Source organism: Rhodnius prolixus, unplaced genomic scaffold (genome assembly GCF_049639745.1).
Source record: "Rhodnius prolixus isolate KJV_2025 unplaced genomic scaffold, Rpr scaffold_5, whole genome shotgun sequence".
NCBI classification, from domain to species: Eukaryota; Metazoa; Arthropoda; class Insecta; order Hemiptera; family Reduviidae; genus Rhodnius; species Rhodnius prolixus.
Genome location: NW_027411624.1, coordinates 13,106,704 through 13,250,882, shown reverse-complemented (window position 1 = coordinate 13,250,882; position 144,179 = coordinate 13,106,704). Strand labels below are relative to the sequence as shown.

The 144,179-nt window shown below is 34.7% G+C and overlaps 4 long non-coding RNA genes across 6 annotated transcripts; 3 read left to right on the top strand and 1 right to left on the bottom strand.

Moving 5' to 3' along the window:
- The first annotated feature begins 6,389 nt into the window (after positions 1-6,389).
- LOC141457737 (uncharacterized) lies at positions 6,390-7,645 on the top strand. Its single transcript, XR_012460508.1, has 3 exons — positions 6,390-6,810; positions 7,178-7,372; positions 7,532-7,645. It is a non-coding gene; the product is annotated as an uncharacterized lncRNA (long non-coding RNA).
- Positions 7,646-66,533: 58,888 nt separating this feature from the next.
- Positions 66,534-69,344, top strand: LOC141458797 (uncharacterized). The gene is made up of 2 exons (XR_012461186.1): positions 66,534-66,677; positions 66,762-69,344. It is a non-coding gene; the product is annotated as an uncharacterized lncRNA (long non-coding RNA).
- LOC141458795 (uncharacterized) lies at positions 66,663-143,357 on the bottom strand. Of its 3 annotated transcripts, none has more exons than XR_012461184.1 (5): positions 143,151-143,357; positions 139,779-139,921; positions 104,121-105,089; positions 98,923-99,027; positions 66,663-66,854 (listed from the first exon to the last, which is right to left on the bottom strand). It is a non-coding gene; the product is annotated as an uncharacterized lncRNA (long non-coding RNA). The 3 variants fall into 3 exon arrangements; XR_012461182.1 differs by lacking the exon at positions 66,663-66,854 and adding an exon at positions 98,639-98,859; XR_012461183.1 differs by lacking the exons at positions 66,663-66,854; positions 104,121-105,089 and adding an exon at positions 98,639-98,859.
- On the top strand, positions 76,341-83,551 carry LOC141458108 (uncharacterized). The gene is made up of 3 exons (XR_012460747.1): positions 76,341-76,495; positions 76,647-76,799; positions 82,193-83,551. It is a non-coding gene; the product is annotated as an uncharacterized lncRNA (long non-coding RNA).
- Positions 143,358-144,179: the final 822 nt, after the last annotated feature.

The following is a 144,179-nucleotide window of genomic DNA, read 5'->3' as shown; positions in this document are numbered from 1 at the left end:
ACTCTTTCAAGGCTGCATTGCTTGATAACCATGTCTGTCTGTCCAAGTATCCATCATTTAGAATAGGTGACCAACAACTAACCTCCGCAACACTTCAATTAATGCCCGTTTAATAAAAGTGAAAGTTAAAGAATTTGGATAAGAATTACACTTCTAGAATTATGTTCAGTCGGTCTATTTACGTTTGAGTCTAAACTAATTTCGTATCGACCTTCCAGAAAGGTTGAGGCCCTCCTAACAAGATGTTGCCAGCTCTTTAGAGGCTTCTAAACGGCTATTAATGGTATGCGGCAGCCTTAGTATTAAATCTTTCCGTTTTGGTCTTTTTTTTTTTACCTGTTCTTTTACTGTTTTACTTGCATATGTATGTTTAAAGTGCACTTTAACAATAATGCACTTGTTGGCAGATTAATTTGGTTTCTCTTTATTTTATTAGTTGATAATTTAAAAGAATTACTATTAATCAGAAATTTGAACACTGTGAATTATTTTACCATTTAGTACTAAAATTTAGTCAATTAAATTTGGGCTAATAGACAGCTTTCACAAACACTTTGCTATTAACTAATAAAAATGAATACTAAAAAGAAAAGAAATATTAAGTAGTATGACCAGCAAATTAATGTGTTTTGACTGTGACCAACGATTTTGATAGCAGAGCTGGAGTAAACATATTAAGGAAATAGAATACAAAAACGAATGAAAAAATGGGAAATATTAGCTAGTATGACCTACAAATTATTGTAATTTGGCTCTAACTAACGATATCTGTAGCAGAACTGGAATATACAAATAAGGTCGCCCGAAGTTGGAAATGGAACTACAGTAACAGTGGAAAAATGGGACATAAATTCAACCAAGAAATAGAAATAGTCCCTTTGGTATGGGAAAACAAAATTTTGAAAAAAACGAAAATTAAAAGAGTCACCCAAACAGATATAAATCAAAAGTCTATCGTCGCTGACACTAGTAAATACATCAATAGAAAAAGACTGAACTGGCTTCGCAAAAAACATAAAAAGAAATGGCAAGCTCAGCGAACAGAGACTAAAAGGAATGCTAAGAGTTTCATGGATGCAAAACGTCGACGAGGACTTCCCAAAAGATGAGAGTAAGAAAATGGTGGACAAAAGACGAAGATTGTCAGGCGGGTGTCTACAAATGGTTGAAGAGGCCAAAGTTCTTCAATAATTGTAGTGTCCAAAAACGACTGTAAAAACTGTTCTCATCTTTTGTCTAGTAAAAACTGTGAATATTGTTTCAACTTTGTCTATGATCTAATCTAATCAATTAATGTGTCTAATTCTATATTAATATGACTCAAGATTAATTACTAGTAGATCAATAATATAATGAATATAGTAAATATTTTAGAGAAGACAATTATCTATAAAATTTGAGTTATTTTAAAAATATCTCTCTCAACAATTTTAAAATAAATACGTAATTTTAACGACATATATTCCATAATGGGTGTCGCTCATTAGATTATCCAGCAACATGCCGTAATGGTTTCTGCTGACTCAGTTTATAAAATGATTTAGTTGGCAGTTGTAAATCAGTTAATACCAAATAATTTATGTCATATATAATTGTCTTTAAAGTGGATGGAGCTACAATCATGTTATATCCTGCTAACTCGAATTTAACGTGAATTTCTCTCTCAAAAATACTTTTTTTTTTAGGCTAAAAATTTGTTAACAGTTTCTTGTCTAGCCAAAAAAAACATCGTCATCATTTATTTTAAGTAAATAATTTCTGATTAAATGATAAAGTTTTATTTTATTTTCTTTAATGACCGCTGAGGCTGTTTTTGCTCGGAGCTTTTAAAGAAACTTCTGATTTATATTTCTCCGATCAAAGCAGAAATAAGCACAACTCTCACGCAAGTTTTTGGTACTTTTAAAGAGATATTTATTTCAATTTTTTTCACATCTTTCATTATTTAAACTTCATGTATTTAGAAAACTAATAGCGATAAGTTCAGGAAATAAAGTTTAGAAAGAAAGCATATATTACTTCAGAAGGAAACGCAGGCTATTGAAAATTCGGTGGTCGAAAGTTGTTTTAGGGCGAATCTTCTGCGTGTTAAGATCATCCGCGAAGTCAACAATTAATTTCCCTAAGCAATAAAGTGATACATTTGCGGAGTTTAAGTCAGAAGTTAATTTAAACCACAGCTCCTCCTTATGGTGATTTAGAAGCTTATTTGTGCAAGTAATAGGTAATAAAATGCAATTAAAACTTTTAAAGCTTTATAAATGATTTCAAGTAGGGTAATAAAAAAAATTTATTGATGTTTAAATAATACGTTATTCTGTCGTGTGAAGGTAATAGCTCACCCAAGAGTGGTTATACAAAAATGATTTAGTTCATAAACTACGCAAGTGTCTTGCTAGGAACAGCGTAATCCTTACGCAGGCTAAGTATACATTGATTTTAAGGACCAAAACCTCTCCATCGTGCTAGAATATAGCCTTTATGAAGAGGAGTATAGCACAGCTAATATAGTGAATCTGAGGCTGGTCGTCAAGAAGAAACGAACCGAACCCCTACCTGATATTGTCATTTATAACCACTTAATAAAGTTTGAATGACTTTACGGTATGAAATATAAGGTATTAACCTCAACTTTATTGAACAATTAACTTTGACAACTAGTAACAAGGTGTTCACCTAAATTTCCCATTAAATTAGTTTTGTATGATCAAATACAATGTAGTGAGACTTCCATAGTTTTGAGTAGATGAATAAGCTAAGGGTTGCTTTAAATATTCTGAGCCGAACTAAATACCTTTAATCTCTGTTACCTCCTAAATAACGTGTTGTAAAACTCCGGGTAGCTGTCACTTAAGCTGATCAGGTCATCTCCTGATCTAAACTAAACTTATATCTAAATTTTTAGATTAAAGAATGCATGTATTCATTTTCTGTGTAGAAGTAGAAGTGTTTAATCATATTTTGATCATTACAATTAAATTTTGTTAGAAAATTTAGGTTTTCCCAAAAAAACCCTCTAGCTTGTGGCTGATGCATCCTAATTAATATTCAGTATTATTACTCAATTTGTGCGTACTTTTTCTTTTTTTTAAAGAAACTTTATATCTAATCATCAAAATCGGGCCAAGATTTACAGAGTAATTAGTAGAAATAATTTTGGAGGGGGCCTTACATAAAGGAGGCTAACTCCTCTCCCATTCAATGTACAGCATCGAGACCCCCCAAAAGGCACATCTACATAAAATTCTGAATCGAATGACACCTCATTCATGAAAATCGGTTCACGCGTTTAGGCGCTACGCAGTTTACAAAAAAGGTAACAAGAAGAAGAACATTTTCTGAAAATGCTGTTTTTGCTCATTTTCAGCAACTTTTTTCTCCAAAATCTATTAGATCTGGTTGTTGCAAAAAAAAAAAAAATGCAGTCATAAAGGAGGATTTGCTCTACATTTTAAAGAAAATTTGGGAATTTTATCTTTTATAGAAAAAGAGAAAAAAATTGTCAAAGTTGGGTGTTTTTCATCAACGGTACGCTTTTTCGTGCAGTTTTTTGACGATCAACCCTTCGTACAACTGTCCTCAACTCACAGAAGACTCGTTACCTAGGGCTTTACTTAAACTTCATTTAGACTTAAAAACATTGATTTCGACGACTAACTTGATTTCTGGAAGGAAAACAAATGACAATCTCTGCCAAATATTAATTTACAAGTCTATAAATACGGGTAGATCTATGTGACTGAATTTATATGGTATGGAAATATGCTAAAATCTTCCAACCTTAATAGTATAGAGACCAACTGAAAGCGTGGTTTGGTCCTCAGAGCAGGATAATGTCCAAGGATGAAGTTTTGAAACCGGCCAGGGATAGGCAATCGTGCGTGCTGAACGAATGAAATAAATCATCACGAGAATGCAGACCTTTCAGTCCCAACATTTAGGACATATAATTGAGGCACTTTACCAAGTTTTCAGTACTTAATCTTGAACTTAGGTCCTTTAATTCTCTCACAGTAAAAACAGAAGAAGCAAATCCACATTACCACAAAGAAGAAGACTGAAAAGGAAGTGGCCTAACGATATCCTAGGCTATGAAGGTTCTGGACACTACTGGAGTCTCAACAACGGATGGCTTCTTTATTCCCTCTACGCCAAAAGGCTCATTTGTAAGTAGTAACAATTATGGTATTCATTATAGGTTTTGTGTCTACCATAAATATTATTTTAAAAGCAAAACATCGATAATTGATTTTTTTTTAAAATCATAATTCTTACCTTGTTTTCTCGTTGGACAGAAGTTGACAAGCAATACTTGTAATAAGTAGATACACGATCTGAAAATAAAGAGAACCTAAATATTAACACGTTGTTATAATAGGCCTTCGGAGGAAGCCCCCTTCTGGCGGATGTAACACCAAACTCATTCTAATTAGTGTAAAATATTTTCCTTATTTTAAAGGTTTCGCATTGAGTTATTACATAATCGTGTTAAAGCTCATTCGCCCATAAATACTCTCGGCTCCGTTGTACGTGTTAGTCTCTTTAATTTAATAAAATATTGATACATCTTAATTTATTTAGCTAATTTATTATTTTTATTAGCTATTTTTAATACTTTATTTTTTATTACAGATCTTCGTTTTAATTTGTAAAGAAAATGCAAGAGATTTTTTTTTAAATTTAAAGCTCGTTTAATGCCAATTATTTAGAACAGATTTCGTAACAGAAATCTAGGAATAACAGAGATAGTTAAGTTATTATAATTATTGTAAAATTTTGAAACCTTGTTTTTACATAAATATTTCTCCATCATTATTAACCAGCGTCTTCTTTTCAACAAAGATTAGGAATAAATAATGTAAATATACGCGAAAGCTATTTCGGTGACCTTTTCCAACAAAATGTCTACATTTCCATAGCGCGTTCTGTGAACTTTGTAAAATTTAATATTAAAATTAAAACAAACAAATAGTTTGGCCCACAAATATTATTGGCTAGACAACTCCAGTTTCTCAACAAATGTGAAGCATTGATAGATCCTACTAATTCACATGCTAATTGACAATGTGAAAGTCTAAATGAAGCGCAAATCTTCAGGTACTATGGCGTCCCTACTTTAACAGAGAAAAATAACCATCTCCGCTCTTTCACAATAAGAAGAGAAATTGATGGCCATAACTGGGATTAACCAGTTAAGCGTGGAATTTAGTTTTAACCCCCCCCCCCCACAGCGTGCAGAATTAAAATCAGACAATGACGTGTATACACGTCGAACGCAGGGCAAAACAACCAAAAGTTTACAACGTCCTTAATAGTCACTGCAAGTGACTTTTTCTGCAATCTCTCTGGGGCTTGAGATTACCAGAGCATTCTGTGCTCATTCAAAAAAAATCTTGCAATGCTTCACGTATGCATTGCTCTAGTTAACTAGGGACGCAAGAGCTTTTACAAGGAAGAAAAGTGCTTTGAATTCTGTGCTGAATGAAATCATGCTCGTACTGAGGTCTGTACCTCTATCTAAGGTAAAAACGGCATTGTACAAGGGTTGAGAGCTTCTATTTGTGTGCGTAATTCCCCAATCTCTAATGCGGAGACCAAACATGAGACCAACCACTTATCATTTGGCTGATTCCAACCGCAGTTCTATTGGTAAGATAAAGGAAACATCCCACCAAATAATATTCTTGTAGTATTTTATTAAAATTTCGAGTTTTTATAGTTAACTAGCTGTATCCGTTCACACGTTGCTGTGTTTAACAAAAAGGCAGTTTTAATACCTCAAACATAATTTATTAATGACCAAATGTATACAATACATCGAAATGAAAATTAACAATAAAATTATCCCTACTTCAGAGTACAGTAGTGTCCTTGCAAAGGTAGCATTTCTACATAATGTGAAAAATTCAGTTAATGTTGTTGGAGGTGGTGACATTGCTCTTGCACGTATATTTTCTGATGTAAAATACACACGCTGTCCATTTTCTGCTAAATGAACAACCGTTGGATATCGCTCATGAATGGAAAATGATAAAATACACTATACGGCCTCATTGCTACTTATGTAGCGTCCCAGTTGATATTGGGTGACTTCATCGTTAGATGCAGTTGTATTTTCCTCTCCAAACACTGCCATATCGCTTCCTTTGCCTTCGCTTCACATATTTGCAAATATACTTTATAGCTTTCACTGAATTGCAGTACCCAGCATTTATGTGCGCGTTATACGTTTTTAGTAGTAATGGAGAATATGGTACCACCCAACGATTATCAACGTCAATAGTATTGTTCAGTACTTTTAGTTTAATGGATTTTCCACCATCCTCGGTATAATTTATTCTCGTATTAATAATTGCAAAAAACTGTTTTTCATGGTTTTCATGGTTACACTTTCAACAAATATTACTAATTAAATGCTATTTTGATATTTTTAAAATATTTGTTCGGGAGCACCTACAGCCCCAACTCTGTTTTAAAAAAAATTTGCAAAAACCTTCCCGGGGATATACCTAATAATTTCCCAAATTTTCACGGCGATTGGATGTATGGTTTTTGAATCTATCGAGTACAAACAAACAGACACACATTCATTTTTATATATATAGATGGCAATTTTATATTTTTCACAACTTGTATAGACGTCGAACGTCAAACACGCTTAACTGGTTAAAGGGTAAGAAGAAATATCTGTAGCAGTTTAATGTAGAAGCAAATAAATAGTAAAGATTGCTCTCAAAGAAGAGGAGTATGTGCGTATTTTACCCTTCATCGAGAAAAGGATACTTCTAAGTTTTTATTTGAAACTTTCAGGTTTGTAATAACTTGTTACTTTAGAGAAATTTACAGGTCGGATCTCTAATATTGTTTTTAATTTCGAAATTCGTCTACTAAAATGAATAAAATAAATTTACCGAAAATTCCTTAATATCAAATCCACAGTTCGATTTTCATGCCAAGGTTGGATCATACACATCAGGTCGGCTAGTTTTGGAAGTAGAAGATCAGAAAAAAGCAAAAATTGAAAATTTTGGCCAGTTTGACTAGAAATTACTTATTTTTATTTATTTATTTATATTTGCAAGTTGCTTCCGTCCACGACACCTAAATTGGTACTTAAACCTTAAGCTGGTCCGAAAAAAAATGAGCATTATTTTACTTATTTTTTTTCTGATTTTAGAAAAAGAACTTTCAAGATAGAAAATTGAGCCGCTTGCTCCGAGGAAGATGACAGGATTTTAGCACAACATGATCAAGAAAATGAGGCTCCAAAAAATGCAAACATACCTAGCAGTCTACGATAGGCGAATCTTTTTTGTTAACTGTGATTAATATTTTATACACATGAAGGAATTTTCTCAGCATGTTCTAACAGGTTCAACTCTAAAATTTCATTGCAGATCGTAAACATCAAGTATAATTGATGATGGTTTCGCATACAACGAATAATCATCAAATAAATCACTAAATTTACAAAAGTTTACTATAAAATGGACATTTCTTTCTGTGCGATTAATGCATAAAATATTTATAGTTTCAGATAAATGAAAGAAGCTCTGCTATTACAGAAAATGTTAATGCAATTCTGGAATAAATCCTGTGCAGCGTAGTTCTGTGCTTTCACAATAAATACATAGGATTTCTGAACACGAGAACATCTCTTATGTCTTTATGCATTAAATTTTAATGCGTTAAAGATTGCGTGTTCACACTTCTATGCATTATTTACAGCTCAGTAAATTTTGTACAGTAAGAAATTATAACCACTAAACTATAAGATGAAGAATAGGTTATTACCAAAGCTTTAGTAAACATGTTGTCAATGTCGCTTGAATTATTCTGTGCAGTTCTCGCATTTCAAAACCAACAGAGACATTTTTCAATTGACATTCAAAATGATTGCTTGCTAATTAATGCCGCCCAAGAGATTCGTTCAACAATTTTTCAAATTCACAGGCAACTGTAACAATGCTCATGATACATTAAATTTAAAGACCAATTGCTGAAGTTACAGAGCGAACAGATAACATACGAGGGTCGTTTGAAAAGTCCGTGCAAAGTCAGAGAGATAGCACTACTGGCGCGTAACGAGGTTATGTTTAGTTAGTAGCATCTCTTGGAAGAACACACACCAAGTTTCAGCCAGATCGGTCTATTTCTTTGTGTTTGGCATTCGTTTGAATCGAGGAAGTCGAGTGATTTTCTCACGCTTGACCAAAAACGAAATCGTGTGAAGTGTTGCAAGGACGGTTTTGCAGCTGTTCCAGAAGAATCCGCATGACTTTTAGCGTCGTTTCGTCACTGTGGATGAAACATGGATACATCACTACACTCCTGAGACCAAAGAACAATCTAAACAATGGGTTACCAAGGGGGGAATCTGCGCCAAAAAAGGCGAAGACCGTTCCTTCGGCCGGAAAGATTATGGCGACTGTCTTTTGGGATTCGCAAGGAATAATCCTCATCGACTATCTGGAAAAGGGTAAAACTATTACAGGTGCATATTATTCATCGTTATTGGACCGTTTGAAAACCGAGCTGCAAGAAAAACGCCCACGATTGGCCCACAAAAAAGTCCTTTTCCATCACGACAACGCACCAGCTCACACCTCAGCAGTTGTGGTCGCAAAATTCATGGAAATAGGGTTCCAACTCGTTTCACATCCCCCCCTATTCTCCAGACTTGGCTCCCTCGGACTACTATTTCTTCCCCAATATGAAGAAATGGCTGGCGGTAAAAAGATTTTATTCAAACGAGAAGGTGATTGCAGAAACGAATGGCTATTTTTCAGACTTGGACAAATCCTATTATTCGGAAGGGATCAACAAACTAGAGCAGCGTTGAACGAAGTGTATAAGCCTAAAAGGAGACTATGTTGAAAAATAAAAAAGGTTTAACCCAAAAAATTAAGTAGTTTTTATTTTTGCACGGACTTTTCAAACGACCCTCGCACAGATATTGTTGTCATTCCAGTAGAAGAGACTTCCAATTTAAAACAACACTTCATCGCGGGTACTATTCACGACTTGTGTGGTTTAACTGTAACATTGAGAACTATCACGTAGAAGATCATGCCTCTAGGTCACCAATGACCTCCACGTAATGGCTAAAATGCAATTTTTATTTAATAACAATATTAAAAAAAGAGAACATTGAACCGTTATTTGAAGAGTATGCCAAGGCCAGCTTGAAAACCACTCTAGTTTAATAAAAAATATGCATTTTCTTTTTTGGATGATGAAAATAATAATTGGGTAAATTGAGCAGTTAAAACGCGTGTGGTTTTCAGTACGTATTGATTTTTCTTTCAAAGTTTAATTAAAAGTTTAATAATTAGTTCGTAACAGTTTAAGAGATAAGATGAGTGTATGCATCATCAAGACTACAAAAGAAAAAATATCGAACTATTTAGATAAACTGAATTTATTCTATTAATATTCATCATTCAGATTTAAATTGCAATTTTGTTGAATACGAGTATATCAGTGATATTACCGGTGTTCGCCGATAAAGCGAAAAGTTTTGCCAATTTGGAGTGAAATGCAATCATGCGGTATTGCGTTTATGGTGCTTATACTCTTGACAACTCAATTTATTCGGGATGGAACATGACGTTTTAGGCGTTTTGCTTACAACGTTCTGTCGATTGGTTTTTTTTTTATCAATGTGAAGAAAATTCACAAGAAAGGGTGTTGATAAAAAAGGAGGAAAGAGAAAATTAAAGGAGGGAAACGTAGCGGACGAACAAAAAAAAACGAAATTAGATTAACTCGCTGTCAGCTCTAGATTCTGGTGCCAAGGAGTGGTTATCCCGATCTACCGGTTCCTAATCCTTATGATTTATAGGATAATAGGTGGTTATCAAATTCGGAAGATTGTATGCCATCCTGAGAATCTTTTATTTCAGGCCAGTTTTGGTATATCAGAGAGGAAGGTATTTGCGGGGTCATCAGGAAATTTATACCTGACTAACGGGCTCCTTACTCTTTGATCTTCAGGAAACATACTTAGAACTCTGAGAAGTTGAGGGCCGAAGGAACTCCCCCACCCGAATGATTCCAGGTGAGCCTGAGGTGAAACTTTCCCACATGGACATTGTCAACTCAGAGGTCACTTGAAGAAGATGAGCCTAATGAGTGCGACTACTCTCAGCAATAGGGAGATTTATTTCAATATATCTCCTGACTGACAACGATGCTTATAATCTAAAAAATGTTAGAAGAAAGAAAGACAACTGGGAAGAAGATGCAAGAGGAAGAGATGTTATTAGGGCTTCAAAGACTCGGCTAGCCCCAGTAAAGGGGGTACAATAGAACTTGAAGGCTACAGTGCCTCAGTTAATTAATAAAACTATTTTTCAGCACTGTGGTAAATTTTCTTCAGTCATTTATCGCAATTAAATGGGGATGGGAATAAAATTAAATTCAAGACAAATTCTTTGCCCTGAACTTATGATTCAAGCTCTAATGACAGATAAAAGACGGAGACCGATCAGGAGTTTACAAAATAAAATAGACTGCATATTACGATGAATATTTTGATTTGCATTGATAATATCTTATCGGATAACACGAAGCAATCGAACTTAATATAAATCATTAGCTTTCTACTACGGTTTTGTCCATTTCCTGCCTGGTTGTAACTAAATTTGGCATCATCACAATACCTTTATTGAAGAACAAGACGTTAAATAAAACAAAAAAAAATATATCATAAGTAAATAAAAAAGATTTCATCTCTTTCTGTACCGGAAACATGAACCAGTGTTCACTTAAATGTGAATTCTACGATCTGAAGAATTCTCGCGAACAATCCTTCAATGTCAAAGCACTTAATGTCATCGTAATGCGATAATGATCCATCAATCACCACACCCAGAGAATTACAAGGTGTCCTGTATTCAGCGGCACGCTGATTTATTATTTTCATCCACTAAAGGAAAAATAAAAAGAAGAATATAACCTTAATTTTTGAAATCAATTTAAAAATAATGGGTGAGACCGCTGAAATTATTGCCAGTGTAGAGTTCAAATTCTAGCCCATATTAGTATAAATATGATATCTATGGTATTAAATCTAGACAGGATTAAACAGGATTCATTAATATCAATAACTTCGTAGAATCAAATTGAGGAAAATTGGAAATTAAATTAGGCGACTACTTTCCAAGTAATGTAAAATACTATTTTGTTGCTCTAGAGCAGGGATCCCCAAACTACAGCCCGCGGGCCACATGCGACCCCCTGAGGACGTTTATCCGGCCCCCGCCGCACTTCCGGAAGGGGCATCTCTTTCATTGGTGGTCAGTGAGAGGAGCACTCGTATATGGCACCACCGCAAAGCGCTGCGTCGCTCATTTACAGTACTAATTCCGATGACGCGCGGGATGCACGCGTCACGGCTCCGAAAACAGTGTAAAATAGCAGCCAGAAGTAGGAAGAAAGGCAAAACACTATAACTAAACCGGACATTGACCATCTCATTAGCCAAAAGCAGGCCCATAGTTCCCACAGAAATACTGGGTAGTTTGTTGTTTTAAATTAACTTGTTCTTTATTTGAAATATTCTATTTGTTCCCGTTTTTTTTTTTTGTTTTTTTACTTTAAAATAGTTTGTTTTATAGTCCGGCCCTCCAACAGTCTGAGGGACAGTGAACTGGCCCCCTGGGTAAAAAGTTTGGGGAACCCTGCTCTAGAGTATTATTCCACTTTCAAATCCTTAACCACCTTCTTTCAGCCACCTCAAGAGTTGTTGACTCCTTGCTGCTCCGAGCTGACCGAATAACAACCTTCGTGGGATTCGACGTCTTCCTTCCATTCTCGCTAAGTACACGACCCACTTCAATTAACCACACTGAATGGGGTACCTATTTCATTAAAATTTATCTCCAAAAAAAATATCCCAAAGGCCTAGGCTTCTACGTTAGCTCTTCTGTTACTGGAGAACTCGGAGCCACATAGCACAGAGCACAAACTATTGAAGTCTGGCTGATGGTTGAAGCAACAATAAAATTATGAGAGAGAGAAATGATTAGGAAAAAGAAATAGTAGTCTCCCAAAAAAAATTGAGATTCTGCATTCAAGATGGAGGTACCTAGTATGGAATTGTTCTTTAGTTCTTAGATGAACTTGGAGTTCTGAAGACGCTGTTGAAGCGAACTCTTACCAAACATAACCAGGGTAATATTGTTTTTTTTAATTAGGAAAGAAAAGTGAAACTAAGGCTAAAATTAAATAAAATATAATAAAAAACGATAATAATAATTTATTATAAAAAAGAAGAGAAGAAAATTAAAACGGTAGACGTGATAATGCGGATGTTTATTTCCCTGAAATGTTCAACTCAACTAAAAGCAAGAGAAACATTAACTACAGATGTAATTTAATTAGCAGGAACTTTTGAAAAATTAATTATGAATTTCACCATTATTATTTGTTGAAACTTTAATATTAAATTTACTTTTCATTGGCCCAGTTAACTTAAAAAAGTAAATAATCGTTTATAATTTCTATTTTATTTAAATTTTAGTTTTATTACAAGTTCTTTAAAGTCTAATTAATTTAATTTGTTTAAATATTAAAGTGAAAGATGAAAAAAAAGCATTGTTTCAATTATTCTGTAATGGGGTCGTAATTAAAACAAGAAAGGGAATCTGGATGCTACTAAAATACTCTAAAAATAAGTTGGCTTAAACTATAAAATAATTTAAATTATATGGCAGAGATGGAACTAGAAATTAATTATTCTTAATGATTGATTCCTTAAAAGATATTATCAACTTGGAACTTGGAATATCATAAAGAAAAACTTCGCAAGAGAAGGAGTGGTGAAAATATATTCTCGAAGGAATTAAGTAAAGAAAATAAGTAATTACACAAGAAAACAGAAATGATGTGATCCGACAGGAGATACAGATAACAGAATTAGAAAGAGCAAATACTTAGGAAAAAAAGTGAGCTATGATAGACGAGATTATCTTAGAAGAATGCTCTCTTTGATGGGTGCAGAAACTGATAAGGAAGTATGGGATTGACACTGAGTGATCTCGGGGAAATCCACAGCACTGAATTGAGATTGGATTATTGAGAAATGGAATAGAAAGCAGCCAGTGGATTATGGATCAAGCGAAAAAGTCGCAAGTGTTAAAGGAAATAGAAACAAAAGTGAAGAATTGCCCTTGCGTCTCATTGAAGTCATTTCTCTTTACTCCCTCACATACAACTTTTTTGACAAAATTTGACCCGTTTTACTTCCGCTTATTTTTAATTTTGGACCCCAATCATTCGATTCTTTTAGCCAAATAAATCATAACGGCACCTCTGTCACTTAAGTCCCAATTCATGGATGTTATTTGGGTAAGTATACAGGGTGTTCATTTTAAAACGGCTCAAATGCATTTCATGCTTAAACGGTAGAGGAAAAATTTGTTGCCCGTCACCTCTAGTTTCAGAATATGTGACTTGATTTTAGATTCCTGCCCGCATACGCGGCTGACGCGCGACCAAAAGTGAAGATTAGCAGTTGACCCCCATTTTCATATAAACCGTTTTAAAGAGTATACAAAGTTGTGAAAGAAACCGGAAACCGCAATTCGATATCTTCCAAATTAAAGGTGCTAGGCCATTTCAAAATCTGGTATTTATTAATCATATTTCAATTTTTTTAACTTGTTATCAAAGAGAAAGAAGAGCACGCGATAGGTCATTTTTATGTATTTTTTCATCCCCTTTCTACTGAAAATATTTCCAAGGCAGTAAAGCTAGTATTTTTCTTAACATCGGGAAATAAGTCGTTTTCCGAGTGATTTTTCTAAGAAAAATCAAACGTTAAGAGCTTTAGATGTTCTCAAGCATACACAAAATGGCTAAATATTAATTTTACATCTGTTACAAACAAGAAGGTTTGATAATTATTTGGTAATTTTGGGAGAGTTGCGTTTAATTGCCAAAAAAAAAAAAATTGGAAACCTCCTGCCACCACATTTAAGTGATCAATATCTTTCATGTAAAGGATCAAACTTATTCCTTAATTTATCAAATAATGCACTTTATACAACTTGTGCAGCATGTACTGTGCCTTCAAAGGTGCCTTCTCCGGCTCGCAAGCTCGCAACTGCTCTCTGTTATCTGAGGAGAGATAACTTTTTATACTCTTTAAAACGGTTTATATGAAAATGGGGGTCAACTGCAAACCCTTACTTTTGGTCGCGCGTCAGCCGCGTATGTGGGCAGGAATCTAAAATCAAGTCACATATTCTGAAACTAGAGGTGACGGGCAACAAATTTTTCCTCTACCATTTTTTTTTGCTCAGATTAACCGTTTAAGCATGAAATGCATTTGAGCCGTCTTAAAATGTACACCCTATGTAAGGAAAATCTTTTAACCCTAATCCAAAATGGAAGAGATGGATGAAAATGGATAATGTGCACCTTCTTTATATGCTTAATATAAAAATTGTAATTAATATTTAAGATAAATTTCAAATTTGAAGAAATTTAGGCTGAAGTGCCAGTTTAAATATTAAACTGTAAATATTTCTTGTGGCACAAAACGTAATTATAAAGAAAATTAAAACACGTAAATCGTGTGAGTATTCGCACCAATTTTCACGTACACATTTACGTCATCATTCCTTACATACCAAAATTTTGGATTTCTAAATTTGTAATGCATGTAATTTGCACATTCAAGGAGATTCATTACTACGACTACGATGAAGGCCAATTAGAGAGTTTATAATTAAGCAACTGCCAGTTTGATTAGCACCTTCATTATTAATTGGAAGATCAAGTTATCTCTCTTACAATAAAGAATGTAAAGAGATATCTTTGTTAATTGTAAAGTGCAAAAATAGCTGTTCCACACAAAAGAGAGTTCACTATTTTCTCGATTTAGGTCAATTTAATTGAAAATAACAAATACAAGAATTAACTTCCTCTATTTTTTGGAAATAAAATAAACTACTCTACATGGAGTCAAACTCAATTAAAAAACTCATGCTCCATGTATTTCTGGAAGTTGGCCACTGTAATTATATTAGGTTCTTTTTTTTTTTGAAACTGTTATCTTTAGGAAAATGTTCCATGTTGTCAGTTTGAACGAGTAAATGCCACTCAATCCACATATTATGTATAATTCGAAACGATTAATTATTACTCTGTTCAGAAATTTCAACTTCACTTTACATGCGGGTTTTTTTATTATGTTATTTTTTAGTTTGTATTAGTCAAAATAATAGTTATTAATGTTTTCTCTTCTTTTTTTTGTCTTTTTGTGTTATAATTATGTGATTATAAAAGCTGACGAACTGTATTCAACTGAAAACTGAATTTTTTTTTTTTTTTTTGGAAGTAATTAAGCAGATGTTATTTTTAAGTGAACCTCCGTTAAATATTTCAAAACTAGTGTTAGATGGATCTATTTCGAGCGGAAGGGGTTATAAATGTTTTATTCTAAGGCATTTTGTGTTTAGAAGATTATTATATATTTGGACTTCCGTTAAATTATTAGATAGTATCTTTTCTAAAAGAAAAAATTGTTTTAAAGATTCATGATCAATAAAGGTTAAAACAACTAAGAGACGAGGTCTCAGGAGTGGTGGCTCAACATCACTGGGCAGAGGCAGGCGAAGGAGTTCATTAGGGGGCTATTCGCCGAGGCAAAATTAATCCGTCAAGGCCGTGGTGCTATAAGAATAATTGTAGGCCTATTAACTGGGCCACTGCAGGCTCAGGAAACACATGCATTGCATGGGCCTGGCAGATGATAGCCTTTGTAGGTTCTGTCAGGAAGAGGAGGAGGATACGACACTGCACGTGTTGTGTCAGTGTGAGAGGCTTGTCTGGGCTAAGGATGTTACTTCTCGGGGAGGAAAAACCAAGACCTGGTGAGCTTTACACCAGGAGTCGCTCTCCAGCATTAAGAGTCTGATTAAACGGACGGGTCTGGAGTGGAGGGAGCCACAATAGATCCAAAGGGGTCTCAGTGGCGTAGGCCTTTAAGGGCGCCCTAATTTAATCCAACTAACAGAGGAAGTCGCTTATCCAAAGAGAGAAATACCTTGTCTGTACCTCATACTCCCCTTTAAATGATGTTTTGATGATGCAGAATCTTTCTCTCGCCAAATGGAGCAATAATTAAATTGGTGGACAGTTGTAAGTGTTAAAAGTTTTGCTGTTCCACAATGGTAGCTGATATTACTCATGAACACTGAGACGAAGGGAATCTAGAGCCATTACAAAGCTTGATTTAGCATTTAAGAATTAGGAATTTCTATGGAGAAACCCAACAAATGATCATATTTAGCAGTTTTTTTGAAAAAGCTTGTGTTCTGCGGAAATGAGAGCTGGAATATTAAAGGAAGTTCAGAAAAACAAAAATTAAAGCTCTTCATGGATTTCACGAAGTAAAATGATTTTGGAACGGATATAGCTAAGATAAGAACAATATGCAGACCCCAAATAAACTTTAACTGATAATATCCATCATCTAAGCGTGATAGAGGAATTTTGGAAAAAGAGATGCTTACGGAGGCAAAGTTCTTGAAAGGAAGAACCCAAAGCAAAAACAAAAACAAGAATTTTAAATTCAAAGAAGGATCTGTCAAGCACTAACTTCCTCAACGTCAAACTTTAAATTTGACGTTACAGCTGATTTTTGTAAAGGTATTGAAGCCTCTCTTTTCAAAATACTGGTTGGTTGGAATAATTTTTATAACTAAGATAACCTAGTAAAATACGTCATGAAGTAACCCTTAACTACATAATTATTAGTTACTTTCAATGGTAATCTACATCAATCAGATAACAAATCAATAAATTACCCTCAAGGGTTGTTTCAAAATTGAAAATTTAAACATTTTAGAAGGTTATATTTTTCTGGCCAATTCTTCTTTATTAAAATTTTTTTTAAAAATTTATTTGTTATTCACAATCTATAAAATAATAAAATGCAATCAGTGAATATGATAGAAGAAGACTTCATGGCTGGATCAGCTTGAGGAGAGAAGCTGCCCACCGGCAACACTCTCGCTGGAGTTTCTTGTACTATTGAAGCTGGTCACGAGGCCAACAGCGTTTCAATCGTCGTGGAATGGTTTTGGAGGCGAGATTTCGGACAAGAGGATTGGTACAGAGTGGAAGAGAGTCAAAGAATTTTCTATATTTAGATTTAGATTCGTCAGTTACGTATGAGATCTTGATGTCATTATGGATGGTGGAGTTAGAGACATAAAATGGAGAATTCGTAATCTGACGGAGTATTTTGGATTGGAAGGACTGGATCTTTTGTGAATTTGAAAGTTTGGCTGAACCCCACAGTTCGAGTCCGTAAGTCCAGATAGGTTTTAGTACGCAGTTGTATATTAGTCTTTTATGTTCCAGTGGCAGCTTAGATTGTCTGCCAATTAGTCGCAGTAGTAATTTGTTTCGTCGGTTGAGTTCAAGTCTTTTCAGTTTAGTGTGCGGATTCCACGTTAGCCTTTTGTCGATGAACATCCCAAGGTAGCGAACTAAATTAGCAGAAGGAAGAGGAATTGAGTTAAAACTTACAGAAGGACAAGAATTACGACTCAGAGTAAAAGTTATCTGTTCGCACTTTTGAGGATTGAATTTGACTCTCCACTTTCTGGCCCAGGGTTCTAGTTTGTGTAGATGAGATTGTAGATGTGAGGAAGCTGTAGTGGCGTCTGAGTTAGAAGAGAGAATAGCAGTATCGTCAGCGTAAGTGCAGAGCAGTGTGTGCAGAGTCAGTTGGTAGGTCAGATGTGTACATAGTATAGAGAAGCGGTCCGAGAATACTACCTTGAGATACACCAGCTCGTGCCAGAGAGCATTAAAAGTTAAAATTACGTTTTAATTACTGGCTTATAGAGTGGCTTCCAGAAGAAAGAAATGAAATACCATTTTCTTGGATTAAAAACATTTTTGCTTAATACACTGTGATTAATCCACAATCTAAATTCCCAAGTCTGATGAAAAATAAAGTTAATTGGACGAGAGCAATTTCTTTTTTTAGTTTTCGTGGACTCAATTACCTTCAACTGTAAAGGGCTGATTTTGGAACTGACCTAAGAATACTTTGAATCGAAAACAAGATTTATTAATGAACGGACCTAAACTAACTCTCCTCCGCTCGATGAAAAACTGGATTCATTGAGAAAATTAACATAATTTCTGAATGACTACTTTGTTATTAAAACGCTCTCTTACCAGCTGTAATATTGTTAAAACCTATTTCACACTAAATGCATAACAATGGCCTAACAAAAGATTTGAATTTCTACTACAAAATAGAAGCGTAAGTTTAGTTCTGTTTACTCCACAAGATAGCAACATTCTGTTAACTTTTGAAGTGCTAAACTCAGCAAATGGATTACCTCTACCCACGGACCAGCTTGAACTAGTTCCATAAATTACTCGCAGCTTCAATTAAAGTTGGGTTTTCACTATTGATTCATTAGAAAACCTACTAGAAAACAAAATTAACAACTAATTTACTGAGATAGTCTCTCTCGTAACTATTATAATGTGACAGACAAGTGGTTTATACCTAATGGCAGCTTCTATTAATAGTTTTACTTCTCTTGCTTATAGTAAAGGGAATTACGGCAATCGATCAAAATTAAACAACTCAGGAAGGCCAGTAGATGAATCCTTAAAGCTGCAGGAAGGCTTTCGTAATATAAAATAGGTGCCTTATATTATTCTTTAAAAAACAGGTCATTCATTGATAAAATCAATTAACTGTACTTCTTGAAATATTTTAAATTTAAGTGGCAAAAGCACTTGGTCCAGTCATAGCTTTTCATATTTATAATTTTCCCAAATTGTAAAGATTCAACACCATTGAACGGTAAAATATTTGTTTTGCCATTGAATACATTAAATTAACTGAATAATTTATTTCAGAAGCCATTTTAATTAATTCCGTGCTCTAAAAGTAAATCTTTGCAATAATTCAACTCAAATTCAGTAGATGGCGCTGAATGATAACAGTAAATTTATTTGAATTCATATTATAAACAGAATTTAAAACAAAACAATGTACATTATTTCATTGCATTTATGCACTTTTGACGTGAATACGTCTTTAAATTTGCTATCATATGGAGGCAATCCAAAAAACCTAATGATAACAAAATCAGGGGATACAGTTTGGCGTTATAGTTTCGAATCTATCGTCTACATCCAAAATTAAATTAAACCACTGGATAGCTAAAGGATCAAAGAATTCATTACGATAAGCGAGGACTGTGACGTATCGAGCGCGGTGGAGGGGGAAGCGCCGCCATTTTGAGATCATTTTGCTGCGTATCGAGATTTGCAAATGGTATAACTTTTGACTCGGAGAAGCTACGATGTTCGGTTTAAGTTTTAATCGTCAGCAGACGTCACAATCTATCGATTGTATATAAAACATTAGTGTAAAATGGTGACAGTGAATATAATAAGGTGTTAGAATAAAAAAAATATTATCAAAAATATATAATGTCGGCCTATACGCGTCGAATAGCTAAAACCAAATACAGAGATCGTATACGGTTTGAAAGGGCTTCTCAAGAACAATCGAATGGTAATAATAAAACACCATATGACCGAGTCAAGCTGTGCCGGGAACGTAAAAGAATGAATGTGGCCGAGAGGATCAACGACGGTGTCAGTGTACATCTGCAGCTAGGGCGGTTGAAATTATGCAAGTGGATGATGAAATCGCTTCTACGAGGGTCGTTTGAAAAGACCGTGCAAAAATAAAAACTACTTAATTTTTTTGGGTAAACCTTTTTTATTTTTCAACATAGTTTCCTTTTAGGCTTATACACTTCGTCCAACGCTGCTCTAGTTTGTTGATCCCTTCCGAATAATAGGATTTGTCCAAGTCTGAAAAATAGCCATTCGTTTCTGCAATCACCTCCTCGTTTGAATAAAGTCTTTTTCCCGCCAGCCATTTCTTCATATTGGGGAACAAATAGTAGTCCGAGGGAGCCAAGTCTGGAGAATAGGGGGGATGTGAAACGAGTTGGAACCCTATTTCCATTAATTTTGCGACCACAACTGCTGAGGTGTGAGCTGGTGCGTTGTCGTGATGGAAAAGGACTTTTTTGTGGGCCAATCGTGGTCGTTTTTCTCGCAGCTCGCTTTTCAAACGGTCCAATAACGATGAATAATATGCACCTGTAATAGTTTTACCCTTTTCCAGATAGTCGATGAGGATTATTCCTTGCGAATCCCAAAAGACAGTCGCCATAATCTTTCCGGCCGAAGGAACGGTCTTCGCCTTTTTTTGGCGCAGATTCCCCCTTGGTAACCCATTGTTTAGATTGTTCTTTGGTCTCAGGAGTGTAGTGATGTATCCATGTTTCATCCACAGTGACGAAACGACGCTTAAAGTCCTGCGGATTCTTCTGGAACAGCTGCAAACCGTCCTTGCAACACTTCACACGATTTCGTTTTTGGTCAAGCGTGAGCAATCGCGGCACCCATCTTGCGGATAGCTTTGTCATGTCCAAATGTTGATGCAAAATATTATGTACCCTTTCATTCGAGATGCCCACAGCACTAGCAATCTCACGCACCTTCACTCTTCTGTCATCCATCACCATATTATGGATTTTATCAATGATTTCTGGAGTAGTAACCTAAACAGGGCGTCCAGAACGTTCAGCGTCACTTGTGCCCATATGGCCACTCCGAAAATTTTGAAACCACTTATAAACTGTTCTAATCGAAGATGCAGAGTCACCATAATGTTTATCAAGCTTCTCTTTAGTCTCCTGAGGCGTTTTGCCTTTCATAAAGTAGTGTTTAATCAACACACGAAATTCTTTTTCGTCCATTTTTTGAAAATCACTCGACTTCCTCGATTCAAACGAATGCCAAACACAAAGAAATAGACCGATCTGGCTGAAACTTGGTGTGTGTTCTTCCAAGAGATGCTACTAACTAAACATAACCTCGATACGCGCCAGTGGTGCTATCTCTCTGACTTTGCACGGACTTTTCAAACGACCCTCGTATTTTAAAACCATTGTTATATTCAGTAAGTCTTAAGAAATTTCGCATGCCTTTAGCGGCCGGCCAAACACGAGCCATCGAGCAGGGAATGGGCTGTCCAAATAGATGGAATAAAATTAAAATGCGGATAAAACCACCAAGTAAATTGTTTAAATAATAATATATTAATGCCATTAATTAAAAATTAAATTTCTTCATTCTAGATATTCTGACAGGGAAGAACTAAAATTATTATGTTTTTATTATATTATCTTCGTTATCTTCTTATGATCTTATTGTAGTTCCATGAGTCCATCAATTTACTACAGAAAAATAGTTAAAACAGTATCTTAGCGGAATCATAGAACTATATAATAATAAAAACAGTATAAACAAAGGGACTGGTTGTAATAGTCAGGTGATAAAATGTTCAGTTAATGTTCGGACACCTGACAGGTAACACCATTTTAAACCATTTATAAGTAAATGGGGCCTTCGTCATTATCTTTTAGAAAATATTACGCTAGTATTTTCTTGTAAATAGTGTTTTTTTGTAACATTTCATATTTTATTATATGAATAGTTTTGTAGGTACATTATATTGTCTCTATTTCAAATTTATCAGCTGGTAGCTATGAAATTGTAGAGAGTTTTGGCACTTCAAATATAATAATAATTGTCTTTATTAATTATATTTTCATTTATATTCACAAAAATCACAAAATTAAAAAATCATCTACAAAAGAAAATAACTAAATACCCGTATTCTACAATCATTTTAACTAAAGACACACATCTTGGTCTTTCTTGGACCGTCAGAGTGGGGCCCTGTCACGATTACTCAATAAATACTCTAATGAAAACAACAGTAAAGGAGCAAAATACGAAGCTGAAATTAAAGAAAGACAAAACAAGCTCCGACTTAAACATATAAAGAAAATAGAAGTCTGTACAAAGGAAACCAATCTATAGACATTATTTTAAATTTTACTTAGTCCTAAGTTGATAGGCATGATTACAATATTTTATTAAACATCTCTAATCTTTCCCGTTAATGAACTCAAAGTATCTCACTGGCGGCTAGAAAATATTTATTAAAGTAGTCCTTTCTTATTTCGCCCAATGCTGGGCTGTCGGCTAAAAAGTGAAATAAGTCCTCGTTTTCAATGTAGCCACACATCTCACATTTAGTACCATCAATCTTAAAATGTTTATACGTAATTCAGATGCAATAAATCTCCTCTACATTTAAAGATCCAACTAATACTATCTAATGACAATGAGCAATCATATAGATAGTGATTCAATTCAAATATATGTTGTTTTAAAAGGAATTTATATTAAAAGTAAATAGTTAATTTTCGATAAAGGACATTGAATATGTTGTTAGCCAGAGTTCAAGAACGAAGTAGCTCACTTTGCCTTGCATTGTTCCTTGTACTCTTAATGCACGGTCAATATTCTTAAGAATAAATTTAAATCACGGGGGGGGATGACGTTAGAATGGATTATTTTAGACTTGGATGGGTCCTGCTCTGTATGAAATTGCTGTTGAAATGGTATCCATTCTTTGGTCCCCATTTCTGCTAGGTCCAGTCCAGGGATTTATCCAGACTTTTTCTTTGCGTTCTGATCTTCTCTGTTCTCAAGTTACCAAAAACATCTTTCACAAATTAGCGATTGTAACTCAACCGAGCCAATTTTAGAATCTAAGCCATTTATTTCCAATCATATAATGCTCGCAGACTAAATGAAGTATGTATTTCTTCCTGCTCAAAAGCCACTCTCAGTAATTGCTAAGTTAATAGGGCTAAATGCCTCCTCTTGAGATAGAAAACGGCTTTATCACTTCCTAATAATTGCCTGATCTAAATCTGGCCATTATTCCAACCCCAGTTCAACCTCAAGATGTCTCAGAAAGCTGTACTTCCACAGCTGTTATCAACTGTTACTAGAGTAACCTGGCTTAGGAACTTAGACAGAAATCAAATTCTCTTATGGTACAGTTAAAGCACAATATATATATTTTTTACCAACTTGTAAAAAAAAGTATGTAAATTTTTATGTATCAATCCAAAAAATCCAGTTCTTCAGCTTCAGATTTCCTTCAAAAACTTGAAGTACACTGAAGAACACCTAACGGTTTTTTTTCTCAAAACTGGATGAGATCATAAACAATTGGAGATTGTTGAATCTATGGGAATGTTGACAGCAAACAAATAAAACTGTTTCTACCTAATATAACAACCAAAAATAAGATACTTGAGCAAAAATAACTGATGGAAAACGATATTTCAAGATGTCTGAACAAGATCTACCCTAACCAGTTTTTACAGTTACAACAAATAAATAAAATAAAATGAAATCCTTTATGTAACTATTTATCATTCTTTGTGTATCTTCTGTTTGGATTTAATTATTGCCGACGGTTGTTTTGGTCTTCAAGAGAATGTTTAGCAGTGATGACATTCTATGGGGGACCATTTCGAGTGTAGAGTAGGAGAATAAATGTCGGAATATTTGTTATCTACAAAGAAATATCTATGCACATGTTCATATTTAGCTGTGTTAAGCTCTGTATCAACATAATATAGAAATCTGCTTCACATTTATTAAATGGTTTAAACACAAATTGAAATATCAAAACAGTAATGATAACACTGTAAAATATTTTTGGCAATCCTTTATCATTAATGTAAGAAATAAAATTACTTCTACTCCTTCTTCTCCATCTTTCTTTTTGCTTCCTAATCATTAAATTTCTGTTCATTATAGCAAAATTTAGTATTGTATGAAATTTGAGTTGACATTTATTTCCTGCTAAATGTTTTCATTTTCTTTTGAAGGTATTTTCGTTTTATACTTCTGGTTTTCTTTTATTTCTGTTGAAGAATCTGTCAACCAACATCTTTAAATTGAAGAAGGTTTAACTTTCCTTTTTTTTAATTTGAATTATTTCCTCATTTTTTAAAATTATTATTTTTTATTAGGCGCCACGGTAGCCGAGCGGTTAGAGGCGAGACCTGCGAAGCTAATATGTATTGTGGTACTGGGTTCGATTCCCGTGCTCTAGGCCTTGGATTTTATTTAATGGTTAATAAAAGAAATTTACAGTAAAGTATGTTTGCTAGTCGCCTCCGTCCATGACACCTAATTGGTAGTTGGACGTTAAGCCCCTCCTGAAAAAATAGGCGATTACTTTTTTACTTCTATTATTTTTTATTGAAACAAGAGGAAGGTTTCTGTTCTTCAAGTTACTGCAGCCAAAAAAGGCTTTTTGTACCAACAAATAAAGTTGTAGAAGACCAAGCCTCCATTCTTTAGGAGGTCAATGCTTTTTATGTCCTTTTATGCATCTTGGACTCTTCTGGTATCAACATGTTAGAGGTCTCATGTTGAAATTTAGAGGATAGCAAACATGGAAGCCTTCTTGAAGCGGTCACAGGAGCTCTAGGTTAATCATCATACGCTGTTAAGAGTTCTAAAGGTTTATTTTGATACTCTTTTACAGTTATTGCAAGATAAGACTCGTTCTTTTACCAGCCGCTTTTTGTAGTATATTGACTCCTCTAGTTTCCAAGGCTCGAAACGCAAACCAGCTGTCGCCGTGCACTCACTCTATCAGAAGGAGACTTTTTCTCTCCTTCTATCAAACTACCACTGGAACTCACTACCGGTAGCTTATAGTGCCGGCATAAGGCCAGATTTGGTCGGCATTGGCACTATGTGTTAGACCAGATACTTCCTTTTCTACGAGAATTGAAAGAACCAGTGTCTAAGTGTTTTACACCCTGCTTAGAAAACTAAAAGACTTTAATTTAACGAAGGGTCCATTTTGGTATATCTGAGGAGGGTTCAGGGGCGAGGAGTCCAATAGATAATAGGGGGATCCCTGGATGGCTTTGTTTCCTTTGCCAACTGGAAGTCAAACAACTAGAGCCAACATCCAGAGAGTGTTTTGGGAAGAAAGGAAATAAGCCCAATGCTTCTTGAATTACCACGTGTTAATATGTTTCCTCACAAAGTTTGTCTACTGAAAGAGGCACAAGAGAAGATAGATCTTCGACTTGATGACAACTACTGCTTCTTTAGGGAATTGGTGGAAAATATAATAAAATTCAAACTGACTCCCATGAGAGATTCTCAGATTTCATGGATATCTTGAACAGGAGTGGCTGTGTAGGGCTTCATCCTAGCCACCAATAACCTCTTGGAAGTTGCAATGCTTCATTAAAAAATGAAAATAAAATAAAAGGAAACGTTTATGTTACTAGAAATATTAATAGAGTTTAAATGATTTAAATTCCTAATTTGCAGTTAACGGCGCTTCCGTCAGAAATTCCTCGTTAACCCCTCAAGTTGATGTCTTAGAACTTTTAGTACGTAAACCTCACTGATTCTTACGCTTATGTTTTATTTATTTGATAATTAAATTTGATTTTAAGATGCACACTTCACACACGAATCCTGGTGTAAACAATTAAAAATATAATGAAAAATCGAATTTGATTGTTAATTTGGGAAATTGTAGCGACAGAAAATCGTGCTAAGCTGCACATCTGTTTTTTGTTTAACTCGTTTAAATAAGTTTAATGTGGTACTTCACATAAATACTTAGCTTCCAAAAACAAAAAACAAAAAGAATACTTGATTAAGAAATAAATAGCATCACTTTTTCCCATGTGATACTTTTACTCTTTATTACTAATATTTTTCTGCAATAATCATTAGTTAAGTTTCTTACAAACATAATTATTTAAGCAAAAAATAACCACTCATAATTAATAAAAATATCTTGTATTAGTTTTACTGGCAGCTTATTAAGGCAAAATTAATTATCATAATTGTAGACGCGCATGCCAAGTGCGGAGAGATGACAACCGTTTAACAAGCAAATTATTACAAACATTCTGCTCGTATTTAAATCTTGGGTAATGATTCTTTTTGAGTTTGTTTTGTGTTTTTTTGATAAAAGTGGAAGCCACAATAGATGATATTTATGGAGGCTGTGGACAAGACTATTCTTTCTTCTGAGAGTAGTTTTTGGTGCTACCTTTTAGCGAAAGTGATTCCAACTATTCTATTTTGCAATTCTTGTTCTTTTTTTACTCCTTCTCCTCCTTCTCCGTCTTCTTTTTAAAATAAGATTAAGAGGATGAAGAAGAAGAAGATATGGATAGACGGAAACCGGTTTCTGTAAGACAACACCCAGCCCTAGAGGACGACTGCCGCTGTTAGCCGGGCTGTTAATCGTTTTCCACTAAATAACTTCATTCTTCTTATTTGAAGACTTCCCATTAAAAATATATAATTAAAAATTATATTTATGCCAGTACGTGGCATAAATATAATTCTACTCTCCCAGCACCATGGGAGGTTTTTTAATATTGCATGTGCATGAGCGCGCCCTGTTGTACGACTCGACAATCAAACATCTTATATCCTTACAGAAAGTTGCTTATTTTTTGTATTTATTTAATCAACATACAACTATCGTGCTTTAAGTTGAAGAAGGTTTTTTTTAATATTATGCATAGAGGTACTTTAAATTAGCAGAGTTAGTTTAAGTTAGAAGTAATCGATAGGTCGACGAAGGAAGCCATCGAAAGAGAGGACATTGGAAATCACAAGTACATTGGTACAAAGCTCTGGTTTCCCCTCAGGAACTTTTCCTCGAGGTTTAGTACTAGAACGGAGTGGTAAGACAATTCTGTATTAAAGAATAGTTCACGGATGGATCGTGAACTACCAAAGGAACTATTTTTTGCTGGAGTATTTGACACGAGGTATTCACAACCTATGGAAAACTTTACCACCATCTTCTAGTCGGGACCAGAAGATTACCAGGCCCTTTCCGACATCCCAGGATGTCATTAAAACGATAAGCTCATGTGTTATCCCGGCTGACAAATGGTTTAGATATGCCTAAACAAAGTCAATGACCTGGGTTAAGAAAAGGAAGTTACCAAATTATGGATACCAGAAACCATGTCACCCGTCAAAAATGAAATAGGTATCTACTGATAATTGTAACGCAGCAAGCGACCTGTGGGCTCCAATCATTCACTTGTGTTTTTCTTAGGCAACTGAGTCTGCTTGACGAGGAGACAAGCTCACCAGTCAGATGGGTTACCAACTGAGAATACTTCTATGAATCATAACCTACCCACGGGGGCCTACCTCAACCGGGGCTTTTGAGTAACAATCAGTATAAATATTCAACTACATATTGTCCTAATTTCATCGGGTAGATGGTATCGGGAAATTGGAAAATACCTTCCCATTTCTATTAATTACAACGTCACAAATATTTCTCATGTTATTTATTCCCAATTTAAATTTATTATAATTCCAAATTACCTTTATCATTTGCTGTTTAAACGAACCAATCATTTGGAACATCCATATTTGAATTTAGCTATCTAAACGCTATCGAAATTTATTGTTATTGACAATTTGAAAAATTTTATCGTAAGTAGAGTTAATAATGTTTTGTCTTTTGGTAAAATTGCTTGAGTTTGGAAGGAGCCGAAAGTGAAATGATTCGGAAAAGACTCAGTTGGGGAGTGATTAGGGAAATTAAGTCAACAAAAAGGATTTTAGAAATCAAATTGGTGGCTTAGAGTGAATGAAATTTTGAAAAGAGAGCCAGTACTTCGACTTTTTTTTTTGTTATGGATGCCTAGTTTGGGATTAACTTATTCTGACAAAAAGTTTGGGACTGCCCCAGTTATAATTTAAGTTACAGTTAGATGTAATAATGCGGCAAAAACAGTGTTTGCTTTTTTATATATCGAGTCTTTCAGTTATTATTATTTCAGGATATTATTGATTTTAAGGGAATCAGGATTTGCATAATAAGTGAGTACTTCTATAAGAATTTGATCGTATTTTATTGCAAGTTCTGTGTTTTGATAAACTTGTTCTCAATAGTTGCAGAATTTTTTGAAAATTAGATGAGTTGGTTAGTTGGTTAGTGATAGAAATATTTCCTTTATTCTATTAATATGGGCCGTGATGGTGAAAATGATCGGATAAGTTAATGTCATAGGGTTTAATTTCCTGAATAAAAGGCGTAATCTTCCACATTGTAAGTGGGTTTAGAGTACCAAAAAAATAATGTTTGTTTAACAAAAGAAGCTTTTCCTTGTAAATATATTAACCATTTTGGTCTTTTTTAGACTGATCTAAGAAATTTCAGTTTAATCTAGCTTGTTCTCCATTACATTTAGCTGTTCTAGAGAGAGGAATTATTTAGTAAACTTAATATTTTTCATCTTCCCATCAGAAGCAAGTCCTGGACTATCTCCAGATTCTATTTCCAAGTACTAAATCTTATTTCTGAATTTTTCACTAAATCTCTTAATTAAAAAATGTTTATGAAGAACTTAAACGAATCAAGATTTATCTAAAGCTTTTTAGGCTAAAACATTACGCCAATATTAACCCCATATTAACTTTTAGAACATAATTATTTATGATGTATCAGTACTTTTATTTTTTATGTACTGTAATTCATATTTATTACCATCGCAATTATAATGTAGATATGATTTAGGGGTATGACCTAAGTGATTAATGATCCGTAACAATAAACTTTATTATTACATTCTATTCTATCCTACATACTCAATGTGGAGGGACTGACCCCGTCTAATATAGATTTTATTAAAACTTATGTAAATATTGTGTAATAAATAATTATTGTTAATGTGTGATTGGATATTATGTTATTAGTGTGTTATTTTTGTTTTTTTGTCACTGAAATGGGTTTTTCTCATTGTCCAGTCTACTTTATATTTATAGTAAGATTAAGATTAAGAAAACGGGACGGGACCTATGCCCCACGGCACCGCAGCCACAAGAGGCTTATTGTGCCTTTTCCCTTTTGGAACTAGTGTACGAACCCTGCCCTCCTAAAGATGTTGAGGACTTTCCCTACTAGTTCTTTTTGCGCTACTATCTACTTAGGCCTCAGCGTTCCAAAGGTTTCATAGCGCAAACGCTTGATTGCAACAAAATCTGCACAACGGTTCAAAGCTAATAAGCCCCCACCTTGTATAGGATGCTTCCTGAACCTACCATGTCCCCTGAATAGGCCCGTAATTAGAGTAATCTGATTCCTACCCAAACACAGGGTCTCTTTGGCTCTTTTCTTACACAGCCAATGCATCAATAGTCTTGCTGTGTTTAACCACATGACGCATCACTCAGCTCTTCTCAAGCTCCCTCCAGATCCAATCTCTGAGTGTCTCACGAACTGCACCCTTGGTGATCCCCAGGACTGGTTCCGGGCCAATGAAAGGAGTGTTAGCTCCATTCCTGGCCAGTAGATCAGCTATCTCATTCCCCTTAATCCCCACATGACCCGGCACCCATTCTAACCGAACTTTATTGTGCCAAAGCCAGTCAACTAGGGCCTTTCTACACTTCCAGATCAGGGAAGAGGTAATTCTGAAGGAAACAATGTCCTTCAGCGCAGTTGTAAGCAGTAACTTATAGAAACGCAAAGTTCAATATCAGTCTATGATTTATAAATGATCATTGTCATTTCATCTTTTCAGGGATTCCATTTGAATAGTTATGTAAAATGTAAAGTGAGAGATGTGTCGCCTCAGGTCAGTGTTACAAACTCAAATCAAGTCACACACTCAAAACAATTCTCAAAACTAGATATTTCCATTCAGAATCCAAAATCTGCACGATTACAATAACATCTCTCTCCTCCTTAGAGGGCTGGGTAAGAGTAGGTAATAAAGGACTACTGTGGAGGAAGAGGACTATAATTAGGAAATATTCTACTCCAGAGTGTCCCATATATAAAAGAAAGATGTGACGTCTGCCCTATGTATTGAACACTTTTTTAGAATCGTTCCCAGAGACCAGTGTACACCAATGTAATTATTGGTTTCGATTTGATCCGTGATACTTTAGAGAGGTGGAACCAAGACCAAGAAAAAGGAACAAGAATCACGGAGCAGCTCTCTTTACCTACCAATCCACCTCTCATAACTCCAACTAAACACTACACTAACATGAACACACACAACAGAAATGAGCCTGTGGAGTTTCAAGCCGGCCCAGAAGACGATTCCTGCTGTACCTTGACCAAAACTACAACATCCTACCAAGCTTTGATTAATCGCTTTATTATAATTTACCTTCCAAAGAAGGGATTGACGTTTCATCTTCTAGATTATAGGTGAATAAATTAAATATAATAGACTGTCCTCTATCTTAACAACAACAAAATGAAGAAGAGACTAACTTCTGGATGAATATTACTGAGTAGAGTAATTAATTCTTCTTTTTGGAGTGGATGAAGATGAAGAGGCTTTAATCAGGATAGAAACCTCTAATATTCACTAAACTTACACTATAATGGAGGAAATGATTTACTATCGCAAGTTTTTCCACTATTCCTCAAGTGTTACCAACACGTAAAGAAAATTATGCTCTAATTAAGAACTAGTAATTTTCCTCAACTCCTTTATTTTTTATTATTGTCTTTTTAGTCAAGTTGCTCTGCTGTACTTCTTATTGCTCCCTACTTTCTGCATGATTCTTTATTTAATTAAATTTTTAAAATAAATAAAAAAGATATTGAAACTTGTGTTTATGCTTACATCAATGAAAAAAACCAAGCAATCAAGTTTACGGTAGTATTTCCAGTCTTTATTAACTTTGTCCAATCCACACAATATTAATAAGGAAATAAACTAAGCTTGTCAGATCAGGAAATAGAAATAATTAAAATAATATAGTAAAAAAAGAATTGCACATCCTGTGAAATTAGGAAGCTGTTAATAAATTAAAATGACGAAAAATTGAAATAAACCTACAATAATAATGCTTGGAAACTATTTTAGAAAAATAAAAACTAACTACGTACAACCGGTCACGTATTTTTTTGAGGAGGAGTGGTCGAAACTTCGGGAGGTAATTCAGCAGCTCAAATGCAACAAAAAATATTCTATTCACTTTGGCTCGATTCTCAATAGTGTCCAAGATATTTGCATTTTTAACTTTTCCGTCGATGTTCGCGTTTTTCACCATAAAAACGGCCGTAACTTTTCTATCCTTTATCCTACGACAAATCTGCTTATTCCAAATGAAAGAGCATTAAATTTCCTATAAATCTGCTTAACCCAGAGCCTCAAAACGTTTCTTATAACAATGAAATTTTTATTTTAATGTCTAAAAAATTCGTTCTCGATGATTTCTGTTAAAATTTTCAACTGTATTTTTTCAATGAATAATGAATCAAGGAGTCACATAATTTCAGAAAAAGTTGCACATTTATTGAGCTTCAAGACCATGTGGATTTTTTTGGTTTTTAATAAAACCCTACCCCGAACAGAGGGGTGTAAATGCAGAAAACTGGGATTGGCGAAACCGACTTTTCACTATTATTTTACTCAAACGTCAATTTTTGGAGAAGGAACAAAAAGAAAAGTAACCATTTTAGTTTTTAACCATTATTATTTAATAAAACGGAAGTAAAAAATAAAGTAGTAATGAAAAGTAAGTACGCAAAATCCCAGTTTTTTGCATTTACACCGCTCTGTTCGGGGTAGTGTTTTATTAAAAACCAAAAAAATCCATATGGTCTTAAAGCTCAATAAATGAGCAACTTTTTCTGAAATTATGTGACTCCTTGATTCATTAATCATTGAAAAAAAATGCAGTTGAAAAGTTTAACAGAAATCATCGAGAACGAATTTTTTAAACATTAAAGTAAAAATTTCATTGTTATAAGAAACGATTTGAGGCTCGATATTGAGTAAATTTAAAGGAAATTTTATGCTCTTTCGTTTGGAATAAGCAGATTTGTTGAAGGACAAAGGATAGAAAAGGTACGGCCATTTTTATGGTGAAAAACGCGAACATCGACGGAAAAGTTAAAAATGCAAATATCTTGGACACTATTGAGAATCGGGACTAAAGTGAATAGAATATTTTTTGTTGCATTTGAGCTGCTGAATCACCTCCCAAAGTTTCGACCACTCCTCCGTGTACACCCTGTACAGATCTAAGAAAATTTAAGAAGTGTACTCAGTAAAGTGGAGGAATCTCCGTATTGAGTGGTTTCCCTCAAAGAATAGAAAAGACAAATATTTTTATCAAAGGAACATCTTCCATAAAATACGCACTATGAAGATTTTAAGAGCAATACTGATTGAACGTCAGCCAAGAGTTCGAGCTACCTGTATGTAATGTTTAAATTAATAACTAAGTAGAACGAAATAATGTCATCTATTACAAAATAATAATAATATTAAGATAAAGAAATAAACGAACCACAAAATTATAATCAGTAGATGTACTTGTTTATTAAAAACAATCTGCAACTAACTACCGACCTGGCATAGCTACATAAATTCAGATGAAAAATTAATTTGGCATAATATAGTTTATAATGACTGAAACTGGTATTAATTTTTCATCCTATTGAAACTATTATTCAGTCACCATAAATAATGCAACAGTAAATTCAGATAGTTTATCACGTTTAGGTATGATTTAAGTTCGAATTTATCGAATTTATTTTTTACCAAAACACTTTAAAACGTTCCAAAGCTGGATTAATTTCCAAAAGTACACCATGTATACTCTACCTCCTATACGATGAAAATGCAACATAATTTAACTCGTTCCGTCTTATAGTGTCTTTTTAGTAGATCTTCTCTAAATTTTTAAAATTACTCTTTCTGGTCCGGATGTCGTCTGTACTATTATCTTCAGTTAAACGAGGATATTGTACATTCTACGCCCAGAATTGGAGTAGCCTATCTTTACAACTTTACAGAAACTTAATTCTACAGTTAACTTCCCTAAACATCATTCTTCCCTAGATCAGTATTTATTGTACCACTGATAAGAGAGTATCAACAAGTGATTCGTCTTACTCTTTAAGTCAACAAGAAACTTGCTAAAAAATACTACTTTCTTGAATTCAAGGATCCTATCAGAACATCTATTCCTTGAAATTGATGCTTGAAAAGTTAATTGCGGATCTAGATTTAGAATCGTTTTGTTTTCAGATCAATAATCGTCTTAGTCGTCGGAAGCTGTCGTTTAAAGTTGGTAATTTTTTTAGGTCTAGTATTAGGGTTTCAAGTGATACGGAAGTTCTAAGTAAGAGAACTCAGAAGCAAATCTCTGTACTCTGCTCGGTGGAATCTTTGCTAATAAATCATTTATTTAAATGATATTATTTGAACATAATGCGACATTGTTTAAATTAAACTGTATTTTTCTAGTTTCCACCCTTAAAAAGAACGAGGAAGACTGTGTAAGGTATTGGCAATAGAGAATTACGCACTGAAACCAGCTGTAATACATTTTCTGGCGATTTCCAATTTTAGATATGAGCTCGACTAATTTACTAAACCCTTTTTAATATTCACACTAAAATTATTTTTCCATAAATAACACGAGGACAATATATTAAACAAAACTAAGAGCGTTATCTGGTGAAAAATGGAAATTTTATAAAGAGTTATTAGATTGGTGGAGAAAAATCGGATGGTTTTTTCCCCACCTAAATTATGGCTTTTCCCTCTACAATGGGAGTTTTCTCCTTGTTCATTGCCCTTATTATTCATTTTTCAAAATACTGTTTTTCATTGATAATACAAGTTGATAATATTTGATACTTAATAATCGATGAAGAAAACGTTACTTATTTTTCGTCTGTCTTTGAGTAATTCTGTTATTGTTAGTCTTAAAGTTCTAATTCACAAATTTCTGGTCAAAAATCTCCAGGCATTTGAATTATATTCAATTCTGATCACTTTAGAATCTCAGAAGTTTGGGCAGACATTTCATACTAATGAATGGATATACTGAAACGGTATTTTTGAGAAGAACTAACTCTGCTCACCTCTGAGATCTTAAAATAAGGAAAATTCCACAAAAATAAAATAAACTTTTATGTATTTAATTAGGGCGTAAAAATGTCATTCAAAAGATGACAGAACAAATAGACCTTGCTGGACAAAATTTCATTCATTCCACGCAAGATACTTTTTTTTTAGGGATCCACACCCCACACAATTCTAGAACTCCAGATTTCCACAAACCATCTCCGAAGATACGAATTCTAATAATCAAAAAATTAACAAGCAGGTTGAAGATTTCATTTGGACTAAAGAAAATAGAAAACACTGATTAATGAACTCGAACAGCTGCAACAAGATCGATGCCATACCTTCATAGAATCTCTGACTTTCAAAACATAAACCTTACAGAAAAGTCCACTTAAAGAAATCTTTTTCGTAAAATTTGGTCTCTAATTTTACGCCGAAAAAGAAGGGAAAATATGGCAGAAGGTAAAACTAATCAGGTAGCCTTCTAACCTTAAAAGTTGTCTTCGCTCTTCATCCTAATCTGAAGCAAAATACCTATCTTAAGACAAGCGACGAACAAACGATACAATTAGACGACAGAACAGAGCTTACTCTAGAAAACAAACCAACAACTAGTAAACAGCAGAAATCTCAAACCGATATTGACTGAAGAGACTCGGTACAATGTACTTCTAATCTTACAGGGAAACCAATCCTCAAAATCCTTAGAACTAAGGTTACCGCTCCCTAATTCATATCAAATCTAACGATTCACTCTAACGATACTCAACATTTATCCTCTCCACACCACAATTCTCTAGTTTTTCTAATTCGTTGGTGATTATATAAATACTTCTTAAAAGTAATAGTAATAAAGATCATACTTAACGATTGGTTTACCTATTTTAACTTTAACTCTAATTCCGTAAGTATTTTTATGGTTTTACGTGAAACTCATAGTTAACTCTACTTCGCTAGTTTGGCTAAACTAAACGTTTTGCTACAAACACTCGCAGAATTTAAATTCGTGCAACTATCGTAGAGATTACTTTCTTCCATTATAGCCCACTTAATTAGTAAATACTTTAATCAAGTACCTAATTAAGTGTTTTCAAATTACTTGCATGCTGTTTAAGTATAGAGCTGGACGCTAAAAATGTAATAAAAGCTTTATAAAGATAGAAAGTACCCTTGTAATTACATTAATTTGATCTCCTCATTTGATATTAGAACATTATATTATTGTAACGGAGGATATAATTAGAAAACTCTAATGGAATGCTTCAGTGTATCCGTTAGTATATTATAGAATATACCTACCTTTGATTGATTGCAAACTGTTTCAAGTTAAACGGGATTTATGCAACGGTAATATCTAGTTTGTAATCTCTCATTTTTCAACAACATATTATAGAATTCATCTTTTTTTGTTCATTATATTAAATTCATTAAAATGAAACAGAATTAAACGAGATCTTATTCTATAAGTTGGTAAAATTACATGGATATTTGTAAGTTTCAGATTCTTGCAAAAGAAAAGGCGATATTTACACAAATCTCGTGAACGCTGAATTCAAAATTTATCTATACTGTGTATTTTCGAAAATGTGGTTTATTTGGTTTAAAATAAAGAAAAGAATTAAGTTGCAAAAAACCACCCATTTGGAAATATCAATCTAAATTTTGGGGAAAATTTAAACTAGGCTCTAAAACTTTTCTTAAGGCGAGGTATACGGGGGGGGCTAGGCAGTGACGTGACTTGAGGCATTCCATATCTCTTGAGGCATTACAAAACCTATACACTTAGGCCCTTTAAATACTATAAAATATAAACTAAAAGACGAAAACGCACTACAGAACATTGACCAACTAATAGCTCAATCCGAACTGCAACCGAAACTACCTTCACGCAAAATTATTTTAGATTTAACTATAACTTCTACCTTGCTAATGACAAATTAAGAATGGGACACTCCCCATCGGCCATATTTTCTGAAATATGAGCGTGTGTTCGAAAAATTAAAGGGAAAATTCGGTGTAACATTTTACGCATCTTTATGAAGACCATTTAATGTAGACCACTCACTACTCATCTCAAACTAGATGTAGACATATTTAAATTATTTTATTAACTAAACAGACATCACCCTAACATAAACTTAGCACATGAATATGAGAACGACAAAACTCTTAACTTCCTGGATATCTCACTTACTGTAAGAGACAACTTAGAATTCAGCATATTCAGAAAGCCCACGTCCAGTGACACTATTATACACAACAGTTCCTACCATCCTATTCAACATAAACTAGTCGCTCTCAGACAACTGACAGATTGAAAACTGAACCTCATCTATGAGTGAGAACTCAACATCATTCGCACAATAGCCACAAATAACAGTTATACCATCAACATTATTAATAAATTACTAAGTACAAACAAACATTGCCCAAAACAATAACCCACCCAACATATTCGCCACTTTTACTTACATCGGAAACGGGACACACAAACTTAAGTGCTGTAACATTTAACTTAACTCTGTGTCTACATCTGGCTTATTTAAAATTCACTGAAGCTGAAATCTCTATCTTTCCTGGTAACTAAACGAGAATTCAATTTTTTTCCTTTTATTTTGCAATCGTAACTTCAAATTCGGAGCAACTTGTTTGTACGGTTTGTTAATTCAATTAAAGCCTAAATTTCGAAATACCATTACAAAATAATTGGAAAAAAAATTGTTTTGCATTTTTTTTTTCCCCAGCTTCAGTGAATTAGTAAGAGGTTCAATCTTTACCTGCCTCATTTATTAATACATTTAAGCAAAAATCTCACACTTTTGTAGAGAATTATACATTATACATTTCTTTAATAATTTATCAATCGCAGCTTCAACATGTGCTTCAGAAATCAATTCAAAAAAACAAATTGGGGAAACAAAGAATGATAACTTTGAACTTATAGGTCGATGGAAAAGAAACCCATTTCAAAAAACATTAGGGGGAAAACCAAGAAAGACGATTTTGAAACTTTTGTCGTTTAAAAAGGAAGTATTACATTATAATAGTACATACTATTATATATCATGCAGGAATAGGATAAATATAATTGAAATTTAAAGTTAAATAATTGATAATGAAGTCTTACCTTGTTTAAGGAATATCCATCAGCACCTCAGTAGATCACCAGTCCAATAGCACTTGCCACTATTTAAAATAATTCATAACACTATTCGCACTAAAACTGTATTTCACGCACTAAGTATAACATGAGCACTACTTATAAAACCGAACTTCACTTTAACACGCACTAATATTCAATTAAAAAATCATGTTAATAAAGAGACTCCACGAACGAGTTAAAGATGGCCGCCGATAACTGACCTGGGCAGACCAGCCGGTAGAGATCAGCTGGCTATCTAAGCAGGGTGACCAATTATTTTCTTTTATTTTTTATTGCTCATTCACAATCCTTTAAAATTAATTTAATTAATAATTTACTAATTTAATTTACAATTAAAAAAAAAATCCAAAATTGTCTTCTAAGCTTTTTTGATATACTGTTCGATCTGATGATAAAGTAACTATAAACAACAAGTCAATCAAGTCATTGCTTTCAAGTTAAAATTTACAAACAAAAAAAGAATAAAAATAAATAATAAAGCAACACACACAAAAAATCAATATAATTCGAAATTTAATAATCAAAAATAAACTACTTACACCAAAATACTCAAACCTTAGGGCTTAGCCAAAGCTTCTAATTTCTTCAATCAAAAAATACTCCTTCGAATCGCTAATTCCCATTAATTTGTTTCAAACTGTAATTTGCACCGAGATCTTCTTTATTTCCTATGTTTCTGAAGCATCAAGATCCCACTTTGTTGAGTTCCACGACTTCAATTTCCTCTCACATCTTAACCTTCGTAGTTTTCCCCAACTTATTTCAATGCCAGGAAATCCTCCAAAGGCGCCGGTAACCACATGATCTTCTTAATGGCTATTGCATAGTAGAATAATGTTCTTCTTTGGGAGTTTCGCCATTGGGAGTGAAATTGCTTCTCATGCTACTAAGGTATTGAAGTTGTGAAAATATACAAAGATATTTGATAATCACCCACACAAACCATTTTCAAGCCACTTGCACGGTGTCGGAGTCCACAGAACGGATATTGTTTGGTTGAAATCTCCATTTTGGCGCGATAATAATAATTTGTTTAACTAGTGAATAAACTGTAAACTAGTTAACTCGGAGCCCATTTTTATTTTCTTTTTGTTTTGTAAAAAAATAAAATTTATTATTTCCTACTAACAGATTGGAGAATTACCTTTTTAGGAAATTTACGGAAAGTTGTACCTGAGTTTGAAATTTTCTTATTTTGTACACGATTTGCCCCTCTCCACTCACAATTAGAAGTCACTATAAATTGACAGAATTCAAAAATGAAGAAGTTTCTCGTATTCAATTTTGTTTTCTTTAAAGAATGAGTAATTTAATACATTATTTTATTTATTTTTTTGTATATATACTACTTTATTATACAGACGTACAGTTGTTGGCAATTGACATGGCTTGCATTTACTAGAAAAATACAAGTTTCTTTTTTATGTATAAATTTTTTAAAGTTGATTACATGAGGATGCTTTAAGAAGTAAGAAAGAAGTAACAAGAAATACACTATTTAAGATATCTGTGAGGAAGGCTGGAACTACGGGAAAAAAAGAAGTTGTCTGGAGCAAGATGAATAGCTGTTGAAGAAATACAGATGATAATCAGGTCTACTCTAGGATGGTAGAAGAAATATAAAAGGGAAGGATTAGCAGAAGTCTAAAAGAAAAGGATAATACAAGGTAAGGAAAATAAATAAAAACATCTTGAGAAAAAACTTGATGAAAGCACATATAGTTTTTCATAATTTTAAAATCAGAAATATTTATATAATTTCCAAGGTTTTCCACGTTAGGCAAATCCAGTCTTTCTTTTAATTACGAGTATAAGCCCAAGTTGCATTCTAATCAAACAACAATTTGCAATTCGATGAGAAGTAGCAAATTGTACATAGTTTTTCTGACCAAGTCCTTTCAGTAAGTTCCGCTAGGCACCACGGTAGCCGAGCGGTTAGAGGCAAGACTTGTAAAGCTAATATGTAATATTGTGTATTATACTGGGTTCGATTCCTCCGGTCTTAGGCTTTGGATTTTATTTAAAAGGTTAATAAAAGTAATTTACAGTAAAGTATGTTTGCTGGTCGCCTCTGTCCACGACATCTAATTGGTAGTTGGACGTAAAGCCCCGCCTGAATATAGGCATTACTTTACTTTACTTAGATTCGTAACAGATCCTGAACCCAAAGCTACTGTACCATCGACTTGAATGGTCTAACATTCTGGTCTGAGTTTGCCAAAGATGTATTTTTTAACCTAATGAATAGCATCGCCGACAAACAAGGAGGCTGTTCCCAGTTCTTGCTGACACCGTATAGGTTAATCAATCCTAAAGAGGTTTATCCATAAGATCAATTATAGTTTTAGCAGGGAAATCCATACATTTTTACATGGTCTAGGGGTTTCCTAACAGTCGCTTTTGTTCCAAATGCCAGAGGCTACTCAATGCGAAAAAAGCGATTGCAGTACAATCTGACAAGGGTATCAGAGACATTTTCTGTTTTCTTGTCATAGTTTTCACAATGCTAGAACCTCCCACTCATTGAATTTCCAAAAAAAAAAAAAAGGAACTTGTCGTGCCTTTTCTAAGAAAACAGAAGGCTAGAAGGATTATAGGAGGTGTACGGTTTGACACGAGAAGCCGTGGCTAGTGGAGTGATCTTGTATTTCTTCTGCAGGTCTAAGTAACTTACCTCTCCGATTCAAAAAGATAGAAGAGCCGCTAAAGAAAAGGCGTTCTTCTGAACAGCCAACTGGAATGCATCTTACCCAATGTATGATGCTTGATGGCCACCCACATCGGTCCAAAATTAGATTCTGAGTACTACTAGACCCTGCTTCCTCTTCGTGCACCGTCAAAGAAATTGGAGAAAGTAGAGTTTGGTGACAACAGCCGTTACTTGCCTCCAATTTGAAAGTTAATCTCTTAAACAGTATCTTCAATGGACAGCCTTTACAGTATTTAGTACATCAACTTATGTAATAACACCAGAGTTAGGCTAAGTTTACACCCTCGTTTGCTGGTATATCGTCACTTAGAACCGATATTGTATTCGCATAAATGAATAGTCACGCTAAAATCACTACCGCTATCTTGGGCTTTAACTTGACAGAAGACTTACATGGAACCCTCATACTCGACTTAAGAGAACAGAACTCAACAGACGCTTCCGACAACTGAAAAGACTACTCGACAACAGATCAAAAACTCACTCTGGACAACAAAAAACTTATATATGTAAGTATACTAAAGCCAGTCTGGGCTTATGGCATCGAACTGTGGGGTTCAACCAAACGCTCAAATCTGCAAAGGATCCAATCCTTGCAATCTAAAATTCTTCGCTCAATAGTAAACGCTCCTTTCTACGTCACCAATCAAACCATTCACACAGACTTGAACATTCCTTTCGTCACACAAGTGGCTAAAACACGATACAGAAAATTCCATCTTAACATTCAAACACATCACAATCCACTGGTACAACATCTATCTTCAAGAACATTTCCAGACAACACTTCCAGACGTCTTAAAAGACAGGTGGCCTCGCGATCTCCTCTCTGATGAAGAGAGTCAGCACAATTTAGAATGCTTTTGAAGTGTTACCGCTGGGTAACTTCTCCACTCTGATATGTGTATGTTATTTATTGTTATCATTGTTGCTTATAACCCAAAATGCGTTGATTGTAACTAAATAAATGATTTAAAAAAAAAAAAAATCACTAACTAGCTAGCAGCAGTCACTAAGACTACCACATTTTTTGTTATTGTGCTGTAAATTTTCAGCACAATAACAAAATTGTGATATTATAGACAATTTTTTTTGTGTTTTAAATGTCAGATAATGGTTTCCTTCATTTAAAACAATATCGCAGAAATATATCAACTTAGACTCCTGAGTCTAAGCTCTGTAAATACGGTAAGACCAATAAATATAATAATCTTGTTAAAATATTTCTTTTTTATTAAAGTGGAGCATTCATTATAAAGGTTTAACAAGAAAATAATAAATAGATTAAGACCAATTTATAAATAAAGAATAGGGTATCCACTTACGTTAATAATAATACCGCGATCATCCAACCATAGCTGTTAATAGGCGCCCGTCGGCCTAGACCAATAGGAAATTGACGCTTCCTCAATTTAGACATCTCCGAACAAATGTTAACAAAAGAACGATAACATAGTTACTAAATATATGTATTTTAAAAGATAATTTCAATTTTAATGAAGGTAAAATTAAAATGAGTTGGGTTTTTTTTTCCTAAAAACTATGTAGGTTTTCTAGGAGGAGAGAAGGTTGAACGTTTAGGTAACTAGCGACATGATGGCGGTGACCGGTGTTCAAGTGAAACGTCCAAGGACGTGTCCACTAGACCGATCATCCGGAAACTGAGACAATAGCTTTGCTCTTGGACTCTTGGGCTCTCTTTTCTTTATATATATATTTCCTTCTCTTTACGGAAAAGATACAAAATTCCTGGTTACAATTCAAAGCGTTTTATTTTTTCTATTTTCATAGTTCTTAGAGATAACTAATGCGTTAGTTAAAAAAAGCTTGAAACCGTTTTATGTGAATCGCAGTAGTTTTGCTTTGAATAGATACGGTAGTTAATCACGGTAGTTTTATTTAATTACTTAAAACTCATTAATTTTTATTTGATTTCTGACAAACCAAATAGTTGTCGTAATTTTCATTTTCTATAGTTCAGAATAGCGGATTTTTTATATTTAAGAAACAGTTATAACACTAAAAATAATAATAATAATTGATGCATACAATAGGAACTTAAATACATTAAGTTGGTGTGAGCAGTAATTTTTGCCCTTTATTGGTCTTCTACTGGTCATATATTTCTGTTGACAGGTTCTAGTAAAAGATAGAGATGTCATCCAGATAGAGAAAGTGTTATCAAAGAGTTGTACCGCCGTAACATCGTCTGCCGAGTAACAATGGAATTATCAAGGATGATGTCTTACTTAAAAAGTGCTTCTCCAAGGAAAGAATAAGAAGAATACGATGACGAATACGAATCTTGAAGAATACGAGAAGACTCAATGTATCATCAACGGGGCCTAGAATTAATACAGTGGAAAAGAGACGCGTAGAGATTGTAATTCATCAAAGTTTCATATTGTCATATCATTTACATATTTATCATTTTTTACCCTAACCATATATCCTGGATCCCAGAGCACAAGCCTTATCCACAACAATCCATCCCGACGGTCCTGAAGCGACATTGGTCCTGCAACCTTTTATCTCAATTCCTAAGCTTCCATACAACCTCCAGAGAGTTCCAAGCATTGGCTGGCCCCTCTCAACATGCCTCCTCGATTGTGGCGTTGGATCCACCAGGATTTACCGACTGTAAATCTGTAACAATCTGTGCCTAACTCAATATAGAACACATTTACATATTGTAGATATATGCAGGTTTTAAAGGTTCATAATGATTTGTCTTTTTAAACTGACAAAAACTCAAGATACTTTTGAAATTATATGTTCTGAAATTAAAATTGTGCAGGATGTTTATGATTGTAAACGTCTCAGATGTTGTACCTTACTATAAATTAACTGTATAAAAAGTTAAACAGAGGGGGGAAAATATATATATTCTGTCTCAAAGAAGATAAAAAATGATACTGTCCAAACAAAGAATTAGCTACAAGATCACTTATTATCCTTCCGAAAGGAAGACATTATTGCAATAACTAGAAGAAGCATAACTACGCTTGTCTTGGTAACGGAGTTTGGACAATTGATCTAATGCTCAAGAAGACTATATTGAAGAAAGAAGGAGTTGTCTGTTGGAGAGAAACTAGCCAAGAACGAAGTTAGCCAGACCGTGACTTGGCCACGCTTCATCGGCCACAGTCTTTACCTTCTCTCATGCATCACACTCGGCCGACACATCTACGCCAAATACGGATCTTGTGTTTCCCACTCTAAAAGCCATCTTTAATATGGAATTTATTCCCACTACAATCCTCTCCAAGTGTTTTATTTTTTAGTCGCTTTTTACCATTCTTTAGAGAAGTAGTTTTACAAAATGCAACGCTAGAAATCGTGCATCCCAGCTTCTTTTAGGAATTAATATGAAAAGAGTATAATATCTAAAAATGCTTACCTATTTAAAGTAAAGTAAAGTAATGCCTATTTTCAGGCAGGCTTTACGTCCATCTATCGATTAGGTGTCGCAGCCGGAGGCAAACATACTTAATCACTAAATTTCTTTGATTAACCAATAAATAAAATCCAAGGCCGGGGGGGAATCGAACCCACTAACCAACAGACATCTTAGCTTTGCGAGCCTCGCCTCTAACCGCTCGGCTACCGTGGCGCCTATCTAAAAATGAATGCTATTCTAAATCAGAAAATTGATCGTCCAAAAAAAGTACATCATTTTAAAATAAATTTAAATATATAAATAAATATTAACGTAGCGAACTAAACAAACGATACAAACTTCTAGCCAGACTACTCGACAAACGCTCAAAACTCTCACTACAGAACAAACGACGACTCTATACAGCTCTTCTCACACCAATATGGACTTAACAGACTCGAACTTTACGGAACAGCTAAAAAAATCAAACATCAATAGACTGCAAAAACACTCCAATCCAAAATACTCCGCCGCATAGTAGACGCTCCACATTCTATGTTAGCAACCACACAATACAAACAGATCTCCAAATTCCACTCATCTCCGAACTTACCAAAAATCCGATATAAAAATTTGCATCAAAAAACTCTCATTTCATCCCAACCCTTTAGCTGCAAACTTGTCTTCAACTACGCTACCCTCCGTCTTTCCTAGAAGACGGCTGAGGCGCCGTTGACCCCGTGACCAACTGGGTGACTAAAGGCGGCCATCACTGGATGACACTATATATACACTTATCTCATTTACTTATTGTACCCTGTAGGTACAGGTGTAAATTTCAATAAAAAGGATAAAAATAGCAAATATTTAAGAGTTTAAAAAATAAGATAAGAGGGTAATAATAAATAAAATCACAAATTTTAATGACTGAAGCTAACAGACAATTTAAATCAATTTATTAGAGACTTTCCCTAAACTATTAGTTGATGGATATTTACCAAAATACTATCCTATTTGTGAAAACAATGGAATAACTTAGTCTTATTCATTGAAACTGACAATAAATGCAATGATTGCAGTTCTGGAATAAATGAAGAACAATATTTCTGTAGGTGGGATTGCCTAAGTACATTCCTTTGAAAATTATAATAAAATAAGGGAGTTTCTGTAATTTATCTGCCAGCGTTTTAGCGATTATTTCACGACCTTCACATTCACTAGAATATATTAATAATAATATAAATATGATAATTCATAATTAATCAGACTATGTCAACATAATTTGCATGAATTATATTTAGAATAAAGAATATGTTGATAGATATTTTATTTATTACTTCAATCCGTTAGCTAATAAATATCATTTTATAAAGAGAATGAAATTAAATTGTTTACAAAATGAAATGATGCAAGTTTTTGAGAAATATGAAATCGTAGAAAGGTGAACTCATTGAAGCAAGAAAACGTGAACGCTTTTTAGAGCTAAAACGCAAAAAAACAAATCCTGAAGTAATGTTGCTCTTGCGTAAAGAAAAACAAGGAATGTCAAAGCGAAAAAATAAAATGAATAATTTACAAAATGTCATTTCGCATGGTTTCGTAATAAAATGATGAATAACTGAAATTACAGGTGAATTAATATGCCAGAACTGAGACATGTTTATTCCTCATAGAGAGGAAAATAAACAAACCAAAAAAAAACAGAATAAACCCTGAGATAAATTTATTACAATTGAAACTAAAAGAAATATTGGTAAGATTTATGGCGATCCTAGTTGGGAGTTGCACATTAAACTATGTGACCTGCAATAATAACCAATTGATTTATTGCCTAATACTCGTAAGATAATATGAGGGGCTATTTTATCATCTTTAGATTGTAAAAAGTTATACTTTCAGTATACTTTATACAAAGGAATATTATAAGTAAAATATAGAGGAAACGTGAATCATTTGCATAATATAAAGACTTGGAAAACCTGATGTACGAGTAGTATCTTGCACGGGAAAAAAATAGAAGTTATGTTTTTTAAATGAAATCTTATTCAAAGTTATAGTTGAAATAACGTTAGTTATTATTATTTTTAAAGGATTTCCTAACAAAATAGTAGACATTACTTCTTCTTTTACTAAGTTGGTAGTTGGACGTTAAGTCCCGTCAGAAAAAAATAAGCGATTACTTCGTTTATTAACTTTTTTCTTGGTACGATACAATAATGTGAAAATTATTCAATTAAAAGAGACTAAATTCGTACTTTAAAGCCAAGATATACGAGGCTAAACTAAAGCTAGATTCCCTAATTGGGCTGGCAACAGTCCTCTAGCTAGCTAAGAATATTAAGCAAGGAATTGTGGTCTTCTATTCCCACAGCCAGGTGGCCCGTAGCAGCCTAAAAAGACCTATGAGGTCTGTTCAAGGTTCCGTGCGGGACTGCGTAGAAAACTGTACGAGATTTGGTATTCTAGTGTGCGTTCTTTGAGAAATATAATCCATTAAGAGTAATTAGTTTGGTGTACAGATTTTGAATTCACTTCCGGGCTCGCAAAACACTTGATGACTACACGGATACAATAAATTTACTCGCTACAACGGATAAAGAGCAACACTCAGTGCCAATTTTAGCAATGACGTTCGCTCTTCTATCTTAAGTAACCAACACTAAGCTTTCGTCCTGTTGTAATAATGCCACAGACGATTTTGGCCGAGTAGTAACTGGGGAAAAAAAACTCCATTTTTGCCCACTTCTGGCCTCGAGTTTCTGCTACATTACTCCTGCAACCCACTGTTTGTATTCATTATCTGATGATTGCACTAGCAAGGCATTGGTGCAATGCTACAACAAAGCGAAATGTCATTGTAGGTCAGATAGAAGAGCGAAAGGTGCTGCACCGTATAGTTTTAGTATAAGAACAGAGTTTGGCATTTTCTCTTGCGTAGCAAGTAAACGTATTGTATAGCTGAGTCAGCAAGTGCAGTGCAAGACAGAAACATAAGTGAACTTGAAATACCTACACCAAACTGCCTCTTGATTGATTATGAAAGTCCAAAAACCGGTCTGAGGTAAAATCAAAGAGGTATTTCTTATTGCAATATGCCACCACAAGGTCCAAAAACTACTACTGAAAAAGATAGGTCTTAGTAGCTTTTCAGATTCTGAGAGTTCACTGAAACTATTGTGACACTTCTTTTTTTTCAGAACTGAAACTCAATAAAGTAAAGTAAAGTAATTCCTATTTTTTCAGGCCGGCTTTACGTCCAACTACCAATTAGGTGTCGTGGACGGAGGCCACTAGCAAACATACTTTACTGTAAATTTCTCGTATTAACCATTAAATAAAATCCAAAGCCAAGACCGGGAATCGAACCCAGTACCAACAATACGAGGGTCGTTTGAAAAGTCCGTGCAAAGTCAGAGAGATAGCACCACTGGCGCGTATCGAGGTTATGTTTAGTTAGTAGATCTCTTGGAAGAACACACTCCAAGTTTCAGCCAGATCGGTCTATTTCTTTGTGTTTGGCATTCGTTTGAATCGAGGAAGTCGAGTGATTTTCAAAAAATGGACGAAAAATAATTTCGTGGGTTGATTAAACACTACTTTATGGAAGGCAAAACGCCTCAGGAGACTAAAGAGAAGCTTGATAAACATTATGGTGACTCTGCACCTTCGATTAGAACAGTTTATAAGTGGTTTCAAAATTTTCGGAGTGGCCATATGGGCACAAGTGACTAGGTTACTACTCCAGAAATTATTGATAAAATCCATGATATGGTGATGGATGACAGAAGAGTGAAGGTGTGTGAGATTGCTAGTGCTGTGGGCATCTCGAATGAACGGGTACATAATATTTTGCGTCAACATTTGGACATGACAAAGCTATCCGCAAGATTGGTGCCGCGATTGCTCACGCTTGACCAAAAACGAAATCGTGTGAAGTGTTGCAAGGACGGTTTGCAGCTGTTCCAGAAGAATCCGCAGAACTTTAAGCGTCGTTTCGTCACTGTGGATGAAACATGGATACATCACTACACTCCTGAGACCAAAGAACAATCTAAACAATGGGTTACCAAAGGGGAATCTGCGCCAAAAAAGCGAAGACCGTTCCTTCGGCCGGAAAGATTATGGCGACTGTCTTTTGGGATTCGCAAGGAATAATCCTCATCGACTATCTGGAAAAGGGTAAAACTATTACAGGTGCATATTATTCATCGTTATTGGACCGTTTGAAAACCGAGCTGCAAGAAAAACGCCCACGATTGGCCCACAAAAAAGTCCTTTTCCATCACGACAACGCACCAGCTCACACCTCAGCAGTTGTGGTCGCAAAATTAATGGAAATAGGGTTCCAACTCGTTTCACATCCCCCCTATTCTCCAGACTTGGCTCTCTCGGACTACTATTTGTTCCCCAATATGAAGAAATGGCTGGCGGGAAAAAGATTTTATTCAAACGAGGAGTTGATTGCAGAAACGAATGGCTATTTTTCAGACTTGGACAAATCCTATTATTCGGAATGGATCAACAAACTAGAGCAGCGTTGGACGAAGTGTATAAGCCTAAAAGGAGACTATGTTGAAAAATAAAAAAGGTTTACCCCAAAAAATTAAGTAGTTTTTATTTTTGCACGGACTTTTCAAACGACCCTCGTACATATTAGCTTTACAGGTCTCGCCTCTTAACCGCTCGGCTACCGTGGCGCCTACCTGAAACTCAGTAAAAACCATTTAATTACGATGGAAAAGAGAATATTTGTTGATAAGGCCAGCAATATTTAGCCCCTCCAATTTGGCCTTCTATAGCGCACCCAAAAGACTTCCGCACCAGCCTCTTTCACGATCCTTTAGCTCCACCCACTTTGCGGTCAGACCCCTAATGACCGATATTGAATGATCGAAGCGTCGCTTTATGGTTGTACTATGGCAGGACGTGGGTGTTTCTATTTTTGGAGCATGTATTTGGGTAGTTAGTACCACTGAATTCCATAATACTCAATAACACATTCCAGAAATTTTGTAGATGATTCAAATTCCGTAATTAAAATCGGTGCCAACCAATAGCGAGCGCCAGTTCACTTAATCGATTTTTTAATTTTTAGAATTTTCTCAAAACAAAAATTCGATTATTGTGTTTCTTAAGCACATTACAATTTAAATCAATAAATTTTACTCAAAACGTTGTCGCAGGAAAATGTTCTTGTCACTGTTTTAGAGCACAGCTGGTTTAATTTACCCTCTAATGTGCAATTAAATTATACTTAGCGGCCTCATTACCTCTTTAATATTAATTGAAACTAAATATGTAAGTAATATTCCAGCTCGAAAGGGAAATTAGGCGGAAGTGACCCTAAATAGTTTCTGTGGTTTTTACTTCCTTCTCCTCCCAAAAATAGTTTAAAAAATAACAATAATATTTTAAAAATTGTGGTTACAAAAAGCGATCTGTCGTTTTACACCAGACACCTAATTTTTTTATTCAAATAGATAGTTACGTAAAAGTTTAACTTCAAAATATGTAATCGTTTTTTTTTATTTCTTCAGAGAAAACGTGAATTTATAAGATAGATAATTAATCTATGGGAAATATGAACGTTTAAATAGGGGGCCAGTGTTGGTCTCGTGGTCATGAGTGTAGCTTTTTAAGAGGGAGATCGATTCCCAGTTCGAAAAACATTGTTTACAGTAAAATATGGAACTACCGCCCCAACCACAGATGTCTAGCTCCGCCTGTAAAAATTGGCGATAACTTTACAAACATTAAAAATAGTGTCTCCAGACTTGAAAAATACGAGTAATTAAGCAGAAGTTGGTAATAAAATTGAATAAATATACTTATTTTAGTAACTCGTCGTTATAGTAACAAATACATATTAATTTAAACAAGTTTGCAACTTGGAACTCTCGTTTCCTCTTCATCAATTTCTGTCTTAAAGTTTAAAATTATTACAGAAATGTTATTAACATTAATTACAATCTTGTGTACAGGTAATGTGTGTATATCTATACATAAATATATGTAAATGTCCAGTAGAGCGCTCCACGATCCCGACCATGAACGCGAGTGCAGGTTATAAGACTGTGAAGGTTCTTTGAAACTTAAGAGAGTGACGCTTAGTGACTTGGCTGTTTTAATTTGTGTAAATTTTATTTAGTTGGTTGAAACAACTTTTAATTTAATTATTCTTAACAGGTTTGTTTTATTTATATTATATTTTGCAGGAATTATTAATAATAATAATTTGTATAATTTTTTACAGAATAAATAAATCTGTGTTTACCGACTTTACAAATATTGATGATTCGCTTAGAGCTCACCGTTTAATAAAAACAAAGATGAATCTATGATGTAACTTCATTACGGTGTGGCACTTATTCGAAATGGAGGTTGTTATAACGCTTTAATTTTATTAAAAACTGGTTCGCACATTATAATTATTGGCAGAATCAATGGTTTTTATCCTAATTAATGAGCGTTTTAAAACTTTATTACCCTTCAATTATTAGTTTTAGCAAACCTTAATCATAAGATGGTTTTGTGGACAGTATTTGGTGGTTTTATTCATCTTCAGGATGTATTAGCTTCTGAAAATGAACGAAAGGCTGAAATATTAGGAAATAGGCTCAGCGGGGAAAGATCTCCAATCTGGACATGATCAGTTAAAAGTTTTGAATAAATTTCCACCCAGCTGTTGCCCCACTTGTAACAGTTATTAAATGAAAATAAATTTTGGTACACGCGTGATTATCGTCTCTTGGTCGATTGCGTTGCGACAGCTTGAAAACATGGTAGCCATTATTTTTGTGCATCACTGAATGGCAACATGACTGTAGAGCCTACTAAACTTGTTTGCATATCAAGTGGCTAGCCATTCTACGCCTCTTTTTTTACCACTCTTGGGTTAGTGTCAACATCAGCGCGTCTATTGAAATATTATTAAACTATTCTTACTATTTAACATGATATTCACCCAACAAACGATTGTTGTTTAATGCATAAACACAAAACAGTATACTTGGTAAATTGTTTTCGCTAAGGATATATCCTTTTTAAGCAGGATATAGAATAAAGTACACAAACAAAAGATCGGAAGTCATTACCGAACAAGTGGGCGGGAAGTAACTCTGCAAAAAATGCTAGCCCAAAGCATTTCACATTGACGCTCTTGAGAGGAAAAATTCTGCAACTAAATTTTGATGGCAAAGCCAGATGGTTCTCTTGGATTTGGGTAAACCTATTTTTTTTTTTTTTTTTGCGTTTATTGTGCTACAATCAGCGCGTTAGCGCTATAAGTAACAATAATAACAGTGAACATGTTGAAGTAAATGAGTGGAGAAGTTACCCCAGTGGTAACACTCCAAAACATTATATGTTTAGTCACTCTCTTCACTTAAGAGGAGATCACGAGGCCACTGTCGTTTAAGACGTCTTGTCGGGTTGTCAGGAAGAGTTCTAGATGAAAGATTTTGAGCTAGAGGATTTATATGAGATTGCAGGCTGAAGTGGAGTTTTCTGTATCGTGTTTTAGCAACTTGGGTGACAATGTTAAGGTTTGGTTGAAAGGGGTAAACCTTAGAACAGAAATGTGGGTTGCAGGATGCGGTTGATGTGCACGATGCAAAAAAAAAGTGTAAGCATAATTATAGGCGAACTGGAAGATTCTTGGACATTGTAGAGATCAAGGAAAGGAGGAGGTTAAGACAGGTCTTGATGGTTCCCCAATCAGAGTACCCTCTTCCGATAGACTCTGGAGAAATGGAAGGATTTGGAAATCCAAAACAATAAAGCGGAAGGAAACGGGTATGAAGCCAACTTGTCAAATTCTCGGAGTATCTGTTCCGAGATTGTTCTCTTCATTCTGCAAACGTGGCATGTATACTTCGGCATACTTTTGCAAGGTATCCTTTGTATACATCGTGCGCGGAACAGATGATGTCTGTTGGCCATCTTGACGGGTGACCTCATCCGTAATAAAAAACAAACTCTTAATTAATAAACTCCTTTACATTTGTACAATTTTGAATAAAAGCAAGATAAATCTATGATGAATTATTATTGAATACATTAAAATTAATTAAGAAACAAACATTCTTTATCTTAAAGAAATTTTAACAAAGTTATTGTTTCAGCTAAAAAAAAACGAGATCTGAAACAAAAGTAAAGATTTTCCGAATTATGTATAAGATTTGTTTAATTACGGGACAATTATAATAATTTAAAAGATTATCAACATATTCCTACAGTATGATAAATAACCGTGTACATGTTTATGTATACAGCATGTGGATATAAACATAAAAAAAATATACATAAGAGAAAAAAACCAACAGACCATAAAATAAATAAAGACCTGGGTAAATGGCGAGCGGAGGCGATACTTACAAATTCATTCGGTTCATTAAAACCCAACCAATTAGGTATCTTAGCTCTATATGTCCCATCATTTATTCCTCCTTGCGAACACATTACTTTGGATATTTGTTCTTATTCCTGATTTTTTGTTTCATTCTAATAATATCCTTTTCTAGCTGAGGTTTAGTCATTAAAAAGTACAAAAAAAAAACAACCTTTGGCTTACTCAAGGCCGTTAAATTGGGTTCGCAGGGTGAATTATTAATTTTGGTGTCGCTTTCTTGTGATAAATAATTGTAAACTCTCCTTTATCCTCTTAAAAAAAGACCTTATAACCCTTTAACAGTTTATTATTTGCCAAGTTCGTAAATTAGCTTGGGACTATCGTATTTTATGGAAACAATGATTCCAAAACTCCTGCAGATTAGTATGGTTTTTTTTTGTTTTGGCATTGAAATTTAACAAAACAATATCCATAAATCTAATGCGGAGCTGATACATCTATTCCAGGCCCCGGACATCGTTAAGGTGATAAAATTAAGTAGGTTGCGATGGGCAGGCCATATAATTAGAATGGCAGATAATGAAATGCCCATAAAAATAATGGAGGAAAATGTGCAGCGCGCAAGAAGAGTTGGTTACGATGCCCTAGGTTACGATGGAGGTTAATGGTGTCAGCGAGGACGCCAAGGACATGCTGAACACCCGCAATTGGAAAGAAGCTGCCGCATTGAATAGAGAGGACTGGTGGAAGCGAGTTCGAGGAGGCCTAAGGCCCATTGATGGGCTGTAGAGCCGAAACAGAATATCCTTAAATATCCATGCATCACCGAGCTCATAGAGCCAAACTACTCTTCACGAATTTAATCTACCACTTCTTACGAATAAATGCATGCACATTGTAACGCTATTATACACTGGCACTTTCTTTAATAAACAAAAAAAAATCATGTAACCACCGGCGCTTCAACCGTCTTAAGAGAATTTTCTGGTAATGCAGTATGTTGGAAAAGTGATTGAGGGGAAATTGAGGCCCAGGAGATCTTGTTGCTTAAGAAACATAGGGGAATAAGGAGATCTCAGTGAAAAAGTAGATTTAGAGGCCAAGAAAGGAACGCTATCGATTTGCTGAAGCGTTTTTGATTGTTAAGATTGGATTTTGTAGATATTTGAAGCTTTGGCTGAGCCCTAAAGTTCCATTCCTTAAGTCCAGACAGGTTTTGAGTATCGTGGTGTAGATAAGTCGTTTGTTGTTTAATAAAAGTTCAGATCGTTTGTCGAGAAGTCCAGAGTGAAGTTTAAATCGCCTGTTTAGTACTTTCCGTTTAAGCCTAGTATGTGGATTCCAAGTTAGGCTGGAAACATAGTGAAGCGGCGAGCAAAGCGGCGATGATAGCTGCTTCAGATCAAAGAGAGTGACGAGCAGCGAGCAAAGAGTCGCATGCACATAGTGACGAGTTTAGACGCGTTCTCCTTTCGACGAGACAAAATGGAGGAATTCTTTCTATATGAAAATTCATCCTTGAAAATTTGGTATTTACAGCAACTTAGAAGCAGGAGCTGCAGTGTACATGATATAAACAGGACTAGACATTAACTTGGTGAATTCCATCACTTTGTACCAACAAATTCGGGAGCATCCTGGCAAGTTTCATGAGTATTTTCGAATGTCTGTTTCAACATTTTATTGCACACTAACCATTGTTGAAGGCATGTTAATCAAGAAAAGGACGAATTTCAATGTTAACCCCATTAATCCTGTTCCACTATGTTTCCAGCCTAAGGCAGTTAGGCCATGAAGACTCTAGGTACTAACCACAATCTGTTGCAGAAAGAGGATCGTAATTTAGGTAAACGGGTGGAAGGATAGCTCGCCTTAGAGAGAATGTAATGTAATTACATTTGGTTTCAATGATTTTAATTCTCCATTTCTTTAGCCAAGGCTCAAGAGATTCTATATGGGATAGTACGGAAATGATAGCTCATCTATTTCCGCAATTTGCTGAACATCTACATCACATAATTCCCTTAATTGCTACCCCCTATTGTCATTTCTATTCCACGCCTCCTAACCTAAAGATTCAGAAAGTTAAAGTTAGATTCAACCATTCAGTAGATGATATGTCCAAAAGATATGAGTTATGCGGTAAAAAAAAAACATCTTCTTTCTGTTTGGTATTACATCAAAGGCTCTCAGGAACAGGAAACTCCTAAACAGGACCAAGTTAGAGAGGCCATCAACAGAGGCCGCTAGGACCAATACTTTCTTTCGCTTCCTGCCCCCGAATAATATTCCCCCACCATTCCTTGCGTACACAATACCCACTTCCTTACAATACTCCACTTACATTGCTTAAACCTTGACTACTTCTTTTGATCTACGACCGGCAAAATCCTTTAGTATATCTTCCATATTTACAGTAAGAAATGTCAAAAATCAGTTTCTTCCCAACCTGTATATTTACACGACTCTTTTCAATAATTCTACTACAGGAGTTATGTGTGAGTCCGATTCCAATTGGAAAACAATTGCATAATTGTGCATTGATTTTGTTCTTTAAAAGATAATGATCATTGGCATTATTAATTTCATTAAATGGTATTATATATCCAGAGCATTCCTCATAATTATGAGAGTTGAATTTGCGGCAGACATGTTGAGTTAATTAACTTATGAAACATATGATCAAATTTTATTGCTTTAATCCAAAAAAAAAAAAAGATTTACATCCATTTTTGAAATGATTATTAAAGTTAAATAATTGTTAGAAAAAGATTTAACGATACCTAAGCAGTACTTATTAAAGTAAAATTCCCTTGACCTTAATTTTGTTTACATAACTAAGTAGATGTTATGACAAAATAATAATTAATATTATTTTAAATTGATAACAATCCCGAGTGGTTAAAGGCGGTGCCCACTGTTTTGCTCCAACATTATCTACTTAGATCAATATGCCACCAGGTGCAGTATGTTCTCCTTTTTTTTTTTGACTAGTTGGCCTCAAATTATATTTTAGGTTGCTCAATATTTTCAATTTTTTAACAAGCTAATCTGAACAGTGTTATTTGAAGCTGTAACATTACAAGCACGTATTATTTTTTTAAACATTTTTCGTGAGTTAATTAAACAGGTGTCTAAAAAAATTGGTCCTAGAAAGATCTTTACTTTTATTTTTATATCATAGAGAACTGAGGAGGCTGTCTGAAACTTTTGCCCAAGCGGTGGCATGTGCTTTTGCCACTGGACATGTCCGGGTGGCTTTCAGGAACAGGCATCACTAACGCAAGACGTAGGTTCCTACCATTTCTTGCAAGTATTACTCGTTTTTTCAAATTATTTGTATAGAGCTGTGGGGTTCAACCAAACGCTCCAATCTCCAAAGGATTCAATCGCTACAATATAAAATACCTCGAACTATCGTAAACGCTCCATTTTATGTCTCCAACCTGGACTATACACACTGACCTTAACATTCCTTTTATCAGAAATCTCCACTTCAGCCTGCAATCTCACATAAATCCTCTAGCTCAAAATCTTTTCTTCTAGAACTCTTCCTGATAACCCGGACAAGACTGTCTTAAAAGACAGTCGCCTTGTGATCTTCTCTCCAGTGAAGAGAGTGGACTAACCATATAATGTTTTGGAGTGTTACCACTGGGTAACTTCTCCACTCGTTTATCATTTATTACTCTATTGTATCGTTGTTACTTATAGCGCTAACGCGCTGATTGTAGCACAAATAAACGCAAAAAAAAAAAAAATTATTTGTCATAGTGTGGAAGGTTTTCAAAGAACTAGAATATGTTAATGCTTCTTTCTTGGGTCGGCTATCACCCACGATGAGCTATGAGGAAGAGTTCCTCAGGACCTTCTTCTGAGCATTGGGCTTACATGTTTACTGGGAACCATCGGGGCATTGTAATGAATCCTTATTGGTCGCAGAATCTGTGTGCACATTTTCCTTCGAGCACTAGTTCTACTCTACTTTCATGTTGTGTAGCTTTTAATGATTCTCTACTGCAGAGACTTTCGAATGAAATGCGATTTCAGGGGTTGGAAGAGGGTTTGGTCATAATGTAGAGAAATTTGTTATAATTCAAGTAAAAGTAATACGCTGACGCTTCCTTCAATTTACTTGTATTCTTCAGCGTCATTTCTTTGAACTTGTAAAGTGTTTTTTTTTATTTCTTTAGGAAATTTCTGGTCCAGCATCAGAGAAGAGGATTGTAGTACCATTAGCAAACGTGGAGAAGATAATGTTAAGAACTTAGGATAGATTGATATATCTGGAGAGTATCTAGAAACGGGCCTACAATGCTTCTTTTTCGGAACTTTGCTCAATAAGAAGGAGGTAAAGAAGATATAGAAGTAAAGGGCCAGAAAGTTATGATAATGAGGTGATAGATATCGATAGAAGGATGCCCTTTAACTTCTTGAGCAAGCCAAATAACTTGATGCGCTACCATTCTATCATTTAACGATGCAAATCTTTTCTTTTAAATATATTGAAAATTACACCAGCGTTACGTGCACTGTCAGTAACATGAACAAATACGTTGATAGAACAATATACTTTAGATCAAGGGCAGAAGCCGTAGCCCTTCCTCAGTAACGTTCAGGTCTAACAAATCTTTTCATCAGAAAAGAAAAATATCCGAGACAACTTATTTTTTAATCGTCTAAGAGAATTATTTGGAATAAGATGACAATTTTTATGGCAAGTTCGAGCAACCTGACTTAGAAACGAAATTCGTTTGTAGATGGCTGAATCGGAAGGATAAAATACAGCGTTAACGATGATGTGAAGAATTTTAAATTTCTACAGATAGAACTTTTTGAAATTTAGAACGTTTTCGTTAGACTCCACAATTCAATATCGTAGGTCCCTGGAAGGTTTTTATTCAAGTATTGTATTTCAGTTCTTTGCTATTGATTGAAAGATTAGATCCTTGGTCAAGTAGTTTTATAAGTCTTTAGCGCTTATTGTCTTCTGTACAGTTAACTTGGCTGAGCGGGTATTACGTCAACCTTTTGTCTCTCTAGATATAGTGTGTAAATCGAAGTCAGAGTGATGCGGCTTAGAGTGAAAGCAATGTTTTACGATTTTGCTCAATTTAACGTACTTTTATTTTCTGTTTGTAAAACCAGTCCTCCAGGGAGATAAGTTCAGTTTGGAGGTTGCTATGCACAATTCTGGAACAAAATGAGAAGTATAACCAGTATCTTTAAAGGTAGAAGAAGGAGTTCTACAAAAATAAATTTAATTTATACATTCCATGATACTGTTTGTCAAAGAAAGAGATTTTAAAAAGTGATCTAATCTAGCATGAAATAAGCAACCAATTTCTTGTTAATCTGAAACCGATTTAGCTAGATGTGAACTTTTAACAAGTAGAAAGTTTGCTAATGTAATATTAAGGGATTATGGAAGTTGCAAATATCTGTGTTGCTTGAATAGTTAAATTTATTATAATAAGTCGTCCAAGCAGATAGAAACTCCAGCATATACCCCCTGTAGGGGGAATGACGGGCAGAACAAATAGGAATCTAACAGAAATGGTGCTGCGTGAATCCTAGAATCACGCACTGGAGCGCACCAGAGTAACAAGGAAGAGGAAAATGGTAGACAATATAGCGGCACACATACATACACACTCATCAACATGAACCATCACCAGGAACAGACATACAAGGCAAGGAATCACTGTCAGTGTCTACTGAGAATGGAGCAAAGGAGATTGTAGCAACAGCAGAATAGTATGCAAGTAGAACTTGATTCGCTTGAAACTGAGCAATACGAGAGAGTAATAAAGTGAGATGGTGAATGCTTGGTAGTATTAAAGACAAATCAGATTAGTGCCCATACACAGACTCAGTCTTACGTTCTATATGTTCGAGGATGAGTAACCTGAACAGCTTTGCAAGGCTTGCCAGATTAAGTCTTTGATGCTTCCCATCACTTACTCTTTAAGTTCGAGAATTTCACAGGCACTCTGTACTTTGTGGAACAAGTATTTTATAATATCCTTAAAATGTACACAAAGACAATACTATAAACTATTTAGAAGGAAGAAGTATTGTTGCCAGTTGAAGTCATGATATATTTTTATTATGCCGAGCATTCGACCTAGGGACTAGGTCATCTTCAGGGATGTAGAACTTATTTCACAGTAGTGAAAAAATATACATTAAATTGATATAAAATAAGATTACAAAAACTAATGATCTAATATAGGCTTTCTTTCTTTGTTTTTGGATTAATGAATCAGTCCCCAAAAACGATGAACAACACTCAACAGTTTTAAATTTTAATTACTGTACAGTACGAGATTACGGTATAGGACTTATATTATGGTTAGAATGTAAAAACTGCATTTTTCAACATGGCATATTTAGTTTGCTATTGATGCTAGAACACTGGTATTGCACACAGTTGTAGAGTTTGATTTAGTCTACAATTGAGCAAAGTTTCATGGAATTCGGAGCAATAGAATACGAGATATTAGGAGTTATATTTTGAGTTGTATGTAAAAACTGCAATTTTCAACATGGCATATTTAGTTTGCTATTGATGCTAGAACACTGGTATTGCACACAGTTGTAGAGTTTGATTTAGTCTGCAATTGAGCAAAGTTTCATGGAATTCGGAGCAATAGAATACGAGATATTAGGACTTATATTTTGAGTTGTATGTAAAAACTGCAATTTTCAACATGGCATATTTAGTTTGCTATTGATGCTAGAACACTGGTATTGCACACAGTTGTAGAGTTTGATTTAGTCTACAATTGAGCAAAGTTTCATGGAATTCGGAGCAATAGAATACGAGATATTAGGAGTTATATTTTGAGTTGTATGTAAAAACTGCAATTTTCAACATGGCATATTTAGTTTGCTATTGATGCTAGAACACTGGTATTGCACACAGTTGTAGAGTTTGATTTAGTCTACAATTGAGCAAAGTTTCATGGAATTCGGAGCAATAGAATACGAGATATTAGGACTTATATTTTGAGTTGTATGTAAAAACTGCAATTTTCAACATGGCATATTTAGTTTGCTATTGATGCTAGAACACTGGTATTGCACACAGTTGTAGAGTTTGATTTAGTCTACAATTGAGCAAAGTTTCATGGAATTCGGAGCAATAGAATACGAGATATTAGGACTTATATTTTGAGTTGTATGTAAAAACTGCAATTTTCAACATGGCATATTTAGTTTGCTATTGATGCTAGAACACTGGTATTGCACACAGTTGTAGAGTTTGATTTAGTCTGCAATTGAGCAAAGTTTCATGGAATTCGGAGCAATAGAATACGAGATATTAGGACTTCTATTTTGGGTTGTATGTAAAAACGGCAAATTTCAACATGGCATATTTAGTTTGCTGTTGATGCTAGAACACTGGTATTGCACACAGTTGTAGAGTTTGATTTAGTCTACAATTGAGCAAAGTTTCATGGAATTCGGAGCAATAGAATACGAGATATTAGGACTTATATTTTGAGTTGTATGTAAAAACTGCAATTTTCAACATGGCATATTTAGTTTGCTATTGATGCTAGAACACTGGTATTGCACACAGTTGTAGAGTTTGATTTAGTCTACAATTGAGCAAAGTTTCATGGAATTCGGAGCAATAGAATACGAGATATTAGGACTTATATTTTGAGTTGTATGTAAAAACGCAATTTTCAACATGGCATATTTAGTTTGCTATTGATGCTAGAACACTGGTATTGCACACAGTTGTAGAGTTTGATTTAGTCTGCAATTGAGCAAAGTTTCATGGAATTCGGAGCAATAGAATACGAGATATTAGGACTTATATTTTGAGTTGTATGTAAAAACTGCAATTTTCAACATGGCATATTTAGTTTGCTATTGATGCTAGCACACTGGTATTGCACACAGTTGTAGAGTTTGATTTAGTCTGCAATTGAGCAAAGTTTCATGGAATTCGGAGCAATAGAATACGAGATATTAGGACTTCTATTTTGGGTTGTATGTAAAAACGGCAAATTTCAACATGGCATATTTAGTTTGCTGTTGATGCTAGAACACTGGTATTGCACACAGTTGTAGAGTTTGATTTAGTCTACAATTGAGCAAAGTTTCATGGAATTCGGAGCAATAGAATACGAGATATTAGGAGTTATATTTTGAGTTGTATGTAAAAACTGCAATTTTCAACATGGCATATTTAGTTTGCTATTGATGCTAGAACACTGGTATTGCACACAGTTGTAGAGTTTGATTTAGTCTACAATTGAGCAAAGTTTCATGGAATTCGGAGCAATAGAATACGAGATATTAGGACTTATATTTTGAGTTGTATGTAAAAACTGCAATTTTCAACATGGCATATTTAGTTTGCTATTGATGCTAGAACACTGGTATTGCACACAGTTGTAGAGTTTGATTTAGTCTGCAATTGAGCAAAGTTTCATGGAGTTCGGAGCAATAGAATACGAGATATTAGGACTTATATTTTGAGTTGTATGTAAAAACTGCAATTTTCAACATGGCATATTTAGTTTGCTATTGATGCTAGAACACTGGTATTGTACACAGTTGTAGAGTTTGATTTAGTCTACAATTGAGCAAAGTTTCATGGAATTCGGAGCAATAGAATACGAGATATTAGGACTTCTATTTTGGGTTGTATGTAAAAACGGCAAATTTCAACATGGCATATTTAGTTTGCTGTTGATGCTAGAACACTGGTATTGCACACAGTTGTAGAGTTTGATTTAGTCTACAATTGAGCAAAGTTTCATGGAATTCGGAGCAATAGAATACGAGATATTAGGAGTTATATTTTGAGTTGTATGTAAAAACTGCAATTTTCAACATGGCATATTTAGTTTGCTATTGATGCTAGAACACTGGTATTGCACACAGTTGTAGAGTTTGATTTAGTCTACAATTGAGCAATGTTTCATGGAATTCGGAGTAATAGAATACGAGATATTAGGACTTCTATTTTGAGTTGTATGTAAAAACGCAATTTTCAACATGGCATATTTAGTTTGCTATTGATGCTAGAACACTGGTATTACACATAGTTGTAGAGTTTGATTTAATCTACAATTGAGCAAAGTTTCATGGAATTCGGAGCAATAGGATACGAGATATTAGGACTTCTATTTTGGGTTGTATGTAAAAACGCAATTTTCAACATGGCATATTTAGTTTGCTATTGAAGCTAGAATACTGGTATTCCACACAGTTGTACAGTTTGATTTAGTCTACAATTGAGCAAAGTTTCATGGAATTCGGAGCAATAGGATACGAGATATTATGACTTATATTTTAGGTTGTATGTAAAAACTGCAATTTTCAACATGGCATATTTAGTTTGCTATTGATGCTAGAACACTGGTATTGTACACAGTTGTAGAGTTTGATTTAGTCTACAATTGAGCAAAGTTTCATGGAATTCGGAGCAATAGAATACGAGATATTAGGACTTCTATTTTGGGTTGTATGTAAAAACGGCAAATTTCAACATGGCATATTTAGTTTGCTGTTGATGCTAGAACACTGGTATTGCACACAGTTGTAGAGTTTGATTTAGTCTACAATTGAGCAAAGTTTCATGGAATTCGGAGCAATAGAATACGAGATATTAGGAGTTATATTTTGAGTTGTATGTAAAAACTGCAATTTTCAACATGGCATATTTAGTTTGCTATTGATGCTAGAACACTGGTATTGCACACAGTTGTAGAGTTTGATTTAGTCTACAATTGAGCAATGTTTCATGGAATTCGGAGTAATAGAATACGAGATATTAGGACTTCTATTTTGAGTTGTATGTAAAAACGCAATTTTCAACATGGCATATTTAGTTTGCTATTGATGCTAGAACACTGGTATTACACATAGTTGTAGAGTTTGATTTAATCTACAATTGAGCAAAGTTTCATGGAATTCGGAGCAATAGGATACGAGATATTAGGACTTCTATTTTGGGTTGTATGTAAAAACGCAATTTTCAACATGGCATATTTAGTTTGCTATTGAAGCTAGAATACTGGTATTCCACACAGTTGTACAGTTTGATTTAGTCTACAATTGAGCAAAGTTTCATGGAATTCGGAGCAATAGGATACGAGATATTATGACTTATATTTTAGGTTGTATGATAAAGCAAGTAATTCATTTTGTAAAACTACTTCCTTAAAGAATTGAAAATGCGACTAAAACTAAATACTTGATTCACCATGTTGCATTGTAGATTGTAAAAGCAATGATATTGATGGTCAGCGATAGAAATGAAACTGTTTTATTGGGTCGTTATAATCGTTTGGCCGAGACGTTTAAAAAAAAATGTCTTCCTAATTTTAAAAAAACGTTCAAGCGAATAGTTGAAAAAGAGACACTAGTTAACGGGTCAATGAATCGCAGGTGATAAGGCTAAGATTATCTTGTACTTTATTCTGTGAATTTGTCTTTTTTTACAATGACTTTAATAATCTAGTTGGGTAAAATTTTTATCCAATGACAGCTGAGGTTCTAAGACAACAATTACTTGAATTTTGATCAGTCATCATTTGACATTCTTCAAAGATCCACTGAGAAAATTATTCCTGTGATGTTGTAGAAACATTGTAACATAAGATTACATTTATGACTCACCTAACTTAGGCTTTAGGGTAGTCTTCGATTTAGGTTTTTGGCCCAGTTCGCCAGCTGTTCGGTGAACAAACATATCGTTGGACTGATATGAAATGTTACGCTAGAAAATTTATCGCTAAATTCAAATGATCAAAGAAACTTAATTTTTTTTAATGTTCTGAATCGTTAAAAATTGAAATTTCTGTATTTAAATTATAACCAAATAAAAATAAATTCTTATTAACCAATTATTTCAGCTTTAATGAACTTAGTTTATATGATTTTATTTTAATGGCTGACTAATTTTATTATACGATATTTAAATTAATTCAAAGCAATAAATAACTATTTATATTCTACTGACTTAAAAGATACTATAATGAATTCCTTTTTATGCTTATCCAAAGCATAATATGCTTATTTGAAAACTATATTAATTTTATGTTCACAATGTGATGTTAATATATATTTAACAAATAATGACAGTCTTTCAGGCAGTCCAGTTTGAAATATAGTGTGGACGTTTAATCTTCCGCTGTAGGTGAGTACAGAACGAAGATGCCATGTTTTATAAATGTAGTAAAAATGCAGTAAAAAAAAAAGATGCATTTTTATGTTGCCTAAGTAAGCTGACATTACCAATCTATTTAATGTTAGTAATCCATTTCTCAACGATTAGGTGGTCTATATTTGATGTACTGCAAGCCGATTTAATTTTTCCATGTTTGCATAGTAATTTATGGATCCTTTTGCATTCTATTTCTCTACGCGAACTTTACCTCCATCTACCTCCGCAGGTGACGTGGTTGCAGAAGGGTTTCTCTCAGTAACTATTTTTATAAAATCAAAAACCTGGACCGGGAATAGAACCTAGTTCTCTCAATATTAAGCGCGTCTCATCTCGTTACTATTCTATTCTATTTTCTATTCCATTTATTCTATTTTCACATTGTTTCCATCTTTCTTTGGTAAGCACCATTAAGCACTTGAATTGCAGCTTGAGAATTGATTGATTCAATTGTGCTTAAATTATTCTTAAGTTGATTGGCCCTTTTAGTTATACACTAGTTTCTTACATTGATATAGAATAGAATAGAATAAATATTTATTATAATAAATATATACATAGAATAAATATAGAAGTATAAATGTATAATACATTTAACCTTCTTAACTGAGTGAAGAAAGAGAAAAGTTAGGTGAGGAGGATTGGAATGCAGGGAAGAAGAAGGAAAAACCTGCAGCTAGAGTAGAGCGTTAGAGTAGGATATGTTTTAGTCTTTTGTGCCTGTATGTTAAAGAAGGATTTGTAGGAGGCTATGTCGCGGCAGAGTGGATTAGGATGGCAGTCTAGGATGGAAAGGAGTTTGAGCAGACGATTTTGGATAAAGGAGTGTACCGGGGGATAATGGACGCAGTCTCGTGGAGTGAGTCAATTCTAGTGCGTCGTGGAGAGTCTGTTGCGAGTCTGACGAAATTTGTTCTGGGTTATCTGAAGTTTCTTGATGTTGCTACTACAAGTCCAGGCTCCAGGCGGAACAGGCGTAGAGCAACATCGGCCTAATGACTACTTTGTAAAGGAGTAGTTTGTTAGTCACAGTCATTTTGGAGTCACGTGAGAGAAGAGGCAATAATAGTCTTGTAGTCCAGTTTGCCTGCGTTTACTTTGTCCTGAACGTGGTGTAGTGAAAGTCAGTTTGTTGTCCAAAGTTAGCCCTAAGTACTTCACGTGGGTAGACCTCGGGATCAGAGTGTTATTACGTCTGATTTGTTGGTTAAAAAGTGGGTCTGCGTTTGGTGAAGAGTATAGTGTTTGTCTTGTCGTGGTTAATTTTAATTTTCCATTTGTTGCAGAATTTTGTAAGTCTATCTATTGCAAGAGTAAGTCTGTTGGTGATGGTGTCCATTCTCCAAGATGACGTGTAAAAGGCCACGTCATCAGCGAGGTTGACGTGAGCAGCTTTCATTGATACCACTAAACTTAGAAATGGAAATGGAAATGAGAACTTGCTAAAAGTTATCGATGAACATATGATTTTAATAAAACTTTTCTAGCCTAGTGTAAATATATCGTTCAGTTTGGGGGTACTGGAGACTTGATTATGATGTAAGATGCAAACTAAGTATAATGTATACAGTTCTACGATATTACATATAACAGTATACATTAGACAAGAAGGATGAAGTTTAGATTCAAACCTTAGCATTCCAGAACTTGAATCCATTAAGTACAAACTTTCCAATTATTATCATGCATTTCACTTAATATCTAATACAAACTTAATACACTTTATTGCTACTTTGTTGATAGTTAAGCATCGTACATTCACACAAACTTTACACAACCATCTGTATTATCATTTAAATAAAGATAATAATCAATTTAGTAACGCCTAAAGCAAATATTGTAATATCAAAAGAAAAAGTGCAAAAGCCAACTGCGCCAAACACGCTTTCAAAATTCCACAACCTCTCTTCCATGAATCTCTTACTTTTTGCAGCATTCCTCATAAAATAGCTAATACTATGATTTCTTAAGCCTTGACCTGATCTATTTTCTGCAAACTGAAGGTTTGCAGTTTATGGGTTTGAGAACAGTTAGAATTAGACAATAAAAACATACGAATTGTAATAAAATCTTTTTCTTTTGGTCTAAGAATTTGAAAATAGTCTTCTTTTTTTTTAAAGGTGCCTCTTAACTAAATTTTGTATAATTTTAGACAGTTATTAGAGCCAATCACTGCACAAATCGATTAACTCCACTTTTTCTGAAATATCTTAAACTTAAGTGTCAAAGCGTTCTATATTTACGAGGGTCGTTTGAAAAGTCCGTGCAAAATCAGAGAGATAGCACCACTGGCGCATATCGAGGTTATGTTTAGTTAGTAGCATCTCTTGGAAGAACACACACCAAGTTTCAGCCAGATCGGTCTATTTCATTGTGTTTGGCATTCGTTTGAATCGAGGCAGTCGAGTGATTTTCAAAAAATGGACGAAAAATAATTTCGTGGGTTGATTAAACACTACTTTATGGAAGGCAAAACGCCTCAGGAGACTAAAGAGAAGCTTGATAAACATTATGGTGACCTTCAAAACCTTCGATTAGAACAGTTTATAAGTGGTTTCAAAATTTTCGGAGTGGCCATATGGGCACAAGTGACGCTGAACGTTCTGGACGCCCTGTTGAGGTTACTACTCCAGAAATCATTGATAAAATCCATGATATGGTGATGGATGACAGAAGAGTGAAGGTGCGTGAGATTGCTAGTGCTGTGGGCATCTCGAATGAACGGGTACATAATATTTTGCATCAACATTTGGACATGACAAAGCTATCCGCAAGATGGGTGCCGCGATTGCTCACGCTTGACCAAAAACGAAATCGTGTGAAGTGTTGCAAGGACGGTTTGCAGCTGTTCCAGAAGAATCCGCAGGACTTTAAGCGTCGTTTCGTCACTGTGGATGAAACATGGATACATCACTACACTCCTGAGACCAAAGAACAATCTAAACAATGGGTTACCAAGGGGGAATCTGCGCCAAAAAAGGCGAAGACCGTTCCTTCGGCCGGAAAGATTATGGCGACTGTCTTTTGGGATTCGCAAGGAATAATCCTCATCGACTATCCGGAAAAGGGTAAAACTATTACAGGTGCATATTATTCATCGTTATCGGACCGTTTGAAAACCGAGCTGCAAGAAAAACGCCCACGATTGGCCCACAAAAAAGTCCTTTTCCATCACGACAACGCACCAGCTCACACCTCAGCAGTTGTGGTTGCAAAATTAATGGAAATAGGGTTCCAACTCGTTTCACATCCCCCCTATTCACCAGACTTGGCTCCCTCGGACTACTATTTGTTTCTCAATATGAAGAAATGGCTGGCGGGAAAAAGATTTTATTCAAACGAGGAGGTGATTGCAGAAACGAATGGCTATTTTTCAGACTTGGACAAATCCTATTATTCGGAAGGGATCAACAAACTAGAGCAGCGTTGGACGAAGTGTATAAGCCTAAAAGGAGACTATGTTGAAAAATAAAAAAGGTTTACCCCCAGAAATTAAGTAGTTTTTATTTTTGCACGGACTTTTCAAACGACCCTCGTATAATTTTACCAAATAATAAAAGCTTAACACCTTTAAACGACCTTTTTTTTTTTGCCATTGAATAATAAATAATTTATTTCAGAGAAGCCATTTTTGATTAAGACTGTGTTCTAATCCGTGTAAATCGTTGCAATAATTTAACTCAAATTCAGTAGCAGCCGCTGAATGATAACGGTAAATTTATTTGAATTTAAATTATAAACAGAATTATAAAAAAACGATATATGTACATTATTTCATCGCATTTCTCCATTTTTGTTTTTGTTTTATGGAGTTAATCGAGTAGTGCCGTGAACATAGACCTATTACTTTTAATTTAAAGCATTCTTCCAGCAGAAAAATGACATTAAGGCACTTTTGGAAAAGGGTAGAGAAAAATATCCCTCTAAAGAACAATTTGAGTGTTGTTTTCTGTTAGTTGGAGGTGCTTTTAAAGGGATTTGGATGTACCTGATTGTTCTTGCTGGTTAGAAAGGATTCAAAGTAAAAATAAATATAGTTTTTTTTTTTGTACTAAGTTTAAATAAGATTCTCAAACGTTATTTCTTTTTCAAATTTTGTTTTTAGGAGTTCCGGAGAGTGATAGAAGCAGATCATCCTCTTGTCATTTCGGTGTAGTACACGTTCCCATCTTGAAAATAGGAGCAACAGATATCCAACCTGAAACCCAAGTTAAATGATTGTACAATCGTTACAAGTAAAAGCTTGAGAACATAAGTGGAGTAGATGTTTATAAGATTTATAGTATATGTACAAGATATGTAGCAACATTGATAATATGTTTGTCGGTCTAGAGTGAGATGGTGATATGGTTAGTTGTATTACTAACAGATAGGATGGAGTTAGGTACCACACTTGGTACTACTTGGGTACCTATAACTTGACCACTGTTCCTATAGTGCATACTGTACTGATATCCTTACCATTTAGCTTCACCTGAGCCTTAGAACACTCACTAGAATGTTTGTTTCTTTTTATTATTAAAGAACAGAACTAGAGTTCTTTTGACTAGTTCCACTAGTTTATGACTGTAACGTTACTAGTGGCACGTACCTATACATGTAAGCAAGAGTTCTATACCAAAAAAAGCAAACAAACATTGCTACGCTTATAAAAAGCATCTTACAATTTACCATCAAGTAAACTATAGCCAATTATCTATTGTTTATATTATTACTGTGACTTAAACAATTATAAAACAACATGTTATTGACTCTTCATGCAATCGTGGCGTGACAGTTGCCAAGTGTTTTGTCTTGTTTATTATTAAACATTATTTTGCTTCAGTTATATTGCTTTCGTGTTTCTGCTATAGGTATATTTTCAAATACATGTTCCAAGTTGCTTATTTAGAAAGAAAACATCTAGCGTGAAACACTCGTCTCTTTGCTTGCTTAAATAAGAAAACAAATCTTTAAATCGTATATGAGTCTTTCCGTTCAATGGAGTTCAATGAAACATCAATACTTCAATAACCAATGGATAATCCGAAGCCTTCTTTAATTATCTTGATCCAAGCGTAAATGGTAGAAGGATGTGACAGTTTGTTTTAGAATATGGATTTTCAAATATTTAGGAACATATTTTTATGCCAAGTAGAATTCTAGTCTCTTTTCTTAAGCAAAGATGCTTTGGAATTCCCTTCATAATGATTCCTTCCTCTTATACAATTTCTAGGCGATGAAATCAATCAGCCAAGATCTTTTGGAAGTTCTAAGAAGGGAAGCGGGAGCCTTTCTCAAGGAATCACCAATCGCTGTCCCAAAATACGCTTCACCTCCAACGCCTTCCAAGATATTTTGCTAAATTAAAAGAAACAGGATAAAAGAGAAAATTAAAAAGTAGTTTTCTCTGCAGAAAGGTCGGGTAGTTGCCCGTTGGTGAGAACAAATCCCTGATGGCAACATACATTTGCCCTACAATGTCCCTAGAGAGGGAATATATCCTCCTCCAATAATCGGATAATCTTTTTGTGAACAAATATATCAAACTAGACAAGGAATTATTAACAATTCCCAAATGGTAAATGTTTTAACTATTATTCAAAGAAATCAAATAATAGATGAATTAAAAAAAAAAAAAAAATCAGTTCACATCATTGGGAAAATTAAAAACAATCATTGGTCGATATTGTAATACAGATATAAACAGTAATAAGTCTCCCATCACGAAGGTAGAAACGAAAATAAACTACGATATCACTGATTTAATCAGTCGAAGCACGCATGTTTATTGTATCACTGATTGGTGTTGTCATTTCATCCATCATATAGAGACAGATTAATGAGTTTTAGGTAGAGAATTCGACTTTCAAAACATATGTTTCCGTCTTACATTTCGCTTACAACTGATTTTACTAGAATTTCTGCCATTGTAGCAAGCGCTATGAGTCGGGAACATAAGTAAAGTTGACTTCTTCCACAACAAACTGGTTAATCTACCTCTGAAAGAAGGATGTAAATCCGAAATTGACCAGGAATACGATAAGCATGCGAACTATGGCGGATAAAAACAAAGATACAATCAAGCACTGTGGATATAACCACATTATCAAAATACAACTGAAAAGCCCTGTCGAATTCATAAGTCGATTCCACTTTATAATTCGTCCAGATGTACAAATCGGTCCCGATTAAAGGATCGATACCTCATTTTATGGAAGAAAGTACCAAGAAAATACTCCGACTTGTATTCGGACGAATTTGCTTGAAGATTTAGCGCTCTATTTTAATAATGTTGACACTAATATCATGTCTAAAGAAATGGCTAAAGCCTTTTACTTTACTCTTTACTAAACGTAGACCCTTCCTCAACAGACAAATTAGACACAACAAAACATGGATCCGGTGGTCTAATCGCGTAAAATATCTCGTCTTAACTTTGGACAAACTGATCTTCTCTACTGTATATCGTACGTTCAGGACAGAGTGGACTCTGGTAAACTGGCTACAAGACTGCTTTTCCTTTTACTCTCATGAGACTCGAAAATGACTGTACAAGACAAACTTCTCCTTCAGATCGACATTACTCCCTAAGCCTACTTCGCCAGGAGCCTCAAACTGTTGTAGTAACATTTAAGAAACTCCAGACAATACAGAAGAAATTTCCAAGTCTTGCGACAAACTCTCCTCAAAGTACTTAAAATCGACTCCCTCCATGAAACTTCATCCGTAATCCCCGCACATATCCTTTGGTCTAAAACCGTCCGCTGAAACTCCTTTATCCACTGTAGATTGTCTTTCTAACCCACTCCGTCGCGAAATAGCCAGCTACAGATCCTTCTATTCCCTACAGACACAAAACAAAAGAATTAAACATATCCTACTCTAACTTTCTCCTCTAGCTGCAGGTTTTTCTATCCTTTTTTCCCAGTATATATTATCATTGTCCCATTCTAAAAATGTCCTCTAAAGTGCTATGATGGTTTACATTGATACTTAATCTCTGTAATTAATTTTTTAATATTAAATATTAAAGTTTATCTTTATTGCTAATTGTTCCGTTGCTCTGCGTTTTGAACGAATCTTTTTTTTTTTTTTAATTCTAATTTATTTAGACATTCACAATAAATATATCATAGTAACTGTACAATAAATTAGCCGGAAGAGAGTGCACTACCAGCATCCTGTACAAGACGATTATAATAAAATATAAAAAGTGTAGAATCAATTAAAAAAGCAAATTCATCAGAAATCCTTATAAATAAATTACTTCCTTATTGTTGCACGTCATGTTCTAAAAATTTTAAAAGCGGACGTGACGATGTATGGAAATAAGATAAATATCAATCATATGATTTCCTTTCAATACAGTAATTAACTTTACCTGTAACTAAGAATTGTGTTAAAAAAAAAAATAATACATATCTATTTTACTAATTTCTTTTAGAAGCACAATTCTTAAATTGGGCAATAATGTAACGGTTACGGGAAGTTATTACTTAACTGAATTGAAGGTTTCTTTTTTGTAAATTTCCTGAAAAAGCTTATGGATTTCCACCAAATTTTCTACAATTACAATGCACATGTTAGCATACAGCTTTACTTGGAAGAAAATTCGATTTCCTACACATCTGGGAGAGAATTCTTCCCTCTTAAGTAGCATTTAGCGTATAATATACAGGGTGATCTATTTAAAACGCCCCAATCGCTAATAACTTTTTAAGAAAGCGGAATTCCGGAAAAACCTATGAAATAAACTATGTTTACTTTGGTCTAGTTTTCAAAATTTTCCACCCCTGATGCTGTATCTTCATTTTTGGCGGAGTTGCGGCTAAAAAACTGATCGGGTTTTCATAAGGACCACTGGTTTTTTACAATGATCATGAAAACTACTTAAAAAATTGTGAAAATAGTTCGAATCCCGCTTATGCAGTCATTCATAACACTTAATACATCATAATACTTTTTTTTTAAATAAAATGTAGTCATATTCGGGATTCGAACTGGGGATCTCCCACTTAAAAAGCCACGCTCTTGATCACTAGACCATCACCCGCCCCTCCATGGCAAGATATTCTTACCGTAATCACTGTTCAAGAAGTCTTGCATACGGAGTACATTAAAATGATGTGATGATTGCTTTTATTTGATGATAAAACAAATTTATCCTGATTCACCCACAACCATTACATTACACTACATTTTTAAAATCTTCAACTATTATTATTATTGTTCTTTGCGTCACAAATAACTTTTTTTGCAGTCAAACGTGTATTTCTGATGGAAAATTAATTAAAACTGTCCGGTAGGACAGTTGTATAAGGGTTGATCATCAAAAACTGCACAAAAAAGCGTAACGTTGAAAAATACCCAACTTTGACAATTTTTTTCTCTTTTTCTATAAAAGATAAAATTCCCAAATTTTCTTTAAATTATAGGGCAAACCCTCCTTTATAACTGCAATTTTTTTGTAACAACCCAGATCTAATAGGTTTCGAGAAAAAAGTTGCCAAAAATGATATTGAAAAACCTATCACGAATAGATAAAATTGTAAATTTGATCTTAATTATCTCGACATATAATAGGGATATCGAAATGAGGTGAACGTAATTTTGCACTATTTTTTATGTAGTTTTCATAATCATTGTCAAAACCAGTGGTCCTTGTGAAACCTCGATCAGCTTTTTAGCCGTAACTCCGCCAAAAATGAAGATACAGCATCAGGGGTTAAAAATTTGAAAACTAGACCAAAAAAAAAACATATAGTTTACTTCGTGGGTTTCTCCGGAATTCCGCTTTCCTAAAAAGTTATTAGCGATTGGTGCGTTTTAAATGGTTCACTCTATTATATTATTCTTTGTCTTCTAAATTCTATAGAATTTGTTTCTAAAATACCGAATTTTGAAGAAAAGTTCCACAACCTGAAGCAGCACCATTATTTACGGAGATTTTTCAAATTTTTTCAGAGAGTTCGCAACAACTAAATTTCAATCTATCACTTACATTTAAATAATTTTTTAAAAAAAAATTCGTTTCAGCGCATTCTATGGGGGGATTGCGGCAGGATAAAAGTTCGTTCTAAAATGGAATTTTGAAAACAGATCTATATGTGAACGTTAAGAGAATTATTAAATTGCATTGTGGGTGCTTTTTTGTATGTTTATCTCGTAGCAGGAGGCCAAAAGGAATTAAGTGAATCTTTCTGATTAATGTTTTGTTGGATATTTTACTGCTCTTTAGACAATATTCTAGATTATTGAGAGTACGAGGGTCGTTTGAAAAGTCCGTGCAAAGTCAGAGAGATAGCACCACTGGCGCGTATCGAGGTTATGTTTAGTTAGGAGCATCTCTTGGAAGAACACACACCAAGTTTCAGCCAGATCGGTCTATTTCTTTGTGTTTGGCATTCGTTTGAATCGAGGAAGTCGAGTGATTTTCAAAAAATGGACGAAAAACGAAATCGTGTGTTGATTAAACACTACTTTATGAAAGGCAAAACGCCTCAGGAGACTAAAGAGAAGCTTGATAAACATTATGGTGACTCTGCACCTTCGATTAGAACAGTTTATAAGAGGTTTCAAAATTTTCGGAGTGGCCATATGGGCACAAGTGACGCTGAACGTTCTGGACGCCCTGTTGAGGTTACTACTCCAGAAATCATTGATAAAATCAATGATATGGTGATGGATGACAGAAGAGTGAAGGTGCGTGAGATTGCTAGTGCTGTGGGCATCTCGAATGAATGGGTACATAATATTTTGCATCAATATTTGGACATGACAAAGCTATCCGCAAGATTGGGTGCCGCGATTGCTCACGCTTCACCAAAAACGAAATCGTGTGAAGTGTTGCAAGGACGGTTTGCAGCTGTTCCAGAAGAATCCGCAGGACTTTAAGCGTCGTTTCGTCACTGTGGATGAAACATGGATACATCACTACACTCCTGAGACCAAAGAACAATCTAAACAATGGGTTACCAATGGGGAATCTGCGCCAAAAAAGGCGAAGACCGTTCCTTCGGCCGGAAAGATTATGGCGACTGTCTTTTGGGATTCGCAAGGAATAATCCTCATCGACTATCTGGAAAAGGGTAAAACTATTACAGGTGCATATTATTCATCGTTATTGGACCGTCTGAAAACCGAGCTGCAAGAAAAACGCCCACGATTGGCCCACAAAAAAGTCCTTTTCCATCACGACAACGCACCAGCTCACACCTCAGCAGTTGCGGTCGCAAAATTAATGGAAATAGGGTTCCAACTCGTTTCACATCCCCCCTATTCTCCAGACTTGGCTCCCTCGGACTACTATTTGTTCCCCAATATGAAGAAATGGCTGGTGGGAAAAAGATTTTATTCAAACGAGGAGGTGATTGCAGACACGAATGGCTATTTTTCAGACTTGGACAAATCCTATTATTCGAAAGGGATCAACAAACTAGAGCAGCGTTGGACGAAGTGTATAAGCCTAAAAGGAGACTATGTTGAAAAATAAAAAAGGTTTACCCCAAAAAATTAAGTAGTTTTTATTTTTGCACGGACTTTTCAAACGGCCCTTGTAGATCTTGCAATTGACAAAGCTTCTATAAATATGACCGACTTCTTTTATATTTTAAAGACTGGTCTAGGACCTAGAAAAATTCCCTTTCTTTAGTTGCTAGTAAAAAGGAAAAGCTGTACGACAGGGATATCGGTTCTCCTCTTTATTATCCACATCAGCCACAGATGAGAGCACACATCTGTGCCGAAATACTCCTTTTGAACACACCAGAAGCTCAGACACAGCCCCCGAATATCACTGCAAACTCAATCAGATTTCAAGTTAAGAACCTACAGTTACAGGAAGTCGAGTTTGTAATGATTCACTATAGTTAAACTTTCTTTTAAAGCTAAATTAATATTGAATAATATTATTAATTTGCAATATTCGTTTCTAAATATTAAAAATAATATTTTACAGTTTGACATTTTTTTAACTTCATACAACTATTTCTTTTATCAGTTTTAATAAATCATCGTATTATTTCAAAGAAAATAATAAAAATAAATAACAGTAAAAAGTATTTCTTTTTACTCTAAAAAAAACATAAAATAAAATAAAACATTTCTGTCCTTGATCAAAAAATGTTATTTAACTAGTGAATGCAAATTACACGTTACACTTTGATTAAATCAAAAATAATTCTTGTACAACTTACATGCACACTCAGTTTTCTTGACACTAAATTTAGATAAAATGATAAATTGTTGGCCTTCAAATATTATTTTTAATATCAGATAAATTTATCGATTAGAGAAAAAGAAATAATCGCTTATTAAGTTGTTTTTTTTTAAAGAATATTTTAAAAGAGAAATTTATGATTCATATTCTTTTAAACTTATTTATTGAATCAAATTGAAATATGAATTTTTGAGAATACAAAATAAGAAGGTTTATTAATTTATGAATAAATATGATTTGTTTTATTTAATTTTTATCTTAATAAAATATAAAATGGTGAACTGTCGTGGGTGTTGGGTGCGATCAACGGCGATATGGATCATACGGCTACCGTTAGAGCCGCCTCTGTCCTTCTAGTCACTTCTTGTTCTGAATATGCCCTCCGGGAAAGTTGCCCGTACTTAGAAATTAGTTATTCCTTTTGGCCTTTTTTTAAAAATAAAATCTAATACGCTATCCAAAAAAATATTAAAGGAACTAACATAATAATTAGATAAACATTGGCAAAATGGAGCTCTGAACAAAATTCTCTAACAATTTGTGGTCTACAAGTGTTTAATAATGCTTTTGCAGTGTTAGTTTCCATTTTTTTTTGGTTACGGGTCCGATTTACCGGGCGCCAATGGCCGCCAATATTGATGCACTTTAAATTCAAAATAAAATAAAATAAATAAATAAAAATACCAAAACAACGCTAAGAAATTTAAATCTATTTTAAAGAAATTGAATCTTCCTATTTTCTGTTCAAATAAACGATAAAGTATAACATATGTATATTCAATTAGGATATCAAGTTTAAAAGAAGTCGTAGAAATTTGTTTAGCCAGAATCTCAAAAATAGGATGCAAAGCGCTCAGTACTTCAGTGGTTGAAGGGGATTCATAGCTAAGTTCAAGTCTAAAAGGGTTCAAAGATGAAATATAGAGTTTTGAGTTTTCTCATTATTGATTAAAAGCACGTTCGTTTATATTAGAAGTCGCCAAAGTGGTCTATATAAATCCCAATTTAGGAGTCTATTTAACAAAAGTAGAGGGGTCGATCTCAGCCAGGGGGTCGAAGGAAAAAACAATTTCGAACCCAATATAGCGGAACCTTGCAAAGAAACACCAGGCACACACATCTCATTAATTAAGAAGCAGAACTGTAGTTACTTTACTTATTTATAATTACTTATTATTTAATAAATATTAAGGTATTTAAATTTCAAATTTTAACCCCCATACGAGACTTAAACGTACCGAACTAAACAAATGTTACAAACTTCTAGCCAGACTACTCGACAAACGCTCAAAACTCTCACTACAGAACAAACGACGACTCTATACAGCTCTTCTTACACCAATATGGACTTACGGACTCGAACTTTAAGGAACAGCTAAAAAATCAATAAAAGACTGCAAACACTCCAATCCAAAATACTCCGCCGCATAGTAGACGCTCCATTCTATGTTAGCAACCACACAATACATACAGTTCTCCAAATTCCACTCATCTCCGAACTTTTGCCAAAATTCGACATAAAAATTTTCATTTAAACTCTCATTTCATCCCAACCCTTTAGCTGCAAACTTGTCTTCAACTACGCTACCCTCCAATCCTCGAAGACGGCTGAGGCGCCGTTGGTCCCGTGACCAAATGGGTGACTAATGGCGGCCATCACTGGATGACCGTCATTCACGTTTGACACGATATTTATTTAGACACTTATCACATTTACTTATTGTACCCTGTAGGTACAGGTGTAAATTTCAATAAAAGGATAAAAATAGTAAATAGCAAATATTTAATGTAAAATTACTTTAATAAATGTTTTGAAATCATAAAATAAATGTACAAACACAGTACCTAATAGATAGTTTTATTTTAATTAACTGAAAATTACTTTTATGGGATTTCGAAAAACTATAAAGAGGTCCATGACCAAAAAAGTTTGGCGACTCCTGGTTTAGATATTTATTTCGCTGTAACAAAACCAACATCAAAATGGTTGCCATCAAATCGAAGAAGAGTAAGAAAGTGAGTTTAAAGAAGGAGATACGTGCAAGATAAATCAATTGTGTTCACTTCGAACGCTCACTTTAGATCTCTAACAGAAGCGCTTATTGGTTAATCGCTTAATTTGATTCACTCTCCTTTTTATCTTTTTTTAATACCAATTTTCAAACTGGTAATAATATTAAACTGATCCTTTATTGTTGTAAAACACCCTATGAAAGTGGTATTTCAGCTTCAGGTGGGAGAGATATTACTTCCTTGGACCTCCTTAAACATGGCCACTCTATTTAAGTGATCTCACAAACCGATCACGGAGGAGCCCTAGCTACGTGATCCTTTACAGATGGAACGCTAATAACTCTTCAAATGAACTCTCCTTCTATCTTTCGGGTCCCTGTTTACAACCTCTGTATAAGTTGAAGCTCACGAATCACTTTGTACTCGCATTTCGTTTGTTTGCTTCCAAGTATTTCTGACAATCATCTAATGTTTTTACCTTGTTGCTTAGTAATCAATGAAAAATACTCTTTTTTTCTATCATGGTTCTTGTATTTATTTTACGGGATCATAAAGAAGTTTACACGGAGTTCTGTGTTAGTTAATAGATTGTCAATCAAAAATTATTGTTTGTTCAACGAAATCTGGTACAAACTTGCTAATTTTTTTATTTATGATACATTCCACATTATACCAGCTGTTATTACATATAAAAAACTATTTGCATATTAACGACTGTACATATTTGTAACATTTAAAAGTGACAGGTAAGTTACTATTGGGCGCTGATTCTTTCAGGATGGAGGGCCACAATTACAGAGACGTGCTTAGAGAAGTCAGCCCAGTGCTGGAACTTGCTGAATAGGAATCAGAAGCTATAAGTTAAGGAAGTTAAGGATTGATTGGTGGAGCGTAATAGCTAGGAAATGAGCAGTGGGCTTGAGATTGGCGGTAAGTTTATTGTAGAAATTTAGATGCTAGAATGGATTAGTTTGGATCTTTATGGAATATTACGAGGATCGTTTGAAAAGTCCGTGCAAAGTCAGAGAGATAGCACCACTGGCGCGTATCGAGGTTATGTTTAGTTAGTAGCATCTCTTGGAAGAACACACACCAAGTTTCAGCCAGATCGGTCTATTTCTTTGTGTTTGGCATTCGTTTGAATCGAGGAAGTCGAGTGATTTTCAAAAAATGGACGAAAAAGAATTTCGTGTGTTGATTAAACACTACTTTATGAAAGGCAAAACGCCTCAGGAGACTAAAGAGAAGCTTGATAAACATTATGGTGACTCTGCACCTTCGATTAGAACAGTTTATAAGTGGTTTCAAAATTTTCGGAGTGGCCATGTGGGCACAAGTGACGCTGAACGTTCTGGACGCCCTGTTGAGGTTACTACTCCAGAAATCATTGATAAAATCCATGATATGGTGATGGATGACAGAAGAGTGAAGGTGCGTGAGATTGCTAGTGCTGTGGGCATCTCGAATGAACGGGTACATAATATTTTGCATCAACATTTGGACATGACAAAGCTATCCGCAAGATGGGTGCCGCGATTGATCACGCTTGACCAAAAACGAAATCGTGTGAAGTGTTGCAAGGACGGTTTGCAGCTGTTCCAGAAGAATCCGCAGGACTTTAAGCGTCGTTTCGTCACTGTGGATGAAACATGGATACATCACTACACTCCTGAGACCAAAGAACAATCTAAACAATGGGTTACCAAGGGGGAATCTGCGCCAAAAAAGGCGAAGACCGTTGTATAATCCTCATCGACTATCTGGAAAAGGGTAAAACTATTACAGGTGCATATTATTCATCGTTATTGGACCGTTTGAAAACCGAGCTGCAAGAAAAACGCCCACGATTGGCCCACAAAAAAGTCCTTTTCCATCACGACAACGCACCAGCTCACACCTTAGCAGTTGTGGTCGCAAAATTAATGGAAATAGGGTTCCAACTCGTTTCACATCCCCCCTATTCTCCAGACTTGGCTCCCTCGGACTACTATTTCTTCCTCAATATGAAGAAATGGCTGGCGGGAAAAAGATTTTATTCAAACGAGGAGGTGATTGCAGAAACGAATGGCTATTTTTCAGACTTGGACAAATCCTATTATTCGGAAGGGATCAACAAACTAGAGCAGCGTTGGACGAAGTGTATAAGCCTAAAAGGAGACTATGTTGAAAAATAAAAAAGGTTTACCCCAAAAAATTAAGTAGTTTTTATTTTTGCACGGACTTTTCAAACGACTCTCGTATTGTTTTGTAAAGAGTTAAGTTTGGTTTGAGAGTAAGTTCGTCATTTTGAGGTCTATGAGATCAATCTTTCTTTTCTATGAATTAAAAAAATTAGTCAATTAAAAGTAACTGCTGTAAAAGAAAAATCATCTAAGATTTCCACATCAGATTTTTCTGTTTCAATCTAAATTTTCCATTTATTGTTTATTATTACAAGGAATATTTTCTTTTTGAAGCACCATTCCTGTTACCTAAATAGGACCTTCATCTGCGCTTTTCTTTTAAGTGAACTCAAAAGGAAGCTACTTCTGCCGTGATTAGTCTACTTTTTTGGATCTTGAATTCTTATTGTTTCTGACTTCTTTTATTTTACTGGTCTTTGAATTTTCCTTAATGTATACTAGCCTCAAAGAAGACTTTGAAAAAGTTTTGGTGACAAAGAAAACTGGTTTTTCATTCCTCATTTTTTTGGTATTCATTAGCTGGAGTTTTGTTTCGTCAAACTAAAGCTTAAAGATTGTTACTCTAGGGTCGTTTTTTTTTTTTAATTTCTGTCATTTTTTTATTTTACTTTCGCTTAGCCCTTCTTTAAAGGAAGTGATGTCATCGAACAGATTTTTACTTGTATTTCCTTTATGCACTAAGGGAAGTTATTGCACAATTTTTAATTATTTGAGTATTTTTCTACCTTGGGATTCATATGGACAAACGACTAACTTGGAATCTCCTTGTCAGACTGACCAGCAGACAATTTTGCATGGATTTAAGACTAACCATTCCAACCTTAGCCAAATCCAACTCTTACCATAGATAGATAGATAAATTTCTGTATTTGATGTAATTAACATATTACAGGGGTTCTGAAGTTTACAATAATTTTAAATAACCACTACTACATTGAAAATATAAACATTAAATAAATTAAACTAAATTAAACACTTCTTTATAAACAAAATAATAATAATCATGCTGATGTAAATTAAACATTTTAGCTGCAATAAATTCTATTTCTTTATTCATTTCTTACAAATGATCTTAGTTTTAAAGATTCTATAACATAATGGCGATCATATGTGTTTACTTTTAGAATATTTATTAATTGGGACTCTTTTTGGAGAAACTCTCCCAGGTAGTGTCTTCTCAGCGGTGAATACAGGTGGACAGAGAAAGAGAAAGTGCTCCAGGGTTTCATTTCTATTTAGATTGCACATTGTACAGATTGAGTTGGTTTCTATGTGTGGTAATAACCATTTCTAGACCTGATTCTCAATGCCTTGCAACTCGATACTGGCTGATCACTCTGAGTTTGTCTAAAGCGTAAGTATAATAAATATATTCCCTTACCTTAACCCCAAAATCCATCAAAAAAATTCACCAATGCATCTTATTATGTCTCCAATAAAACCCTATACAATGATCTATCCATTGCATTCGTGTTCGATCTGATAAAATTTCGCTACCAAAGATTAAACAATACCTTATTCTGTCAACACAATCCTCTTATTACAACAGTACTCGCCTTACCTAAATACACTCTGAAGAGCCAGCGGCCTCGTGATTATCTGAAGTACGAGTCGTAATTCCAGCGATTCCTGGATATCTTCTTCGATTGTAATTCATGTCATTTTATTCTAGTATCACACTTATTTGTAAATTTTACGGTTGCAAATAAATAAATGTATTATTTATAAAAATAAAATACATTTGTTGATGTTAGAAGTGATTATTACTAATCGTCTTATGTTCAAATTCTATATTTCGACTAGGAATTTACCTAGTTGCTTGGACAGTTATAATTAATAGTTTCGTATAATGAGCTTACGTTTTGTAGATTCCATTTATACAGCTACTTGTAAACATTTTTCCTGCATAAATTTATTCTAAAATTTGATAAAAAAAACATCAGTTTTTTCAGTAAAATAGACGAATTTTACCTTCATAAAATATTTTAAAAAACATTTTACTGAATCAAGTGAAATCTTCTGTCCGTGCATACATGCGCATACAACGCTAAAATAAAAACCAGTGAAAATTCATGTGCAAAATAAGAGAAGATGTATTAAACACAGCATCCTTGAAATACCACAGTGACATTTCGTTAGTTTAATAGCCTGGTGTCACCACGACCTCTCTAGAAATATATATGACCACTAAACACTGACAATTTGTTTTCACATGTAAGACAGCATAGCTTGTTGTTTGGCTCGCCATTACTTTAGCCATGTTATGTTTTAAACTTCTCACTTCAATGCTAATTCAGAAAAAAAACTCAAAACAAAAAAAACAGCTTCTTGGAAAATACTAATCAATGTTTGTTAACAAAAGAGAAAGTTGTTCAAGAATTTGCAAATTAGAGTTAATGTTGACGATAAATTTAATCAAAGGTTAACTAAGAAAAGTTAGCCAACTTAGTGTTTGGAATTTATTATAACTTATTCAATTAGATTCTAACTATATACATGAATTTGCAAAGAAAGTTTTTCAAATTGTACGTAATACGTACGTAGATGTAGTATGTGTGAAGTACGAACTGCAGAGAAAATCGACTAGCTATGCTAGAACAAATCGTAGGTAAATGAAAAATGCGCTCAGTGAATTAATACTTTAGCCACACATTTAACCATAAATTTTTTAAAACTACAAAACTGTGGAGCAGCAGACTGATATCCATCTAGCTCGAGCTGGTGTTCCTCAGGACAGCATCCTAGGTCCTCTTCTTTACTCCTTATATACAGCAGATATACCTCAACATCCAGATATCATCCTCTCCACCTTTGCTGACGATACTGCAATCTTATCTCCTCATTCCGATCCTCTTATTGCTAAACGAGCTCTACAAACACACTTCAACCACTTACGGGACTGGCTTTTCAAATGGAGAATCAAAACCAACTTTACGAAATCAAAATTTATAGTATTTACTCTCAAACGGAAAATTCTACTTCCTATCATCTTGAACAAAATTCCTGTACCAACTGTGGACAAAGTACGCTACCTTGGACTGAACCTAGAAGCAATCGGTTGACATGGAATCCCCCATACTAGACTGAAAAGACAAGAAACTAACCAACGCTACAAAACCTCTCGCCAGACTACTTGACAAACGTTCGAAACTTAACCTACATAACAAAAGACTCTTATATCTACTGTTACGGCGACCTATTTGGTCATACGGCATCGAAGTATGGGGGATCGACTAAACCGTTCCAACTCACTACGCCTCCAGGGACATTACAGTCAAAAATACTTCGAAAACTTCTTAACGCTCCGTTCTATGTATCTAACCTCACTATCCATAATGACCTCAAAATCCCTTTCATTACAGATCTTGCTAACACTCGTTTTCTCAAATTTCATTCCACTCTACAGCAGCTCATCCTAACCCTCTCATAGAACACCTATCTTCCTCCACATTACCAGGTAATCCTCTAAGGAGATAGAAGAGAAGATGGCCTCGTGATCTACTCTTATCGTGAGAGCAAAGCACGTTACTGGAGTGACACCACTGGATGCCTTCTCCACTCATGATTTTCTTCTATTTCTTTTTTCTTTTACCATATTTGCTTGTTGCAACAACCGTTGCGTGGTAAATTACAATAAAATATTGAAAAAAAAGAACTACAAAATATTAAATAAATTTAGAATATTACTATAAAATGGAATACTACTAATTTAACAATTAGTATTGATTTAAATAAATGGTAATAATAGATCGATTTTAAAGAATAAATATAGAAATTGATTGTGAGATAATTGCCTTAAACACTAATTAGATTAAGCCCCATAAATATTTTGTATTGATGGATTATCCCAATGAAATCTAGAATGCCAGACTCATTTAGAACCTGTAAATCCTTCGTGCCAATCACTTAACTCTGAGCAAGAAATTAACAAGTTAATTTGATGACAATTTCGGCTCCAAACTAAAAACCTCAGAATCTACCACACTATGATTCTCAGTGCCCAAAATATTTTTAATTTTACACCTAAATTAAAGGACAAAACTTCTTACGAGTATACTTATTGCAATGTATTGTACAATTTATGAGATATACCAGAGATAGATGGAACTTAGCAGGAGTAAAAGACACGTTTAATTTCAGGAGGACACCACAGGGTCATCGCCATTTCAAAACAGCAGGGGTGGAAAGCGAAAGAGATGACTCAAGAAATCGGATTCAGATGACTGCATAGATTAGTGGTAAAGTCAGGAATCGAGAGCACGTAAATTTAGTTTGGTAAAAAACGATGTGTTGCAGCTATCATAGAAAGTAGATAGAACCATTGAAGATTCTTGTGAAGTCTTTGGAAGTTGTTGGAAGGAATGGTGAATCCCCGCAGTTCCGTTCATTATGTATTTGTGGGACATAAATTTGTTTTGCGTAAAGTTAATACTCTAATTATCTCACAGTGGAATTCGGTTAGAGATTTGTATCTACTGTTTAATTCTAGTCTTTTCAGTCAAGTATGTGGGTTCCAAGTTAGTCTACTATCCAGTGAAATCATCTGATAACGGATTTGGGTTTCACAGTTATTTATCCGTAACTTCGGACAGATTTGTCGAATAATTATAAAAATAAACTTGTATGCACTTGTTGACTTTTAAACAATGTGAGCACCATTTTTGTGATGCGATCAAAATGTGCGCCTCCATGAAAGACGTCAAATGGATCCGGTTAGGTGTAACAGCCACATAGATGTTACTGGATGTCGCCATAAAAATGGAGCGTAGGATGGACACCTATGACTCTGTCTTGCGTAAAGCCATCTGAGATGAAATAACAGAATAAAAACACCATATAAAATGCATGATATTAGAAATTCACCAACTTTAATTAATCAAAAAAAACAAAAATAATAATAATAAAACACATAAAACTAAAGAAAAGATGTCACATAAAAAAATGTTTATTTATTCTCCGTTTGGAGACGCCTACATGTAGCTGTAAAAAACAAAATTATGTATTATGCGTGCCTGCATTTTCTACTCCAGCTCCAGTAAAACTCCAGCAACTCCACGACTGTCGAGTTCTTCGCCATGTGCATTGCGCATTGTTTGTTCTCTTGTCTCACAATTCCTTCTAACGCTTTTACGACTTGTAGTCAGTATAAACACAAAAAAAGAAAAAAAAAAAAAGTAAGAAGTTTTTAAAAACAAACCGAACAGTCGTTTTCCTTGAAATATGATCGTAGTTTCATTGCATGGAATATTTAATGTAATAAAATTTGGTAGAAGGATATGGCTTGTTAGTTTTACACGTTTTTTACCAGTTTTATCTGCCATAAAAATTTAAATTATTTGGTAATAATGACTGTGTAGTTGGATTTATTTTTGTTCCTATATTAAAGTTAGAAATATTTCTAAAACATGTTACTTCAGTACCGCGATTCTTGCCAACAATAACTGAAATGTCGAATTATTACTTACAACAAGCCAGATTTTTTGGAGACAGAATTTAACGTCCCACCTACCAAATTAGATGATGGTTTTTGTACCACTTTATTATATTATTTATAATGTAAATGATATATTTCTGAATATAGTTCTTTATTAATTAATTATTAAATTACAAGTTTACAAAAAATCGTACTGGATTTGATGATTCTGATCAGTTATATTCTTATGGTAGGTGAATTCCTTTCATAATGCCGACGCTGTTTTGAGGCCTACTTTTTTGCAATTAATCACAGATTTCTGCATCAATTTTTAAAATAACCACTATTTATGATATACCTTTCGAAAGGTGATCGTATGTAGATGTTTTTCATGAATAGTGCACGTTTTGAACATATATAATATTTTTGAGAAAAATGAAGTCAGTTTTTTTTGAAAATTCCAGAAATTGGCTGTTTCATATGAATTTGGGCTACAAAGTGAAATACTTGATATTATTATTATTATTATTTTTTTTTTTAATGATTTAAGGCGCGTCAACATCTAAGGTTATTGGCGCCCGGAGCTTTTTTCAGTGCACTGCCGGCCTCCGGACAGAGTTCTCTCGTTACAGACAACACTGTCCATCACCGGGCAGTGAGCTGTAAGAAGCTCCTTGGAAGAGAAAATCTAAGGGTCAGCAGGCTTGATATTATTATTTTGGAATACAAATTAGCTTATTTAAAAGGAAATCTAACCTTCTTTCTAATGAGCTTATTGAAATTGCTGCTGCTACAATAGTTTGAAAAATACAGATAACTGTTTGCTAAAAAGTAGTAGTACGCCTTAAAAAAAAACATAAAATTAAAAATATCTACAAAACGGAGCCGAATCAAGCCATAGTTTATATAGAATTTTTTGTTGCAAATGATGCCCAGAATCGCCTCCTGAAGTAACGGTAGTCTTATGCTGAACACCCTGTATATGCTTATTATTATGCTAATGATTCCTTATAAACACAGTCCTAAAACTATCTTCCTGGTTTAGCCCCAGTACTTTTCCTCAAATAGTATTTTCTCAACAACGAGAGAACACTGCCTTCATGCCGGACAAAGCAGCTACATTAGACTGCGGGTGCCAATGAACATAGATGTAAAAAAAAAGGTAAAGCATAATAAACCAATAAAAATTTAACAGTAGAATAATTTTAGGAACTTACAAATTGTTTTTACAAACTAGTAAAATACTCCTAGATCTAGTTTATGCTTACAGAATTTAAATCTAGACAAGATACTAATGCGTCTAGCCTGTACTCATTTAAATAGGTTTGAATCCTATATAATTTGTTGTACAAGCGAATGGATTAGTGACTAGCTAGTAAACTGTCTTAAACTAGTTTTCTTGGCTTTTCATGTAAACGTTGAATTTATTGAACTTAGCCTTTTTTATATAAAAGTAAACAATAAAAATAATAAAAAGTAAATAAACTGCAACATTCTAGTGTTTATTAACTATAAAGTTATACGTGGGTGCGGGAATACGGGAACATAGTTTATGCGGAATTAACTTTACAGGAATAACCTTTTCTTTGTCTCGAAATAAAGTGTTCTCAGCTATATTTTATATTTTTATACTTTTTTTTGTAGGTATTTTTATACCTTTTTATTTATTTTATATTCGTGGACCTACATTATCTTATTTTAAAGAAAATTTTTAGTTCCTTCGACATTATTGCCGGATCTTAATGTCGACAATGACACAAACTATCTTATTTTTAAACATTAAAATTTGATAATTCTGTTATTCGGTTATCCTGCTCATTTACACCTTTACGTACGAGGTCTGTAAATTCAGTAATGAGATTGACTTTTTAAAAAAATTTTATTCAAAAAGAATTACAATTCTATATTGTCACCTTCAAAATAACTTCCTCCTGAAGCCACACAGCGCTAGAGACGTTTCTTCCACTCCTCATAGCAGTGCTCGAACTCCGATACTGGAATAGCCTTCAGCTGGTCGGTTACAGCCGTTTGAATGTTTTCCGACTGTCCCAAAATGAGTTCCCTTGAGGTGATTTTTCCAACTTTGGGAAGAGAAAAAAGTCACAAGGACTCAAGTCAGGCGAATAAGGAGGCTGAGGAGCTACAGGAATGTTTTTACTGGCCAAAAACTCAACTTTATTGAAATTGCAAGGATGGCGAAATCGAAGATCAAATGCATGCTGATTTGTTTTTTCGATATCCACGGAATCGTCCACAAAGAGTTTCTACCTCAAGGTCAAACGGTCAATAAACACTTTTACCGAGAGGTTCTTGAAAAACTTCGAAAAAGGGTCATTCGTGTGAGACCAAACATCAAGAACAAGTGGGTGTTGCATCACGAAAACGAGTTTTTGGCCAGTAAAAAACGTACCTGTGGCTCCTCAGCCTCATTATTCGCTTGACTTGAGTCCTTGTGACTTTTTTCTCTTACCAAAGTTGAAAAATCACCTCAAGGGAACTCATTTTGGGATAGTCGAAAACATTCAAACGGCTGTAACCGACCAGCTGAAGGCTATTCCAGTATCAGAGTTCGAGCACTGCTATGAGGAGTGGAAGAAACGTCTCCAGCGCTGTGTGGCTTCAGAAGGAAGTCATGTTGAAGGTGACAATATAGAATTGTAATTCTTTTTGAATAAAAAAATTAAAAAAAAATCAGTCTCATTTTACAAACCTCATATAATTTGTATTTTGTGGCAAAAAATTATACATTATAAAGGAGGATTTGCCCTATATTATAAAGGAAAATTTAAGAATTTTATCTTTTATAGAAATAGAGAAAAAAAAATTGTTAAAGTTGGGTGTTATTTAACGTGCAATTTTTGACGATCAGTCCTTATACCACTATCCTGCTGAATAGTTTTAATAAAACAATATTTAAAAAAAAGAAATACAAGCGGTTGCCCCGAAAACATACTTCAGAGACAACTCTACAACGAATATTTACCGTGGTCATATTGCTTCTCTACTAGAAGAGATAAGACAGAATAATACACATAATATAAGAGTGATGGGGTTATTCTTTTGATTTAAAGATTAAGGGAGAATGAAAACATACACATATTTTCCAGAACATTTCCTGAAAATCTTTTCTTTTCTTTTTGGAAAAAAGAAAAGGAAGATTAACTGCAAGGAGAAAAAAAGAACTTGCAAACACGAAGTCCAAGAATAATAAATATAATTCAAACAGTTTGTTTTATTCATTATTCTTTACTGAAATAAATGTAAGTCTTTTAGATATATATAAGTATACATACGTTTAGAATAAAGAAGTGGTAGGGATGGTGAAACAGTCATATGTCACCGTTTGTTTACGACTTGAAACATTGAAGTAGATCAGACGTGTTTGATATGCTATAGTAAAGCTCGGCTTGCTTTCCACTGCAATCTTGTTTCTATATAAATATATGTGTATATTGTACTTACGTGTGAGTTTATAATACAAAGCTAGTAAATATTCTTTTCTGTTCTATTTATACTAGCATAAGTTTTATTCATAAACTGAAAATCATGCTGTGTTTATGTTGTGGCAATTGTATCTATAAATTTTTTTGTTTGTTTGTTTGCATAATTTGAACTGTGAAGGTGATTCCTTTACTCTCTCTCTGTCTCTACATAGCAGAAATGTTCCCAGCTTTTATCTAACTCATGATTTTCATGCCCTGCATGAATCTGTGAATACTATGATAGCATTAAGTTCACTTTTAGAACATCAGCGCCCGCAAAATTAAGCGCTAGACTTTTAACAGAAAAAACGTGCTTAAACCGCTCATTTTTTTATTTCCTGTTCGTGTACCAGTGAATATAATGGGAATGATGGAATTAATAATTCCATTCACCATTATTTAATTTGGGGATCAGAGCGAGTAATAAGTTTTTGGCTTATTCATTAGCTCTCCACAACCTCCTGTTCTCGGCTTATTTATTAGCTCTCCACAACCTCCTGTTCTCGACTTATTCATTAGCTATCCACAACCTCCTGTTCTCGGCTTATTCATTAGCTCTCCACAACCTCCTGTTCTCGGCTTATTCATTAGCTCTCCACAACCTCCTGTTCTCGGCTTATTCATTAGCTCTCCACAACCTCCTGTTCTCGGCTTATTTATTAGCTCTCCACAACCTCCTGTTCTCGGCTTATTCATTAGCTCTCCACAACCTCCTGTTCTCGGCTTATTCATTAGCTCTCCACAACCTTCTGTTCTCGGCTTATTCATTAGCTCTCCACAACCTCCTGTTCCCGGCTTATTTGTTACCTCCTAGTTCCAAAAGTTTATTGAGTAGTTCTAGAAAATCTGTGTTTTATTCACATTATTTAGCATATTTCTTTAATTAACTAATGAATAACACACAGATCTAAACTCGTTAAACGAAAATCCTTTCCTTTGGAATTGGTACCTAACACTCATTTAACCTCATATTCATTTTTCTTCTTTTTATTTTATTTTATCTTATTTTAATGTAAATTTTATATTTTGGAATATAGTTCTTAAATAAATTAATTATTAAATTGCACGTTTGCAAAAAATCGTACTGGATTTGATGATTCGGATCAGTTATATTCTTATGGTAGGTGAATACCTTTCATAATGCCGACGCTGTTTTGAGGCCTACTTTTTTGCAATTAATCACAGATTTCTGCATCAATTTTTAAAATAACCCCAATGCATTGTATACCTTTCGAAAGGTGATTGTATGTAGATGTTTTTCATGAATAGTGCACGTTATTAACATATATAATATTTTTGAGAAAAATGAAGTCTAAGTTTTTTTGGAAAATTCTAGAAATTGGCAGTTTCTTATGCTTGGGCTACGAAGTGAAATTACTTAATATTATTATTTTGAAATACAAATTAGCTTATTTTAAAAGGAAATTTAACCTTCTTTCTAATGAGCTTATTGAAATTGCTGTAGCTTTAATAGTTTGAGAAATATAGACAACTTTTTGCTAAAAAGTAGTAGCACCTTGAAAAAACATAAAATTAAAAATATCTATAAAACGGAGCCGAATCGAGCCATAGTTTATGTGGAATTTTTTGTTGCAAATGATGCCCAGAATCGCTTCCCGAAGTTACCGTAGTCTTATGCTGAACACCTTGTATATTTCTTATTGACAAGTAAGCAAGCATTTTTTAGTGTCCTGCCGGCTTCTGTATAATATTCTATCTGTATAGATAACACTGTCCATCGCCGAACAATGATCAGTCAGAAACTGCTAAGAAGTAAGAATCTAAAAACTTGTAACTGGATTCTAACTCAGGATTTCTTGAGTGGTAATCCAGTTTTCATTGAGATAATATGTGATTAACTCAAATATCATCTAGGTCATCAATTATTATTACTTTGCAGTTAGCCATGTTTAAAGTCTTCCATGATTTAACTAATTAATTATTTGATACCAGCCTGAGCTATTTCCTCTGTAGCCTCCGTCTATAAGTTATTTTTGGAATTCAATTTAGACATATACTTTTTTTTTTTTTAAATAAAACGTTGACATTTATAATTGCAGTTTCCAGTAACAAATAATCAAAATAACTGACATATGACATGAGATTGCACTCCATTGAGCCAATTACAGAGCTCCATCCTCGATTAAATTCCGTGGCCCTTGACGTTTTAGTCGTCGACTGGGATTGGCAGACAGAAAATTGAAAAGAATAGCTGTACTATGAGTGGGTTGTGATGAGCGAAGAAGTGGCTAGGGTTAAATTTCTTGTATCGGGCTGAGGTAAAAAGTTTGAGCAAAAGGTATTTTAGAATTACTGATACAGACATCGAACTTTAGTTATGCGTTATAGAAGTTTTGACTGTACTGTTTAGAGACGATAGAAGTTTGAAGGCATGACTGAAATCCATACTTAGAGACCGAAAGTCCCAAATTAGTTTCAGCAACGCGATATAAATAAGTAATTCTTTTCACTCAATTTTTACAATTTTCTGAGGAGCCTTACGCTGTAGTCATTAGCATTTTTTGGGGTTATTTTTTCCGTTCAAGACTTGTAAGTGGGTTTCATGATATACAGTAAATTTTTTTTCAAGGCGTCTAACTACCAAATTAGGTGTCATGGTCGGAGGAGACTTGTAAACATACTTAAATATTAATTTCTCAAATAAACCATTAAATAAAATTTAAGTCCAAGGATGGGGGAATCGAACCCAGCACCCCAAAACTTCTTAATTTAAAGGGCCTCGCTTCTAACCACTCGGCTACCGTGATGCCTGGACGCATGCTAGTAAAAAAACTCTCCAAGAATATAATGCTACATAAAAATTAGTAAGGTCTTGCTTAAAATTTTGGCATCATATCGTCTCCTTTGACTGAAAGCATTTTTTTTTAAATTAATGGGTTTTATTTCAATTTCAGGAAACAGGTTATTTATTAATCATAACAAGAAAAAATAAATAATGATAGAATATATTCCTGGTTTTTAAAATTCCCTTGGAATATAATAAGAAAGGACTTTTATTTTCTATAAATAATTATTTCCCTTTAAAACATATTATTAAAGTAATATTTGTAATTTGATTTATATCAATTACATAAAAATTGATTTTGTAAGTAGCGCATTTTATAAAATTTCCCATCATTTATTATATCGACTGGTTAAATGTCTTTAAACGATTTTTTACTTTAAACTGTCCTGTTTTAGAATTATAGTGATTAGTTAAGATAGGCCGTGGCACTGTATACACTTGCATTATTATAGTAATTATGTAGCTAAGGAAACTTTTAAGTCATGGCTGAGACAAATCTGTGGCTGGTTCTATCTTTTGTATTCAAACAAAATGAGGTTAACCAAAACTGATTTAATATCCTTTAGTTAACAAAAGTGGTTTTGAAATTTAGACCAATTGGTGAACATCATTGAATTTAGCTTGTCATCTATTTTTTTTTTATTGAAATTTATCGCCCTAGTATTATTGTTTGGTTGTTAGTGCCTCCGTCTTATCATTTAAGTTTTATATATTTCTAAAATAGGGCTTTCAATTTAAGTTGAAAAGTTTACTTGTTCTGAGAAGCATTCACTCGCTTCTCAATTTAATACTAGTTGGCAGTTTTTCTTCCTACAAAATTTTCTTTTACAATAAGAAAATTCTCCTGATAGACACTGAAATTTAGACAGCCCCATTACTGGGAATTTCCTACAACTCTTGTAGTTCTCTTATGATGTTGTAACAGGTCGCGAATGAAAACGAAATCGCTGTTATTAATAACTTGGACAAAATAACTTGCACAACCCTAGAGTACTCATTTTTTGAGCTTTACATCTAACTACTCAATCAGATGTCATAGTTAGAGATGGTTAAACTGAAATACTGAACCCTAATTTGTAACAAATCTAAGCTATATTGTGAAACATTGCTGCTATCTTCTACAAATCAATTCCGATCATATATTTTTTTACTTATTTTTCATCATATTTGGTCAAGTTTAAAATATCTGATTAAAATAATTGAATGACGTGTCAATATTTTGCACACATTATTTATTTTTATAATTATTTGAAGTCAGAACTTGTAAATCGCTTCCATTCTGACCGTTCGAATGTGTAGATGTTTCAAAAATAGTTATTTATTTAACAAGTGTGGAAAGTAGTACTTTTCCTCACGCGAGGCAGGGTTTGCACCAAATTGCCGAGTGTGAGGAATATTTTTTCTGCAACCATTAGATTTATTAACTAAAAAAATTAAAAATTTCATTTTTACAGTCTACAAAAAGTCATTTATTTATTATAAACATTTATTGTTATATTACAACTAGCTGTACCCGTTCACACGTTGCTGTGTTTAACAAAAAGGCAGTTTTGATACCTCAAACATAATTTATTAATGATCAAATGTATACAATACATCGAAATGAAAATTAACAATAAAATTATCCCTACTTCAGAGTACAGTAGTGTCCTTGCAAAGGTATCATTTCTACATAATGTGAAAAATTCAGTTAATGTTGTTGGAGGTGGTGACATTGCTCTTGCACGTACATTTTCTGATGTAAAGTACACACGATGTCCATTTTCTGCTAAATGAACAACCGTTGGATATCGCTCATGAATGGAAAATGATAAAATACGCCATACGGCCTCATTGCTACTTATGTAGCGTCCCAGTTGATATTGGGTGACTTCATCGTTAGATGCAGTTGTATTTTCCACTCCAAACACTGCCATATCGCTTCCTTTGTTCACATATTTGCAAATATATTTTATCGCTTTCACTGAATTGCAGTACCCAACATTTATGTGTGCGTTATACGTTTTTAGTAGTAATGGAGAATACGGTACTACCCAACGATTATCAGCATCAATAGTATTGTTGAGTTCTTTTAGTTTAATGGATTTTCCACCATCTTCGGTATAATTTATTCTCGTATTAATAATTGCAAAAAACTGTTTTTCATGGTTTTCATGGTTACACTTTCAACAAATATTACTAATTAAATGTTATTTTGATATTTTTGGGATATTTGTTCGGGAGCACCTAGAGCCCCAACTCTGATTTAAAAAAAAAATTGCAAAAACCTACCCGGGGATATACCTAATAATTTCCCAAATTTTCACGGCGATTGGATGTATGGTTTTTGAATCTATCGAGTACAAACAAACAGACACACATTCATTTTTATATATATAGATTATTTACATTACTTACGTATTTACATTACTTATTACATTTTCTGCTGTTTCTTTTATTGATGGAGGAGTGTTTTCTAAACAGGAATCACTAGAATCCATTTTAAATTTCTATAAGGTAACACTATTACCTTTTTAACTGTTATAATTAAAAATATCTAATTATTTATTAAAGTATTATTTTTATTTCTATATTCCTTTCAATTTTTATTTTATTTTTTAATATTCGTTTTTTAATTATTTAGTTACATTAAATAAGCTTATTAAAGTTTTACAGAAAATATTTATGTTAATAACAAAACTTCTTATATCAAGGAAGCACAATAAAGTTTTTCCACTCACTAGTGAGGAAAGTGACACTAATGGGAACTTTTCCCCACTAGCGTGGGAAGTTGGGCATTACACAGCTGATTTTAATTGAGTAATGAGAACATTCCTACATGGTTGCAGAAAAATGGTCTTTTTACGGTTGCAAAGAAAGGTTTCATTTTATTGGGTATGTTTTTATGTTTTCGTAATTACTATTTTGTAGTTTTATTAATAGCAATTGCTGAGTAGAGCTATGTTTTAAATACCAAATCGTAAACCACTATTTCCCTACAATTATTATTATAATTACAGCTATTAACCAGACAGTACTAATCATTAACAATGTTTTAAACTTGATACCGGTACAAAATATTCATCTAATCGGCATGATGCTTACACTATTACAATGTTGTTAAATTTGTGAAACCTCAAAATCTTTTTGGAACATTTCTTTTGGGATTCTAAGGACCCCAGATCCGTAGTTACCTGTGAATACTTTGAGAAGCAAACGAACACTTTCTTTGACAGAAGTAAAAGAAAATAAAAACCCCTTAATCTTAAAAAAAAAATAAAATTCTCTTACAATCTGTTAATCTGAAAGATACATCTCTATCATCTGCATCCTATCTTGGCCATCTTGTTTCTATTTAAATTGAAGTGGGATCTGTACACCTGAGTCGAGTCCATTTTCATATGTAAATATTTCATGATTTGGAGATTGCACTGCTCTACTGGGGATGTTTATCTCCCACTCTATGGTTGAGGGTGCCTCTCTCCAGCTATATGTAAATCCCAACAAGGCTGTTATAAAGCTTTATTTCGGATTTGTTTGTAATTATTTATTTTTAAAGGTACTAATTCACTACTTATTCTCCGTTTGCAAATTGTATTTTTGACTATCATTCCTTCAGCTACCGCCAATGGCTGTGTGAACTAAATTGGTTATTAGGTCATATGGATGATCTTACTCCTTCTGCCACTATAGATTAAAGAATTACTAGCATCACATGGGCCTGGAAGAGGATAGCCTGCGTAGGAGGTTCTAGTAGGAAGAACAGAAAATTGTATCTCTCTTATTGTGCCAATTAGAGCTGCTGTTATGGCTCAAAGTTCCGCTTTTCCTAGAAGAAAAACCCATGCCTTCATACTTTGCCCAGAAGCTTCTCCCTTCTAAAGCTAAGTCTAGATAGACCAGACTGAAAGAGGTGTTCATCCAGCGGGTGTTGCAGTAATAGCATTGTATGACAGCGATGGTAAGCAGCGATCATCTATACGTCTAACCAGCTTCTCAGCAGACCGTTTCTAATCCTTAAAATACTTGATAAAGAGGAAAACTGAGATAACATCATCATAGTCTTCTTCAAAATAAAAAAGGTAATGCCTACTTTTTCAGGCGGGGCTTTACGTCCAACTACCAATTAGGTGTCGTGGGCGGAGGCGACTAGCAAACGTACTTTACTGCAAATTCCTTTTATTAACCAATTAAATAAAATCCAAGATCTAGACCGGGAATCGAACTCAGTACCACAATACTTCTTTAGCTTTGCGGGTTTCGCCTCTAACCGCTCTGCTACTTAGTTTTCTTCAACAGTAATGAATAATATAAGCCAGTGGATTTCTGAAGACTCTAGGCTAGCTATCTCACCGCCAATTTGCACAATGGTATCATGTTAGTATTGCTCTACACTACTTACTGCAATTACCCAGATTTACGACAGATTAGTGGACAAATTGAAAGCATGATTTCTATCCCCCAGAGAGAAGTGTGGGCAAAACGTTAGCATTTAAGTAGAGGATGCAACCACTCCTTGGGACCTCACAAAGAAACTAGACTTAAACAAGAAAACACAAAACATGCGGAACTTCTTTACAGACTACTTGGGACGACGCTCAATATTGCCCATAGAACTCAAGCGATTATACAACATTATCCTCAAACGTATGTGGACTTACAGACCAGAGCTGTGGGGTTCAGTCAAACCTACAGAAACATACGGACAGTACAAGACATTCCAGTCAAAACTACTTCGTCAGATAGCTGAGGCTCCTTTCTACGGTGACTAACCACACTCTTCACAATGTGACCTCAACATCCCAATCGTACAAACAACTCACCAAGACTAAATATCGCAAGTTCCATACTGCTCTAATTAATTCGTAAAGTATCTCGCCACTATTATTCTTCTATTATTAATCGCCAGTGGCTCTCAAGACTTCTTTGAGGTCTAAAGATCATCGTTAACATCTTTTCTTCTTAGAGAATGCTACCGCGGGGTAGTTTCTCCCCTCCAGCTCTTCCCGTATCATTTATAACATCACCAACATATTTACTTATGGTATATATTTATGTACAGATTAAATTATTAAAAAAATAAATTTAAAACAAAAATCTGGTCACCAGCAAAAGTTTGAGCCATTTCTTCCAGTTTGATTGAGTGATGATTGGTGGCTTCTCTGAATCAACCACGGACGCTTACATAGGCAATCATCGCTACAGTTACTTTGAAAAGAGAATGACTGGTAAAAACCACAAATAGGTCGCTCTGGATAGCTTTGGTGGCCAAAATCTCATACAATCTAAGGCCAATATTAGCACGCTTCTTTTAATTACTTTACAATCTCAACAGAAGCATGTACTTTACAGTTTTGCCATTTGAAATGTTGATTAATCGCTAGAACCAATAGTAAGAGTCATTAAGAGTTAGAAAATGAGTAAACAAATAAAAGAACAACAAAGAACTTTGATTAGCCAATAAAATTTTTCCCCATTCACTTTTCTTTTTCTTTTTTAAATGTGTCCATACTAAAAGGAAAAAAGTGTTATTGCGCAAAAGCATTGCAAAGGGTGCTCCTTTCTAGGAAAATGCCTGTAAATAAAGTTAATTAAGTCTAGGAGAACACGCTGCTATACAAGTTTCTATCTTGTAGCCTGTATATACATCGGGAGCAAAGGGGTTAAGTAGGTTTAATTGTAAAGTCGTGTACAAATGTAGATAAAGGAATCCTCGGCGCTGCTATGTAGCTCTCTAGCTCTAGCTCTAGCTGCAGTGTTTGTTACTGTTCGCTGCCACCAGCTTTGTCTTTTGTCTCTGACATTTGGCGCAATTTCTTAACTCACCGCCTCAACCAACTCCGCCGCCTTCCTATTTACAAATACACACATATTATGGATATATCTATAGTGTCATTGTATTGGTAAAACTCCTTCCACTGTTTTGCTTTTGCTCCCACCACTGCCATTCCTCTAGGATCAAGTTAAAACATTGCTACATCTACTTGAATACAATGCTAAATGGAATAAATATAAACCAAGATAATGCTGTTAAATACAAAACGTTTTTCTAGTCACTTTGAATGGTATTTAATCGCCATAATGCCGACCTTTGTTAACTTTGTCGATATTCTGTTAATGAATCTATAAACTTATGATTGTTGTTCAATCCTTATCTTGTAAAAAACAGAACATTATCTGCGTTACTCGTGATTTTCACTGAAGTAGCTGCTCTCTTTTACGTCCAGGTTCTTCTCTTCAATTCCATGACAGTGGTATGTCATGAAGAGGTACTAGTTCTTAGAGTTTGGTCTCTATCGTGACGAGGTTCATGCCAGGTCCTATTTTTTGGTGGGGTCTGCTAAAACGGAGAATTATATAACTGTTCCTTATATCTTCGAGAATGTAAAAGAATGCACAACTTATCTGCTGAAGACGTCCCCGTACAGTCTCCGAATTCGTACTTCTGTCCCCGATTAAAAAGTGTCCCCGGAATGTCCCCGAATTTGTACATATCTCCCTGACTGTCCCCGCTTTCGATGCCAATGTCCTTAGTCCTGAAATCGTTAAGTAGCAGGTAAGTAGTTTGTAAATCGTCACCACCTAGTGGGACAGATATGTCTTAATAGTTCATATGTTTTGTCACTAATTCAGTCAATTAAGAAGGTTAAATGCTAAGAAGTACTTACTCTAGAGTCGTGTTTAGGTCTCAGTAATCTGCAATCTAAACTGAAGACGCAGGATGGATGAACACTTCATTCTAGTGTCTGTGGTGAAAAATCTTTTGTCTTCCTGGGAAGAAGATGGAACAATTTCTGTAAAACAGTTTCTAGGTGTGTCAAATGATTTTTACTAGTACAGCTCTGGAATATTTAGATGCCTGGAGTGTGCAATTTGATAACATTGATAATTCTGAATGCATTCTCTTAAGAAGCATTCCATTGAGCGATAAGTTTGATGATGCAGTTCATTTCTTCAAAGCTAAAAACATCTACTTGAATGGTTTGGAATGGAGATCATCATCATTGGAGGAATATGTTAATCAAGAGAGAACGAGAGATAATGGAACACTGTGAACCTCAGCACATGTGAAAGGCGGTGTGATGTGTTTTCACATTTCACTAGCAGAATGGTATCATTTAATAATCTGCAAAAGCTAGTTGAAATATCTCTCTCTGTTCGCCAGGGAGTAATGCACCTTTCGAAAGAGTTTTCTCAGCAATGAACATGATGTGGACTTCACAGCGATCAAGAATGAGTGTTCAAACAGTGCGTTCTATGTTAACTATCATCACTAACTTTCTTATAACTTGTCAAGAATTCGCTACAAAACTTAGTCCAAGAGATGGCATATTACAAAAAGTACTTGTGACTCTAATTGTGTCAGAAAAAGAATATTATGTTTTATCAAGAATTAATAATTATATTTATAGTGTATAATAATAGTAGTATTGAATTTACTTTGAGAAACTTAACTCCTATCAGTGGACGACAACAGTAACGGTACGATCATCTGTATACATGGAGCTGCCAGGTGTCCCCGGATTTCAGGTAAAAAATCTGCTAACCTTATCCTAGGAGCTCTGTCCAGTGATGGATAGTATTGTCTGTAATGGGAGAACACTGTCCGGAAGCCGGCAGTGCACTTAAAAAAAAAGCTCCAGTCGCCAATAACTTCAGATGTAACCAGAAAATACATTTAAAATAGGTATTTAAAATAGCTTATCAAATATGTATAAGCTGATCATCTAAAGGCCATATTTTTTAACTCAATTAACTATTATACTCGCTTTCTATGAAGACAGACACAGGTTAGCTGGCAACATTTTGATCTTATCTAAATGCCTAATCTTATATCACGATTGGTAAATGTCGCATGCAACTTTTAAATAACTAAATCACGTTATAATGGAGCTTACTACTAGCTACTAATCTATCGATAACAGGCAATCGTCGATATTATCGCTATTAGCTTTTGAAAAGACTGGTTCTAGCCGTTGATTTCAGTCATATGACCAGAAAAAGGAGAATATAGGTTGGTTTCGAAGATTTAAAGACATGGGTGTTATTGTGGTTAGCCCTGGTCAATTATCAAGAGCATTGCTTGATGGTTTCCGCCTGTTACCTAGTAAAAAGAACTTGTATATCGTTGCTAGCCCTAAGTAACTACTTTTGCAGTCAAAAAAAAAATCTCCAAGGGCGCCCAAAGGAGTGGTCCACACAACAGCTGCTTCGCGGGGTCCAGAATAAATAGACACAGTGCTGGGTGCCTAAAGAAATGAATTCAGAAAAAGAATCGTAAGTATTAAAAGAGTAATTTTTTTGAGTTTGGATCCGTCTTTGTCAAAAGCTAACAGCAATTCAAATTAGGGAGATTTGGCATTTATATAAAAATTAAAATAACTACACATTCGAAAGTTGTGCGAACGAATGAAATCAGCTTTTTGCATCTCGTTAAAGATTAAGCACAAAGACTATACTGTAATTTAAGTAACAGATAAGAAAGACCGACAATCTCTTAATAATTTAGAATTAAAAAAAAACTTAAAAGTAAAATTATTTTTTTGTTAATAAAACAAAAAAAAAAAAAAGGTAAAAAATAAAAGACAAGCTAAGCTTTATGTAAAAATATTCTTAAATTCCTGTGATATAGATTCTGTGAGCTTACTGAGTCATCAGAAATATGGGCGCTTATCAACAGAAACTGGCGACGCTAGAAGTTAAAAGTTAGCACTTTTTACTTCTTTTTTTTTTTAATAACAACTCTCCTACCTCAAGAGAGCCGACTCTGATAACTAGGGAATCCCTAAAAAAAGGGATTTTTTTGTCAAGTATGCTCTTCATTCAAGAGGGACGCCTTTTGTAAAGGAAACAAAAAATAAAAACAAGAATTAATTTTTACAAGTACTCTGACATAGTTTGTAATTTATATTTTGTAAAAATAAAATTAAAAAAGTCTGAGCATTTTTAGAATGTTTGTTCAAGAACAAAGGTAAAACGGACCTACTGCGTTTAGATAATATTTATAAACTGTACACTTTGTTTTCATCATTTTAGTTACATCAATCTTAAACTATTTTATGGTACTCGTTCGTGACATTGAAGAACGCTGTGAATAGTTGATGTGTTATTGAAAACGGCGTAAAATCTGAAATATTATTTCACATATTAACATTAATATATTTCACTTTTAATTAATTCAAATACTTACAATTCATAGCTGTCTGTGGAACAACCTTCATTGCCGCTTTTATAGAATGTCATAAAGATTTTCATTATAATGTGGTTCTAGGCTGGCTGTGACGTTTCATGTTACCTGTAACAGTAACATTTTATTTTTTTTTTAACGTGGACCCCACACACTAGACTTAAAAGACTAGCAATGACAAAACGTGCGAAACTACTTTACAGACTTCTTGGACGACGCTCCCAAATTACCCATTGAACTCAAACGATTACTATACGTATAATACTATTCTCAAACTATGTGGACTTACGGACTAGAGCTGTGGGGTTCAGCCAAACCTACAAACCTATGGACAGTACAGGACATTTTAATCAAAACTCTTCCGACAGATAGCTGACGCTCCTTTCTACGGTGACTAACCTCACTCTTCACAACGACCTCAACATTCCCTTCATATACCAACTCGCCAAGACTAAATACCAAAAGTTCCATACTGCTCTCTCGACTAGCTCTATCCACTTGTCTCTCGCTTCCTCTGACATCCCTAATACTCCTCGCCGACTGAATCGCTAGTGGCCGGGACTTCCTTGTAGTCTCCTCTCTCCTCCTCGTATTCTCCTCCTCACATTCTCCTCTCTCCTATAGAGAGTGCTACCGCTGGCTAGTTTCTCTCCTCCTGCTCTCCTCCCGCAACAGTTCATCACTCTCTCCATATTTACTGATTGTATACTTTGTATACAGATTGTAAATTACAAAATAAATAAATAAAACATTATTTTTTTGACAGAGAACACTTCTTCTTCATGTGTCATATCCGATTTTTCCGCAAACGCCTTCCTATTCTCCGCTACGTGAAAGAGCTCTCCCGTATGCCGGTCCAAATCCCTAACGTTCCTCAGCCGAGAAAGCTGCTTCCTCCCCACACCGCGACGTCCCGCAATTCAGAAGACTATATCGTACTTCTCATCTCTCCAAGATATGGCCTAGATATTCAACCTTCCTGCTTTTTGATGGTGGTTAACTGTTCTCGTTTGGGTATTTACTCTGTTCGTCAGTCACCAGATAGCAGCAGTAGACAAACTGAAGAAGTACTGTGAGATGCGAAGATCTGTGGAGAGAGAAAGACCACTCTGAAAACATTTTTCCGTTTTCCATTTTCCAGGAAACTTCAATGAAAACTCAAGTTTCACATTTGAAATTACAATAATTTCTTTAACTAACAGTAAGGGAAGGTAAAAAAAATGTTTTTTAATCAATGTTGAATTACAGAATTCGCAAAACAGGATACAATTTAAGGAGATTAATCAAAATAGCGTAACTGGTTGAAATCTTGAAATATGAGAGGATAATACACAATAATATGCAAGTTAAAAAAGAACACATTAAATTATAAAAAGAGTGAAATCTTTCATAAATTAAATCAAATTAGTTTCGCGTAGAGATATTGTAGACGGGGTCAAGCTTAGCAATCCCTTATTTGGTGATTGAAATTAAATAAACACATGGTTTAGACATCCCTTTGTTATTAAATACGTCACATATATATGTATATATACATTCACATATAACTGGCGAACGAAGCCATAAATTACAGAACGGTTGTCACATCGGAACATTAATTAAATGTGAGCCGGGCGTAACGCGCAGAGTCTAACAACTGCCCCTTAGTTGGGAGGCCCCCGTTCGTTCTTCTTCTGTAGTTGCTTCTTCTTGTTCTCTCTTCAGCGGACAGCCAGACACATCCTTAGCTGTGAGTGTCTGTATTGGTGTGCACATACTTAAAACTTAACTATGAACAAAATGTACTATGTGAACTTTCTAACTGTAAACAACATCTTTTTAAAGTGCAATCCTTTGAGCTTTGTAAAGCAATAGTCTGTAACGGTGAAACGCGGCGGGTAGAATCTATCCAGTGACAATAGGAACTCATTTACTTCTTTATAAACCTTAACTCTAGCCTAATGTCCTCTTTTTCATAGGCATATGAAAACCAACTAAACGGAAAAACAGAGTGTCTTTTTAAATGTTATCTGATACTTTGGGGATTGTTTCGTGACATCTTGTTCGCTATTCAAGTGACGCGCCTTACTTTTGTACCATTTAGATTGTCTTGTGTAGAGATGTGAAAGTTTAACTAGCGTTTATTGTTTCAAAATCTTCGAACCTTCGAAGTCCATTTCGTTCTTAATTAATCGGTATTAATACAAAGTGTAAAATAATTTCTGATTTTTGGAATTAGCATTAAGAATACCAGAATAATCTTCAACTTTAAAAAAATATATATAATATATTAGAAATTAATTCTCAACCAACCATTTTACATGGTCACATTACTCGCGTACATAGATTTCATTTTAAGGGTTAGTACCCAGCTGCAGGTACTTAAACATGTAACTCCTTAATCGTGATTATACAAAGTATTGGTATTCGCGTTGTAACATATATTTCTACTAAAGGACACGCCGTAAATTGCAGTAAAGTTGCACATCTGCATAAGCATTCTGTTATTATGCACGCACATTCCCAAATGTAGCGTTAATGTCTACAAGGAATGGTGAAATTTACCAGTCAGTAGGCCAACTGCACTTGTGGGACAATAATAAATTCTTAATTATTGCATAGTAGACGTTTACTTGCAACTATACGTCTCCCTAGGAGACGGTTGGTACTCCTGTTGAATAATTAGATAATGGTCTATTGCTTGGTATCTAAAAGTTTCTTGTTTAGTTAACACTAATGGCGATCTTTAAATAAATTGCAAAATAGCGTATGTAATTGAAATTTGGTTCTATAAAAGCAGAAGCTGTTTTTGGATCCTTATTATGAACACTCTCTCTTATTGATCACGATTTTCGAAAATACAGATTCAAAAAACTTAGAATTTGTTCTAAAAAATTGTTGACTTCAATATTCTAGGTGTTCTCTCAGAGTTCATGATCTTCAGCAAGCTTTACCATAGTTTCACGATTCTCCGACTTGGTGGCCAGATTATTGAGCACGTTAACTCATCCAGGTATCTTGGATGCATTCTCTCTGAGGATTTAGATCCGGATAAAGAAATAAAGTGTAAAATAGAAGCTGTTCGGGATGCTTTCAATAAATTGAGATCTTATTTCTGCGACGACAACATTAGTCTTAAATTGAAGTTTAAGAACTGAGGCTTGGGACTCTCTTGGTACCCACATTGATGCCGAGCGGTTAGAGGCGAGATTTGTAAAGCTAATACGTATTGTGCTACTGGGTTCGATTCCCGGTCTTAGGCCTTCGATTTTATTCAAGGGTTAATAAAAGAAATTTACAGTAAAGTATGTTTGCTAGTTTGCAACACCTAATTGGTAGTTGGACGTAAAGCCTGCCTTAAAAAATAGGCATTACTAAACTTTACTTTAACCATAATGAAAAGGCTCGAGGCTTTTGAGATGTGTATACTTAGACGCATCTCGAGGATCTCTCTTTGGTCGACTGGATCGATCCAACTGCAAAGTTCTTGCAGTTCAAGAACATCCTTACTTAATAGAAAAGTGGTGGATAAAAACTGCAAGATAAGAGTAGATGAACAAAAATGTATTCTAACCGATCTTCTACTTGTCCAGGTGTTAAATTCAATGATACTTTGATTCCTGAATCTTATGGAGTTCTATAACTACCTAGGGTTTTTTTTATAAAGAAACTACTAGTCGTGACTTGGGAATCCTCACAGCTGACTGAAAAGAATTGAGACTGTGATTTTGCATGCATTCAAGACTAATCGGCGAACGATCTAAACTTAAATTACAAAACAAACTTTGTTTAAAACATTGCTGCGACCTATTTATAGACATACGGATTAGAGATGTGAATTTCTGCCAAGCATTCCAATCTTTACCGAATCCAATCCTTCAAATTCAAAATCCTTCGAAAAATCACCAATGCTCCTTACTATGTCTCCAATCAAACTATACAAAATTATCTATCCATTCCCTTCGTGTTCAATCTAATAAAATTCCGTTATCAATGATTCCACAACTCCTTCCTACTATCATCACAATCATCATATACACAATAGCAGCTTTCAAGTCCTAACCTTATTCAATACTCATATCAGAACGACTAAAGCGCTAGTGGCCTCTTCAAATGTCACGCGTAATTCTATTTACGAACGGCATTTTGTTTGTTGTGAAGTTTTTAGTTGCAAATAAATAAATGGATGAAAAAAAGAGAAGATCTTATTGAATATTTAATGTATTTTCCTCTTTCCATGACATTTCTATTCTGGATCCATCTACATTTAAAGATAGAAATATAAATGCTAAATTCAATTGCACAATCGGCTGGCTGCCTTAAAATTGGAGCCAAAATTGATTTTGCTGAAAGCCAAACAAAATTTGAGTATCTTTGCTACCCAAGTTATTTGTAAGATAAGTTCCGGAACTAGAATTTCTTGTTGAAAGTTTTAAAAAGTTTAAGCAAATATTCTATCGACTTTCAAGCAAATAATTAGGACTTTATCTTGATAAATTATTCACATAGAATTCACAAACAAGGTTTATAAGTTTGGAACTTACAAGGATACAAAAATTCTTTCTTGACTTGATTAAATTGATGAAACAATGTTTTGCAGTTGTAAATGGAAGTGCATTCAATGCATTTAGGACTTAATGTTAAGAAAAATAAATAAATCCAATGCTCACAGCATCTTACCACATAGAGTCTATAGACGAACATTCCATCTAACGTAATCCCTGGATCAGTTTGTTTATCACAGACTGATTTAAAATTCCAGAAAATGTAATAAATGAAATGTAAATGTATTCTTTTGCAGTATTTATGTATTTGTATTTATTATATTTACAGATATAAATTACTATTTAATTCTAACACTTTCTCTCTGTGTGCATATTACAGATGATTGCATATATATGTTAGGGACACCAAAGAGTTAATGAAATCGGTTGCATATTATATTATTTGTATTGCGCATATGTGTGTGGGGAGCGACAGAATTGTTAATAGTAAGTCGTTAGTTATATGGCTATTTTAATGGCATTCTCATGGCCAGCTTGATCGGTTTGATTTTAAGAATAAAAGTAATGTTGCCAGATTGAGCAAACGTACAGCTTTGAGTAAACACTTTTTAAGGCGATTAAGAAGCTTTTATAAAGGAGCCTTTGATAGGCAATTAAGAATATATCTTTAGTAAGCTTAGTGGCTGTGTTATTACGTAGAAAAGTGCAACTATTTACCTTTCCTGGAGGCACGAGTTGGTTAATAAGGCAACATGTAGTTTGGTGCAGTTGTACCAGTTAAAAACATGGTCTTTTCTTGCAGAACGGCATCTCAAGGAGGTGGGTCTATTTATTTGTAATAAGTTTTGAAGAAGAGCGAAGGTAGAATTTGGTGGTCTAAATGTTTGGATGGCCTGCGGAGAAATTGATGTGGACCGCTCTCAAGAAAGGTGCTTACTTTCGTAGGTCTAAAACCTGAAGGCCTTCACTTCCTTTACAGTTCTTCTTTTATGTGGCTCTTTCACGCCTTTTGTTCCTGCCACCTTATTATAGACATGGTCTTAAATTTCCACTTGATCCTTCGAGAATCCTCGCCCAAAATTTTGCGGCAGAACTATTAATCACAGGCCAGGCGGTACCAAGAGTTATGATGAATCATCTGACTGGGCACTGCAAAAGAGATATCTGAATCTGCTGGAAGTATGCAGTAGATTGGCGGTCATTCAGGTTTTGTTTGACTGAGGAAGTTGACAACACTTTGAGGGTGCAGCAGAAAAACGTAGGTTCCTCAAAACTGGATGTAGATGCGCTCATAACTTTGAGCTATACATAGGCGACTCTCAAGCGGCCTCTTGCAAACATTAGACCTGAGTGTATGATCTGATTCTTTGGTTAACCAAGAAGAATGTTGGCCGTTTGACTTTTTATTTTATTGCCATTTCAGTTTAGAGGTGCAGCTTTAAAAACTAATCTACGTCTGTTGGTAACAATTAAATTTTTGTTTTAAAATTCGGTAGCTGCTGACAATAAAGAAACAAGATGAATTACATCATCACAGACCGGAAATAAACCAGATTAACATGTACTTCCACTCTCTTTGGATGATTACAAGACTTGCAGAAACTTCTTTGATCAGATTTGATCTTAGGTTGTATTCCGGAAATTCCTACACGGTAGCAATGTAATTCTTGAGCGTAGAAGATATATCTGGAAACATACAAATATATATATATTAAAACTATCAACAGAAAGTAAATTTGAAATAACTAACTGTTACGGCCACCTTTAAGAGGGATTATGTCATGATCTAATACGGATAATGCTAGAACCATGGGAAGCAGTCATACAGTTTGCCATCCGGTAAATTGGTAACCGTGAAATGCGGAACGCCTGTGATAGGCGATCAGGTCGTGCTAGCTGGATACCCTTTCCCATGTTATTAACACCATCTTATAATACCGCTGATGCATTAGAAAGATGTATTTTGTTACACGAATTTCATTCTGACAGATTTCTCTTATAATGTAAAAAAGCTTCTGCCGATCTTTAGTTTAGATTCACTTGTATTTAACCTGGTTAGAAATAGTTCGCTTCACTCGCCTGGACATACATTTCTGTTCTCTTTAATATGATCTAATCTAGAAATAACTTCTGTATTAAATAATCTCCTGCTTTTATAAATATATATATATATCTATACAAAAAAAAAAAATCTGTACCGTGACGTATATATCTAATTAACTTGCATTAAATCTAAAACTCATTTAGTGCAACTGGTTTGCTCCGAAGTTAAACGTTATTTCCTATTTTAAGACAGCCACTAGAAAATAATTTTTAACACGAACACACCTAAATAATAAATTGTTATTAATTTAAAAAGTGCATAAATTAATTTAACGCTTAATGCAAACCCAATGTGTTTTTTTTCTTAAACTGGCGATGATTCAATGGTGCTTTTTACCATTTACATCAATTTTGGGGTTGTTGGAAGGGGAATTTAGTAAATCTTAGTCTGCAGGAATTCGAATTTGGTAGGAACTCACAAACTTTTTCTTACCTGAGTTTACGTAGTTATTATTTTTTTTTTTTAAACTCATAATTTTCTCCTAAAAACTAGTTCACTCATGATCCCTTTATAACAGTGGTTCCCAAACTATGGTCCGCGGACCACCAGTGGTCCGCAAGAACTAAAATATGGTCCGCGAAACACTTAACATTTTTAAAATAATAATAATAATATATTTATTTGACATGCGGCCGCGTGTGCGGCGACGGCGAGGTGAGTGGGTCGTCAAGCGAGAGTAGAGCGCTTAAAAACAAGTCCAGGAATCGACTAAAAGCAAATGATAATGTACGTGTCGCTTTGAGCAATCTCATCAATCCCAGGATTACCCATCTTGTTAAGAAAATGCAAGCTCAAAAAGCACATTAATATAACTGAAAAACATATGTTAGTCACAATGATAATGAAAGTTTATTTTTTTAAATTTATTTGCTATTCACAATCTACAAAGAATAGAATTCGTAATAAGTGAATACGATAAAAGAAGTCTTCCTGACTGGATCAACATGTGGAGAGAAGCTGCCCACAGGCAACACTCTCGCTGGAGTTTCTTACTTTACTGGAGATTGTCACGAGGCCAACAGCGTTTCAATCGTCGTGGAGGACGATCTGGAATCGTTGTGGAGGCGAGATTTAGAACAAGAGGATTGGTACAGAATGGAAGAGAGTCAAAGAATTTTCTATACTTAGATTTAGATTCGTCAGTTATATATGAGATTTTGAGATCGTTATGGAGAGTAGAGTTAGACACATAAAATGGAGAATTTGTAATCTGTCGGAGAATTTTTGATTGGGAGGACTGTATTCTTTGTGAATTGGAATGTTTGGTTGAACCACACAGCTCAAGTCCGTAAGTCCAGATCGGTTTAAGTACACTGTTGTATATTAGTCGTTTATGTTCCAGTGGTAGTTTGGATTGTCTGCCACTTAGTCGTAACAGTAATTTGTTTCGTCGGTTGAGTTCTAGTCTTTTCAGTTTAGTGTGCGGATTCCACGTTAGTCTTTTGTCGATGTACATCCCAAGGTAGCGAACTAAATTAGCAGAAAGAAGAGGAATTGAGTTAAAATTTAAAGTGGGACAAGAATTACGACGCAGAGTAAAAGTTATCTGTTCACACTTTTGAGTATTGAATTTGACTCTCAACTTTTTGGCCCAGGGTTCAAGTTTGTTTAGATGATATTGTAGATGAGAGGAGGCTGTAGTGGCGTCTGAGTTAGAAGAGAGATTAGCAGTATAGTCAGCGTAAGTGCAGAGCAGTGTGTTTGAGTCAGTTGGTAGGTCAGATGTGTACACAGTATAGAGAAGCGGTCCGAGTAGTTTATTTTTAAAATCTAATAGTAGTTTACTGTGATATTGAACCTTGTGGTCCCTGCTAACAACAAAAATATTAAAAAGGTCCCTGGCCATAAAAAGGTTGGGAACCACTGCTTTATAAGAACCATTTTAATCTTAAAAATGCAATGATCTATTCAGTAAAATTGCACATAATGTCGACCAATTCTCTCCAAATTTGAAAATTAATATTAAATAATGAGTATAGGAGGTAAAATTGTTCCAATTAAAATTAGTAGGGCTGCTACTGCGCAATAGATAAACCAAAATGAAAGAAAATCGAAGGAGTTATTTTCAAAAAAATAAATTCAATTCAGTAGCACATTGGCTCTTTCAGTTGCCTGGGTTTGAAATTTTAACTTCCTATAATAATCTTTCGATTTGGAGTTGAGCCTATTCAAACCCACTACGGACTGACCATACGGGAATCACAAACACACTAATTTGGACCCACTTTTTTTAGGACTCAAAGGAGTCTTATTTAAATTCAGGGCCTCCCTCTCCTTCTAGCCCCTTCTGGATGTCCAAGAAAGAGTTTCTTGGTTATTCTTTCCTCCTCCTCATTCGTTCCAAGTGACCCAAAAAAAAAAAGGATGTTTCCTGTGAGAACTCTGCATCGAAAAATGGACCCAATCACAATACTTTACTGAGAATGGAGAAAATGACAGTCAAAAAGAGTGAACTTTGCTATAGTTTTGTGGGGGGGTAACCCAAATTCGAACCGAAGAAAAGTTACGAAGAAATAATGGGAGCCAACTTAGTTTGCTAAACAAGCTTCTACACACAGTGGCTGCCAGCAACAATTGTGACTCTGCAAAACTACGGAGGTCCTTCGCCCGTTTAAGAATGTCACTGTACCTTTGCCTGTCTGGATTGGCGGCTCGGCTATCCCTAATATCAAGGATTCTCGCTTAGCAGTACTCCTTAGCTACAAATCTCTTCCTAATCTGAGTGAAACAATTCTGTCTTACGGGCAACCCTTCTTGCTTATTAAACTGTTATTGGATGCATTAAAAAAATTTCCCTAATAATTCTTCATCCACTCCTTTCGCGTTAAATTAGCCCACTCTTTATCTAAAAATCTCTCTTTTTAAACTGTTCATGAAATGAACTGTCAAAACAAGCGACATATCTTAGCGAAACATAATAGAGTTTAAAGAATCTCGAACTAAATATAGCTTGCATTTTTTTTTCTTCCAGTCTAAGGCCATGTCCTGCTAATTTCTTCCGTTATCACAGATGTTGTTGCACCCTTAAATTAAAGAAAGAGACAGAAAGAGGTAAAAATTGTAGCCAAATTAAGCGTAGAAAATTTGTAAGGGTGTGCTGAATTCCTTGCAGATTGGTTGAGCCATTCTCAGAAGATGGATGTAAAGTAAGAAACTGGACAGAATCAATAAAAGCCAATCCATAATTTGATGATTCTATTGAAGGTTTGCTGCAGCAGCAACAATTCTATATAATCTGTGGAATCTTAAGCTTGAGTCCATGACTGTTTTCATCATTAAATACTAATAAACTTAAATACAAATGGACAAAAAATAAAAATAAAGAATTCTTGATCCAAATATAAAACTAATATACGAGGTATGTTCAAAAAATAAGGTGAATTTTCAAATTTCGCGGGCTACGTACATTCGAATTTCGATTGTCTTTTTTTTTATGTTGGTACACTTGTCTCGAACATATTTTCAAAGTTGTAGCTATATAGCATGTTTAGTTTGTTTGTGAGAGGCATAAATAAGGCAAGTGTTTTGCGAGTTCGGCGATTTTCTTCTGTCGAAAAAAATGGATCAACGAATTTGAATCAAATTTTGTGTAAAAAATGGAATTAAGTGCTCAAAAACACTTGAAATGTTGAGAGTGGCGTACGGTGAGAGTACTCTGTGTCAAAAAAATGTTTACAAGTGGTACAAGCTTTTCACAGAAGGTCGAGAAGATGTGAATGACGACGCTCGCCCTGGACGCCCCAGCACATCAACAACCGATGAAAATGTTGAGAAGAATCGTCGAATCACAATTAGAGAAGTTGCTGAGGTTGTCGGCATATCGGTTGGCACATGTCCTGCAATTTTTTTCGGAAATTTTGGGCATGAAGCGTGTAGTAGCGAAGTTCGTTCCAAAATTGCTGAATTTTGATCAAAAAAAACCGTCGCATGAGCATCGCTCAGGAATTGTTGAATGATATTATCATGTCTCAGCCACCGTATTCACCAGATTTGGCGCCCTGCGACTTTTTCCTGTTCCCATGATTGAAGAGACCCATGAAAGGACGGAGATTTGCGACGATTGAGGAGATAAAAACCGAATCGCTGAGAGAGCTCAAGGACATACCAAAAAGTGCATATCAGAACTGTTCCGAGGATTGGAAAAAACGCTGGCACTTATGTATTATATCTGAGGGGGACTACTTTGAAGGAGACAAAATAAAAATCGATGAATAAATAAATATTTTTTAAGAAAAATGAAAATTCACCTTATTTTTTGAACACACCTCGTAAATCAAAAATTCAGAGATCATCATTTCTGTAGAAATCTTAAAGGATGAGTTACTGAGGATGTTATAAACGGATATCTTGTTAGATTATCCGATCGTGTCTGTCAGTTTTTCCACGAATATTTCAATGGAAAAGATTTGCGTACAATACTGAGGTTATTCACGTCACTTTTCTCGTTAAAATACTGCTCCGTTTTTCACTCGTTTCTTCAAATATAACAAGCCATTTAAATTTATTTCAGATATCCTAATTCTACTCTCTCTCTCTAGAAAGTTCTCTGTATATAAATGATATTTAAAATAAGACTATGAAACTAAATTGGCTTGTCTTAACGGGATTTACCTTTAATTGGAAATATAAACCCATTTCTCAGATAATTTTCATTGATTCATTTCCACTGTTCCCTGTTCGTAGTCACGCTGCTCTCCTTACATCACTCCATTCCTACAGGCAGCATACCCACTTGTCCGTCCAGTTCCAAAAATTCTTCTGGTTTGATCGCGACTTCTTTTACTGTTTCTATCACACGTCTGTCTTGTGGTGCAGACTTTTGAATGGAGAACGCCCCAATATCTGAGGCTAAGAGAAGAATTAGCAGGAGACATGTTCTCAGAATGGAAGAAAAACGCAAGCTAGCCTTGTCCTTAAGACAGGATGGTTTTCTCAGAGTGGGACACGGCCGAGGAGCGGTTGTCTTGATAAGGAGAACAGCTAAGTCCCTGATCCACGATCCACGATCTTCTTAACTGTTGTATTTCTAATCACATCTTCCAGATTTTGTTTATCCTCGTATCTTCGCAGTTCTAGATAATTTACTTCTTAATTCTGACGTTAATGATTCGCCTTAAGCATGGAGTGTTCCTTCTCGCCTAGTAAACTGTTCTCTCATCATTCTGCTATACTTCTCCTCAATTCAGTCCTGCCTCATTCAATTTGGCCTTCTCTTTAACTTAAAAAATCTCTCTATAAAATGATCGTCAAACAAAAGACATATCTTAGCAATCAAGAAACATAATAGAGCTCAAAGAATCGCGAACTAAATATGTAATAATGCCAGTGAAATATATATATATATATATATATATATATAACTTCAAGATCCAATTCAATAAGATGTTAAATTATGGACGTCACAGAGAATATAGTCAGAAAGCAAAGTACATCTGAACAAGAACTCCTAGATAAGATTAATTCATCCATTGTGTCAGCTAAGTCATGAATGTTCGTTCCCCGTCTAGTAAATACGAGAATGGAGAAGAATAAGGATGCTGGTACCTGGATGGCCCAGTATTACCTTTCAACAGAGAATAATGCTAAAGTTATGATTATTGTCTGCTATCTATTTTGTTATTCATCAATTGATTTTTTAAGCTGAATTTGGCTAAATTAAAATGAGAGGTTGCGTAGAAATGGAAAACTTCATCCTCCTCAAGATTAGGTTTCCCAAAAAGAACCCTCCAATAAACAAATATCTTCTTTAAAAACTAAACATTGATGAGGCTCCACTATTAAAAAAAAAAAACTTTCAAATATCACTTCTGCTAACCAATATAGACCAATAGAGTAAGCCTCTTGTGAGAGAACATTATTAAATCATTTTGATTGGGTGAGGCTAAAAAAGAAAAACCGAATGATTCCTGACGTATTTTGCACCCGTCAGTTTTCAATGGCCTCAAGTTTTGAAAATTTAATGGAATACACAATTTCGTAGCAATTGAAGAGATAAATATCAAATTACTGAGCTGTCAGTTTGTAATTAACAAAGTGATTGTTATCCAAGCCATTAATGGTGGAGCTGTCCACACATATTAATCAATTATTAACAATAATAATAATTAACATAGTATACTTATTTGCAAGATATTCTTAGTAAAATTTGATTTTTGATTGTAATATTTTGTGCTATTAAAAGTCTTCTTTTGTCTGTGAACTAAAACCTAATTTCGAAGTTTATTTCTCTTTCTATACTAACATTTTTTTTTTGCGATATTGCCTTTGCAGTTCGATGTTGTAAGGGTTTTTCAATTCGAGAAAAATTTCCGCTGAGATCTAGGAGTGGGTGTATAATACCAGGGAGTAACCAGAAAGTCTGCCTTTTTTTTGTGCCCTCATTTTGAATAGATTGGCGTGATATTGGCATCAGAAATCTATAAAGCACAACTAGATAAGGGTCAATACGCAGTTTAGGCTAAAATATAACTCTTTACAGAAGACTATCAACAATGATCTCCTGCTCATTTCTGACCTTTTCCACTCCTAGAAATAATGAGGATGCAGGCTCAACAAGAATATTTTGAAGTCCATTGCTCCAATGTATTATTCCCAAAATTACGATATGTTTTCTAGCTTTGCCATATTAAATTAATCTATATGCAAATTATTCTAAAAAAAAAAAAAAAAAATGACGACTGACTTAATTATTAAAGTCAAAGATGACATCATCAAGTCCATGACTCATGAGACAATTTAAATAAAATTTGATTGGTACAATAATACTTAGGAACAATATTAATTCACGTCATTTCTCAATTAAACCCACATTACAATTATATCTGACCTTTATTAAATTCAATATTGTTTTTTTAATTCATTATTTAATTGCTTAATTATTATTAAACTGTAGCAAGAGATTTATTTAATTAATATGAGAATAACATAGCGTATTAAATTCTTTAAGTATAATATTAAAGGAGAATAATGCAATTTATTCTTATACATTGTATTAATCTTACAGAAAAAAATTATTTTAATTAATAAATGGAATGACCATGAGCACATTAAATGATTATTGCATTCCAGATAATATAAATACGTAGTATAATAATTGAAAGTAAAAAATCTCTGGTTAATTATGGGATAATTAAACAACTTATTAATTAGATTAAAAAAAGTCTATACAATTTTATTAAATTGAAGTTTTAAACGATTTTTTAATTAATTTGTTTAAATTAAAAAGTGAGATCTGAGGCATTCTAATGGCTCTTTCTACTTTTTATTGAAATTTGCGACTGCAACGGTTGTTGCAACAAGCAAATATGGTAAAAAATAATATAATAATGTCGTGAATAAAGATTGGAGAATGGCGACACTCCATTAACGTGAACAGATGCACTATACTGCTCTTATGAGGAGAGTAGATCGCGGGGCCATCTTCTCTTCAATCTCCTTGGAGTATTACCTGGTAATGTGGAAGAAGATAGGTGTTCAATTAAAGGATTAGGATAAAGCTGCTGTAAAGGAATGAAATTTTAAGAAAACGAGTTTTAGTAAGGTTGTTAATGAAAAGGATTTTGAGGTCATTATGAATGGTGAGGTTAGAAATATGGAATGGAGCGTTAAGAAGTTTTCGAAGTATTTTTGACTAAATGCCTGGAGGCGTAGTGAGTTGGAACGACCAAATACGTCGCAGTAACAACAGGTATAAGAGTCTTTTGTTTTGTAGGTAGAGTTTAGATCGTTTGTAAAGTAGTCTGGCGGGAAGTTTTGTAGCGTTGGTTAGTTTCTTGTCTTTTCAGTCTAGTATGGGGATTCCATGTCACCCGTTTGTTCAAGATACGTAAAAAAAAATATATACAGGGTGACCAGAGATATATGCTCCACCCACTTTTTTTCTTAACGGCGGGAAATTTCGAAAAAATAAAAAACACGTATTTAATCATTTTTAGTCTAGTTTATTTTCAGTGATTGACCAATTTTTTTAAACCCCTGTATCTCGAGATACAGCATCCAACTTTTGTTTTTCAAATGGAACGTTATATTTTTTGTTGCATATTTTTATAGTTTTTGAGCTCCTAAAAAAAACAAAACAAATTTTTTTGAAATCGGTTAGGTTTTTTAAAAGTTATGGTAATTTAAAATCTGAAAAACAAATTTCAGTTTATTGTCAAAATTACCTTATTTTTTTTAAAGAATCTGTTCAAACTGGGCACAATTAACGGATAGGCAAGCCAAAACTCTGGACTCCCACGCTTTGCTTGTAGCAGCACTTATGGTGGCGAAGTCAAGATCTAGGCAGGCTAGAGTTATTCGACGTTTCAGATCATCGACTGAAGCCACGGGATTAAGGTTACTGTACACTTTATTTTTTAGATATCCCCACAAAAAATAGTCCATTGGGGTTCAGTCCAGAGATCGAGGTGGCCAGTGGATGGGAAAATGAGTCCCTAAGCACTTTTCATGGAAATTTCTGTCCAGGTAACCACGAACCACTCTCGCCTTATAAGCCGGGCAACCATCTTGTTGAAAATACATATCTAGCCGACGTTGTAGATGAACATCTTCAAGCAGAACTGGCAAAATGTCTCTTAAAAAAAAGTTAGATACCTTGCACCAGTTAAGTTCTCTCTGTAGAAGTATGGGCTGATTAGTTGATTTCCTAAAACTCCACACCAAACGTTTGTAGAAAAAAACAACCTGAACGTCGAATAACTCTAGCCTCCCTAGATCTCGACTTCGCCACCATAAGTGCTGCTACAAGCAAAGCATGGGAGTCCAGAGTTTTGGCTTGCCTATCCGTTGATTGTGCCCAGTTTGAACAGATTCTTTAAAAAAAATAACGTAATTTTGACAGTAAACTGAAATTTGTTTTTCAGATTTTAAATTACCATAACTTTTGAAAAACCTAACCGATTTCAAAAAATGTTTTCTTGTTTTTTTTAGGAGCTCAAATACTATAAAAATATGCAGCAAAAAATATAACGTTCCATTTGAAAAACAAAAGTTGGATGCTGTATCTCGAGATACAGGGGTTTAAAAAAATGGGTCAATCACTGAAAATAAACTAGACTAAAAATGATTAAATACGTGTTTTTTATTTTTTCGAAATTTCCCGCCGTTAAAAAAAAAAGTGGGTGGAGCATATATCTCTGGTCACCCTGTATATAAATTAGAATATTTTTGACTACAATGTTATTACAATAAAATAACGCATATTTTACATGAGACCATTGAATGATAAAGATAAAACGCAATATATGTTTCTTCAGTTAGTTCAGCCGTGAATGAAGAAACGGTTAAGTTTTGGAAAAGCTAAGCACAACGGGTTTGAAGATCTACCAAGACTTCTGCTAAGTTTTTATTAGTTGGCCAATTCTTTTTTTTCTATTTTCAGTTGATAACTTACTGCCATCTAAACCTCTAAAAGTTCTCTCGCTTCTCAAATCCTCAGGGGAGTTTCCAGAAGTTTGGAATATCAACAATTTTATTGCTTATTTCCTTCAGTTTTTCCAATACTTATCATCAACTTTTTTCTTTTTTGTTTTTTTCCGGTGTTATCAACATTGATGCAACAATTTCTAGATGTTTTACATGTTTAACATTTATATTATTTGAAAATGTAGTTATATAAATTTGTTTTCATCCAAATGGCTGCTTGATGTAAGCACAACTAAGAAAAATAGCTTTGTGAACTAATAATATCAAAGAAAGGAACAGAGATTGGCTATGCGTGTAGCGTATTGGATTCCCACACGGAGGTCCCGGGTTCGAATCCATCTGCTGTCCCTTAGATTTTACTCTTTCTAGGAGTTTCTTACAACTCACTGTCCGGAGGCTAGCAGTGCACTGAAAAACGCTCCGGGCGCCCGTAACTTCAGATGTTGATGCGCCTTAAGTGATTAAAATAACAAAAAAATCAAAGAGATAATTTTTCTTCCAAGATAATATTTTTACAAATTAAACTAATCACAATAAAAGATTACGGAAATGTTAAATGATGATTATTTGTATAATAAATAATAAAAAAGATACATTTTATTTGTCTAAAGATAATTTTTATTTTTAAAAAGAATGAAAAGAGAGAAGAAGATTGTATGCTGAGAAATACCATCAAATGTTAATTAGGGAATAATTCATTAAAAATGATTATCTAATTGTAGCAATGCTTGTTCTCTTAATATTAACAATGTTTAATTATTAAAGTAAATTTAGTAAATGGAAATTAGTGGTTTAATTCAATGCGGTTAACTTTGTCTTGAGATAAGAGTTGCTAGTTGTAATGTTCTTGATAATAAATTGCCTTTAGATAACGCTGAACAGAAATAAAGAACTGAAAGCGGGAATTATGCAATCTCTCTAGCTAAATGGGAGAATTAAAAACGCTGAATGTACTTAATCGTTTTTTTCAGTAAACAAGTTGAGATTCATATTTAATCTCGTATTACGAGTACTATATTTCTCTGTGTAAACCATTTTATTAGAGCTAGGTCTATTGAGGAAATCTGAATATTCGGTTGCGTGTCATTATATCATCTTGAGTCCTTCTTTAAAAGGACAATAAAAGGAGGAGTTCCTGGATCTCTTTCTATTTACAGTCCTATTTTCAAGATCTGGAAAGCTGCTGGTTAAGTTTAGAAGGTTAACCGCTTGTTGGTAATGCCATTCTTTTTGATTTGAACCACGTAAGTTCTTTACATAATTTACGTGGTTTTTTTGAATTGTGTTTAAACAAGTTCCAGGTTTGTTCTATGGGTTTTACAATAACTAGCTTAACTTGGTACAAAGTAGAACAATGAGAAAACTAAATTAAGATTTCCTCACACAAGAATTTGTACCATTACTGCTAGAATATAATAATAATCCTTTATTTTTATTATAAAAAAAATTATACAAAATTTATAATAGTTGGAAATTGCTTGGCTTATAGCCGTCTGCAGGAGTTATCTTTTAGTAAAGTAAGGAAAAAACAAATAATTAAATAAAATCAAAATAAAGAAAGAACAAGAATCAGAAAAAGATGGAGGATGACGTACAATAGAGAGCCAAAGAAGAGCACAGCAAACCAAATTGTGAAGCTATTACCAAAGAACAGAATAAAACATTAAACTCCTTGATAATAAAGAAAAATAAAAGATATTTAAATTGTAGGCTCTCCATTTATAATTTTGTATCTTAAATTCCAGGCACTCCTGGCAAAAGTGATCAGTGGAAATGATCCTAAGGAGCACAGAGAGCACATGCAATCAACACCTTGCCGCTCCAACCACGGGACACTATTTAACTCTTAGTAGCTCGGCTCGAATATCTACTTGCGAATTTTGGTGTATTCCTGACTGAAGAGATACAAGAATCCTCTAAAGGTTTTGCCATCTTTTGAGGATTGCCTAGAAACGTTGCAGGATGAGTGCCGAGAGTGATGAAAAATGTAGGACATCCAAAATAGGACGTGGATGGAAGATGTGCAGAAGGAAATGATTGCAAAACGGTTACACGAGGAAGAGTGGTGGGATAGAAAAAGTAAAAAAATGAATTTTAAGAAATTTGAACATGAACAAAACAATAACTAAAACAAGATCTGAGAATCGGCGCTAATATTAAAAGAACTTGATAGAAGCATTGTTCTCTAAATGTCCTAAATGAGAAACATAATTTTTTGGTGAACAAAATTCCAACATTGATAGCATTCTTATCTCATCTCCGATCATTTCTTGCCTTCAACGTTATACAGTCGAACCTCTCAATAACGGACACTGACGGGGGAAAGCAAAGTGGCCGCTGTTTGGAGGTGGTCGTTAGAAGGAGGAAGGCAAGTTTCATAATGAAAAAATATGGGTTTTTTTTCCAAACATCTATTTGAAAATTGTTTATTATTAATAGATTTAAAAACGTGCATAATTGCATAATTATTTAGCTATATGATATGCATCAAGTTTTTCTTAATTATCCAAAAAATGTATCAAAAAACTACTTATTATTGACTTAATTAATAAATTTTATAATAATCATCACGTTTATTCTTAACAATAATAATTTATGGTAAAATTATCATCATACTATCATCTATTATTAGAAAAATAGAACAAACCTTTCGGCAAGTTGACGATGGCTCGATTTGGTTTTTGCAAAATCTTTTTAAACACATTTATTTTCTCTTCTAGAGTTAACCACTTTCGTTTGAGAGACATATCGGAAAAAATTATATTTTTCGTCCAAAGTAATATTGAAAAATGATTAAAATGGTACAAGATGTATGGAGCTTATATAGGAAAAACCAGAAAAAAAAAACAAAAACTTAAGAGGGGATAATTATTTTGATCACCGCGTCAAAGGAACTTTTAATAATAAGGTGGTCGTTGGTGGGAGGTGAAACATTTAATCCGTTCCCCAAAATCAATGTCCGTGGTGACCGTTAGACGGAGGTTCTTTTATATAATAGAAAGTGTATAGAGGTAAAAACGGGGAAATCCAAATACTGTCCGTAAATGGAGGTGGTCGCTGGTGAGAGTGTCCTTTATAGGAGGCTCGACTGTATTTTCATCATTTCTGTTGAGCCCAAAATGGAATTTTTTTTTTTTTGATACAGAAAGATACAATAACACTCCTATAATTTTCCATTTGTCTGCTGTTAATTTCATAAGCCACCCACCAAAAAAAGAATAACAATGCAAGAACAATTCATATTGTGCATACGAATACTTCATATTTATTTATTAAAACAAGAGCAGCTCTCATTCTGGGTACTGGTTGAAATAAGAGACAAAAGAAGTGTATTATTATTATTGTATAAAATAGTACTGAGTACCTTTTTTTTGAATTATTCTTTTCTGAAGTACCGTTAGGTGCACGTATCCCCCAGACTTATACCTACATACAAAACCAGAAAATGTAAAAATGGTTATTAAATCTGAATTTGGTTTTAACCAAAATTGCGTGGGGTTTTTTTTTTCTTCTTCTTTTCAGGCTGAAAGGAACAATAGATAGCCTAACAGTAATTGGCAAGCCTACGCACAAGAATTTTATATCAATGTTTTAGTAAATATTTGCATGATTTTTTTTTTTTTCAGACTATATTGTTATTACAAGATGTGAGGCTGTTACACTTAGAACAATGGGAGCTGTAAAACATAATGGATCTTTTAAGAGTGGGGCTCATGATAATTTGGTGATTTTCAATAAATCTTTAAATAAAGAATTCAACATTATTTTATGTTGGCAAGCCATCTTTAGTAAGTATATAATTATGTAGAATGATATACGTGTTTAATATTTTAATATGGGCTGTGCTTATAAATAAATATAGCATTGTTGTATTAATTTATGACTATATTATAGCCGGAAATACACAAAAAACTGTACGACTTCAAGTTGATATTGTAGTTCCAATGTTGATTCTTTTTTTAAAAAATCTTTTATTCAAAATTTTCAAAGTTTCGAGCGCAGAAGACATGCAGTGGTGTCACTCCATTAACCCTTCAGAGCCAGAGTTTTTTTTTAAATTTTCCAAAACTTTATTATTTTATCTATCAAATAGGTTACTAATAATATAGAAAACATAAATTAATTAAGATATTATTCGCCAATCTCTGTTAATGCCCTGTGACCATATGGTCACATCAGGTCGATAGGATATTAGTTTACGCCATCTTTTTTCTACAAAAATTACTTGTTTATAAGTACGGAAAAAAACTTTCCCTATTTTGAAAAAATGTTTAACATACGAGGGTCGTTTGAAAAGTCCGTGCAAAAATAAAAACTACTTAATTTTTTGGGGTAAACCTTTTGTATTTTTCAACATAGTCTCCTTTTAGGCTTATACACTTCGTCCAACGCTGCTCTAGTTTGTTGATCCTTCATATTGGGGAACAAATAGTAGTCCGAGGGAGCCAAGTCTGGAGAATAGGGGGGATGTGAAACGAGTTGGAACCCTATTTCCATTAATTTTGCGACCACAACTGCTGAGGTGTGAGCTGGTGCGTGGTGATGGAAAAGGACTTTTTTGTGGGCCAATCGTGGGCGTTTTTCTTGCAGCTCGGTTTTCAAACTGTCCAATAACGATGAATAATATGCACCTGTAATAGTTTTACCCTTTTCCAGATAGTCGATGAGTATTATTCCTTGCGAATCCCAAAAGACAGTCGCCATAATCTTTCCGGCCGAAGGAACGGTCTTCGCCTTTTTTGGCGCAGATTCCCCCTTGGTAACCCATTGTTTAGATTGTTCTTTGGTCTCAGGAGTGTAGTGATGTATCCATGTTTCATCCACAGTGACGAAACGACGCTTAAAGTCCTGCGGATTCTTCTGGAATAGCTGCAAACCGTCCTTGCAACACTTCACACGATTTCGTTTTTGGTCAAGCGTGAGCAATCACGGCACCCATCTTGCGGATAGCTTAGTCATGTCCAAATGTTGATGCAAAATATTATGTACCCGTTCATTCGAGATGCCCACAGCACTAGCAATCTCACGCACCTTCACTCTTCTGTCATCAATCACCATATCATGGATTTTATCAATGATTTCTGGAGTAGTAACCTCAACAGGGCGTCCAGAACGTTCAGCGTCACTTGTGCCCATATGGCCACTCCGAAAATTTTGAAACCACTTATAAACTGTTCTAATCGAAGGTGCAGAGTCACCATAATGTTTATCAAGCTTCTCTTTAGTCTCTTGAGGCGTTTTGCCTTTCATAAAGTAGTGTTTAATCAACACACGAAATTCTTTTTCGTCCATTTTTTGAAAATCACTCGACTTCCTCGATTCAAACGAATGCCAAACACAAAGAAATAGACCGATCTGGCTGAAACTTGGTGTGTGTTCTTCCAAGAGATGCTACTAACTAAACATAACCTCGATACGCACCAGTGATGCTATCTCTCTGACTTTGCACGGACTTTTCAAACGACCCTCGTAAAGATTACACCTGATTGTTTCAAATGGTGGGTTTCAAAACAAGGTATTCACAAACCTACATCGTTTTTTCTGCATTGTGTCCTCAGATGAACATCCTTCATTTATATATCTTCTTTTATTATTTGGCATCATAATCACAAAGTGTCCCAGATCATCAGATTATATCTCAGATCTTCATCTAATGTGTATATTGAAGGATGTCCTGTTTTTTTTGAAGCCGTTTTATAATTTGTTAGGTAACTCAACACAATCGTCCTTCGGAATTCTAATTTGGTACATTTCATGACGTGATTTTTGTAAAACACCCAAGCATTATGAAGCACTGCACCCATCCATCACGTGAATATGGGCCACTACTATTTCTTACCACGTATATTTATTCGGTAAGCCATTATATCTTCATCCATCAGTTATGAACACTTATTACACTGTTCTCAAGATAAGTGTAGATCGCGAGGCCATCAACTCTTCAATCTCCTTGGAGGATTACCTGGTAAAGCGGAAGAAGATAGCTGGAAGAAGATTAGGATGAGCTACTGAAGAGAAATGAAACTGGAAACATAGTTTTCGTCAGAGCTTTGATGAAAGGGGCTTTTTTGAGGTCATTTTGGTTGTTAATTTTTAGATTTTATTGATTTTAAAAGGCCCTACAGTGGCGTATTCAATCTAGAAATCAAAATTGGACTACCTCATATAGGCATCAAATAAAATATCAAGAAAGAGAAAAATATATTTAGTAAAATGATATTTTGGTTCATGAACTTTTATATTTACATTTTAGTTAGGTATCCCTCCTTTTGGGGCACGATACACAAAATAAAAAAATCTAAAACTAATGTTCAATAGTGGCTGGGTAATATGAATGTTTATTTCTATCTTCTTTCTTAAATGAAAGATGCTGCACTATTTAAGATAATTTAAAGTGGCCACTGTCTTTAATGCAGGACGGCCTGTACTTGAGGAGGTGTATTTAATTGAAGTGTTGGAGAAGTGTTGACACAGTCAATCTGGGGGGCTCCAACTTACTGCGACTTACAAAATGGGGCCATATGGTACCCACATGAACAAACATGCTCTAATTTTGAAGAAGTCTTGTCATCCATTACACTGTCTAGATATTAATATGATTGAAAGCGATTCTTTTAGAAGGTCTTTTTTTTTTTTTATCAATCCGGAAGTTTATTTATTGTTTCAACTTTGTACTTTAGATAAAAGTGCGCTTTATTGTATTTATTTATGTTTGTTATTCACTTGGAACGCATCTAAGTTTGTTTTAGTACTAAGCACAGCTTTGGCTTTCTAAAGTGACTACTATCTCCTAGCTACTTACTTAATTAATTTCTTAAATGGCGCAATAGCCCACTAAAGTATCTGGGTCTCCTCAATTGCAAACTCTATATTGTGCAACAGCCATCCAGTTCATGATGCCAAGTAGGTTTCATGCTTTCACGGTTTCATTATCAGTTCATCTTAACTTTCTGATAATGCGGATTTTCACTTCTAACTTCACTATATCGTTTTCATCTATTCTCATCACTTTCCCAGCTTTATCAATCTTAGCATATCAATTTTGCCCATCCTGATTATTGCTTGCCAGTCTGGTTCTGCATGCTTCTTTAAATTTACAAATTAAACTGGACATAACAATACTTTTGCCCACATAAATAGTATACCAAATCTATTTACTTTGGGATGACTACTTCATTACTTTTTAGCCTATCCATTTAACCAAAAATGCAGCACCATAAATATTCTAATCAGTAACCTACGCTCTATATCAGACACATTTCTGTAAAAAAAGGGCCATTTTATTTAGCTTAACCCACAAACGATTTGCAAAAGAATAAAGAACGGGAGCCGAAAAATCATTTTTTATTAAGATAATGGTTTCCTTTTTGTTATGGTTGAAACGTAATTTCCATTTGCAGCAGCACTTTTCTAGAGTCTTGTCAGAAATTTCATTAAGTTTTCTGGATAATGTGTTGATTCAACGGAAAGATGTTAGGACATTGCAAAGATCTTAGCCTATTACGCGATATTAACATTTCTGAGTTATTTCAGAAGGCAGAAATAAGGTAATATACGAGGGTCGTTTGAAAAGTCCGTGCAAAAATAAAAACTACTTAATTTTTTGGGGTAAACCTTTTTTATTTTTCAACATAGTCTCCTTTTAGGCTTATACACTTCGTCCAACGCTGCTCTAGTTTGTTGATCCTTCCGAATAATAGGATTTGTCCAAGTCTGAAAAATAGCTATTCGTTTCTGCAATCACCTCCTCGTTTGAATAAAATCTTTTTACCGCCAGCCATTTCTTCATATTGGGGAACAAATAGTAGTCCGAGGGAGCCAAGTCTGGAGAATAGGGGGGATGTGAAACGAGTTGGAACCCTATTTCCATTAATTTTGCGACCACAACTGCTGAGGTGTGAGCTGGTGCGTTGTCGTGATGGAAAAGGACTTTTTTGTGGGCCAATCGTGGGCATTTTTCTTGCAGCTCGGTTTTCAAACGGTCCAATAACGATGAATAATATGCACCTGTAATAGTTTTACCCTTTTTCAGATAGTCGATGAGGATTATTCCTTGCGAATCCCAAAAGACAGTCGCCATAATCTTTCCGGCCGAAGGAACGGTCTTCGCCTTTTTTGGCGCAGATTCCCCCCTTGGTAACCCATTGTTTAGATTGTTCTTTGGACTCAGGAGTGTAGTGATGTATCCATGTTTCATCCACAGTGACGAAACGACGCTTAAAGTCCTGCAGATTCTTCTGGAACAGTTGCAAACTGGTTTTTGGTCAAGCGTGAGCAATCGCGGCACCCATCTTGCGGATAGCTTTGTCATGTCCAAATGTTGATGCAAAATATTATGTAGCCGTTCATTCGAGATGCCCACAGCACTAGCAATCTCACGCACCTTCACTCTTCTGTCATCCATCACCATATCATGGATTTTATCAATGATTTCTGGAGTAGTAACCACAATAGGGCGTCCAGAACGTTCAGCGTCACTTGTGCCCATATGGCCACTCCGAAAATTTTGAAACCACTTATAAACTGTTCTAATCGAAGGTGCAGAGTCACCATAATGTTTATCAAGCTTCTCTTTAGTCTCCTGAGGCGTTTTGCCTTTCATAAAGTAGTGTTTAATCAACACACGAAATTCTTTTTCGTCCATTTATTTGAAAATCACTCGACTTCCTCGATTCAAACGAATGCCAAACACAAAGAAATAGACCGATCTGGCTGAAACTTGGTGTGTGTTCTTCCAAGAGATGCTACTAACTAAACATAACCTCGATACGCGCCAGTAGTGCTATCTCTCTGACTTTGCACGGACTTTTCAAACGACCCTCGTAAAGTAAAATCGTTATGGGGTTGGAATCGTTTTTGAAGAAATGCCGCTAAACTGGATAGTCAATTCCAATTGGTTGTCTGATTTTATCCAAAAGTTTGATTACCAAAATCCATAGCGTAGTTTACAATCTGAAATGAAAAAAATTTAATCTTTAAACGATTATTCCATTTTTTTTAATTGAGCAACTCACAAACAGAGACACTATCACTTTTCTTATTGGTAGTAGAGAAAATCAAAGAAGAAAATTCAAAATTTTCGGCACATCATTATTAGACGACCCCTAACCTGCCCAATACCATGCCCTAACCCTCAGGGGTCGGCAACCCGCGTCTCGCGTGCCGCATGCGGCTCTTCAGCCTGTCCAAAATAAATTGTACATTTCAATTTTATTGTAACAAATTAAAAGTTCATTTATTAAAGATATTTTTTCAAAAAGAATTTTAAATGAGATTTGGTTTGAAATTAAATGGAATTATATTAAAATAAAGTACGTAATTATACAAGCGTTTTCAATAAACACACGTTTAATTATTATTTATTTGTTTATTTACTTGCAATATGTGAAAATAAATGTATATAACATTTAAATGTTATTGAATATCATGAAATAATAATTTGTAAATACAAATGAACTACAGGGTTTTTTACACTATCATCCTAGCGGCTCTTGGTAAATTTTTGTATTTTAATATCCTTTTATTGAAATTTACACCTGTACCTACAGGGTACAATAGGTAAATGTGATGAATGTATATAAACAAATAATGTGGCAGACGTGAATGACGGTCATCCAGTGATGGCCGCCATTAGTCACCCAGTTGGTCACGGGGCCAACGGCGCCTCAGCCGTCTTCGAGGATTGGAGGGTAGCGTAGTTGAAGACAAGTTTGCAGCTAAAGGGTTGGGATGAAGTGAGAGTTTTAAATGAAAATTTTTATATCGGATTTTGGTAAGTTCGGAGATGAATGGAATTTGGAGATCTGTATGTATTGTGTGGTTGCTAACATACATAATGGAGCGTCTACTATGCGGCGGAGTATTTTGGATTGGAGTGTTTGCAGTCTATTGATGTTGGATTTTTTTAGCTGTTCCACAAAAGTTCGAGTCCGTAAGTCCATATTGGTGGTGAGAAGAGTTGTATAGAGTCGTCGTTTGTTCTGTAGTGAGAGTTTTGAGCGTTTGTCCAGTAGTCTGGCTAGAAGTTTGTATCGTTTGTTTAGTTCGGTACGTTTAAGTCTTGTATGGGGGTTCCAGGTAAGTGTCTAGTCTAGGTACATTCCAAGGTACCGCACATGGTCGGCTGGTGGGATAGGTGTGTGATGTAAGAAGATAAGTGGTAAAATTCATTAAAATTATTTAAGGAGAAATGGCTCTCTACTTAAAATAAGTTCCTGACCCTTTGCCCTAACCCTAAACATTCAATTCTCATACTGGTTTATCTTGAACCTACCCAGTCTTGTTAGTATAGTACCTTCTCAAATCTCATCAGAGACAGATTTATAAACTTATCCCTTTGTATTATACCCTGCACTCCCCAAATACATTCTCAATTTGCGAGTTGACCAAAGTGCTGGCATTCCCCAAGGTAGTGTTCCATCGACTCAGTAAATTCTTCAGTTCCCTTACAATTGACGTTGAATTTTTCTATATTTACGAAAAATCGTTTTGTTTTTTTTAAAACACTTAAAATATCCCCTGAATTCATGGGCGCTTTTTTCCCCTCCCAGATTACCCAAATATAAACGAGAGGCTCAACTTTTTTATTTTGCCTTTCTTTGGCATTGGCTTCCGCCATACAGCCAGCTTCGTCTAGGTGCTTATCACTAGAATATCACTCACTCTCCACTCTTACTTATAAATACATTCGCTTCACTCATTCATCCCTCTACTATATACAACTATTTGCATAAACTACAGCTAATGGATGGATCAGTACTCTATATTCCTGCCATCCTTAAAGCTTAACCGAAATTAAAATCACGTAATCCTTCTCTAAGCATTTTCTTCCATTCATTCTAATTCGGCTATAACTTTTAAATACATTCATATTTCATTGCTAGCTCTGCTATAGATTTAAGCACAGAGATGTTGGTGGAGAACACTATGTCTTCGTAGCGAAATGGTGCATCTAAATATCTGTATAAGTCGTCAAACATTCGTTTCTTTTCTACCACATAACGAAATCTGAATCCTCAATCTAAGCAAAGAGGAGACGATCTTTTGTTGATCCTGTGAAGAAACGATCCGCACACAGCGTGGTTCGCTCTCAGCCTGCTTATTGTCGTAACAACCCATTTATTAGTGACAGTTCCCTTAAAACCATGGTTGTCTAGGTAACTGATCTGCCATAGTTTTATAGTATCTTCCTTTATTACCATTACTGTAATCTGTCTGCCATTTTTGTAGTGCTGCTTTTGCAATAATACACTTGATATCGGTGTGTGGTAATTTATAATTAGGAGAGTCTCAACTTGGCTACTAAGAAATACTTTAAGGAAACAGTTACCTCCGCTTCCAAAGCTTTGATGAAGCATTTTTATAAAGACAGCTGGTGGTTGGAATAAAAGCGTATAAATAATCCAGAATCATGAACAACCTGCAGAAATATCGTAGCATTTCCCCTCCACAGCACAATGTTCTCGAATTTTTTGAATTTTCTTTTTTGAAAATAAATAAAAATGAAATAACTTCTCCAATGAATACTCTTTGCATTTTCCTCAACCTCTTTGCTGATTAAATATTACATACCTCTTTACCCCGCTGCTCCAAAAGTTACTCCTTTATTTTATTTTTTTTTTTTTTATGCTTTCATTTCCTTTTTTAAGTGCCACATGAAAGACTAATTCTGTAATATTATCCCAACTTAAAGCTCCCTACTACTCCTTTGTAAGTTCACATTGCGAGCTTTAAAGTTCAGAGCCTCATTTTGTTTTTACTCTTTAACAGTAATTACATGAACTGTATTTTTTTTCTCTCTCTCCTTTTTTTCCTTGTAACTTTCCCTTCGTTTTTCTTTTTATAAAAAAAAGAAAAGGAAAACTGGCCATAAGGAGTGTAAAAGAGAAAAGCAATTTTGTTTAAATTGTTTTCTTCAACATTTCCCGAAGGTAAAAGCACAGGAAAATACTTCAAGGTCTTAAGAGGATTATTTGTTTATTTATATTTTATCTTTTGTTTTAATCCTCGGATTTTTAATTAACACAATTATGGAAATATTCCCTTTAATTTATTTTTACCGTTCTTAGTACGGTTTTTCCTTTTAATTTTGTTTTTTTTAACAGATGCCTTTTAATAAAACAATTTTTAACCTTTTTTTACGACAAAAAAATGGCAGTAATTTATACGGCATTCTGGGACTGGTTCCGGAAACGTAAAAAGGGCAAATATTTGGAAATAAAAATACTTTTTCTAAAGTTAAAATGACGTTTCTATCAATTAATCTGGTTCAGATGCTACAATTTCATAATCCTTAAACAATATGATTTAAAAATTCAGGAAGTGTGCCTAAAAAAGAAGATAACAGGGTTCAAAAGGTTTAAAACTGTTTTTTTTCACACACCGGATGGGCCGTTCCCGAGCTCTCGCTCATAACAGCCCAATGATTACACTTCATCCCCAATGATCCCGAAACAAGAATAATTCCCAAGCAAGAATATATGAGGGGAGGGCACAACAAAGTACCCTTCCTAAATTATAAAGAATTTATGCTACCTTTGCAGAACAAGCTAACAACCTAACAAACTGCATCGCATTCATACTCATTCAAACAATAAATACATTCATACTTCACGCATGCAGACAAAATTCCTATCCTAATTGACCTCTCAGTACTCGATATTCCTGAGAGGCCCGCTAAAAACTCGACAACTACCCAATCTATGTCATTCAATCCACAGTCATCCAATAAATTACTACTAATATTCCCACTTTCACTCCGCCTACCCTCGAAAATCACCCCACAGTGTACCGCGTCTTAGAGCCTCTTCTGCAAACTGTTTAAAGGCATCATATGCACTAATATTTTCCAGCAACAGGGTTAGTGTATCATTATCAATGCAAACATGATAGCCTATTGCACTCCATAATTTTGCCCTGAGATCCTCATAACAGATGCACTCAAAAATAATATGTTCGGCGGTCTCCAATTCACCGCAACGACAGCAACCATCACTTACCAAACCCATCTGATACCACTTTCCCTTAATTTGCCCATGGCCTGTCACTAGCCTGGAGACCGCTTAAGAAAAATCTGTGGGGACTATTCTTCTACCCATTGTCGCGTCCGGCAAAAACCTGTAGGTGGTCCTCCCCTTTTGAGAGTAAGACCAGCGAGATTTCCATTGCAGTAACCGATCCTGATCCAGTTGTTTCTTTTTTTCATTCAGGAGCCAGATTCTGAAATCATTTCCTATTTCTCCTTCTGATAATGGTTCCAACGAATGTCCCCCCAAACTCACTGTTTTCCCTCTCCTTAAAAAGTATAATAGGGCCGATCTCACTACTTCCAGGTCGAGTGGAAAACATCCCGTCAAAACCTGTAGAGCCTCAGTTGATGTCGTACGGCTAAAATTACCCATCAACAACAGCATGGCTCTCTGTATTGCCATGGTATGAGTCCTAAAAACCGAGCTGCCAACCTTATGCGCCCAAACAGAGCAGCAGTATAATACCTGCGATAGTAAGATGCTTCTATACATTATTTTAACTGTTTTTTTCTTTAATCCCCAATCTTTCCTCGTAACTCGTCTAAGTTGGCCGATTAAGTTGACTGTTTAACAAAACAGTTTTGAAATTATAAGCAAAAAAAGCTGGAAGTTCTTTGATTAATTTTGGAATTATCGCAATAGTCAGTCTGGTTCGCCAGATAAGTAAAAAAAAAATAGCAATTTTTGGCGGAAATGTGGCAGCATTTTAAAGAAAAAATACCATCCTTATTCTTTCTTGGCCATGATATCGCCATAGTTACGTGCCAGCAATGGTTGTTTTAAGTTTTTCATAGTTCAGAAAATTATGGCAGAAACGTTGGCTACAACTTTTCAACCAGCATTTCAAAACTCCAGTTTTCTTCTTTATTTATTGTTTTCCATAAAAAAACCATTTTGTGGTTAATCAAAGAGAAAGAATACATGGTTTCTGGGATTTAAAAAAAAAACCGTAGAGACGGGAAGGGGAATTACTACGTGATTTTTCTCCGAAGATATGGAAATAAAAGATTAATAAAAATCCTTACGAAGGAATTAGGATTACCAACTTCTCCAGGGGGAACTTGGTAATACTGAATCGTTTTGGCAACACTGTAATTTTTGTTGCCGTACTTGCAGTAGAATTTTAAAAGGGGTTCATATCTGGTTATAATTAGTCAAGACTGTGAACAGCACAAATGTTCATCTCCGAAATTAAGGCTAGAATGCTCCAGAAACTAAAAAGTTCTTCGCATTCCTGGAGCACGGCAGGAATTTTCATACCCGCAAAGCTAGGTTATATTGTAACATAACTGTTCGTTCCTATCCCGGATCTGGGTCTTAGATTTTTGTATTTATTGGTTAAAGCGAGAAATTTATAATAAAGAAGGTTGTTGCTGCTCGCCTCCTTCTAGAACACCTGATTTGGTAGTTGGACTTACGAGGTGTGTTCAAAAAGTAACGGGAATTTTTAAATTTCGCGGGTTTGGAGAGTGATTGTAAAATTTTTTTTTTTATTATGTTGGTACACATGCCCCTGAAGTACGATAAAATTTTCAGTAATATTCATTGTTTACTTATTAAGTGGAAGCCGTTAAGGTTAGACGTGTTTTTCGAGCTTGGCGATTTTTGTTTGTTAAAAAAAATGGATCAAAGAATTTGTATTAAATTTTGCGTAAAAAATGAAATAAAGTGTAATAAAGTGTGTGAAATGTTAATAAAGGCATATGGTGAGTCTGCTATGAGTAAAACAAGGATTTACGAGTGGTATAAGCGTTTCCAAGATGGCCGCGAAAACGTTGAAGATGACGAACGACCTGGACGTCCAAGCACATCAACAACCGATGAAAACGTGAAAAAAGTGAAAGAAATGGTTATGAACGATCGCCGAATCACAATCAGAGAAGTCGCTGATGATGTTGCCATATCAATTGGCTCATGCCATGAAATTTTTTCGGATGTTTTGGGTATGAAACGTGTGGCAGCAAAATTTGTTCCAAAATTGTTGAATTTCGAACAAAAACTGCGGAGAATGGAAGTTGCTCAAGAGTCACTCAATGAAGTCGACAACGATGCGGATCTACTGAAACGTGTTATAACAGGTGACGAAACATGGGTTTACGGATATGATGTCGAAACTAAGGCTCAATCGTCCCAGTGGAGGCATTCTGGATCGCCAAGACCGAAAAAGGCTCGACAAGTGCGGTCGAATGTGAAGGTTATGCCCACTGTGTTCTTCGATTTTAATGGCATAGTGCATCATGAATTCTTGCCACAAGGTCAAACAATCAATAAGGAGTACTACCTACAAGTTCAACGCCGTTTGCGTGAAGCAATCCGAAAAAAACGCCCGGATTTGTGGCAAAACAATTCATGGATGTTGCACCACGATAATGCACCTGCTCACACTTCATTGCTTGTTCGTGAATTTTTGGCCAAAAACAAAACTTTAACGATGCCCCAGCCTCCATATTCGCCAGACATGGCTCCATGTGACTTTTTTCTATTTCCAAACATAAAGAGAACATTAAAAGGCCGTCGTTTTACAAGCATAGATGACATTAAAAGCGAATCGCTGAAAGAGCTGAAAGCTATCACAAAGATCGAGTTTCAGAAGTGTTTCGAGGATTGGAAAAAGCGCTGGCACAAGTGTATTGTATGCGAAGGGGGCTACTTTGAAGGCGACAATATTAATGTAGATGAATAAATAAATATTTTTTCAAAAAACGAAAATTCCCGTTACTTTTTGAACACACCTCGTACTTCCTCAACAAAGAGGAAGTAGCCATTACTTTACTAATATGTTTGTTTTTTAATATTCTATAAAAGATGGCTAACGCTCAGCTCCATCTTAGGAGATTGCAGCACAGGAAGTAGCCAAATAAATCTCTTAACATAATTTGTCAGAGCAACCATAGTTGATGGTTTTTCTTCCTTAGAATAAGAACTGCTAATAAAATTATTTCGTGATAAGATCTGATGCCCAGCCAATTAAAGATAGTCAAAGACATTCTTGGAACCCCCATACTAGACTAAAAAGAACAGAACTAAACAGACGCTATCGACAACTTAAAAGACTTTTAGACGATAGATTTAAATTCTCACTAGGCAACAAAATACTGATACTTCTACTTTGAAACCCATCTGGGCGTATGGAATAGAGCTGTGAGGTTCAACTAAACGCTCCAATCACCAAAGGATTCAATCGCTACAATCTAAAATACTTCGAACTATCGTAAACGCTCCATTTTATGTCTCCAACCTCACCATACACACTGACCTTTACATTCCTTTTATCACATAAGTCGCTGAAAACACGATACAGAAAACTTCACTTCAATCTGCAATCTCATATAAATCTTCTAACTCAAAATCTTTCTTCTAGAACTCTTCCTGATAACCCGGACAAGGCGCCTTAAGAGACAGTGGCCTCGTGATCTCCTCTCAAATGAAGAGATAGACTAATAGTTCAGTGTTTTGGGAGTGTTACCACTGGGTAACTTCTCCACTCGTTTGCTTCATTTGCTACTCTGTTATCATTGTTACTTATAGCGCCAGCGCGCTGATTGTAGCACAAATAAACGCAAAAAAAAAGTACATTAATTTGTTAATTACATATATGACATTTTGTTTGATAAAAATAAATAATTAAAAAAAAAAGTGAACTGAGTAATGAAGCACGATAAACGTTCGCTTGTCGCTGTTCGCCAAACATAGCGCAGTCAATTAGCAAAAAAAATAAGTGTAAAAAATTAAATATATATATTGTACTTATACTTTAAAAAAAAATGGTTATTTGTGCGAGTTAAAAGAAAGACTATAGTCTTACGAGGTCCATTGGATGGTCACAGGATGCGCAGGATAACAGTGGTACTGTTAAACTCTTTGATGAAAATTTCATAACAAGAACATAATATTGAATTGACATCTTTGTCGACCATCAAGTTTTTAGGTATGTTATATATATATATATAAACTGGTTGTGCGTCTGAAAGCTTTGTACAAAACCTCCTTCTTCTTTTTCTTGTTCTTATGATTGTCTGCTATGAGTAGTGTTCCTTCAATCTTCTTTAGGCTTCTTCTTAAGAAAGGCGGCTATTTCTTTATGAAGATACTAAATAGGCAGTCATGGAACAGTACAATGTTTTTGTAAAAAAAAAAAAACATATCTGGTACGCCTGCGCACCGGATACTTGTACAAGTTACCAAATGAAAAACTTTTACAACATTTATACTTGTCCAACTTAGCGCTTATTTCTAAAGTTACATGCAATAAAAATGTTTGCACAGTGTAGAACACAATATTGTTACCGAGTTTTTTCGATTTTTTTTGAAGCTTTGGTTTATGTGAGCAGCCATTCATCCTTTCAAATAACTTTAATAACTTATTCCATATTGTTTGTTGGCATTCTTTCTTTATTTCTATCCTGCAGCAAAAGAAATCGGCTTCAAAAAAAACCCATCAAATTCATTTCAAATTTGGAATTTTGATTACTTATTTAATGCTTAATTAGTACAAACATTTCAGTGAAAGCGCAGCTAATGCACCGCTCAAAAGTGTATTTAATCGAATTGTTCAGAAAAAAAGAAGCAAATCCAACCAGTTTAACTGACAAAACAATACTCTCATTATTGCTTTAATTTCTTATCACTTGCTTTTATTTCGTATGTTGATGAAGTGGCTTTATAAACGTCATCTTAGAGAATGGACACCATCACCAACAGACTTAATCTTGCAATAGACTAACTAAGTATTGCACTAAATAGAAAATTAAAATGAACCAAGAGAAGACTAACGCTCACTAACTCTTCACCAAACGCAGACCCTTTTTTAATCGACAAATTAGACCTAATAATTCTCTGATCCCGTGGTCTACCCACGTTAAGAGCCTAGGCTTAACTGACTTTCACTACGCACGTTCAGGACAAAAAGTAAACTCAGGTAAACTGGACTACAAGACTATTATTTCCTTTGCCTTCACATGACGCCAAAATGACTGTGCCCCAAAAACTCTTCCTTTACAAGGTGGTCATTAGGATGACGTTGCTCTAAGCCTGTTCCGCCTGGAGCCCTGACTTGTAGCAGCAACATCAAGAAACTCCAGGACAACACAGAACAAATTTCTCAGAATTGCGACTGATTCTCATTATCTCCGTTCACACCTATATCCAAAATCGTCCGCTGAAACTCGTTTCCATCCTAGACTGTCATCCTAATCCTCTCTGCCGCGATATAGCCTCCTACGATCCTCCTATATACACATCCTTCTCTTTGTACACTAGCTGCAGGTTTTTCCTTCCTTTTTCCCTGCATTCTTATCCTAAACCTTAACCTTTCTTGTTATCCTCACTTGCTATGAAGGTTACAATGTTTTGTACATTGATAATTCGTATATTTACTTTTTTGTACATATTTATCGTAATAAAGATTTAATTTAAAAGAAATAAAAATAAAATATAACAGGGGAGCTATTCGTTCCAACATAAAGTCTATCATAAATTATTATTATTATTTTATTTAAATGACTTTAAAATGTACTGTACAAAATTTATGATGACTTTTGACTTTCATGATTGCTAATGTCAAAAAATGTCTATCCTTTTGTAACAACTAATTTAAAAAAAAAAGTATATTATCGTTTCATGATTTACTTGCTGATCTTCCTTTGCACGCAATCATTTTTAATGTAAGTTATATAAAGATGCCATTAATATCATATTTACCAAGCCTACTTGACCTTTCTACCTGAACTGTTATTACGACAGTCAAGGGTACACGGTAGCCTAATATAACTTCTTGTAATTCCTAAGAGTTGATGGAATTGGAAGGCTATTCTAAGTCATTAGCGATGTTGGTTTAAGGCTTTCCTTAAAGATGTTTTGTAATAAAAAATAAATATTGCTGTAGAATGTAATAAAATCTTTAAACGAGGTCGTTTTAGGAAATATATGAGGATTTTTTTGGGGGGATGATTTACTTCCCATCAGGATGATTATTAACTAATGCTGTTTAGAGAGATAATATTGCGATAATTATGAAAATAGCAGCATCAATTTTAGAATCAGAACTGGTTAATGTGTCTCTCCCCATATGATCTTATAACTTGCCATTTTCTTCATTGGGCTTTTGACCTACGGCTAGAGAAGGTCTTCAGAATCCTTGGATTAAGGGTTAAAAGTTCTTTCACCTTACAGTTATTAATCTTATTCCCTAAGTTCGGATTTAATAAAGTAGAAGACATGTTTCTGTAACTCCTAAATTTCATTTATTAGTATTAGTGAACAAATTCTGTGTTCTTCAAAATTACAGCTTTCCATTAGTACTGTTCCAGTGTTTTCATAAATTTCATTCTTTTTAAGGAAATAATAAGATGTAGACACTGAATCTCAGTCCATTTGCTTATTTTTATTTGGGACTAATTATTCATTATATGTGTAATCAAAGTCTAGAAAAGTGTTGAGGAACTATACGGCGTTAAATAGAAGATACCAAGGGGATGCGTACACATTTATACTATTTTGAAGCGAAATAGAATACATGGGATAGATCTAACTAGCTGAATATTTTGTTTTTAAGCCAAATGTTCTACAGCATGATTAAATTGTACTTTGAATGAGAAGATTATAGATTTTCTTTTCTTATCTGAGGCTTTCCGAGGAATTCCTGCAGCATCCTCGGTAATGATTTGACCAGATAAAGGAGCCAACAGCAGGGATAATTATTTCCTGAAGCCAATTAACTCCTTTCCCATTGCCATCTATATATTTTGAAGAAAACTCCTCCCTCGAAAAAGATTCTAGTTTAGATAGATTCCTCTGCGTATCATGCTTCCCAGTAGTTCGCCAAATCGGCTTCACCAGTTCAACAATATTACCAGGCTCTCCAAGGATGATCTATAAAGAGTGGTAGGCAGGTATAATAGCGCTAATATTCCATGTACTCCTTTTTTTGCAACCAAGAAATACCGAAATTCGCCCCAGATTAAAATATTTAGAGTGTTCTAAGGTGGGAATACAATATTCCTCCAATTCTGATAATCGCCCAAGCTCATTTCGAAAATTAAAGTGGTTACCACTTCCTAATGCTCTGCCCACCCTTAGACTCAAAAGGAAGACTCTTCACCATCACTGCTTTTCCGTAAAAAAAAAACCTTCCAAATGCCCACCCAAACCTGCGTTATTTAGGAAAAGCTAATTACCAAGGAAGGGATGCGCGGTGCCTCCTAAGTTCTACTTTCAACATAGGCAAAAGGCCGCAGGACGCCTTGGATAGGGCTAAGGAAATGCTAGCCCCATTCTGGGGTCCAAGAAATTTGCTTCCCCAAACATCTTATCCAGATTTGCTGAGAATGACTTACTTTACACACCTCTCAGCTAGACAGGAACTCAATCCTCCGGCTTGTTTTCTGAGGCCTTGGGCACATAGAAAGCGGTCTGTCGTGACGGGCAACGATCTCCGACCGAAGCGATCAGGCGGTCTAGTTGTATTACACAATGTTGTATCATCTCTGTCAAACAGAACGCGGTCTACCGCCGCGGGCTAGTCTTTGTCGTGACGACAAGCGATCTGGTAGTACAAAATTCAAGATTTCAACGTGACCGCCTTGCCACCTTTGATCAAAGCTGAGTAAAGAAATTGCAATTTTTATAGAAAATGTGCGAAAATACAGATTTATGTTTGATGATTCACACGGACAATATAAAAATGTTTTAAAATAAAAAAACCTATCTTCATGTGACTCCAGATCGATACATAAGCGGTGGTATTCCCCTAATTGTTCTCTCTTCTTACTGATTCCTTGCACCCAACTTCGTCTTTTCTTCTTTTTGCAAAGCTAATTGCAGAAGGAGTTGTTCTTCGTCCGAGCTCATACTCAATATATAAAAATTAAAACAAATAACAAGAAAACGCACTACTACTTCTCAAGAAGAAAGCTACCAATCTGGACCGCTCTAATAAAAGAATCGCATCCTGTGTTCCCATATCGCTGCCCGCCGCGACAGACCGCTTTCTGTGTGCCCAAGGCCAGAGAGTCACCACGAGAAGGTAGAAATCGGATTTTGAGTTAATATTATAGATTTTAATGGGCTACAAATAATCTACAGAAATACGAGTAGTTATATAAATGCTCAATTTTAAAAATAGATTGGTCAGCACTGTATTTGAGGTACTGTAGATTTAAAGATCAGTAGCACCAGAATGTTTTTAACAATAAAATAGAAATTCCTATAGAATTTTGTGAACATCTTCATCTTGTGAACTAATGACCTTTCAGTATCTTCTTGAGTTCATGTTTAAGTGAGACGATTCGGTCACGTTTTCGGACTAGATGTTCTACTACATTTGAACTAGGAAATGAATCTAGTTTAAACTCGCCTTATTCTTTCCAATTCTCAACATAAAAGTACTAAAACAGCGATATTTAGTGAACGATATAGTTTGTCTCAGTAAGACGATGTCTTTTGAAGGGAGATTGCCATTTCTTAAAGCTCTCATTTTTTTTTTACAAACTATTTCAACAAAGGCGGTCTAAATATGCTTTAAAACAATTTTCAGCAGGTGGAAATTGAATTTAGGATTATAAGAGAGTGTAAGAACAAGGGATGTGAGTGGAGTTGCTCTTCATATCAATAGTTTATGCACGTTATTGTATTAATAACCTTTTTTGTTAAATTCTAAATTTAAATAAACTAGAGATTTGGTGCCGCGATATTTAGTATTTTCATTAAATTTATATATTATTTGTTTTTAATGAAATAAAATATTTACAGTAAAATTGCTTCAATAAATAAATATTTTATTGCAAACTTTATTAATGCTGTTGAGTAAAAAATTGAAATTGAAAAAGTGAGTTAGGGAAAAAGGTAGAAATTATTTTCCGATCCTGATGAAAGCCGCAATTTTAATTTCCACCCAATCAGGGTAAGCTAAATCTCAATTCTGTTTTAATGCCTACACCACTCCCCTCTGGTGGCCTGCAACCCCACCCCCAATCAAGCTCGTCATCAATAAGTCATAACATCCATTACCCCGATCCATCCTCAGGGAAGTACCCCTCCAGTCTACATAGGTAGCCAATCAACCATTAGTCCTTTGGCCTGTGAACAACTAACCTTCCTCTTTTCCTTCCTGTCCATTTTGTCCTAACTATATCTCGTTGGGACCTTCTCTCCCTTCCTGGCTTTTAGCCGTGGTTATAATTCACCACTACCAAGCGGAAAAACTTGCCTATTTTTTTTTTTTTTCCCCTTTTTCTAATCTACCAATCATGATGCGGCGACCATGACCTGATAGCCCTTATTTGTGGTACATAGGGAATCTTAAAGCCGTTCAATTTTAAATTTTTTTATCCTCCATTCGCTTTCCTGAACTTTTCAAGTAAGGTAAGATCTTCAAATCAGCTAATTGAACTTAAACTGACTTCATGAGGGACGTCAGCAGTGAAATTATATCTTTTAACTCTACGACGAAGCCTTCGACCTCTTACAATAAACTGATAAAGTTTATTACTGAAAAATTTATCTATTTAAATCTCATTTAATTGATTGTTCAATTGGATATTGTAGAAAAAATTGGACTAACCAGGTAAATAACTTAGGATGGAAGATTTGCGAGGAACCGGTCAAATAAAACAACTCGTCTTTTTGCCAACGTTTCGACAAATATATTGTCCTCTTCAGGGCCTGGATATTACAAATACAAAACAATTTACAGAGTCAGTAACATAGAAAAACAGTAAAAATCAGTAATACAAAAATAAACAGTAAAATACAATAAATTCTTTATAATTATTGAAAACTTACGTGGCTATGCGGGTTGGTTGAGTTACAGAAACTAAGAGCCAGAACCGGAGAAGCAGGTATATATATCTGTATAATTGTTTTGTATTTGTAATATCCAGGCCCTGAAGAAGACAATATATTTGTCGAAACGTTGGCAAAAAGACGAGTTGGTTTTTTATTTGACCGATTCCTCGCCAATCTTCCATCCTAAGTTTAACAATTTGCGGTCACGAAAACTATATATTCATAGGTAAATAACGATAGATGGTGTTAATGATATCAAAATCCTATGTTTAACTTTGGCTGCCATTATTCTCCTTCTCCAACTTCTCCAATTTATCTTCACAATTTTCAAATTTCAAGATGATCAAGGCAAGGCAATGAGACGGATCAGATAAAATGAAGATTTTCGTTAAATTCCTCACGCGTCTTAACTCGATTTACTCCATAAAACAAAAAATGGAGAAATGCGACAAAATAATATGCCTTATTTTTTAAAAATACTGTTTATAATATAAATTAAAGTAGATTTACAGTTATCATTCAGCCGCCTGCTACTGAATTTGAGTTGAATTATTGCAATATTTTGATCAAAACCTTTCTTGGAAAAACCATGTTTCCCAAATCTCTCGTCGTTCCATCCATATCCTTAAGCAGTTTAATAGTTCCCCGTCACCAATTAAGACCCGGCAACTCCTAGTTTCCTCTCTTATTTTCCCCCATTTCGACTATGGTTGCTTAGTGTATAGCGCGGTCTTGCTAGTGATATTAAAGCTATGTTCAAGCGCCTCCATGAACTGCTTCATAAGATTTATTTTCAGCATTTCCAGAGACTCTCGCATTTCGCACTGCTACGATGAGTTGAAGTGGCTTTTCTCCTGTCTATCGCCGCCAGTAATTTTTGGCTTCTTTCCTTTTTCAAGTCATCCAGTCTCAAAGGCCTTCCTATATTTTTCAACTCTTTAAGTTTAAATCCTCGATCCATTCCCGTAATACTAGATCTCGCTCATCTGATCTCTATATTCCCTCACACCGCACTTTATCCTTTGACAAGTCCTTCCTAATACGTGCTACCTCTTTCTGGAACTCCTTGCCTTCATCTGTCCGCCAAGCTCCTACCCTATCTATCTTTAAATCCCGTCTATTCAGTTATCTCCTTTCTATCCAGCTTCCTCCGAAATTTTAATTGTTTTAATTTATTTCCTTAATTTCTATTGTTATTTTTATTTTCACTTTTTGTAAACACTTACGTATATTTTCTGTTTAATCACAGGCCAAACTATTAAGGCCTCTAATTGTACCTGTTTTTATTCTTAGGGGACAATTGTCCCAGAATAATAAATTTCTTTTCTATTCTATTCTATTTTATATTAGAGCTTGACATAATTCAAAATGGATTCTGAAATAAATTATTTATTATTTAATGGCCAAACTAATTTGTCCTTTGATTTATTTGGGTAATTTATTATAAATATAAAGAGCTGTGGACTGAACCTAGTGCTTTGTTACTTAAATTTAAGATATTTCTAAAAAATATAGGGTTAATCGATTGGTGCAGTGGACGGCTCATATTTCACTGCGTCTAGACCAGCAACGAGCACTCTAATCATAGCAAAATATTCTTGAGCTTCGGCTGCTGAAGTGGTAGAATCAAATTAAATGAATTGAAATGTAAAAACGACATAGTATTCGCTATAAACTAGAAACTGTCTATTTCCACAACACTACCATTTCCATAGCTAAATAAGTACGATATCTCGGACTATATCTTGACAAAAACGACTAACATGGAACCCACACACACGAAACTCAAATTGGCCTCAATCTCAGGTACAAAATGTTGAAAAGACTACCCGAAAAAACATTCAAAATTAGACTCTAACGCACCACCAAAAAATAAGAAAATGAAATGGATTGCAGAGCTGTATTCTGTATGTCCATATGGCTCTACTAGCCCCAATATGAACATATGGATTACAGCTCTACAACCATCATCCTCTTTGCATTCAAATTAATTATTTCATCCGATCTTCCCCAATAATCCATTTCTACTATATTTACCTTTTTTAGAGAATATTTCTGTATTTCTGGCCAACATATCAGACTGATATAACAAAAATCTTCTCTTATACTCTTTGGATAAGATCTTAATCCACCTAGTAAATCATCCTCACTGTTTTTGCAGTCCTGATCACTACTTTCAGCTAAAACAAATTTGCAACATAAAGATCTGAGTAAACAAAAAGAATTTCGCATTTATATTTTATAATTTTCACTTTCTAATAATGAGAACACTAATTAACAATCTCTTTGCTTTTTTCGAGAAGTAAAAAGTAATATTTTAACTTTATCTCGTGTAACAAAAAGTTTTCCTCAAGCTACAAGAGGAAGTTAACCAAAAAGAAGAAGATTAATCACGTAAACTGCCTGCAGCATTATTTTAATCAACTTGAGACTCCCAAAAAAACTGAAATAATTATCATTATAATCAAGAATACTTAAAGTGAATTCACTCACGTAATAATCTTAATTAATTATAGTTTCAAACACGCTAGATAGGGTTATGTCACATTTTGACAGCTAACTAGGAGGACAGAGAAATTGTTGTTTTTTGGCCCTTATTTGAAATGCTCTGCTGTTCTAGATAATATTTAGTTTTATTTTAAATAAGTTTTCCAACGTTTTGTTATCTACAATAGCATTCTAACTTGCTTTACTTATGTTCGATATCTAGGAGCACAAGGGCAAGCCGACGGGTTTAAATCGTAGTTAATATTGGATATTTATCTTATCTCTTTGATACTTTTATAGCAGTTCAACTACCTTTACTTCAATTTCAGTTTTCATTCGATCATACCTTACAAGAAATAATGTGTTTCAATTATTGCTACAATACCTTTGATATATATATAATATACATATCATTATGTTGGTAAATGTTAATTTATCTAAATTTACATACATAACTAGATTACACCGGCAAGTTGTTGCCATAACAAAACATTTGAGTAGTGTTCTCATGAGGTTGCCAACTAATTGAACCTGTCCCAGGATTATGGATAACTGTTACACCACTATATACTATGTGTGCCTCTGGCGCTTGGTGCCAGCACCATTTATGGATATTTATGGATACTATCAGAGAGATCCATAACATGTGGCTGCTTTATATATACACACCCTTATCTTCAAATCCCTAAATATCTCTATCTTCCACAATTGCTCTGTGATTCTGACTAAAGTTAATTGCTCGTTTGGTATGCTAATATCTTAATTGTATTGTTTATGGTGGTACCCTAATTAGTGTGTAGAATAATTCTAATTAACTGAATAATAGTGTAATTAGTTTTAATAGAACTATTATTTATTTAAATTTATAAATAGTTTTCAGTCGTAGGAATTTCATAATCTCCTTGGAATCTTATTGGAACAACTTACTGTTCACTATAATAATAGTTACTCAGAAAGCAAGTCTTCGAAGCAGTGTAGATTTTGTGGTAACTCGAGAGTGGGTATTAAGCATTTTTTGGGCAATTCAATAATTAAGACTGGAAACATAGTGAAGCGGCGAGCAAAGCGAACAAACACAAGTTAACATATGGGATCGCGCATGGTGGGGAGCAAAGCGAAGATAACGAAGGCAACGCTACCACGAGAGAGAGTAGAGCAACGCGTTATGACATGTTTGATTTCTTCACTCTTATCGCGCTCAATTTTCTAGGTTAAAATGGATATCGCAGCATTTATTGGTGTAGTTTTTTTTTAAGAAACCTCTGTGAGACCAAAAGGATCTTCTGCATCACAACCGATTTGTGTTGGATGAGGAATGGGGGAGGATGGGGTTAACATTGAAATTCCACCTTTTTCTTGATTAACATGCCTTCAACACTGGTTAGTATGTAATCAAATGTTGAAATAGACATTCGAAAATACGCATGAAACTTGCCAGGATGCTCCCGAAGTTGTTGGTACAAGTGATGGAATTCACCAAGTTCATGTCCAGTCATGTTTATATCATGAACACTGCAGCTTCTGCTTCTAAGCTGCTGTAAATACCAAATTTTCAAGGAAGAATTTTCTTAGCCTAAGAAAGAGAGGGCAAAGTTGAATCAGAAATGGCACAATGCATTGACTAGAACAAAGCATTTCAAACAGCGAAGCGCCGATGTTTACCACGACAAACTCGAGGGGCACAAGAGATTGCCTTTATGTTATACACATTATAATATATTAATTAAACAACAACAATAATGGGCGCTAATCATCCTTGTAGACGGTGCGCCGAAAAAATTATATAAGTATATACATATTTCTGGACGAATACATTCAATGCTATTTACGAAGGCAAAAACATTGTGTTCTCTGCTACTTTACGGGCAAGTTGGTCCTTGAATGAACTTGCATTGACTTGTATGGCGTTGAAATGGTTTTCTAAATGCTGTAAAATTAGGAAGGATCCATTGGAAGGCAAGTCTGGTGCCAGTAGCCGAGGTAATTCCAGCTCCAATGGCATGAATCGAACATAAATTCTACTTTAAGTACCTCTAATTGACCTCTCCACTAATTGTCACCTTAAAAACCAGGCACATAGAACTCAAATGCTGACAAACTCTTCTTAAATATCTTCTTCTTTTTTTCTTTTTTAAAATCTTTTATTGTAATTTACCACTGCCGCAGTTGTTGCAACAAGCAAATATGGTAAAAGAAAAAAGAAATAGAAGAAAATCATGAGTGGAGAAGGCACCCAGTGGTGCCACTCCAGTAACGGGCTTTGCTCTCACGATAAGAGAAGATCACGAGGCCATCTTCTCTTCAATCTCCTTAGAGGATTACCTGGTAATGTGGAGGAAGATAGGTGTTCTTTGAGAGGGTTACGATGAGCTGCTGTAGAGTGGAATGAAATTTGAGAAAACGAGTGTTAGCAAGATCTGTAATGAAAGGGATTTTGAGGTCATTATGGATAGTGGGGTTAGATACATAGAACGGAGCGTTAAGAAGTTTTCGAAGTATTTTTTTGACTGTAATGTCTGGGAGGCGTAATGAGTTGGTACCCTTAGTCGATCCCCATACTTCGATGCCGTATGACCAAATAGGTCGCAGTAACAGTAGATATAACAGTCTTTTGTTATGTAAGTTAAGTTTCGAACGTTTGCCAAGTAGTCTGGCGAGAAGTTTGTAGCGTTGGTTAGTTTCTTGTCTTTTCAGTCTAGTATGGGGATATCTTAAATATCTAAGTGATGTTCGATCAATGATAAAACTAGGTGGCATTTTTTATGAAATATTTCATCTGTTGGGATTCCAAATAACTGAAGTGTGCTCTAGTCTAGACCTGATAATACAGTTATTTATTGATTTCAAGTCATTTGGAAACCTTACCATTCCAACTATGTTCTAAACAAGAACCACTTTAGATTTAGTTTGCTTCTTACTCACTTAATTGAAGAATGGCTCTTTGAAGTGGAGTCGCTGGGCCTATGAGCACTGCAATGTCCTTCACGACTTCATCTCCATTTAGAAAAGAATTTCTTAGTTTGTAAGAGGCCAAATGGTAATTGCTAAGCTTTTCTTACAGTTTAGATCAAAGTAATTCTATTCCAACCAATTCAGTTTGGTAATTCAGGGCTTTGTGCAGCATCTGAGTTTCCTGTAACAAATGTTTCGAATCATTGGTTAAAAAATAAGAAGATACTTTGCATTTTTTTTTTTTGAACCCTAAATGAAAAACCAGAAACATCAATGTCCTAACTTAGATTCTTGTGGAACTCCCGTTCCATTCATTGGGCGAACTGTGTTCTGCCTAAAAAACAAACAGGTCATCGAGGCTTACAATAAATGCATCGTGACCACCAGGTAAAAAGGTTCTCGATCCATTAGACTAAGACTCTCTAAAAATCTCTCAGAAATTCTATATTCTCTCAGATGTCCAGAGATTTTGTAAGTTCTCAGTAAAAGTTTTGTAGATCTTAAGAGATAAAAACACACATAAAGACATAAATTGACACGAAGAAATAACAATTTATCTTAGTTATTAGTTACCAGGATATGTGTGAGCTGGACTTGTAGTTAGATGTGGTAAATGTTTTAGGAGAAGTTAGCGAATGAAGAACGGTACGCTTTGTAGGCCCTTTCCGGAGCCCTTTAGACCGCACACAAATTTACACATCTGGTTTTGAGGCATGCTAAACATACTACTGTTACTGAGAGTTTAGGCCTTCAGCCCCCTTTCCTTGTCCCTTAAACAGTTGGCCATTTCCTTTCCCTTTTCACTTCTGAAAACCCCCCTCTAGCCGCTTATAGAATACTGTACTCCACTAAAATGTTAATTCTACCCCAGGAAATAAAGCTTCTCCGGCGGGCTACATCCGGATTAATTAACTTAAAAAGACTATACCTCTTCCTAACAAGCTATACTACTACTATGTAGTCGTAGCCCCCATCATCGTAGTGGCCGGCACATATGTG